This window comes from Hippopotamus amphibius, chromosome 10 (genome assembly GCF_030028045.1).
Source record: "Hippopotamus amphibius kiboko isolate mHipAmp2 chromosome 10, mHipAmp2.hap2, whole genome shotgun sequence".
Lineage (NCBI taxonomy): Eukaryota > Metazoa > Chordata > Mammalia > Artiodactyla > Hippopotamidae > Hippopotamus > Hippopotamus amphibius.
This window is the reverse complement of record NC_080195.1, coordinates 58,800,423-58,944,601: the sequence shown is the minus strand read 5'-3', so window position 1 is coordinate 58,944,601 and position 144,179 is coordinate 58,800,423. Positions and strand designations below refer to the sequence as shown.

Genomic DNA, 144,179 nt, shown 5'->3' with positions numbered 1-144,179 from the left:
AAGGATACATATATCCCAATGTTCATTGCAGCACTGTTTACAATACCCAAGACATGGAAGCAACCTAAATGTCCATCTACAGATGAATGGATAGAGAAGATATGATACATATATACAATGGAATATTACTCAGCCTTTAAGAAGAATGAAATAATGCCATTTGCAGCACGGATGGACCTAGAAATTGTTATGCTGAGAGAAGTAAGTCAGAGAAAGACAAATATCGTATGATATTGCTTACATACAGTATCTTAAAAAATGATATAAATGAACTTATTTACAAGACAGAACCAGACTCACAGACTTAGAGAACAAACTTATGTTTACTAGAAGAGATGGGTGGGGGGAGGGAGGGATAGATAGAGAGTTTGGGATTGACATATATACACTACTATATTTAAAATGGATAACCAGCAAAGATCTACTGTACAGCACAGGGAACTCTGCTCAATATTATGTAAATACCTAAATGGGAAAAGAATTTGAAAAAGAATAGATACATGTGTATGTATAACTGAATCATTTTGCTGTACACCTGAAAGTAACACAACATTGTTAATCAACTATTCTCCAATACAAAATAAAAAGTTTTTAAAAAAGTGTTGAAATTAGAAGTGGCTCCAACATACTTAGTATACCATTTCTGAAAGAGTGAAAATACCGACTGACGTAAGTAGGACAGTCATGGAAACTCAACTGAAATGAGAAGAATTTTTACTCCATTTAGTAATATTTTCCCTTGACACCTGGGGCTGGTAGTCAAGGGCATAATTGGATTAACATACTAATAATCAAACCATTTTCCACTGGAAATTTTAAATTAGAAAAACTTTTCATTCAATAACAAAGGAACATTTTGAAGAGATTTGACCACGAGTACATATAATCAGATATATATGTAAAAACAAAACAAAAATAAATCTAAAACTGCCTATATGTATCATACTTGATTTTGTTCATTTTCATTTTCTTATTTCTTTTCTTTTCTCTCATTCTAAAATTGAGGAAATTTGGCTTTTAACTTTGTAATAAACATGTGCTGACTATCTGCTCTGGACTAGTGTTTTCAGGACTAAGAGTATATTTACAGCTTCTTATAGAAAATGGCACACTTGATTTGTCACCAAAGACTTGTGCCCATCTGCTGCTTTCCACAATATGCTCTTATAACAGTTCTTGCTAAGCCTCAGCTTACTCAACTGCAAGATGGAGATCAGGATTCCTGTCTACATGGTGGTTGTAACAATCCAATGGGAACATGTACAGAAAAATACAACCACTAGACACTACAGATAATTGGTTTCCACACACTATCAGTGTGGTCCTTGTGTGGGGAAGACAAAAGATAGACACGTGGACAATAAAGAGAAAATTACTTAGATTCAACCTGTAAGTTGCCATGAGAGCATCTGTCTTGCAAATGGCCTGATAGCCCATGACAAAGAATAACTGACCCTCTGAGAATCTACTATTTTAGAAACTAGAAATACTAAGATAAAAGAGACATGGTTCCCACCCAGAAGGACCCCCAGCCACAGATCTCCTTGGAGTTGTGCTGTATTCACTTGCTTTTTAACTCCAACAAGTGAATTTGTTGAATTTGTTGAGTTGGCAGAGTCTGTGCTGAGTACTGTGACAACAACAAAGAACAAGGCTCTCTTCATGCTTGACAATCTTGTCGTGGATACCGAACCAAACCAAACCACACCAAACCAAACCAAACCAAACCACTTTTCTCAGCCTTCTCCTCTATTATGAAGAATAAATACTGATGGTCTAAACTTCACCAGACACTTGTTCTTCAGTTGCTCTCAATTGGGCTTGCAGACCAACCACTTATTTTCAAGGACTATCTATTTCTGTAACACAACATTGTAAATCAACTATACTCCAATACAAAATTTTTTAAAAGACTGCTTCTGATTCAATCAGTTTGGATAATTCAACCATCCCTGATCCAAATCGCTATGGTTATTGTTTTTATATGAATCTTCATTTAATGTTCTGATTGGCTAGGTCTGGGCCATGTGCTCTGTGCCATACAGAGGAATGGCTGGTTCCCAGAGGAAACTTTGGATACTAGAAAAAGAGTAAATGCATTCTAGCAAGGCAAAAACATTGTCTACTTTGTACTATGCTTTCATAGTTATCCTGTTGTGAACATAATCTCCACCTCACAAATGAAAACCTGAAACCCCCTGAGTCAGGTGTGGTTAGTCCTACAATTCAGGTCTCCCCGCTCTTAGCTTGGTGTCATTCCGCTGGACTAGATTGTGCTGCATACTAGGATAGATCTTCATTACTCCAAAAATGAATAAAATATCTTCCCCCCCTGGAAAAAAGTGTACTTTTTTCTTGCTAGATAAAATAAAAGATTTTGGAGGAAAATGTAAAAATTCCTCTTTCCAAATTTTTGATCAAAATGATGGGTGGAATAAGAATTAGCTCCTAAGAAAGCTGATGGCCCTAAGAAACAACAACTGCTCATCATCCACACTGAGCATGAAAAGATCCCATGATTCCAATAACAAAGTTGCTGACAGAGAGTGCTGAGGTGGGTTGCTTACCACCAAAGAAATCACCCTAGTGCCCTTCTTTCTTGTTAAGTTCCAACATACTCTAGCTGAATGATTAATTTTCCCCAGTAAAAGGAAGGCATTAAAATTTAAATACACCTTTCACTCAGTATAATGACTGGTTTGGGTTGAACCTAACTGAAGCCATAACAAATTAGAATAATATACTTGGAACAAAATTTGCTTTGTAATCAAATGGTCTGGCAAATGGATGAAATTTAAAAGTTTAGACGAGACTCATCTATATCAACATCTCCTGCTCTTTGCTTTCTCCTAAGTACAACATGGTACAATTTAAAAAGTTTTTCTTGACAAACTAGACTTTAAATTCTGTAAGGGTAAAGGCCATGCTTATTGCTCTTACCACTTGGCACATACACAGAGACTAGCACAGGACAGATGTGTGTTGAATAAATGAGTAAGCAAATGATTCATTTAACTTTCTTAGAAGAGCAAGAGTCTTCCAGCTTTGTTTTTTTTTTTTTTTAATTTTTTATTGAAGTATAGTTGATTTACAAAGTCATGTAAGTTTCAGGTGTACAGTATCATGTAAGTTTCAGACATATAGATCTATATAGATAATATATCTCTCCACGTTGCTGCAAATGGCATTATTTCATTCTTTTTATGGCTGAGTAATATTCCATATTTTATATATATATATATTTTATAAATACACAATGGAATATATACATCATGTCTTCTTTATCCATTCATCTGTCAATGGACATTTAGGTTGCTTCCGTGTCTTGGCTGTTGTAAATAATGCTATAATGAACATTACATTGCATATATCTTTTGGAATTATGGTTTTCTCTGGATATTTGCCCAGGAGTGGGATTGCTAGATCATGTGGTAGCTCTACTTGTAGTTTTTTAAGGAACATCCATACTGTTCTCCACAGTGGCTGCAAAAACTTACATTCCTACCAACAGTATAGGAGGGTTCCTTTTTCTCCACACCCCCTCCAACATTTATTATTTGTAGACTTTTTGATGATGGCCATTCTGACCGGTATGAGGTGATACCTCATTGTAGTTTTGACTTGCATTTCTCTAATAATTAGCAACGTTGAGCATCTTTTCACATGCCTTTTGGCCATCTGTAAGTCTTCTTTGGAGAAATGTCTCTTTAGGTCTTCTGCCCATTTTTGATTGGGTTTTTTTTTTTTGATATTGAGCTATATGCGCTGTTTGTGTATTTTGGAAATTAAGCCCTCGTCAGCTGCATCATTTGCAAATATTTTCTCCCATTCTGTGGGTTTTCTTTTCATTTTGTTTATGGTTACCTTTGCTGTGCAAAATCTTACAAGTTTATTTATTCGGTGCCCTCTGTTTTCTTGAAATTAAACCTGAGAAGATATGAGCCTGTAGCTATAGTCCTTAAATAGAGGCGCTTGAGAAGGAAGTCCCCTCAGAGAAAGGAGACTTGATTGCTCAAGGTCATGGTGCCCTGATGGTGTGGTTGAGTCCCTGGAACAGGCTACTTCTGAAGGAAGTGCCATTCCTGAATTTTCACTTATGTGAACTCGTAAGTCCCTGATTTGCACTAAAGCAGTTTGAATCAGATTTTATAATTAAGAAAAAAGGAGAGGAGATATTAAAAATAAGCATTAGTAAAACGTATATGAACTTGTCACTTATTAAGCCATTGAAAGGTAGCTATTAATGGCAGTGCATGCTACCAGTTTGGTAGTAAGAAAGGTAATGATAATATAAACTTTCTTATTTTACTAAGAAGAACACCACCAGATATTTTCAAACATTCAAAACCAAAGAGATAACAGAGTCATCTATTGGTATTCATGGGGGATAGGTTTCAGGACCTGCTGCAGATACCAAAATCCGCATACGCTCAAGTCCCATAGCGGGCCCTCCGTATCCACGAGTCCTGCATCCTCAAATTCAACCAACCACAGGTTGTAAATATAATCTTGCAGTTTGTTGAATCCACGGATGTGGAACTTGAGAAAAGGGAGGGGTGACAGTAATCTATGAAACTGAGAAAGATGTTATTTGAAGAAAGAAAGGGGGAAAACACCACCATCATTAAAGACCAAAAGCTTTGCCTTCATGACCTATTTTAAGTGTTTTATTTTTGTAAGCATCATCATTTTCTTTATATATTGTTAGCTTTACAATTAACTAATTTTATTTTTTTCCAGCATTTTTGAGACATAGTTCACTTACAACACTGAGTAAGTTTAAGGTATACAATGTGATGATCTGGTATAATTTTATATTGTGTGCGAAATGATTACCACAGCAAGGTTAGTTAACACCTCTGTCACATCACATAATTACAATTTCTTTTTTGTGGTGAGAACATTTAAAAACTACTCTCTTAGCAACTTTCAAGTATAAAATATAGTTTTGTTAACTACAATCCCTATGCTGCATATTATGTTGCCAGAACGTATTCATCTTATAACTGGATTTTCAGATTAGCTTCTTTCAAAAAAAAAGACTATTTAAAAATATATACATATATGTGTAAGTACCTACGTACACACATATGCATATTCTACCTTCAGACTTGTTGATCACTATTTTGTTTCTAAATGCAAAAGAAACCATCTGTTAAAAAAATTATTTCAGGACTTTGCCAAAGATTCATTCTGAGCAGCATAGCCTTCATGTGTGCTGTGGGTCCCTGCCCTTTTCATGATAAATTGTTTCTTTCTTTTCCCTTTGCCAAAGAATGTGCTACTCTTTCCACTCTCTGAATGTTTATTGTATATTAATTAATATAAGCTGCTGCTAGGGATTCTTAGAATTCTAAACTTCCACAACATGCGTTATTTCTAAGGTAACTGAAAAGAAACATGGTCTGGATTTATCAATTGTATTACACCTTTCAAACAGTGTCAGTTGATTTTAGCATTTGCAAACCTCTATCATTTAATATGGATTGAGTTTTAATAGAAACCTCTGGAATAAAAATCATAAACCCTGGAAAACTTTTTTAAAATGTTCAAAGGTATGCATATATCTAAATAAACCATATAATTTGTATAATATACACACATACACATATATGTTTTATCCTTCTGGGATGAAGTGGGGGTGGGGGGCACACATGTATGGTGGTAGTCTAAAAATGCCCCCTAAAGATATCAAGCATCAATCCATAGAAGCTGTAAATATTACTTTATTTGGAAAAAGAATCATTGCACATGTGATTAAGGATCTTGAGATGTGGCTATTATTCTGGATTATCCAGGTGGACCATAAATGCAATCCCATACAGCCTTATAAGAGGGAGGCTAAAGGAGATTTGACACCTACAGAAGAAGAGGAGGCAATGTAAACCATGGAAGCAGAGATTGAAGTGATGCAGCTAAGGATTGCTGGGACCCAACAGAATCTGGAAGAGGCAAGAACCAGGTTGCCCCCAGAGCTTGCAGAGGAAGCACAGCTTTTCTGATACCTTGATCTTGATCCACGAAAGTTGATTCCCAGACTGTGAGAGAATAAATTTCTATGTTTTAAGCCACCAAGTTTGTGCTCATTTGTTACAGCAGAATGGGAAACGCAAATACACACACACACACACACACACACGCACATACACAAACTCACATACAGTATGTGTATAAGTGTGTGAGCAAAACCATCACTGTGCTTGAAAAGAAGAAAAAGGCACCCCCTCTAAGGAATTGGGAGGAATCTCTGAAAGACAAAAATTATACAGAGTGAACACAACCCCAAACCTAGCTTAAACTATTGAAAAAATGGAATTTGGTACCAAGAAACTCCATGCCTAGAAAGTGATGGGTGTCAGAGGCAATAAATGGGGCCTAGCAGGAGCGGGTGGGCTGATCAGCCCTGCACTGCTGACTCATCACATGGTGGGAGCCGCTTACAGCGGGAAGGAGCGAGAACGGTTCAGTAGAGAGAGTGGATGATGGACAACGCGCATGGGACTGCAGCACCTGGGAGGAAGGATGGGAACCCACCCTCAGAAAGAGCAGGCCCTGAGATGCCATCCAGTCAGCACGCCGTGTTCTCACCCTTGCAGGCAGTGGCGTGCTGCACGAACGCTTACAGCTAGATAATCTAAAATAAAATTCCACTACAAGGAAGAGTAAACAATCTGGAATAATAAATTATTTGAGGAAACCAAAACGTAAGAAAGCGAGAGTAAGCTCAAAGAATGGAAGAACCTACAATGGAGAAATAGAGTGAGCAGAGCAAGCTAAGTGAGTTTTTTAAAAGCATAATTAGTATCCTTAACAAAGATGAAATAAAGGTAATGCAGTCACAAAAATAGTCAGCCTCCCTCACGGGGCCCAGACCTGCCCCACTACCAGCAGTAAAAGAGCAGACTAGAACGAGCCTATCTGCAGTCAGGCAGATCTAAAGTGAGAGCAAACCCAGAAGTTCAATTCCTTCTCACAAATTCACCAGATAGATATATCACTGCTCTCCGCAGAGGAAGGTATGAGGAAGAGGTAGAGAATTACAAGTGTTTCATATAACGCTACCTGTTGAATGAAGTAAGAATTCATTTCCATTTTCATAAGTATAAGAAGCAGAGACTGTGTTCCCATTAGATAATCAATCTGTCCAAAATGATTCCTTATAATAGTGTGCATGTGCGTGGCATTTCACAGTTTACAAAACGGATTTTTTCATAAATATCTCATTTGGCCCTTATAGGGTTCTTCTGGGAGGCTCCAAACGGGAATTCTATTAGTATCTGTGAGCCTTATAATTCTAAAATCTAAGCATAGATTCCCATGACACAACTGTTACAAGATTTGGGATTAAATAAATGTCCCAGTTGTCATAAAATTTCAGAGCCATTTCACTTTAGCCTAGAACAGTATGTTCCAGAAAGAAAAAGAGGCTTAAAAAGTAGATGAGGAACAGTAAGTAGAATTAGGTAGATACAAATAACCAAATGGATCATCTCCATCCTTGACATTCTCCTCTGGCCTGAGGATCAGTCCTCACCCTGGTCAGAACCTGGGAGTCACTTCTTCCTCATCCTAATCTCTCCCATCTAGTGTCCAAGTTCTGACAAGCATACCTCCATTTTCTCTCTCACATATCACCTCCTCCTAGGTGCCTAAACCACAGGTTTAGTTCCAGCCTTCATCGCCTCTCCTCTCTCAACAGCCTGCTAACTAATTTTTCCAGCTCCAGAGTCCTGCCCATTTTTGCCCAGATTCTAGTCTGCAATGACCTTCCAAAACTATAAGTCTCATCAGCACCCTCATCACCCCTGGTGGAAGACTCTGTTAAGGAGGTAAACTCACAGCCATTTTCCACTCCCTTTTTCCCTAACACACCCAAGTAAGGAGGCAGTTGAGTTCCCTTAACTCTCTTGCACCTGGTAGTAGCCTCAGTGCTTATTTGTGCCACCAGCTCTGAGGAATTCTGTTGAGTGGCTTCCAGAAAAGTTTTACTTTTTTAATAAAAGGAATCTATGCAGGAGTTTATCCTCCCAACACCAGCCAGTGCTAGATCTGGGAGAGACAGCTAAGGCCATTATTTTATTGCTGTGAAATGCTCTCATGGAAATAGCATGATTGCATTCTTCCCTGGTGTTTGTATCCTTTGACTTCCCTCATCCATCTCCCCACCCCTTCCCCCTTGCCCCTGGCAGCCACCAATCTGCCCTTGGTTTCTATGAGTTTGTTTTCTTAGGATCCACATAGAAGTGAGATCATATAGCATTTCTCTTTCTTTGTCTGACATTTCACTTAGCCTAATGCCCTCAAGTTTCATCCATATTATTGAAAATGGCTAGATTTCCTTATTTTATGGCTCAATAATATTCCATTGTATTAGCATATCACATTTTCTTTATCCATCCATCCATTGGTGAAAACTTAAGTCGTTTCCTTAGGTGTCTTGGCTATTGTAAATAATAGTGCAATGAACATAGGGTTGCAAATATCTCTTTGAGATACTGATTTGATTTCCTTCAGATATATACCCAGAAGTGAAATTGCTGGATCATATGGTAGTTATACATATTTTTAAATTTCTTGAGGAATCTCTATACGGTTTTCCATAGTCAATGCACCAATTTACATTTCCGCAAACAGTGCACGAGGGTCCCCTTCTCTCCACACCCACGTCAACACTTGTTACTCTTGTCTTTTTCTGACAGGTATGAGGTAATATTTGATTGTGGTTTTGATGTGCATTTCTCTGATGACGAGTGAGACTGAGCATGTTTTTGTGTACTTTTTGGCCATTTGCATGTTTTCTTTGGGGAAAAAAAGTCTATTCAGGTGCTTTGACCATTTAAAAAATCTGATTATTTGGTTGTTTTGCTGTTGAGTTGTATAAATTTCTTATCTATTAGGTATATAGGTCACTGCTCAGGCTCCCACGTTATGCAGAGCCAGTGGCTACACTTAACAGTGGGGCAGTACTGTTGGCCTGGCTCCCTGCCCAAGCATAGCTGTACAGTGGGCTCTGCAGCTGCACAGATTCTCTTAGTCAAGCTTCCTGGTCAAGTGGGACTAGAGGCTATACTCAGCAGCTTGGCAGGGCTACAAATTTCCTTCCCTGACTAGGCAGGGCCATAGCACAGGCTCCATACCCATATGGCTTGTTGGCTGGGGACCTGAATTAGGTAGAGCTTCCCACCAAGCTCCCTGGCTACATAGGATCACTGGCTCTGCTCTGCAGATGGGCAGAGCCACTGGCCAGGATCTCTGCTTGGGCACCACTGCAAGTTAGAATGTGGCCCCTAAGATCTGAACACTCGTTGCTGTAAGCCTCATCCTCCTTCTCTGTCACCACCTGATCTCCAGTGGTCAAACCCCATAGATTCCCTCAGTGATCTCTGAGATGAGACCTCAGTGGGCCTCCAGGAAATGTCCCACAGCACTGGGGGAGCTATGCAAATGCGGGCTCTCTTTTTCCCACTACAGAAACCGTAGGCTCAGAGGGGGCCCTCTCCATGTGGTTCAGTGCCAGCCCAGGGTAGGGGAGATGTACCCACTCCTCTTACACTTGTAATGTGGTCCTTCTAGGTAACTGTGATCCTGGGGGATGCTTCAGCCTCACCCTCATGTTCTGGAATTTTTTTTCTTGGTATCTTCTCTGTGGATTAGTTGCTAGTTGGTCTTCTTGTGAGAGGGACTGAAGTCAGGAAAAACCTGTGTCACCAGCTTTTTAACTTCTGTTTCCTACATCATACATTTAAAAGGTAAAGAAATATAGGACTAGTACTGCTTCTTGGAAATGGAATCATATTTACAGGTAGCCAAAAACTTGTTACATAGGCTGAAGTTATGACCTACCCAAAAGTACCTTTGGGAATACACACTGTCAAAATTAATAGCATAGATATTATGTCTTGTTCATTTACATCTTGGGCACACATGCATTTAAACCCAGGCCTGGTATCACCAGATAAACAAAATAAAAAAAAATTGTGAGATGGGAAATTTATAAAGTACTGAAATTACATTCTCCCCCACCCATCATTCCCATCACCAGATAGTAGAAATAGCTCCAGCGGAGTCCTCACTTCACTTCCCCTCATATTCAATCATTTGAATAACCCAACCCTAAACACTTTTTTTTCAACAGCTTTGAGGAACAAGGGTTTCAAATTCCATTCCAATTTTTCAATGAGACCACTGTCTAAGAGTGAAAAGGAATGTGGTATAGCCATTAAACATTATTTTTCTTTGTTCATTTCTGTATGTTGGTAGAAGAAAAACATGTACCTTAATCAGAAGAAATATATCCAACTGAGCCAAACTAATGGATAGTTTGCTCTTACAGGCTATTAATTATATTCTCCAAAGTTGCCTCTATTATAGGATATGCAAACCCATTATAGTGTAGTCTCAATCTCATTTAAAACCCACTTGTAGCTCTCCAGGACTAGCTGCAATGGTAGAATGCAATCTATATGCCGGTTGTGCACAGGTCCTTGCCCTCAAGCAATCTTACCCAAGCCATTTCAAGGAATTTCACTTTTGTAGAGAAAGGTATAGTTTCTTACCATGTTAATTGGCAACTACAAAAGGAATCTGAAAGCCTGTCAACACATGACCTGACTTCCTTTAGGCCTGTTCATTTCAAGGTAGCGTCTAGCTAGTGATATGATTAAGGCAACCACCTTAGTCTTCTAATCCCCTTGTGGGCAAGCAACTGGGATTTTCTGATGGGCAAAATGACTCACTTTAATTTTTTATCTAAATTTCTACAGGAAATTCGAAAAGTAAGTTCCTCATACAGGGATTTTCCTTATGTTCAATCACCTAGGTTCTATCTGCCTTGACCACATAGCAAGGCTACTAACTGCAGCCACAGAGTGTGTGAGGATCTGAACAACTGCCTGGGGTTGGAGCTTTACTCCACTCCTAATGTCAGGAGTGTGGAGCTCTAACGTGCTCTTAATGGTTACCAAGTCTAATCTCATTTTACTAGATAGTGACAATATGTAAGCAAATCCAAAATTTCTGTGCCAAAAATAGGAAATGCATACTGAATTGCATTTCATGAGAATGCCACTGTGTTTGGCTGGACTCAGAAATTAAGATTGAAATCATTAACAAGACCTAAAATGATATACCAATCTCCTTTAGCGTTTACATAGTCTTTATCATATCAGATATTGCTCAAGCTATCAGAAAAATAGCAGTTTTTTAATTCTCCACAGTCTTCTGTTAACCTTCAGGAACCATCTGCCTTATGCACTGGAGCTAGACAGGACTGTCAAAGGAATTGGTAGAAACTGAAACTTCCTCCTCAATTATTTTCTTTATCAGAGACATTATCTCTTGATATTTCCTGGAATTCTGTGTTGCTCAATGTTTACTAGGAAGGAGGGCTAAGATAATTCCGATGGTTCCCATGGAGCATGACCAACTAAAACTGGCCAAAGGTTGAGGGCACCACATATTATTCATGTATAGTATCATGCAGGTAAATACTCAGGTTAGGGTGATAACCACCAAATAATCACTCCAGTCACACTTTCCGCCGTGGTTCTCTCCACTGATGGTGATACCTTCATACCCTCCCAGTTTTACCTTCAGGCCTTTTTGTGCACCTTCTCCGTCTCCTGTGGTTATCAGGGGATTTGTCCTGCCTACCGTCTTCCTTCCTTTGGAGTCCATCAGTAAAAAGAGAATATGGATCACAGGCCCACTACTTACTCATTTCCCTCCTAAACTACAATCATGAGCTGCTCTCCCCCTGCTGCTCTATAAGATAAACAACACACATGGCCCTCAATTATGAGATTAACCGGGTCAGGTTAGATTTCCTACGAAAGGGGCCTAAGAAAGGGATTCTTCTACACAAGATTTATCGAGGGAGTGCTCTTCAGAATGAATCTCTAAGAGGAATGTGAAGCAGAAGAGGAAAGTGGAAGGAGGAAACAGGACCTCGGCTGGCTGGATCCCTGGGGGTGGGGGTGCGCAGGAGCACAAATTGCACCGCAGACCTGCTCCCCGTGGGGGTAAGGGGTGGTTCCAGCATACCCAGTATTGACTAGCCAGGCCGCCATTGGCTGTAGGCAGTGGTGGGGGAGATGCAGTATCCCCTACAGGTGACAGGCATCATCTGGGGCAGTTCTCCAGGAGAGTGGGCGGGGAGACAGCTGTGAGCCCTTAGCAAGACACATTTAAAAGAGCCTGGGATGAAAAGGATGTAAAATCACTGAATGATGGAATAAACTTCCCAAAGCCAGAAAAAAAAAAAAAAAAAAGATAAAGTTAATAAAATAAAATAAAATAAATAAATAAATAAAAGAGCCTGGGATGTCACATCTGGTAAAGGCAAGTTGGGAGGGACGGCAACACCATCTCTATTTTGTCTATTTCTCCAACACATAATTGGCTTGAGAACGCTGAAAATGTATTAAAGAGGAAACTGAAAATAGCTTATAAATGACATTTATGAAGCAACGGGTGTATAATATGAGGGAAGTTCATAGTGTACTTTGTAAAATGAAATAGACTACGGTCCAAGTCCTTTCAGACAAGTGAATTCACGCAGATTTTGTAAGGTAGGTATGGGCACTCACCAGTTAGAGCAGAATTTTTAAAGTTCTAGTGGCAAACAAATAAAATGTCACAAGAAACTGATATAAATTGAATTTTTCAGCAGCCATTCCTTTTGAATAATCATTACTTGTGCCTAATCAGAGATAAATCTTGGAACAAAATCTGGAGCCAGCATTTCTTTATTTCCATATAAAGATGAGAAAACTGATCTCCAGTATACACATTTGTTATATAAGTACTTCCATCACTATACCTCTAATGCTCTGTACTGATTTGTCTGCATATTTCTCCTCCTCTCTTGGACTCTAATCTTAAAGGTAGATGGTATGTCTTACACATCTTCCTCTTTATTCCCAGTTCCCAGGTGACAGTCAGTATACTTCTGTTGCATACATGAAGAGATGAATGGAGTAACGAGGAAATGTTCTAAGGATCCTCAGTTCCACTGGCAAAAGAGTCATCCTTACTACGAGGATGTGTGTAGGATCCCAGGATACTTTTAGGTTTCGCAGGAAGTGATTAGTTCTCTTTCAGTAACTACCCATCATAATCCACAGAGGCAGTTTCAGCTTTCAACTTGTTTTGGTTTATCCCATTTTCACTTCCTCACGATAATTAGGGTAAAGTTTAGTTCTAAAGATGGCTTGATTCTCAAATGCAAAGGGAAAAAAGTAAAGCCAGGAAATAGGAAGTCAATGAGATTCAGCCCAGGCAAAAATAAATAGTTTGGAAACATAAATAATATTTAATCATTCTTTGAATGAAAAAATGAGAAATGAAGGTAAGTCTATTTATATAATTATGAGAGAATAGCTTTCAGGGTTATTGACACTGCATTATAGCTGAGTACACTTAAAAAATCAAGGATTTTAATCATTCAGCAACAGAAATTAAGTAGCAATATTGTGGTTTTTTTTTTTAACAATAAACTATGTTTTCCCTTGAGTGAAGCAGAAGCTTTACTAAAATGCAAAAATAATTTACTTTTTGGAAATTTGCAAGTATCAGTCAGTGTTTGCCAGAGAAAGAGAACAATAGGAGGTACACATGTATCTATATCTATCTATATCTATATCTATCTATCTATCTATATATATATATAGAGAGAGAGAGAGAGAGAGAGAGAGAGATGGAATCGGCTCACATGATTGTGAAGGCTGACAAGTCCAAAATCTGCAGGGTGAGCTGGCAGGCTGGAGACCCAGGGAGAGGTTGACATTGCAGTTTTGCCCAAAGGCCGTCTAGTATTTGAATCCCTCTTCTTCTGAAGAAGTCAGTCTTTTTTTCATTCAACTGACTGGATGGGGCCTGCCCTCAAGTCTACTGACTTAAATACTAATCTCATCTAGAAAAGACCTTCACAGAGACTTATAAAATAATGTTTGACCAAATATCTGAGTATCATGGCCTAGACAAATTGGTACATGAAAGTAATTATCATATTGTCCTAATCCTTTACAAACCTGTTAAATATTCTGCTTCTTTTTTCTCTTAGATTTCATAGTATAATTTCTCCTACTCTGAGCCATGTGCATTTATTCATCAGATCACCATTTAATTCTTAATTACTTGAGTACATTTCACATAACAATTAAATCCTCTCCTGAATTAGTTGGGAAGTAAAATTCTCTGCCCTTTTGCGCTCTATAGTTGAAGCATAGCTTTTGGGGGAATTGTGTTTCAAGAATGCTGAGGTTAAGATCCTAGAAATAAAAATTAACAACAAATGAGCAGTCATCAACTCATCTGATATTGTAAATAAATGATTCGCAGGATAAAGCTCATATCACAGGTTACTGCACACCACTAGTCAAGAGAACTCATCCGAAAATTCTTTGGTATATAATTTCATGTTTTCCTTACCCCAAGAGTGTAATTTGAGTGGGTTGCATTGGTTTAGAGGTTTGGAGGTTTTTAAAAAGATATAATATAAAGAAAATAAATGACAGGAAAATTAATGTTTCTATTTCACCAAATAGTTCACCCAAGCCAGACAAATGATGAACTGTGAACATGCTCAAAGCTCTCTTGATTCACAGCTTTGTGTGGAAGGATGCCTATCCTACTGATTTGAGGGCCATCTTTTGAGTAGCAAGGGTGTAGCTAACACTTCACAAACACAATCATTCATTCCTGAAACACTCTACCATGTGCCAAATATTAAGCTAAGAAATCATAGAGGAATGTGGCATATTGCTCACCGATAAGAAACCTTCAGTCTAATGTGGCAGCAAACATAATATATAAGTTCTATAAAAGATAGGACCATTAGCAGAATGAGGAGACAATCCACAGACTTAGAGGAAATATTTGCAAAAGCCATAATTGATAAAGAATTGTTATCCAAACTATACAAAGGACTCTTAAAGCTCAACAATAAGAAAAAAAACCCAATTAAGAGACAGTTCAAGATGGTGGAACAGGAGGACGTGCGCTCACTCCCTCTCGCAAGAGCACCGGAGTTACAACTAACTGCTGAACAATCATCCACAGAAAGACACTGGAACTCACCGAAAATGGACCATAGACCTTAGCAGATACCTTACCTAAAAGATACAGATGGCAAATAAGCATATGCAAAGGTGATCAGCAGCACGTCATCAGGTAATTGCAAATTAAGACAAGATGCCAGTACACACCTATTAGAATGGACAAAATCCAGAACACTGAAAACAACAAATGCTGGTGAGGTTGTGGAGCAACAAGAACTCTCGCGCTGACGGGCATGCACAATGATACAGTCCCTTTGGAAGGGCAGTTTCCTACAAAACTAAACATACTGTACGATATAGCAATCACGTTCCTTGGTATTTGTTTAAATGAGTTGAAAACTGATTTCTACACAAAAACCTGCACACAGATGATTATAACAACCTTATTCATAGTTGCCAACATGAGGAACAACCAAGATGTCCTGCAGTAGGTGATTAAATAAACTCTGGTACATCCAGATAATGGAATGTTATTCAGTGCTAAAAAGAAATGCGCTATCAAGCCACAAAAAAACAAAACAAAACAAAACAAAACAAAACATAGAAGAACATTAAATGCATATTGTCCAGTAAAAGAAGCCAGTCTGAAAAAGCTACATGCTGTGTGGTTTCAACTATATGATGTTCTGGAAAAGACAAGACTATGAAAACAGTAAAAGTGTCAATGGTTGCCAGGAATTTGGGGAGAGGGAAGGACGAAGTAGTAGAGCACAAGAGATTTTTAGGGCAGTGAAACTATTCTGTACATTATTATAATAAAGGATACATGTCCCTATACATTTGTCAAAAACATAGAATTACAACACCAAGAATAAACCCTAATGTAGACTGTGGACTTTGGTTGATAATGATGTATCAGAGTAGGTTCATTGATTATAATAGATGCACTACTCTGGGGCAGGATGTGGATGATGCAGGAGGCTGTGCCCATGTGGGAGCAGGGGATATACGGGAATTTTTTGTACTCTCTGCTTAGCTTTGCTGACCCTAAAACTACTCTTTAAAAAACTATAGGGCTTCCTAGGTGGCACAGTGGTTGAGAATCCGCCTGTCAATGCAGGAGACATGGGTTCGATCCCTCCTCCAGGAAGATCCCACATGCTGCGGAGCAACTAAGCCCATCTGCTACCACTATCGAGCCTGTGCTTTAGAGCCCATGAGCCGCAACTATTGAGCCCACGTGCTGCAACTACTGAAGCCCATGCACCTAGAGCCTGTGTCGCGAAACAAGAGAAGCCACAGCAATGAGGAGCCCTGCGCACCACAACGAAGAGTAGCCCCCACTCACCACAACTAAGAAGAAAGCCTGCGCACAGCAAAAAAAGACCCAACACAGCCAATAAATAAATAAATACATACATACATAAATACATAAATAAATAAATTTATTAAAAAAAAAAAAACTACAGGGCGGTGGGATGGAGACCCTCGTGGGTTGTGAGGCCACCCCGGGCGGTGGCGGCAGCGGCAGCAGAGGCAGCAAGAAGAAGGACCCTCTGGGGACCGAGGGCTCTCCAGCACACCTCATTATCAAGGATCTTGGAGAAATTCATTCAAGGCTGTTAGATCACAGACAAGCTATCCAAGGTGAAACCCGTTAGTTTGTGAAAGAATTTGAAGAAAAACGTGGTCCTCGAGAAATTCGAGTTCTTGAAAATTTGAAGAATATGGTCCAAGGAACAAATGAGCACACTCCTCCCATGTGTAGGGAAACAATGTACGACAGCTTCAGCCGGGCTCTGCAGAGACTGCAAGCTGCTACTGACTCGGCTTGTAGACTCCAACAGAGGGAGCAGGAGCAGAAAAAATGCATAATGACCATTTAATAGCTACTGAGAAAAAGCATATAATGCAGTGGGAGGATTTCATGAAAGAACAACACGGCAAACAGGCTGACGTGGACAAAGAGCCCAGAAAAGCCGTGGAGAGGCTTAAGGCGGAGATGGAGAAGGACCTACCGAAATTTTCCACCGTTTGAGAACTTGAACCACAACAATGACAAACTAAGGAGAAAACATTGACTGCCCGCCCCCGTCCCCCAAAACTGCTCACACCAAACCATTTAGCCTCTGCTTCAAGTTTAGCAATATATTCAGTGGCACTCTTCTATCAGAAGAAAGACACTTCTACCGGAGTCCTAACTGTTCATAGAAGAGTGACACATCTTTCCAGCTTTAAGTGCCTCTATCTGATTATTTGAATGGGGAGGAGTAGGAGGACAATGGTGTAAATGTGATCTTTGTTAATGAGAATTGGTGTTAGTTTCCACTGATTATCTCAGAGAGCTGTAAGCACAGACTTCTTAGAAAAGTGATTTAACTCATTCATATGCAGGGTTCACGTTAGTTTATTACTGTGGCTTAGAAGGCAGATACGGTGGTTCCCTGGCTCTTGGAGGAATGTATGCAGTGTTATTCCACGAGGAACAGAAACAGAAACAACTGTTCTGGGAGCCAAGATCACGCTGAAGAAGGAGAAGGGCCAAAACCTCGCCTCTGCTCTGCAAAGAGGGCCACGCTGGTCTCTGAATGGCCTGCTGGGAGAAGGTGCAGGTTCTGCATGGCAGCGCAAGGCTGTGTTTCACTGGATGACAAGACATGCTTGTTAAGTCCGTGGCCTTCCAGTACTTCATATTTCCCGCTTTTAAAACATGCTCACAAGGAAAAGCTTACCAAAAATATAGTTGACTTTTAACCTTTCCAAGGACCATAATCTTGCCCATAGACTTACCTCATTTTTATGTCTGTTTTGCTGTGGGTAAACCAGAAGTATTTGCCCACACGGCAAATGATCCATGTTGAATATAAATCCTTTTTAGTGTTTAACATCTGTTCTCATCAGCAGGTGTATCATGGTGAAACATGTCCCAGTTCTGTCATCACTGCAATCTTTAAAAATCCGCATTTAACAATCTAATTGAGGAACTAAGTTGATTTTTTATTTGCCATAAACCAAGCAAAATTAAATGCAATAATTCCAAGAGATTTATGGCAAATGAATTTGTGGTATGGATAAATCTTTCAGGTGTTTTTTTAAATTGCTCTTCAGTAAAGAAAGGCACAAGAAAGCAAACACTCACCTCTCATGCTATCTCAGTGTTGTAACTGCAGAAAAGTGACAATGCTTGCTTGTGTAAATTTATGGCCTGATGTCAAAGCTTCATTCTTGGCTGCATGTTGAAAATACGATTAACGTTAATAAAGGAGATGAAAAAACAAACTATATATATATATATATATATATATACGTAAATATAATCATGCCAGAGAATCAATTCTGGGGCCTAGAAAGTCTTGACTGATGGGCAAACTGATTAAATTAACCACATGTAACAAACTAGCCTTTACACTGGGAAACCCACATCAGAATTTCCTGGGGTGTCTTTTAAAGGTGAAGTTGGTAGAACCATATCCTGGATCTCCTGAATCACAATTTCTTAGCACTGGTAGTTGGTAGCCGGCAGTTTCGAAAGTTCTTCAAGTTGTTGTATGTTCCATCAGGTTTGAGAATCACTCTTCTATTTCACGTTCACAAGCTTTTGGTACAAAAGCCAATACCAGATTGGTTTAAATAAGTTTTAATAACTTTACCATCTTATTGGGAATAATCAACAAGCTTAAAATTCATAGAAATCATTAAATTATTACATATTTTTCTTGTATTTTATTAATGAAATAAGTCATGTAGATAATACTGAAATAGATTTATTTGGGACATACATATATAACTCTGACACCTGTTTTTTAAATTTTTTTTAGCTCTTTATTGGAGTATAATTGCTTTACACTGTTGTGCCAGCACAGTGAATCAGCTGTATTTATACATATATCCCCATATCCCCTCCCTCCCGTGACTCCTTCCCACCCTCCCTGTCCCACCTCTCTAAGTCATCACCCATCATTGAGTTGATCTCCCTGTCTGACATCTTTTAGTAAGGAGGAATAAGAACATAAACGATTTGTGGTTTGCACAGCATGGTACAAATATAAGTATAAATCATTACCAGTCGAAATCATTATCAACGTTATCTTTACTGTAAGCCATGCTAAGAACACTCTCAACAATAGAAACATTTTGTTGTTTAAATTCAGGAAAATCGCAAAGGAACTGTTCAGCTTTGTGTTCATCTGACAAGGCCAGCTAAATATGTTCTCCCCCATACTTCCTGTTTCTATTTCTCAGAATAGCACAGCAGCTACTCTACTATATCTTTTGCATAGTTAGTTCCCCACAAATGTGTCTTGGCTGAAAGAGCCTACTAGAATTGTTCAAAATTCTGGGTATAATGCTATCACACTGGCTAGACGACAGTGACTCTAAAACAACTCCCAGAACCCCAATCCAATGGGGCAAAATCTGAATGCCAGTCTTACATAAGATAAACTCTGCCACCAAATCTCAGTTTTGTCTTTCTGGGACAAAAACTATTATGGGATGTCATACTCCCGTCCCCATAACTTAATACAGTATTTTCGTACATTTTCTTTAATGACCCATTTACTCTAATATTTTGAGTTTCTTTAGCAAACTGCAATGGAATGTCAGTTTTTTGTTTTCTCTTTTTACCATTTCTGTAAGTCACCTTCCCTTCCTTCCATACACTAACACACACTCTCTCTCACACAAAACACATCCCACATTCATTTGTGCAGCAGCTTACGTATCTGCTCAAATAGACCCTAAGCCTTGCTATCCACTTTTTATGAGGTCTATAGCATTATCTATAAGCATCTGAGAATCCTAACAGCCTCAAGCTATTGCATAAAGTTAGAAGCTATTTTTGAAATAATTAGACCATGTACTCTGGAAACTCAGAAACTCTGAAACCGTCTCTTCTTGCTATACTCGTTAGTGGCTGCAACCACATTATTTTAAAATAAATGACTATCAAACTGCATTACTTCACTATGTATGATTTGCCCCTAATGTTTAGTAAGAAGAACAGCAAGATATAGACGCAGTAAATGAAAGTATGTTGACCCATACTGGCCAACTAAGTATTCTGGACTTCTCTTCGTTCCATTAATTGTGTTTTTAATTTGCTATCAGGTCAACAGTGAAGCAGTTTAAGCCATTAATATGCTCTTGCTTGATGATACATATTGGCACTCATTTTTACATTTATTTGGACACTCACAAGTATATTAATTCAGCAGCATTATGTCACATTCATATATATTAGTCTATGTTACCCAAACACTGTCACCACTTTGGTTATAAATGCACCGTTCATTAATTGCTCTGTTACTGCCTCTATCTGCTTAGCAATCTAACAGGCTAGATATCAGTATTTGCTTGTCAGGCATGGGGAACATCTACACTATATCCAGTTGGTATATTCCACATCTTTATTGCATGATTTATCCTTTCCATTCTTTTCTTATATCATCAAGTCTAAAATTGTTTCTCTTTTACATTTAAGAAATTCCAATATGAGATTGACAAAGGAAGATTTGTTATTATGGAAGGTTGGAAATAAACACACAATCATTACTGTATTTATGTTTAGTTAGCCAAATTGGGACATTCTTTTTCAAGAGTGTGTAGTGAACTGATCTAGATAATGTCAACCTCTCTTTCCTACAAGTCTCTCTGATAGCCCCAAAGAAAATACTGAGTTTGTATATCAGGTAAAATGTAGCTGAGTCTAAATATTCTACTACTCTGCTATTCAAGACATCATTCAGTTTTGGAGAGAAGATTTTGTTGTCCAAGGCTATAATATAAAAAGCTCCCAAAGAAGTTTCTGGGAGAAATTTTAGCCGTTTGTCCTATGGATGCTTAAGACCCAAGCACCAATGTGAACCTCCTTAAAGTGAAACTTCTCAGGTCAAGGACTATTGTTTGACATTCTTTTGGTCTCAGATAGTGGTGTTGACTGGCAGATCAGTTGGTGGTCACTTGTGGGAGATCAAGACCAGATTTAACTCCTCACACATATGGCTGCATATTCCGTATGTGCTTCTTGCACATTTCTTGCCTGTCTTGGGTTCATTCCAATGATGGAATGGTTCAGGGATGCATAAACAATGCCCTGTTTGTTTTCTTCCAGACATGGGTTAAAATAAACCCCAGACTTTCTCTGGACCCTGAACCAGGGGTCATTATCATAAATTCCAGTTCCTGATGGCAATATTTGGGAATTTTGCCTGGTGCTGACTTCAGTATCCTCATTCCTAAAGGGTTGGGGAACATCAACCTAAAAGAGAAAAAAAGCTTTCTTTAATTACCACTTAAAGTTGTGATAGTGCACATCCATTAGCAAACTATGAGTATAGGCTAAGTGGAGTCATTATACATGGAGAGAAATAATCTACTTTTCCTCACAGATGCTGTTGACATCTACTTTGTTTTTAGAAGATTCTCGCTTATTAAAAGGCGAAAGGCTTAAAGACCACTATGCTCTTCCCAAAGAGTTATTTTGTGCTTTATTATTGGTCATTTTTGAGGTCACAGAACACTTTTCAATCTCTCTTTGAGATGAAAACCACACCCCAAATTAATGCGAAAAACATAGACTATCCCATGAGAGCATCAGGAGACTTGTAATGTAAACATTAACATAGTTTAGGGTAAAATGATTAAAAATAAAGCAGAACAGACAACCTCTTAAGGGGGCAAAAAGAATAAATACTATGAATCATCCAAGATATATTATTATGACTATGACTTGAAACCTGGGACTGGAAATTGCTGTCAGTTTGATGTGGGTGGGCAAAGCTTAGAAAAAGTTCTAAAAATATTCCAGCTGTTATTTCTACCACAAGCATATTCTTACACTTCCAAATGGAGTCAAATATCTTAAAGTTTCCGAGAAAGTGGTGAACTTATGGAAACTAAAAGTAATGAGTCCTGATGTTTTTCACTCTTTTCAGTTACTTGTTTGCTATTCCTACCTGTACAAAGGACCCAGCTTGTTAAAAAATGAAGGCACCATGTTAATGCTAAGCGTTGTTATTTTGATTTTTTAAATCCCAATTTTGCCAGACAATTTATGTTCTTGAAGTTTGACCTCATTTCTTTAAGGTATCAGGTCCACAGCCTTTGATAGTCTATATGCCTTTGATAGGCTATGTGCCTTACCTGGTCCTTCGTCATCCTCACTGTGGTATGTGCAGAGTTCTAGCAAGCAAGCCTGTCTGGCCCTATCCTGACAAGCTAAGTATTAACTGGTGACTACTCCATCTTCTTCTGATGAGGTGGCTGCCCAGGAAATAACACCTAGGCTGGAAGATTGAAAGAGCAAAGATTGCTTTAACCATCCCTGTCTCTTGGCTCGGATGGAAAGTGTCTCAGAGGAGCCCGGTTAAAGTCTCTGGAGGAGCACTGGAGAAGAAGACTGTCATGTGATCTAATAAATAGCCATAAATCTTTAATAGATCCACAAGGACCCTATTATACTTTTCAATCTATATAGTCTGTCAACTCAATTACCTACATCCCTTCCCAAAAGATGGCTGGTTTCCCTGGAAAACTTTGTTAGCGTAAATTGGGTTAACCTATCCTGTGATACCTCATCAAAGTGGGTGAGTGCCACAAGGCTGGTGTACCATGGTGTGGTGGGTAGAGATGGCAAAAATTGAAGCAGCTATCCTACTCTACATGTGTATGGAACTTTACAGTTTGTAAAGCACTTTTGAAAAAAAATATACAATTCACTGATTTTTGCATACAAGCACTTTTATACTCTCAAAGGACATTCTAGAATAGGATTAGAATTTTGGCTTGTATATGTATCTGCCATATTTTTCCCAGTTCCTTTCTCTTTTGGATTTCTATTCCACTGGTTCCCATACAAGTTCCTTCTTAATGAATCTTTTGTCTCAAAGATCTAACATGGCATCTCTTTGATTATTTTCTGAAATGTCTGGCAACTCAAATTGGACAAAACTGTGAACTCCTGTGAAAGACATGAAGACCATAAAACAAAATTTCGAACTACACACACAGAAAAACCCCTCTTAAATTCAACCTCCAATCATAAATAATTCATCCAGCCTACACAGGAAGAAATGTGACTATGTCTTAACCAACCTGGGCTTTATTTGCCCAGTAAATTAGATTTTTTTTTTTTTTGGCCACGCTATGTAGCATGTGGGATCCTAGTTCCCCAACCAGGGATGGAACCCACGCCCCCTGCAGTGGAAGCACAGAGTCTTAACTACTGGACCGCCAGGGAAGTCCCTAGATTATTATTTTAAATGCTATCATAGCTCTTAGGCCTGATTGCAACAGAATATAGTTTGTTGTTGTTGTTCACTATAGGAAGAAAGGAAATTATATTTAAGAAAATTCCCCTACTTGAGGAAGCAAAACCTTAGCACCCAAAACAATGATGCTTACTGGTGCTTACTAAAAAGTTAATATGAGTTTTTCAAGTTGAATTGATTTAGTTTTATTTAAAATCAGGCAACCTCGTGAGGAATGCTGAGTGCCATTTAACATTATATGTAGAACTACTGGCTATATCTACCTCTGGCATTTCTGGAAACTTCAAGAAGTTTACTACATCTTTATTTCTATTCTTCTTAACAGAAGCACACCCACCCACACAAGTTCTTTTTGTAGTATGTCATTTATGACTGTTTGTTTTTAATCAGAGCTTCATAAAAATTTTTTTCAGAAATATGTTTCCTCACCTTGCATCCTATTTTGAGTTCCAATATCTATAGAACATTGAACCCCAAAGAAATGCCTAAGTTTGTATTCCAAGAATTTGTGGGAAAATTTTGCCCTGCCTATAAAATGCCCTTTGCTTTGTCTGCAAGGTCTCTTCCTTGATGAGCCCACACACATTACGGGGACTTTTTGCATAGTAACTGGATCTGTGATCATGCTTCTTTGTCTCCTGGTGTGAGTTATAAAGAAATCATATCTAATTTTATGAGGTTATTTATGATTCATTCTTTTATTAACTCCCAACTTCCTTCTGGAAACACTTCAAGGCATTTTTGTGAGAATAAATGAACAACCTGAAGTCACATACCAGGCCAAGAACAGAGTTAAGCCTCTGACTTTTCTGCTTAGGTTCTACACTGCCTTCCATGCCCTTCCAAAGGACCACCTATTATGAGATTTATTAATCCTGAAGCATCTTTGTTGCAGACAAAAGTAAATGTATTAAAATAAACACAGTTTAAACGTAGGTCTATATATATATACATATAATTTACAACAGTGCCTAGCACATGGTAAGTGTTACATAGACTCATTAAATTTTTTAAAATATATAAATATTAGCGTGGTATAACATAGATTGCATTTGTTTTAACAGATACATAGAACATACCAGGTTAATTTCCCTTCCTGTTGTATCAGAAAGCTTCATTTCTTCCCCTGGAATTCAAAAAGAAAAATAAGAAACCAAAAGAGATAAAGAATAGCACAAAATAAAATTCTTCCTCAACTCCCTGTAAGTTAGGGTCATTTAAGAACAGGAGTTCTGGAATCAGATTGCCAGATTGAGATTCAGTGGGACACCTCCCCACCCATGCTCACCCACTTGCACACCATTGACAGCATTATTACTAGTTTGCACTTGTTTATTTGCTGTGTCTAGCATGGCACACACACCTCGGTGAGAATTTGTGCTGCCCATTTTGTTCATTGGTTCTTCACGTCTCACTCCAGAAAGGCTTATCCAAGAGGACGCAGCAGGACCTAGCACATCACTTAAAAAAGCCTGGGAATCCTTGTTCTGGGGACATTCTATACTTAATGTCACACACACTGCTGTCCTGTCACCTGCATAGCCAGGATCTCCTACTGCTTGGTTCACTTCAGATGTGGTAAATCAAAAGATTTATCCCTGATTTTTTTTTCCGGAAACTACAGCTGCCACAAGAAAAGTGTAGAAAACTGGAGTGGGACCATGGAAAGGGTCTTGGAGTTGCAGATGAGGACTTGGAGTTACAGAGGAGTCCCTCAGTATCCTGAGAAGGTTCTGGGGCTCTGGAAGTTCTCGCCAGAAAACACCAGAGGCACTTTTGCTCAGACAAAGCTTTCTTTTATGGCAGAAATAAGGATTGCTCTGTCCAGCTTAGTTTCTATAGCTACACTGTGGCTGCCATTGTGGGAAAAGGGATTAGACAAGATGGCAGAGGGGGAAAAAGGAAAAAGAGAGAGGACTGAGTTTGTTTTGATCCGAACAAGACCAGAATTCACCATACATCTCTCTCTTACTGTGTTTAAGTGTTCACTAGTGATGTCGAATGAATTCTTACAAAAGCAGCAAAGAACTGTTTTCAAAATATCACCCACATTTTTCAAATGCATTATTGTCGGGTAGGGATTCAGTTCAAGCGCGTATTTATGGCAGCAGTCAGCACATACATATGAATTTCCTCTGGGGACACTGGGTCTTCATTTAGACAGGGGTGTGTCACGTTGTGATATGACTCTGACGAACAGGACGAGGCTAACTCAAATCAGACATGTCGATTCGGGAGATTATTTCAGCCTCCCTATCAACACACTTAAAACCTAGAAGAGCTCCTGCTGAGATTGACTGAAAGAAGTGGAGTGAGTAAGTCGCAGCAGCACGCCTTCCCCACCACAACCCTTGACCGGAGCACTGTGCTGTGGTGAGCATGCCTCATCATGGCTAGGGGAGACCGGAATTCATCCATGTGGCTTTCTGGTGGAAAGAGGAGTTGTCCTCTGGGAAATCATTTTCCATGGTTTATAATAGAATAGTGTGGGAAAAAAACAACAGAAACTGACTAAACATCTGTCAGCCTTTGTAACTGAGCCCCACATGTGTGGCACAGAGCAGCAGAGAGACGATGGAACCCACCTCGGCGCCTTGTAAGGAAGCAGCATAGGTAGGAACAGACAATGAGTAGAGGCAAAACCACCAAAGGAAAAAAAGTATAAAGGATCCATTGTTGGTCCACAATCTCTTCCTTGGAGGGTGGTCCTGAGGCATTCCTTGTATCTGAAATATTAGTCAATACTAAAGACTGTTAGGAAATATGAGATCCATTAGGTAACACCCTCTGAATTGTCAGAACTTGAATGGAGTACCAGCTGATGCCTCTATTTCCCTTTCAAGAGGCTTCTCCCAAGAACGCCAGGACTCAGTACTCTCACCCACCTCTTAGTTTGTTGCTGAGCATATGTGAGTGACTCTAGGTTATAATTTATCCTTTGAAAATTTTTTTATTCTGCTAGGGTTAATCCCGTGTGAAACAATATCCATAACAGCTCTCAGAAAGCATTTCGCCAGCCTCTTTCATTTGCACTGTCTTATTTAATTTTCATATTCACCACTTCAAAAAAGCAAGGAATATTTCTTATCCAGTCACTTGCCTTGAGAAGAGTAATTGTCCCAAGACTTGCCCAAGTGGCAGTTGGGACTCAAGCCAACATGTTTCTGAAACTAACTTGAAGTTCATTGAACACAATGCCTTTTTGTTGTCTCATAACCGTGATACCTCCAAATACTTTTATTATCTTCAGATCCCTTTGGTATCTCCAGATATGCTTCTCTGGGCATACAGCTGGTTCCCATTACTATTATCAGTGTTAATGTGCATTAAGGCCCTGTTTGTCCATGGTAGGTTGCAACTCACTAGTGGGCCATGGAACAATTTAACAGATAACAAATGACGTCAAAAAATGAAACATAACAGAAGAGAAAATATCAGAATTCATTGCACATCTTTTGATTTTGTATTTGTGATAAATTTTTTTATGCAGGAAAGCTTTATTTCTAGATATATTAACATAGTTATATATTCCTTACCCACATACTTGGTTTTGGGGTAAGTGTGGTCAGTGACTACTGGATCTGGGCATGAAGTAGTTTGGTAATTGAGTGGTAACAAATGCTGTATTGTTCATGTGGCAGCTGCTGTTTAGGTTGGGCGAGCAGCCAAATCATTACCAAGAGTGACGAACTCAGCTGTCTCGGGGAGGGGAATGGATAGGAATAGGGACTAAGATCCCCACAACAGATAACCTAATACAAACAAATTCACTCAATTAAGAAGATGCAACTTATATTACTTTCCAACTGCCTAACAATCTAGTTTCCTTAATTTTGTTTGGCAAGTTTGATACTTACTTATAAGAGGGTGTTCTGAATTATTTTGAGTCCATTCTGAAATAGAAAAACAAGATAAAGAATAGAAATTGATGTGAAAACAATGAGGGTTAGGGAATTCCCTGGTGGTGCAGTGGTTAAGAATCTGCCTGCCAATGCAGGGGACATGAGTTCGAACCCTGGTCCAGGAAGATCCCACATGCTGCGGAGCAACTAAGCCTGTGAGCTATAACTACTGAGCCTGCACCCTAGAGCCTGTGAGCCATAACTACTGAGCCCGTGTACTTAGAGCCCGTGCTCCGCAGCAAGAGAAGCCACTGCACTGAGAAGCCCGTGCACCGCAACGAAGAGTAGCCCCCACTCAATGCAACTAAAGAAAGCCTACACAAAAATAAAATGAAAAATAAATTTAAAACAAAAAAACAAAACAAAAAAAAAAGTAATGAGGGTTATACTCAGGTGTGTCCAAAATTAGAGCTAGTCTCTGAGAGGACTCCTGCATTTACATACTAACAGAGAATCCAATAATCCAGCTCAAAGGCAGTTTGCAAAATTTGTAGATCATCACCTCAAGATCATGGACACAAAGTAAATCCCTGGGTTTCTTTTGAGAATCAAACAGAGACTGTATAAATAAAACACAACCTTCCTCTGTCTGCTTTGACTCCCTCTTTCCCACTCCTTAAGTATAAGGACACAATTCAGCCTATATGACACCCTTTGGCACTTGAAATAACAAGATACACATTCAGCAGGTGCTCCAAGTGAGTGTAGAAGGCCCTGAGGGAAGAAGACTTTTGATGACATGGTGAGAAACTAATTCTGAAATAAAGATTGTGCTTCTCACTTCCTGCCCACTGATACACCCCCACTTTCCTGCTAAGATGATCACCACCTGACTTTATTGACTAAAGACAGGTTGGAGAGGACAGAGTTGCAGGTCAGTGTAAGTTTCAGAGACTGTTCTATTGACTGTTCCCCTGGGACTTTGCTTGGCAAAGTGCTTTTCTTCCTTCTGAGAGATAATTGCTTTCTCAATAGCATCCAAACCCCAACTCTGTCACACCCTTGTTTTCACATAGACTGATTCTTAACTTGAACATAAAAAGCAAAGCAGAGTCAGATAATAAAAACAGGAAAATTCCCAATACCCCCTAAGAAAGATATTTCAAGGGGGAAGAATGAAAGGTTTTCTATCATACCTCCCAAATTTATTTCTCAAAAGCATGGTCCTGAAATATAATTTCAGAGTATATTTTTCTCCTCACCTCATACTCAGTTCATTGAGTACTCCCTGGTACAGAAAGAAGATAATTTTTCTTTGACACTCTTCCTATTTATGTTTGTTTCTATCACTTCATGGAAGGAAAATCCAATTCAAAGACAATTTTTAAATAAATCATTTGACTTTTGTGAAGGAAGCAAGGATGGTCCAAAGAATTATGATACAGTTCCTGCTTGCCAGTATATCATAACCCTTTTTGGGATAAAAGACATTTCCCCACCTTTCTATAGTACAAGGAAATCTGTGATAAATGAGAGGAAAAGATCTTAAATGGCAAAAAAATTACTAGAAAATAGAAATCACTCCCTCTAGTATAAACATAGAAGGCTTCATAAAGAATGAGGAAATGAGCTAGGCTTGACAGAAGAGGTAGAATTTTGATAGGTGGAGGCAATTGGTTTGAGCCCAATAGTGTAAGCACTGGGAATGCTCTGTGAGCGACTCAAGGAAAGAGTGGCATTATGAAATAAGTTTATTAGGCAAAGTAAGTATATTAGGAAGATTTTTTGCTGAAATGAAGCAAAAGTGGGGAAACATTTAAGAAAAGGAGTTCATACAACTAATTTGAATATATAGAGGAAAGACAGTGAAGGTCTGAGATGATCATGAAGCTCCAGGAGGGAACCAATCAGAGTGGAAAGCTGCCCACAGACAAGAGTAGAAGGTCAAAGCAAAGTCCTGGTGAATTCTTAATGGGCTCGGGTGCATTAATCATCAATGTGATAAGAAAGGGGGTGATAAGAAGGTGGGAGAGTAGGAAATTAGAAGAGTAGAAGTCTTCAGAGAGAACTTTAAAAGGCCTTTCATGTCTCCTGCACTGCTCTTAGACTTCCCCTCTCACTACTGCTTTCTTCACACTCTTTGTTCCAGTCATCCCTTCGGGGCATAGAATTTAGGAGGTAATATTGCCTCCCTTCCCTCTGAAGTTAGGTCCCCCTCCTCCCCAAGGAGACAGATTGTAGATCCCAATTTCAGCTCTGACTTAACAGCTATCCTTCTCAAACTAGTCAAAAAAAAATTGCAGAGGAAGGAAAGCTTCTGGACTCATTTTACAAGGCCAGTAATATCCTGATATTGAAACCAGACAAGAATACTACAATAAAAGAATATTTTAGGTCAATATTCCTAATGAACATAGATACAAAAAATCATGGTATATAATCTTGTTACAAAAACAGACAAAGATATCACAAAAAAAAAAAGAGAGAGAGAAAATTACAGGCCAATATCAATGACAAATATAGATGAAAAAAATCTTCACAAAAATATTAGCAAACTGAACTCAACAATACGTTAAAAGGATCTTACACCCATGATAAAGTAAGGTTTATCCCATGGATACAAGGATGGTTCAAAATCTGCAAATCAGTCAGTATGATACACCATATTAACAAATTGAGGAATAAAAACCATATGATCATCTCAACAGATGCAGAAAAGGCTTTTGACAAAACTCAATATCCATTTCTAATAGAAACTCTCCACAAAGAAGGTAGGGAGGGAACATACCTCAACATAATAAAGGCCACTTATAAGCCCACAGCTAACAATATATTCAATGGTGAAGAGCTGAAAGTATTTCCTTTAAGGTCAGGAAAAAGACAACAATGCCCACTCTCTTCACTTTTATTCAACATAGTATTGGAAGTGTGAGCCAGAGAAATTAGACAAGAAAAAGAAATAAGAGGAATCCAAATTGGAAAGGAACTGTCACTGTTTGCAGATGATATAATACTATATATAGAAAAATCCTAAAGACACCACCAAAAAAAAAAAAAAAACCACTACAGCTTACCAATGAATTTGGCAAAGTAGCAGGACACAAAATTAATATACAGAAATCTGTTGCATTTCTATCCACTAACAACAAACTACCAGAAAGAGAAATTAAGCAAAAATCCCATTTACAATCTCATCAAAAAGAGTAAAATACCTAGGAATAAACCTACCTAAAGTGGTAAAAGACCTGTGCTTAGATAATTATGATGCTGAAGAAAGAAATTGAAGATGACACAAACAGATGGAAAGATATACCATATTCTTGGATTGGAAGAATTAATATTGCTAAAATGACCACAATATCCAAGGCAATCTATAGATTCAATGCAATCCCTAACAAAATAACAATGGTATTTTTCACAGAACTAGAACAAATCATTTTAAAATTTGTATGGAAACACAAAAGACCCTGAATAGCCAAAATGATCTTGAGAAAGAAGAACAGAGCTGGAGGAATCATGCTCCCTGACTTCAGACTACACCACAAAGCTATAGTAATCAAAACAGTATGGTGGTGGCACAAAAACAGACACATAGATCAATGGAATAGAAATAAATGAATGCACTTATGGTCAATTAATCTATGACAAAGAAGGCAAAAAATTATACAGTGGGGAAAAGATAGCCTCTTCAATAAGTGATGCTGGGAAAACTGAACAGCTACATTTAAAGAACGAAATTAGAACATTCTCTAACACCACATACAAAAATAAACTCAAAATGGATCAAAGACCTAAATGTGAGACCAGAAACTATAAAACTCCTAGAAGAAAACATACGCAGAACACTCTTTGACATAAATTATAGCAATACTTTTGTTTTGGATCTGTCTCCTAAGCCAAAGGAAACAAAAGCAAAAATAAACAAACAGGAGCAATTAAACCTCAAAGCTTTTGCACAGCAAAGGAAACCACTGAGAAAACAAAAAGACAACCTACTGAATGGGAGAAAATATTTGCAAATGAAATGACAGATAACGGTAATATCCAAAATATATAAACAGCTCATGCAACTCAACATCAAAAAACAAATGACCCAATTTAAAAATGAGCAGAAGTTCTGAAAGGACATTTTTCCAAAGAAGACATAGAGATGGCCAACAGGCACATGAAAAGATGCTCAACATTACTAATCATCAGTGAAATGCAACTCAAAACCACAGTGAGTTATCACCTCACACCTATCAGAATGGCTATCATCAAAGAGACCACAAATAACAAATGTTGGTGAGGATGTGAAGAAAACAGAACCCTTGTACACTGTTGGTGGGAATGTAAATTTGTGCAGTACTGTTGGTACTGTTGAAACCAGTATGGAGGTTCCTTAAAACTCTAAAAATAGAATTACCATATGACGCAGCAATCCTAAAGAAAACAAAAACACTAATTTGAAAAGATACATGCATCCCAATGTTCATAGCAGCATTATTTACAATAGCCAAGATACGGACACAACTTAAGTGTTCATCAACAGATGAATGGATAAAGAAGATGTGGTATACATATACAATGGAACGCTAGTGAGCCATAAAAAGAATGAAATTTTGCCATTTGCAACAATATAGCTAGCATGTAGGATATTGTGCTTAGTGAAATAAGTCATACAGAGAAAGACAAATACTGCATGCTATCATTCATATGTATAATCTAAAATATAAACAAATGAATATAACAAAACAGACACACACTCATAGATAATAGAGAACAAACTGGTTGTTACCAGTGGGAAGAGTGAAGGAAGGAGGGGCAAAATAGGGTAGGGGATTAAGCAGTACAAACTACTGTGTATAAAATAAATAAGCTACAAGAATATATTGTACAGCATGGAGAATATAGCCAATATTTAAAATAATTATAAATGCTGTATAATCTGTTACAATTTTGAATCACTCTGTTGAACACTTGAGAAGAATATAAGGTTGCAAATCAACTATACCTCAATTTAAAAAGAGCAACCATCACCACTATCTAGTTTCAGAACACTTTCATCACCCCAAAAGGAAAACCCAATACCCTTTAAGCAGTCACTCCCCATTATCCCTTTCTCTCAGCCCCTGGCAATCATTAATCACTTTCTGTCTCTATGGATGTTTCTATTCTAGGTATTTTATATAAACAGAATCATATACAAGGGTGAGTCAAAAATTATCTGCACTCTGGTTATATTAAAACTTCTATAAATTCTATAGCAAGAGTGTGGATCATTTTTGACTCACCCTCATAATATGTGATCTTCTCTGTCTGGTTTCTTTTACTTAGGATATCGTTTTTGACGTTCATCTATATTGTATCCTGTACTAGTATTTTATTCCTTTCTATGGATGAATGATATTCCATTGCATGGATATACCACGTTTCCTTTATCTATTTATCAGTTAAAGGACATTTGAATTGTTCCCACTTTTAGGCTGTTGTGAATAGTGCTGCTATAAACATTTATGTACAAGTTTTTGTGTGGATATATATTTTCATTTCACTTGGGTATTTTCTTAGCAATGGAATTGCTGGGGCCTAAGGCAACTATGCTTAACCTTCTGAAGAAATGCCACATTGTTTTCCAAAGCAGCTGCATTAATTTGCATTCCCGTCAGCAATGTATAAGGATTTCAATTGTCCATATTCTTGCCAATACTTGTTATTTTCCATGAAAAAAGAAATTCTAGTTTCTCCAGTGGGTGTGAAGTGGTATTTCATTGTGGTTTTAATTCGCATCCCCATAATAACTAATTACATTGAGCATTATTTCCTATGTTTATTAATGGGCTTAGTTGCTCCATGGCATGTGGGATCTTCCTAGACCAGGGATCAAACCTGTGTCCCCTACATTGGCAGGCAGATTCCTAACCCCTGTGCCACCACAGAAGTCCCTCTTTTGCCCATTTTTTAATTGGGTTGCTTGTCTGTTTTTGAGCTACAAGAATTCTTTATATATTCTGGGTACTAGTTCCTTATCAGATATATGATTTGCAAGTATTTTTTCATATCCTGTGAGCTGTCGCCTCACTCTCTTGATAGTATCATTTGATGTACAAAGTTTTTTAACTTTTATGAAGTGCAGTTCATCTATTTATTCTTTTGTTGTTTGTTTTTGATATTGTACCAAAAAACTATTAACAAACCCAAGATCATGAAGATTTATTCCTACGTTTTTCTCTAAGGAAACATAGCATTATAGTTTTCTATAAATATAGATTTTATTGTTTTAGTTTTTATTTTCAAATATCTGATCTATTTTAACTTATTTTTTTGTATATTGTGTGAGGTAGAGTTCCAAATTCACTCTTTTGTATGTGGATATCCAATTGTCCCAGCACCATTTATTGAAGAAAGTATACTTTTCTTATTGAATGGTCTTGGCACTCTTGTTAAAAATCAACTTACCAAAGGTGTATGGATTTATTCTGGATTCTTAGCTCACTTCCACTGATGTATATATCTATTTTTACATAAGTACCACATTCTCTTAAGTACTGTAGTTTTGTAGTAAGCTTTGAAATAGAGAAACAGGAGTTCTCCAATTTTGTTCTTCTTTTTCGAGGTTTTTTTTTTTTTGGCTATTTAGGGTCTATTGTAATTCTAAATGAATTTTAGAATCAGCTTTTTCATTTATGCATATATTTTACATATATATAATATGCAGTTTTGATTTTGATGGGTATTATATTGAATCTGTAGATCATTTGGGGAGTATTACAATCTTAACATTAAATCTTATAATCCATATTCATGGAATATCTTTCCATTTATTTACATCTTCTTTAATTTCTTTTAGTCATATTTGGTTCAGAGTACAAATCTTATACCTCTTAGGTTAAATTTATTGCTAAGTATTTTATTCCTTTTAATATTATTACAAGTAAAATTGTTTTCTTAATTTCCTTTTCAGATTGTTCATGGCTAGTGTATAGAAATACCACTGATTCTTGTTTTGATCAAACAACTTTGTTGAATTCATTTACTGGATCTAGTAGTTTGTGTGGATTTTTAGGGATTTTTTATATTTAAAATCATGTCATCTGTGAACAAAGATAGTTTCACTTCTTCCTTTCCAAGCTAGATGCCTTTTATTTCTTTTTCTTGCCTAACTGCTCTAGCTAGAATCTTCAGTTCAATGCTGAATAGAAGTGGCAAAAGCAGACATCTTTGTCTTGTTCCTGTTCTTAGGGGGAAAGCTTTCGTTTTTTCACCACTGAGTATGATGTTAGCTGTGAGATTTTCATAAACCAATTATTTTTTACTCGCCTTTACTTTTCTCTATTTGTTTTCCATGTTTCATTCAGCATAGTTTTGCCCAACTTAACTGAACCTGTCTTTCCTCTGTTGTCTAAGCCTATTGAGGGCCTCTGAGGAGGAACTGGGGAGGCAACTAAAGCTATGAATATTCTCAAAACTCATCAAGCAGTCAGGTTATTTGTGTGCTGTTTGCCCTCTGTGCAAACTGTGAACTATTGACAAGAGTATAATTGTCTGAGCAACACAAACATAACTTCAAGGATTTATTATCAATAAAAGTCAAGGACTGATAAATGGAAGAAAAAAACTTTAAAGGACAAAAAATAAAAAGCTGTCTACTACTATTGGTATTCACTTTGTAATTTTTTCAATATTTCAGTGATCAAATTTTAGACTTATCAAATAAATTTTATACCCCCTAAAGACAAGAACAGTAACTTTTTATTATATTTTTCTCTACTCTTCTCTGCCTCACTCCAAAACACAAACATATGTATGTGACCATACATCACAATCTGTGAAACGTGGCAGCTTTCTGATGTCTTACATGAGTTCAATGTCTAACACAGTCACTTGAGAATTTGAGTCCTCCTTTTCCTGAAACATGATGAGAAAAACATTAGATAGTCTTGATATCTAGAACTCACCTGTCACATTAATGGTAACTGAGTGGCTTTCAATAAGTCCAGACGTAGAGTTCACAGAACAGCGGTATGACCCACTGTCACTCGCAAGCACTTGATTAAAATGCAGAATAAAAACTGGAATATTCTTCCTTTCTTCCCAAGCCATGTACCCGTGAAGTCTATCCCCAAGATGTAGACAGCTGTTTCCTTCGAGCTTGCACCAGGTCACAGTAGGTCTATTCGCACAATATTTCACAGGGCATTCCAGTTCAAATGGGTCCCCTGATGGCACAACATATATGGAATATCTCTTAATGTAAAGTTGCACATCACACAACTCGTCCCCTGGAAGATAAGAACAAAATTAAAATCAATTCTGTTCTGGAAGGACCAGATATTTGCCACTTCAACCGTTTCTGCCAAAGATTTCTCAAGCATGGTTCTATAATTTTCCCAGATAACACTTTACAGTATATTAACCCTTACTAGCAGAGTATCTACTAGTGATACATAGTAGATACATAATAAATATTTGTTGAAAAAATTAGATAAAAATTTCCTCAGTTGTTCAATAATTCCCTCAATTTCCAAAACATTACCATTTTTATTATTATAAAATTAGATTTTATTTTAATTTGTTTTATTTTATGATCATGTAGCTACTCCAATAGTAGCAAATAATAATAAATTCTTGTCACTTATTATATCCAGGGGCTATTCAAAACATATTACGTATTTTAGTCATTTAATCCTCACAACAAAAATAATACATTATTATGAACCCTGTTTAAGGGTACGGAAATTGAGGTAATAAAGAACTTGCCTAAAGTTATATGCTAATAATTAAGATAATTAAGATATAGACTCATACTAGAGTCCATTACTCTATAATTCATTATCCATTACTCTGCTGTTGTTTCTTGAGCAGTAATCACATTTTCTATTACTATCTCTGGTATATTTCAATAAATGGGAGAGAGGAATTTTTGTAGACAACTATTTCCCTATGATAGTGGGCATTAGGATTTTTTTTTCTTTACTTGTTTTTCAATGGCTTTAGTAATGCCTTGCAATTTTCCCATGACTTTTTCTATGTAGAAGACATGCAACTCAAGATAACTTTCTAAAGAGAGGGTGTTCTGAAATAACCTGAATTTTTTATGTTTTCCTAAGAGCAGTTATCCACCTCCTCTGGCCTGACATACAAGAAATATGCTTTCCTTTGTTTTGGTGGGGGGAGTGAAATTTCTTGGAAACAGATTTTTCTATTATCTTCTCTGAGCCTTCTGTTAGTAACTGTTGATTGCATATAGAATCTGAAGTGAAGAAAAAAATATTTAATTCTCTAAATTATTGAATAAGTTATGTTATCCTTAACTTATCATGAAAGTTTATACCTGATAACCTCGCATCTGAAGTATCACTGATAACCAAGATATATGAGAAAGAAGTTTCCTCCAAGCAAACAAAATAAATAGTGCAAGATCCAAAATTTATCTCATTTTTATACACAATTCTTACAATTCCATTATCATTTCCTATTTAACCCAGGGCATAATTATGTTATATAATACAAACTAATAACTCTTTCATAATGATAAGATTGAATCAACAATAAAACTTTAAATTATGTTTAATACCATCCATTTTTAGAGACACAGATGTAGAGAACAAACATATGGACACCAAGTGGGGAAAGCAGTGGGGGGCTTGGGGTGGGATGAATTGGGAGATTGGGATTGCCATATATACATTACTAATAAGGAAAAAAAATATCAAATTGTACACTTTAAATATATGCAGTATATTGTATGTCAATTGTATCTTAATAAAAGTTCTTTAAAAACAAAGAAACAAAGAAGTGTTCAATCTGTTTGACAAAGAATTTCATCAGAAATGGTTACTTCAAAAAATGTTCTGGCCTCCAAAGGGGCAAACTTCAATTATTTAGAGTGTACATTTATGTGGAAGTATTTATTCTCTGACAATTGCTGGAGAGTCTTGTGCCTTTGAGACTCATGTCTAAAAGGAGCATGAGAAATTGCATCAATGCAAGACAGCCATTTAACCTTTGTGTCAGTTACATAAAGAGTGTACATAAATCATGAAATATTCTACTATGGGCCTGACCCCCTATGGCGGTGAAACAAAATAACGAGAAGAGGCTAAGATTCCTTTTAGTTAAGCACTGTGTAGTGATTTATGTCGTTTTATTTTTTCCAGTAAAGTCTTAAAAGTGTTTCCTCTCTGAGTTCCTTTTCCTACATCCCTTATAGTTCTTCCTTGGCTCTGTCTTTCCCTGTTTTGAACACTCCCTCAGCGATAGATCCAATCTACCCTCTTCATTAATTTCCTTCAATAATTGTAAATTATTAGATTCATACTATCATAGGTTACAATAACATAAGTATAACCGAGATTATAACCAAAACTCTTTTTTTTAAAGACAAAGAGGTTTAAGGGCTAGTCAGAAGTTGAACTGGCAGATAACTTTTGATCCTGTGTTCTACGTATCGCTTTACATAGCATAATGTTTCACTTTATTCCTATACCCTGGCCAGCATACATATTCTCATTTTTAGCTATTTCTGATCACTCAATAAACCTCTCACTATAATTTATGCTCATATTTCATCAACCACTGCTCAGAATAATTGTGAATCAATTGAGTTTTCAAGAATCAGATTGAGACGAGACCTGCAGAGACCTTTTAGAAAACCCTAAATATTTAGATATTTACAACTGCTCTGAGACCGCAGTTCACGTTAATACTTCCTAACTGTTTCCAAAAGTTCAGAAAACAATTAAGCAAACTCAAAGTCAAGTTATGAGGTTATCAAAAAATTGAAGAGAAAGGGTAGGATAATTTACCAAAAGGAAGTGTGTCAAACTATAACACCAGGATGTGGCTAGAATTACAACAAAAAAAGCAAGGAGGCCAGAGGCACAAAGGTCAAGTGAAACCCTTGTTTCCAGAAGTCCATTCCCCTCCCTGAAGTTAATAAGCTACCTCAGCCTTCAAACTTCCTTTTTCATTTCCTTGGGTAAGTCAATCACAGTTTACGGAGCCTACAAATCTGTGCCAGTGTTGTGAAAAACAAGATAGTTATAGGCAAAGACCTTTTTGACCTCAAAGAGATTACCATTTAATTGGTGAGACAAGATTAACTACCAAGGCCACTTTTCTGGAATAAATTTACTATCCACCACTCTTTTTTCTTCAAGTTTGAGCAGAAAGGAAGGCTCAGAGGGACCTTGTATGCAGGTTATGAGGGGATATAGGAATAGATAAGACAAGGTACCTCCCTTGAAGGGGCTTGCCCTCTAATGGGAAATAGGCGAGACAGATGGAAGAATGAAGTAACACTATAAGAAGGTGCAGACCTTGCATGGGTGTGCAGAGGATTATCTTCAACTGGACTATGGGGGCAAGGCTGAACGGAAAGTTTCTATTTGAGCTGAACCTTAGTGAGTGAGTAGCTCTTTGCTGATCAGAGCAGTGAGTGGGATGGGGAGGTATTTTAAGTCTGGGAAAATTGAAGGTCAAAGGCAGACTGTCCAGGAATCTCATGGCAGATTCAGGGAATTTATACATGCTTGGATCGTGGTTTTCTGAAAATACTGATATGCAGACCACTAGTTGTTTCATAATAAATGGAATAAGCATCAGTGGGGAGAAGTTTAAATTTTGTTTATCCACCATGAGAAAATACAGAGCCTGATTCTTTGGGGATATTTACAAAGTTCATGTAAATAGCTAAAAATGAGAATATTCAATTGAACATGGTTTTTCAAATGCCACCAGATTGTGTGATGTTGAGATAGTCAACATCTTGTGAGGGCTTCACAAGCCCTCAACTTTTTAAAAATAAGATGAAAAGATTGGACTACAAAAACAGGAAAAGTCTTACCCACTATTTTCTCCTACACATAAGCACATATGGAACTTCACCTCCCCCAGTGTATGACTGATGCTATAAAACCACTTCTAAATCTCTCCTTCTATTACAATATTTTACCTTTCCATTTATCCACTGGACTGTCACCCAATGCTAATAACACTATTGAACATCCCAGCTGGTTTGAGCATTCCATGACTATATGTTTAAGTGCACAAAGTGGGTTAGGAGTGGAGAAGAGCTAGCTGTTAGTCCTGACCACCTCACTGACTTGCTATGGGATAATAGTAACATCACTGTGGTTCTTATAAGCAGGATGAAGATAATTGGCTGTCTCATTGACAAGCAAAGGAATTTTCCTTGAGTGGAGGAAAGAACGATGGTGGCTTGTGAACAGGCATTAAAAGTCATCAAGGGTACTCCTTCTTTGTACAAAGAAGACGTTAATACTGCCTACCTCTGTGAAGCTAAAATTGATGCTTGTAGTGCAGGAATGGGCACTGAGGTAAATGATAGAATTCTAATTTTCTATCTGACAAGAATGTTGACACTTTTTTATTGCTTGTCCTGAATTATGTATAATGTGTGTCAGAACACTCAGGATAGACAAAGCTGTCCCCAAGGGGTTCGTCTTATCAAAGAAACATCTTCTGAAAAGGAATGAAGGTCACAGTTGTTTTGGGCTGGAATTTATTGGTCAACATTAGTTATTGTTGTTCCTGCTGTTTTCTCAAACGTTTATATCTAATGGTGGGAAATTTCCAATGCTAAAAATAATTAAAATAAATGCACGCAGTGAGTGATGAAACCTCTACCATCTTCAGGCTCTCATATGATGAAGTGTCCCTTTTTAAATCACTACAGGTTTAGGTCCTTTTAAAAATTCTCATGAAAACCAATACTGCATTATTACAGAATGTATATTCCATGACTAGGTTGTACCTAGCATAATTGATGCCCAGAGTGCATGATTTTTAACAACCCTATAGAAAAATATTCGGAAATATTCATGAAATGAAACAAATAATAAAATGGTGAGAAAAGAAACACAATGAATATTTTTTTCATTAAACTTCATATATAAAATGATGCAAGTTAAAAAATATTTGAAAAATAATAATAGACTACAAAAAAAAGGAAAAATGCACAGCTATTTGTTTAATAATTTTTTATCTACCTAAACAGTGTGAACTTGGATCCTTTAGTTACAGCCTTATATTGTAGTTTACATAAGTAATTTTCCAGCAATTAATAAGCAAGTTTTATTAAAACTGAAATTCCATAAAAGATATAATTTAGACAATTACTAAATTGTACCACTAATGTAAAGTTTTATTTTCTTGATTCATTCTTTAAGTTTTAAATGTCTTTAAAGATGATAAATTATAAATATACAATTATAAAGATATGAATAAATAAAACATTTCAGATATAAACTTTTGTTCATGCACGAGAAAAACAATTGCACCCCACAGTTTGTATTCTGTTTCACTGTTTTAAATTTTAAACAAATAAACATTCAAAATGGGTGCATAGAATAAGAGAAATGAAACCGCTCACATTCTGTTTCTTTGTCTAATCACTGTGATACTATTGTTTATTTAAAATCTACTGTTTAAATGCAGAAATATGTAGTACCACAGGGGTTGGAGACACAAATGATGCCTAGGGCAAGCTCAGGTGATTCTGAAAATTATGAATTTACTCTTGAAGTGAACACATGTAGTTGAATTTGAAGTTCTCTGAGTTAACTTTCATGTAGATGAAATGTTTATCAAAGGAGAAGTACCAAAAATGTGCTAATTTGAAACTTGCATACATATTATTAAAACTTAGGAGTAACCATGGTAATTATTTGGAACTGAGACCAAAATATTTGGGGGTGGAGGGAACATTTTATCACTGATATTGTTCAGAATTGCTGGTACACGGTGGTCATTAAAAGTAGACCAACTTGGGGCTTCCTACGTGGCTCAGTTGTTAAGAATCCACCTGCCAATGTAGGGGACACAGATTTGATCCCTGCTCCAGGAAGATCCCACATGCCACAGAGCAACTAAGCCCGTGTGCCACAACTATTGAGCCTGCACTTCAGAGCCTGTGAGCCACAACTATTGAACCCATGTGCTGCAACTACTGAAGCCCACGTGCCTAGAGCCCGTGCTCTGCAACAAGAGAAGCCACGGCAATGAGGAGCCCGCGCACCACAACGAAGAGTAGCCCCCCCACTCACTGCAACCAAAGAAAGCCTGTGCACAGCAGAAAAGACCCAACACAGCCAATAAAATAAATAAATAAATAAATTTATATATATATTAAAAAAGTAGACCAACTTTTATTTGCTTTAAAACTCTGTACAGACAATGTACCCCCTTATTGCCCACACTCTGGGATGTGGTCATCCCACTGTTCATGATGATTTAGTTATGGGACAGTTTCTAGTGTAAAGGGGAATGCAGAAAGAGGCTGACTTGGCTCTTCAATTTTCCCATAAGATTTTTTTTTTTCAATCTTGAACAAGATACAATCTCTCAGTTTTCAAATCTCCAAGAGGGAGAGAGCCCTTCTGTCTGGGTAATCAGGAAATGCTTCAAGGAGGAGTTTGAATCTCCTCCTGCCCAAAACTCCACCCCAGGGCAGATCTGGTCCTCCTCCCATTACACAGTACAATACCATTATCTTCTTAAACACATGGGCCAGAACCTGGGTGCCATCCTTGTCTCTTACCCCATTCCATGCGTCACCAAGTTAAGTTCATTCAGCATCCAAAATATCTTTCAAATTTATTTCATGTTTAATTTGGGTCTCATTCTACTTCATGAGGATTATTGTCACAGCTTACTAACTAGTCTTCTACGTTCCATACTCGGCCTTGCTCCCCTCTCCCAACCCCAATTCATTTCTCCACATCACTGTCTCTGTTTCCATTCTCAAAATTAAAGTCCAATTGCAAGGGACTTCCCTGATGGCACAATAGTTAAGAATCCACCTGCCGGGACTTCCCTGGTGGCTCAGTGGTTAAGATCCATCTGCTGGGACTTCCCTAGTGGCGCAGTGGTTAAGAATCTGCCTGCCAGTGCATGGGACATGGGTTCAATCCCCAGTCCAGGAAGATCCCATATGCCATGGAGCAACTGAGACTGTGTGCCACAACTACTGAGCCTGCATGCCACAACTACTGAAGCCCATGCACCTAGAGCCCATGCTCCAAAACAAGAGAAGCCACCACAATGAGAACCCCACACACCACGATGAATAGAGTAGCCCCCACTCACCACAACTAGAAAAAGCCTTTGTGTAGCAGCAAAGACTCAAAGTAGCCAATAAATAAATAAATAATAAATTTATTTTTAAAAATCCAATTGAAAGATTTTTTTTTGCCTAAAACCATTCAGAGATTCTTCAATGCCTGCAAAAAAATGTCCAGATTTCATCAAATGGCATTTAACCCCTGCTTCTTTATGTAGACTCACTGCCTTCTCCACACATATGCACACTCCAGCAACACACATCCACTTGATGTTTCCCCACCAAATGCCCCATGCTATTTGGTGTGACATGCATCTCTCTATCGTGATTAAATATGTATTTATGCATCTGTCTTCCGCTCTGGTCTATGACCTTCTTGATGGGATGACAAAAGGAGACGGCCTTAGAAAAAGCATGAAAGAGAGAAGGCATGATGTACCCTGAGACTGAACAGAGAGAGCTTCATGAAGAGAAAAATCTCCTGTTCAAAACTTTAATGCTCCTTGTGTACTAAGGACACAGAGCCAACACAGCTGACTCCCTAGAGATGTGGAATAAAGACATTGAGGTGAAGGATGTATGCATCTCAACATGCCCTTTAGTGATATACCCTTCCGTCATAACTTAACCACTAAAGAAAAACTAAACCTTACAAGCATGCAGTGTGGAGAGGTCTAATTTATGTCCACTCAGGCGTGATATTCAAAATAGTCAAGAAGTGACACTCCATGGTCATCCAGATACTCAGATCAACCAATCAGAAAGGCATGCTGGCCACAAAAACTTCACGGTCCAGTACCTTCCAGGTGAGCAAGTATAGCTGCTGGTGTAAATACCATCAGGAGATGAAGACAGCAAATAACTTGTGAAATTTACTAACTACTAAAAAAAAAAGAAAAGAGGTTCATGGTTGTGAATCTTATGTGAAATACAATTATTTCTTATTTTTAAAGACTATATGCCCTAGAAATAGAGACACAGATGACGAGAACAAACATATGGACACCAAGTGGGGAAAACAGGGGAGGTTGGGGTGGGATGAATTGGGAGATTGGGATTGCCATATATACATTACTAATAAGAAAAAAAAATATCAAATTGTACATTTTAAGTATATGCAGTTTATTGTATGTCAATTATACCTCAATAAAAGTTCTTAAAAAATAAATAAGTAAATAAAATAATATAAAATAAAATAAAATAAAATTTGACTCCCCAAAAAATAAAAAAGGCTATATGCTTTGATTATAACTATTTCAATGAGGAAAACCCTGAGTTTATCTCTCTATTTAAAAATGCTTACATATTTATGGAAAATTCAAAACAGTTACACTCACTGAAAGAAATGAATGACTAATGAATGCAGATTGCCTTAATTTGACCTAAGACAGTGTTAGAGTTGACCATCAATATGTAAACAAACAATTTTTGAAAAACTAAAGTGATTATGACAGGTATAATATGCCAATAATTTTCTGTGACATGAACCAGGATTTTAGCTTCTATCAGAAGATACTATGATAGACAAACAACTAACAAAAACTTCAGATACGCGATGGGGAAGCCTCAGAAAGAGATTAGTCTTCAGGCTCAGGAGGAAACGGGCCTTCAGAGGAGGCTGGTGGTATGATCTGCCTTGCTTTAGAGTGCTGGAGGGGTGGAGGGGAGAGGTGATGGCCAATAAGCAAGGGAAACGGGTGCCTCTGCCCTCACAAACTGGTGTGGTTTAGGGGTCCCAGGAGGCAGTGGCTTGAGCATAGGCAAGGCCAATTCACGCACAGCAACAGCAGCCAGGTAACCACACATCAAAGATCCTGGAAGGACATCCCCCTAGACAGCCTTAGGGAATCTCACGCACAGCATCAGAAAGCCCACATGGCCTACTTTCCATCACAAGCCGGCTGACATAGACTCACAAAATCAGAAATGTGGTGACATGAGATGAGGGTGAGGGAATCCCACCGCATACAGAAGCCACTTGTTTAATGTTGTATTATGTAGTGTTGATTAAACTTATTATTTTAACTCTGTGGTAAACAAACCCACTCCATAAGTCAGATATTTCCAGAAGTGCCAGAAATATGTGGGAAAATTTGAATAAGAGTGATGCACGCATACATTGTTAAAATCAGAGCTTCTTCTCATATTTTAAAGGATGATCATTGTTAAAGGAAAATCCTGTGGCTTGATTTCAGGAATGCATTGAAAACTGACTGAGCCTCAGTCCCTGTTGTGAGATGAAATATTCACGCACCTCTACATGACAAACAAGATATAATGTAATATAGAGCACAGGCATAGAAGTAGTATGCAAAATAGTTTAAGCCTTTTTCCCTTCTCTGTGGATATTGTCTGATCCTGAGAGAGAGAGAGACTCACATAATGTAAAGTTCCTTTAACAAAAATGGAACTGGAAAGGATGAACTTCACATCAAGAATACATATGGTACGAATCCATATTTACTCCCTTTACTTAAAAAACAGACCACGAAATGAATAGAGAGAATTTTCTCATTCATCTTCTATCATTATTTTCTCTTTAAAACCTTCTTAAAATGCTATGCAAAACCTTTCTTTAAGTTTGCTTTCATATGGTATTTATAGAGCACAATGTTTTTTATAATTTTTGTTTCTGGCAGCACCGCGTGGCATGTGGGATCTTAGTTCCCCTACCAGGGATTAAACCTGTACCCCCTGCGGTGGAAGCACAAATTCTTAACCACTGGACCACCAGGGAAGTCCCTATAGAGCACATTTTGAAGCAATTTCTTCTAGGGCTAGAATTTCTCATAATGTGATATGATTATTTTGGGGAATGGTTTGGACACTATCGCTTTCATCCAGTAGTATTGAGCAATCTTAGACTTTAAGCCATCTATCTCTTGGTTTTATCTAGTTTGGGATAATTCTGAAATTTTTTTGTTTTGGTACAGTCATTCTAGTGTCTGCCATAGCTTTGTCTAACAGTTAGCAAAGCATACACAGTACCTGGGCCATTTTCTTTCCTTGAGATGTTAAGGAATAGGACAAGCAGAAAGCTTTGGCGGTCATCAGGTCAGATGGTTTCTCACATTTGGGAGACCACCTCCAGAATCACTGCTTCATATTCATTGCCACTTGCCCACAACGGCCTCATATTTCACATTATCGAATACTGTAAACCCAACCTAGGTGCTCCTGACAGGAGGAAAATAGAGATGTGACTAATATTTTTTGAGTTCTTATTATGTGCTATGCACTTCTATGCACCTTACATATAGTGTTTCCTTTGATTGTCACAGCATCAGGTAGTTACTATTACTATCTTTATCTTAAGTGGGAGAGAGCAAGTATTAGAGAAGCTAAGCCATTTACTCAAGATCACCAGCTGGCAGGGGGCAGAGACAGGACCAGAACTTGAACCCAGGCCTGGCTAAGTCCAAGCCACAAGCTCTTATCTGGTACAGTGGTTGTGAAGGTGCATGGAACACATAGTTAGAGTTGTTAGTGGTTGGTTTACAATAAGTAATGATAAATGCCAGGCATTATTATTTTTTGGATAGGATGAATTCAGGGAAGCGACACAGCAGTTGAGTAATTGTCCAGGGGCACAAGGCCTATGGGTGGCAGAGACAAGATGGAAACCCAGAAGGTCTGCTCCAAGTGCCTCTGCTGTGAACAGTTAGTTCCAACTGCTTTCAGGGATCAGCAGTGATGCGTAATGGCTGGTATATTTACCAACCAAACGAATACAATAGAGAGAGAAAAAGGATTATATCCCATAGAAAAATGTCCTTTTAGGTGAGACATGAAATTCTTCAGAATTATACTAATGAGGAAGGCCAGTCTTGGTCAAAACTAGTAAGTAAAAATCCTTCGTTTTTGAGCACTTTCTCAAGCTTTCTCTGAGTGTTTCTTCATTACATTTCCACCAAGTGACAAATGTCCCCCTGCAGTTCTACCGGTCATGCCTTTGTCTCCCCAGGCCAGAGGATTCACTCCAGCCTTTCAGAGTTCTGCCTGTCCTATGTGATAAGGATGAGATTCTGGTGGAGAGTTCGTTGGCCAATGCGTAATTATCTTTCTGGAATAGCAAAAGTTTATAGCCAGTTCAATAAGCCCTAAGAAAAATGATTCATATTGACAATTTAGAGACTAGTTCTGGGTAGGGCAGACAGACTGGCACAGACGGGCCTGTCCTTCAGAGATGCTAGGGCTTCTACCTTGCTCACAGTGACTTTAGGAAGAAAAGCAGGATGAGAAAAGCTTAGAACATACCTTGGGCTGTGGACAGGAGCATTCAAGAGAGCCTTTGGCATTTTATAAGAAACCAACATGAGTATTTCTAAATGTTGCCTTCAGTGTTTGAGTGCTTCCATGTGATGCTCAGGGTAACTGTGGGTTATGTGTTGCTGGAAGGACAAAAGGAAAGTCCATCTCTACTTCTTCTCCAGATACTTCCTCACCTTCCCAATACATTCTACTACAGGGATCACACTGAGATTCATTTGCATTTTCAAAGCCCTAGAAGATACCTAACATTATCTATGTGGGCAGAAACTGCCAATTGGCCCCCAACATTAATTCTCCTAATAACACAGAAGAAAAAGAAATGGGACCGTCACCACCCACCTAGAATCTAAATGTCCCAGCTTTTCTTATAGCCACTTCTGGACAATGGGCTGTTTGTGGTACGTGCAAACTCCAGGTTTTGCTTATAAGATAAATGTGGCTATCAGGAAGGAGAAAAGGAGGAGTTAGAGAGCTCTACCGGCTAAACCTAATGTTTCCCTATGACTGCCTAGATGGCCCCTCTATCACACTCCTGGACTGATTTCAAAGTGAACCTCTACGTGTTTAGAGTCTGAGCATAGTAACATGATCCCCTGCAGGTATACACACAGACACAGGCACACAAGTAATTTCTTCCATAGAGATAAGCATGGAAATCAGAGTCCATAACCATGAGAGGACAAAGGAAAGGTGGAAAATACTGAGCTCATTTTAGGTAAGGGAGTGAAGAAAATTAGAAAAGTGAAGCAAATTGCTTATGATACAACAAGTCGCTGACACAGTGGAACTCAAGTCTCATGACTCCCAAACTCTGTTCTCATTTCTTAGTGATGTGGATGATGGGAGATAATGATATCAAGAGTTGTTTATAGACAACTTTTGTCAACCTCAAATGAGAGATGATCTCCCAATACTACTTTAAGGGGACTATCAAGCTAATTAAGTTTTAGACTAAAAGGGAAAAAAAAACCTAAAACATTATTAGCTAAACTGACACAGCACTTACTATGTCAGTTTAGCTAATAAACTTCAATCGCTGTTCTAAGAGTTTTACAGAATTAACTCACTTAATATTCACAACTCTATAAGTTCAATACCATATTGTCCCCATTGTTTAGATGAGGAAAGAACCAGAGAGGTTATAGCCACTGAACCAGTAAATGACAGAAATGGGAGAGTAATCTAGTAATCTAGAGTCCTTGATTTTTTCTACTCCACCACTGCCTCTCCAAGGAACGAAGCAAAATGTTGATTTCATTTTTGGACCTGATAACAAATGCCTGTTTTCAGGCATTTTTCTTTCAACAATTTTCTTTCAACAATTCTGAACTCTAAGTAAAGGGGAAACTCACAAATGCTGGAAATTAAGTAGGAAATTCCCAGTGAATCAAGATAAACTGTTTGACTTCAACATTACAATAGAGGAAATTGTGATAGTGGGACAGAGGAAACAATAATTAAAGAGCTCAGTATTAGGAAAGTCTAGTCAAGGCTGTGATCAACACAGCATTTCTTGCATTCCTATACACTAACAACGAAAGAGCAGAAAGAGAAATTAAAGAAACTCTCCCATTTACCATTGCAACAAAAAGAATAAAATACCTAGGAATAAACCTGCCTAAGGAGGCAAAAGATCTGTATGCAGAAAACTTTAAGACATTGATGAAAGAAATCAAAGACGACACAAACAGATGGAGGGACAGACCATGTTCTTGGATTGGAAGAATCAAAATTGTGAAAATGACTGTACTACCCAAAGAAATTTACAGATTCAGCACAATCCCTATCAAATTACCAATGGCATTTTTCACAGAACTAGAACAAGAAATCTTACGATTTGTGTGGAAACGCAAAAGACCCCGAATAGCCAAAGCAATCTTGAGAAGGAAAAATGGAGTGGGTGGAATTAGGCTTCCTGACTTCAAACTATACTACAAAGCCATAGTGATCAAGACAGTATGGTACTGGCACAAAAATAGAAAGGAAGATCAATGGAATAGAATAGAGAACTCAGAAGTAAGCCCAAGCACATATGGGCAGCTTATCTTTGACAAAGGAGGCACGAATATACAATGGAAAAAAGACAGCCTCTTCAATAAGTGGTTCTGGGAAAATTGGACAGCAACATGTCAAAGAATGACATTAGAACAATTCCTAACACCATACACAAAAATAAACTCCAAATGGATTAAAGACCTAAATGTAAGGCCAGACACTATAAAACTCCTAGAGGAAAACATAGGCAGAACACTCTATGACATCTATCAAAGCAAGATCCTTTTTGACCCACCTCCTAGAATAAAGGAAATAAAATCAAGAATAAACAAATGGGACCTCATGAAACTTAAAAGCTCTTGCACAGTGAAAGAAACTATAAACAAGACAAGAAGGCAACTCTCAGAATGGGAAAAAATACTTGCCAACATAGCAATGGACAAAGGGTTAATCTCCAAAATATACAAGCAGCTCATGCAGCTTCATACCAAAAAAGCAAATAACCCAATCCACAAATGGGCAGAGGACGTAAATAGGCATTTCTCCAAAGAAGACATACAGATGGCCAACAAACACATGAAAAGATGTTCAACATCACTAATCATCAGAGAAATGCAAGTCAAAGCCACAATGAGGTACCACCTCACCAGGTAGAATGGCCATCATCAAGAAATCTAGCAACAACAAATGCTGGAGAGGGTGTGGAGAAAAGGGAACTCTCCTGCACTGTTGGTAGGAATGTAAGTTGGTACAGCCACTATGGAAAACAATTTGGAGGTTCCTTAACAAACTAAAAATAGAACTACCATATGATCCAGTAATCCCACTCCTGGGCATATACCCAGAGAAAACCATAATCCAAAAAGAAACATGTACCATAATGTTCATTGCAGCACTATTTACAATAGCCAGGACATGGAAGCAACCTAAATGCCCATCAATAAATGAATGGATAAAGAAGATGTGGCATATATATACAATGGAATATTACTCAGCTCTAAAAAGGAATGAGATGGAGCTATATGTAATGAGGTGGATAGACCTAGAGTCTGTCATACAGAGTGAAGTAAGCCAGAAAGAGAAAAACAAATATTGTATGCTAACTCATATATACGGAATCTAAAAAAAAAAAAAAATGGTACTGATGAACCCAGTGACAAGACAAGAATAAGGATGCAGATGCAGAGAATGGACTGGAGGACACGAGGTTGTGGGGGGAGGGCCAGGGGTGAAGGGGAAGTAGGGATGAAGTGAGAGAGTAGCATAGACATATATATACTACCAACTGTAAAATAGATAGCTAGTGGGAGTTTGCTGTATAACAAAGGGAGGTCAACTCGATGATGGATGATGCCTTAGAGGGCCAGGAGAGGGAGGGTGGGGGGGAAGTCGAGGGAGGGAGGGAATATGGGGATACGTGTATAAATATAGTTGATTGACTTTGGTGTACCTCAAAAACTGGTACAAGAATGTAAAGCAATTATATTCTAATTAAAAAACAAACAAACAAACAAAAACACAAGCATTTGTCTTTTCATACCTTAATCCAGGAAATCCTGTAGCTGCAGAATGTATTCCGAGACACCTATGTAGAAGGTAATCATATCTTATGACAGGCATTTTTGTAATAACAATACACAGGCATTGGGCAGAAGGCAGAAATCCATCTCTGGCATATAATGTGCATATTTCAACAGGAACAAATAAGTAGATCCAGAGAAATAAGCCTGATAAAGACATTGTGTTGCAAAACCAGAATATGAAGGAATGAGACACAGATTCAGAGCACCTTTTGCCCCAATATTTCTGCTCTGACCCAAGGATATGGCCTGTTCACGGAAAAGAAACAGAATCTCGGAGCAATCATACTGAACTACTACAATAAAGGAGAAAGAGAACAGAGGCAAGACCCAAATGGAGACTTGGCCCCAACCACCTTGCTTTCAAAGGAGCCAAACTATCAGCGTCCTCTGGTACTAGACCAGACTAGGATGATTTTTTATTACAATAGCAGTAATCAAAGATTTCCTCCTGCCTTTATTCAGGATCATATACAGTCCATGCAGTAGCCAGACATGAACTGCAGTGCTCCTGGCTGCTTGAAGCTGGAATCCTTGGTTGATGCTTAGCTGAACAATGGCCCAGGGCCTCCCAGCTGGAGCCGCTCATTGGAGGTGGGGTAGGTGACTGACAAGGGCCATCTCTGCCTGCAGCCTAGTTCTTGCCAGCATAATCGACCCACCTCTCTTTGTGTAGGTGCTGACACTTTCATTACTTTCATCCAGATAGAAATCATATGTCAGATCCAAAGAGGGCAGAGCTCCCCCTAATATTTTTTTGAGAAGTGCAAAAGCCAAGCAAGCATAAATTCATTATAAACAAGGACCTTAAACTGGAAGTTTGTAGAGAACATTACCTTTTTTACAACCTTATTACTGACACTGATTCATTGCTGGGAAGAGGCACACAGACCTCACATTGGTTTGAAGAGGAAGGAAAAAAATCTTTAAAAATTATTTTTAAACACTTTGAAACTGTGCCAATGTAAAGAATTTAGTAAGTAAATCACTGGAAATCCCCAAGATACAAAGGTTAAAATTAATGAGGTTTTAAGGAATAGAGTCATCAGTTCTATTAGGAGTACAAATCTTACCAACCTGTATCCCTAATTTAATTCAAGTAATGCTGCAATCCCAAAACTGCTACATAAGATACCTGGCCAGTACTTTGTCCAAGGCTTTCCATTTCATTTTTTCAAGTAATTTGTGTCACTACAATTTGGACTAAATATATTGTACAATATATTTTATTTATTCATTTTATGTTAGCTTCAAAACCTCAGCTATTTCAGATGCTGTTAAAACTTGCTTCCCACTTAATTGAATATTGTGTGGGTTGCTTGGTATAAAGAATATTAGCAAAAATACCATTAATGTTTATCAAGCTTTTATTATGTGTACATACTATGCCACGCACTTTATCTACTGTATTTGTAGGCTTCACAGTAGCCCCATAGTTTAGGTACAATTATTATTATATCTATTTTACAAAAGAGGAAACTAAGGATAAGAAACTAAACCAAGGTCACACAGTAAGTGGCAGAGCCCATCAATGAACCCAATTCTAACACCCAAGTCCATTTTTTATAAGCACATTGAGAGGAGGAACAGAGTTGTACCATACTCTCAGTGTGATACAGCAGTGCACATTCTTTTTCTTCATTTCACAGAAAATAGTTTATATATTCTTCAAACTAGCATGATTTCTCTTTAATAATATTTGACTTCAGTTGTAGCTAAAGTGAAAAATCCAGTTAGCTATCCTACACCTCATCAACATGATACCAAAACTTACAAACATAAGAAAACAAACACATGGACACCAAGTGGGGAAAGCGGGGGTGGGGGTGGGGCGGTGGGAGGGTGGAGGGGGATGAATTGGGAGATTGGGATTGCCATATATACATTACTAATGAGAAAAAAAAATACTAAACTGTATGCTTTAAATATATGCAGTTTATTGTATGTCAATTTTATCTCAATAAAAGTTCTTAAAGAAAAAAACAACACAACAAAACTTACAAACATAAAAATGCTTAAGTGAAGGGGACTTTTGGTTTGCACCTAGTTGTGTGCCATCCTGGCATCACAAAGACCAATTCCAAACCACACAGTTCCAGAACTGAAGATGCCATTTACAGGATTTCAGCGACCATATTTTCTGATTTGAAACTTTTAAGAGTATGTGTACTTGTGGGGATAATAAGGTAGGATATTTGAAACCAGGAAGGCAGAAACTTCTGCTCACTTTTTATAGCCCTTCCCCCTTTACAGTATGCGGGCATCTGTGACAATGTAAGGGAGAAAGTGAACCCATCACTTTCTTGCCTGCATGAAGTCTTTGCAAAAGTGGCCAAACATCATCTATGCAGAATCCAAGCTGTTTTCTACATCAAATGACACACAAGTGGGAACTATTCTTTTTCAACATACTAGAAGCAGAGATGGAATGCTCCAATCCCAAATTTCTCAGCATTGTCTCATTCAGTATTCTTAAGGCACAGACCCCACTGAAGCAAATAGTGAGATTTTATTTAGCCACATTATTCCAGAGTAATCATGGAGTCGGGTTTAACTCTAGTTATCCAACACCTAACCCAGCCAACTAAGTGCTTCAACACTCCTCTAGCCTCAGTTAGGAAAGAACAAGCTATTTACCATCAATAAGGCATCTAGAGCATTTTGCTAGTACTAGTGATAAATTTGTATTGAACTATTTATAGCATCTACTCAATTCTCTTTTCTCACCATCAGAACATGTTTTTAAGAAAACCAGCCAACCTATGACTTGAATATCCTTTTCTCATTTGGTTTATGTCCTATAATGTCTTCACTGAGCAAGTATAACTACTTGGTTTCATCTACCATTAGCCACTTGACATAAACACTACATCCTATTAAGATCATCAAGCGAAAACATTGCCTCTAACACCCCCTAAGAAATATGAGAAGAAGTCAGTACCTTACCGTTGATACTCCAGATGCCTGCAAATGGAATTAGGAAGAGGATCCCCAAAAATATCCCCATTCCAAGCTTGGCAGGCAATGTCTTCATTTCCTGTTTATATCAGGGATGCTCAAGTAGAAGGCTTCGCTTCCTCCCCTGAATTCTTCAGAGTTGGATCAGGTTATCTACCTCAAATACACCTAAAAATAAGTAGAGAAGAGAGAGGAGGTGGGAGAGGACAGTAAGAAGAGCCCAAATAGTTTGCGAAACAAAACGAGCAGAAAAACCAGGCGGTACTCTGTTCTGTGGTTTTTACTTCTTGTCAAATTGGCTGTTCACTTTCAAATGCTCTGGTCCGTAAATCAACTTAGTCCTTAACACAGGCCTTAACTTCTCCTTCTGTACCACTCTTTTTGCCCCACATTGAGATTTTTCTCGTTCAAAGTTCAGTGAAATGAACAATTAAACTCTAAAGAAATTTATACTGTTGAAATCTTTAGGCTGAAATTTTAACCAAATTAAGGTCAGGAAATTCATGGTAAAAAGTACTTATTGTAAGTGTACATTTCCCCCCTTTTCACAGCTCGTGATCATGAAACTTCTTTTATGTAAGAGATTTTAGATTTATCTTCCAAAAAGTCATGTCGTAGAATGTTTATTGTCATTAAATCAGTGGAGATTCATCTGAGGTTACAGAGAAAATGAGTGACAGGAAGCCCTTCCTCAACAGATGAAGGAAAGGCAACTGTCCTTAGTCTGTAGATAAATATCAATGTGATGAGATCATCATTAGGATTGGCTACATGTTCTCTCTAAATAATAAAGTTCTGAGCTGAATAATATCTTAAATATCAATTAGAGGAAACTTCCATTTCAACATTCTTCACATGGTTATTATCAGGATTAAATAGAATAGAAACAATAAAGGGAGAAATGGAAAAGTTCAAGATCAGATAGGATCAATATGGGACTGTTTTCTAATGATTAGATTAGCTTCTAATCATAGAAGCTAATTAAATTCACCCATTTGAGATTCTAAGTGAACAATCTGATTTATGACATATGTGGTCATTGACAAAAGTTGATTTTGTAAGTCTTTCTCTCAGAGGCTGGTGATTTTCTTCCAAATTTTAATGCTTTTAAGTACATAAGATTAAAAAACAGTTACATGTTTTCACTGATTCAAATAGACACTGTGTAATGGTTGGAGGCACAAAGATGAAAAGACACTCTTCCTGATTTTAAAGAGCTCAGTCGACCAGCACTGTAATTTTCTCATATCAGCTGTTAGTGTTGGGACTTAAATATTCAGGCATTTCAACCACCATACTGTAACACAGAGTGACTACATATAGCTTCTTAGTACTTCCATTACTGGAGTAAACAACCTGCAAAATATTTATGTAATATTTACACAACTTCCCTTCATGCTCTAGATGGAATGCAATGACCTGTAGCAGCTGAGTTAAGTTCATTGTCCCTTTAAAATGGTCCCAGAAGTCAAATGCCATAAGCCACAAGGCCAAGGATCTCAGAATATTATCTCAAAACAGAAAAAAGTCCTATAAATGTTGTTTATCTCAGCATAAAACCTTCATGATTCACTATACTAAAGATTTTTTTCATATAAAAATACCTATGCTAATTAGATAAAATTTGGAAAAACAACATGTAACATTTAATGTATTTTTAAAAAGATATCTATTTTGTGAGTTTTATCAGTATGACTGGCCCTTTGTCCCTATAGAGCTGGAGTCCTTAGAGCCCCACTGTAGACAGAGCCCTCAGTCAGAATCTGACTCCTATCTTCATTCTGGTAAAGAAGAATTAAAAGAAGCCTGGCTCATACGTTTGTTAGCTCAGTAACAAGTCACTTTTTAACAGCATTTCTTTCTTTCTTTCTTTCTTTTATTTATTTCTTTTATTTATTTATTGGCTGCGTTGGGTCTTTGTTGCTGCACACGGGCTTTCTCTAGTTGCTGCAAGCGGGGGCTACTCTTCACTGTAGTGTGCAGGCTCCTCATTGTAGCGGCTTCTCTTGTTGTGGAACATGGGCCCTAGGAGCATGGGATTCAATAGCTGTGGCACACAGGCTCAATAGTTGTGGCTCAAGGGCTCTAGAGCACAGGCTCAATACTTGTGGTGCACAGGCTTAGCTGCTCCAAGTCATGTGGAATCTTCCCAGAGCAGGACTCAAACCCATGTCCCCTGCATTGGCAGGCAGATTCTTAACCACTGTACCACCTAGGAAGTCCAACAAGTCACTTTTGCTTTAAATTTATACCTTATCTAGTAATTAAGCTTCTATCTTGACCCTTGTCCCATTATAATAATGTACAAATTTGAAGGATTTACTACATCTTAAAAAGCAATTGCACAGTATTTTAGAAACAATTTTAAAAACATGAACCTATCTCCTATTTTTGGTTAAAGACAAAAAGAAAAATTGAATTTGGAATCTTCAAATTCATTTTGCAAATGTTTTGAAGCTACTAACAGGGCAAATTCTTCAGTTCACTTACAGATGCAGTTGCTTTCATGAACTATGAAGAAGCCATACTTTCTCCAATATTTTTACCCAAGGGTGATCAGAGAAACAGCAATCACAAAATAAGACACAGGGTCTGGAGTCGTCTTGCCACTGACTTTAGATAACATCAACCCAGAAGGATGAATCTTGATTCTGGATTTTTTTTAACACTCCAAAACTCATTGCATAGCTTCTATCAGAAATGCAGTCCAAAAATCATTGTCAGGAGATTGGTTCAAGATGGTGAAATAGAAGGATGTGTGCTCATTCCTTCTTCCGACAGCACTGGAATCACAAGTAACTGCTGAACAATCAACGACAGGAAGACATTGGAACTCACCAAAAAAGATACCCTACCTCCAAAGACAAAGGAGAAGCCACAGTGAGACAGTAGGAGGGGTGCAATCACAATAAAATCAAGTCCCATAACTGCTGGGTGGGTGACTTGCAAACTGGAAAACAATTATACCACAGAAGTCCACCCACTGGAGTGAGGGTTCTGAGTCCCACATCAGGCTTCCCAACCTGGGGCTCCAGCAATGGGAGGAGGAATCCCCAGAGATTCAGACTTTGAAGGCCAGCAGGATTTGATTGTGGGACTTCCACAGGACTTGGGGAAACAGAGATTCAACTCTTGGAGGGCACACACAAATTAGTGTGTGCACCAGGACCCAGGGGGAAGGAGCAGTGACCCCATAGGAGACTGAACCAGACCTACCTGCTGGTGTTGGAGGGTTGCCTGCAGAGGTGGGGGGGGCAGCTGTGGCTCACCGAGGAGACAAGGACATTGGCAGCAGAAGTTCTGGGAAGTGCTCATTGGCATGAGCCCTCCTCGAGTCTGCCATTAGCCCCACCAAAGAGCCTGTAAGCTCCAGGACTGCGTCACCTCAGGCCAAACAACCAACAGGAAGGAAATTCAGCCCCACCCATTAGCAGACAATCAGATTAAAGTTTTGCTGAGCTCTGCCCACCAGAGCAACACCCAACCCTATCCACTACCAGTCCCTCTCATCAGGAAGCATACACAAGCCTCTTAGATAGCCTCATCCACCAGAGGGCAGACAGCAGTAGCAAGAAGAACTATAATCCTGCAGCCTGTGGACTGAAAACCACAGCCACAGAAAGATAGACAAAATGAAAAGGCAGAGGACTTTGTACCAGATGAAGGAACAAGATAAAACCCCAGAAAAACAACCCCAGAAATCTTCCAGAAAAATAATTCACAATAATGATAATGAAGATGATCCAGGACCTCAGAAAAAGACTGGATTCAAAGATCGAAAAGATGCAAGAAATGTTTAACAAAGACCTAGAAGAATTAAAGAACAAACAGAGATAAGCAATACAATAACTGAAATGAAAAATACACTAGAAGGAAACAATAGCAGAATAACTGAGGCAGAAGAATGGATAAGTGACCTGGGAGACAGAATGGTGGAAATCACTGCCATGGAAAAGAATGAAGAAAAACTAATGAAAAGAAATGAAGACAGCCTAAGAGACCACTGGGACAACATTAAATGCACCAACATTCACAGCATACGGGTCCCAGAAGGAGAAGAGAGAGAGAAAGGACCCAAGAAAATACTGGAAGAGGTTATAGTCAAAAACTTCCCTAACATGGGAAAGGAAATAGCCACCCAAGTCCAGGAAGCTCAGAAAGTACCAGGCAGGAGAAACCCAAGGAGAAACATGCCAAGACACATGGTAATTAAATTGACAAAGATAAAGAAAAATTATTTAAAGCAACAAGGAAAAAACAACAAATAACATAAAAGGGAACTCTCAAAAGGTTAACAGCTGATTTCTCAGTAGCAACTCTGCAATCCAGAAGGGTGTGGCACAATATATTTAAAGTGATGAAAGGCAAGAAGCTACAACCAAGAATACTCTACCCAGCAAGGATCTCATTCAGATTCAACGGAGAAATCTAAAGCTTTACAGACAAGCAAAAGCTAAAAGAATTCAGCACCACAAAACCAGCCCTACAACAAATGCTAAAGGAACTTCTCTAAGTGGGAAACACAAGAGAAGAAAAGGATCTAAAAAAATAAACCCAAAACAATTAAGAAAAGGGTAATAGGAACATACATATTGATAATTACCTTGAATGTAAATGGATTAAATGCTCCAACCAAAAGACACAGACTGCCTGAATGGATACAAAAACAAGACCCATATATATGCTGTTTACAAGAGACCCACTTCAGACCTAGGGACATACACAGAACAATACTGAGGGGATGGAAAAAGATATTCCATGGAAATGGAAATCAAAAGAAAGCTGGAGTAAAAATACTCAAAGAATGTTGCAAAAGACAAGGAAGGACACTAAATAATGATCAAAGGATCAATCCAAGAAGAATATATAACAATTATAAATATATATGCACCCAATATAGGAGCACTTCAATATATAAGGCAAATGCTAACAACTATAAGAGAGGAAATCAACAGTAACATAATAATAGTGAGGGACTTTAACATCTCACTTATACCAATGGATAGATCATCCAGACAGAAAATTAATAAGGAAACACAAGTTTTAAATGACAAAATAGACCAGATTTAATTGATATTTATAGGACAGTCCATCTGAAAATAGAAGATTACACTTTTTTCTCAAGTGCACACAGAACATTCTCCAGGACAGATCACATCTTGGGTCAAAAATCAGCCTCAGTAAATTTAAGAAAATTGAAATCATATCAAGTATCTTTCCTGACCACAACACTATGAGATTAGAACTCAATTATAGGGAAAAAAAAGTAAAAAGCACAAACACATGGAGGCTAAACAATACTCTACTAAATACCAAGAGATCACTGAAGAAATCAAAGAGGAAATCAAAAAATACCTACAGACAAATGACAACAAAACCTATGGGATGCAGCAAAAGCAGTTCTAAGAGGGAAGTTTATAGCAACACAATCCTACCTCAAGAAACAAGAAAAATCCCCAATAAACAATCTAAACTTACATCTAAAGGAATTAGAGAAAGAACAAACAAAACCCAAAGTTAGTCTAAGGAGAGAAATCATAAAGATCAGAGCAGAATAAATGAAATAGAAACACAGAAAACAATAGCAAAGATCAACAAAACTGAAAGCTGGTTCTTTGAGAAGATAAACCAAACTGATAAAGCTTTAGCCAGACTCACCAATAAAAAGAGGGAGAGGACTCAAATTGATAAAATTAGAAATGAAACAGGAAAAGTTACAATGGACACCACAGAAATACAAAGCATCATAAGAGACTACTACAAGCAACTATATGCCAATAAAATGGACAACATGGAAGAAATGGACAAATTCTTAGAAAGGTATAACCTTCCAAGACTGAATCAGGAAGAAATAGGCATTATGAACAGACAAATCACAAGTAATGAAATTAAAACTATGATTAAAAATCTTCCAACAAAAAAAAGTCCAGGACCAGATGGCTTCACAAGTGAATTCTATCAAACATTTAGAGAAGAGCTAACACCCATCCTTTTCAAACTGTTTCAAAAAATTGCAGAGCAAGGAACTCTCCCAAACTCATTCTATGAGGTCACCATCATCCCAATACCAAAATCAGACAAAGATATTTCGAGAAAAGAAAATTATAGACGAATATCACTGATGAATTTAGATGCAAAAATTCAACAAAATACTAGCAAACAGAATCCAACAACACATTAAAAGGATCACACACCATGATCAAGTGGGGTTTATCCCAGGGTTCAAGGATTCTTCAATATATGCAAATCAATCGATATGATACACCATATTAACAAATTGAAGAATAAAAACCATATGATCATCTCAATAGACGCAGAAAAAGCTTTTGACAAAATTCAACACCCAATTACTCAGCTGTAAAAAGGAATGAGATAGAGCTATATGTAATGAGGTGGATAGACCTAGAGTCTGTCATACAGAGTGAAGTAAGTCAGAAAGAGAAAGACAAATATTGTATGCTAACTCCTATATATGGAATCTAAAAATGGTACTGATGAACTCAGTGACAAGACAAGAACAAGGATGCAGATGCAGAGAATGGACTGGAGAACTCGAGGTTTGCAGGGGTGGGGGGTGAAGGAGAAGCTGAAACGAAGTGAGAGAGTAGCATAGACATATATATATACTACCAACTGTAAAATAGATAGCCAGGGGGAAGTCACTGTATAACAAAGGGAGTTCAGCTCGATGACGGATGATGTCTTAGAGGACTGGGACAGGGATGGTGGGGAGGAGTCGAGGGAGGGAGGGAATACGGGATACATATATAAATACAGATGATTGAACTTGGTGTACCTCAAAAACTGGTACAAGGGTGTAATGCAATTATATTCCAATAAAAAAAAAATTCAACACCCATTTTTATAAAATCTCTCCAGAAGGTGGGCATAGAGGGAACCTACCTCAACATAATAAAGGCCATATATGACAAATCCACAGCAAACAGCATTCTCAGTGGTGAAAAACTGAAAGCATTCCCTCTAAGATCAGGAACAAGATAAGGATGTCCACTCTCACCACTACTATTCAACATACTTTTGGAAGTCCTTGCTACAGCAATTAGAGAAGAAAAATAAATAAAAGCAATCCAAATTGGAAAAGAAGAAGTAAAACTGTCACTGTTTGCAGATGACATTATACTATACACAGAAAATTCTAAAGAATGCCACCAGAAAACTACTTGAGCTAATCAATGAATTTGGTAAATTTGCAGGATACAAAATTAACACACAGAAATCTCTTGAATTTCTATACACTAACAACGAAAGATCAGAAAGAGAAATTAAGGAAACAATCCCATTCACCATTGCAACAAAAAGAATAAAATACCTAGGAATAAACCTACCTAAGGAGGTAAAAGATCTGTATGCAGAAAACTTTAAGACACTGATGAAAGAAATCAAGGATGATACAAACAGATGGAGAGATGTATCATGTTCTTGGATTAGGAGAATCAATATTGTGAAAATGACTATACTACCCAAAGCAATCTACAGATTCAATACAATCCCTATCAAATTACAAATAGCATTTTTCACAGAACTAAACACAAAATCCTGAAATTTTCATGGTGATGCAAAAGACCCTGAATAGCCAAAGCAATCTTAAGGGAAAAAAAAAAAAAAAAAACTGAGCTGGAAGAATCAGACTTCCAGGACTCAGCTATGGTCAACTAGTCCATGACAAAGGAGGCAAGGATATACAATGGAGAAAAGAGCCTCTTCAATAAGTGGTGCTGGGAAAACTGGACAGCTACATGTGAAAGAATGAAATTAGAACACTCCTTAACACCATACACAAAAATAAACTCAAAATGGATTAAAGACCTAAATATAAGGCAAAATGCTATAAAACTTTTAAAGGAAAACATAGAAAGAACACTCTTTGACATAAATAACAGCACAATCTTTTTTGATCCACCTCCTAGAGTCATGGAAATAAAACCAAAAATAAACAAATGGGACCTAATGAAACTTAAAGGCTTTTTCACAGCAAAGGAAACTATAAACAAGATGAAAAGACAACCATCAGAATGGGAGAACATATTTGCAAATGAATTGACAGAAAAAGGATTAATCTCCAAAATATATAAACAGTTTATCCAGCTCAATATCAAAAAAACAAACAACCCAATCAAAAAATGGGCAGAAGACCTAAATAGACATTTCTCCAAAGAAGACATACAGATGGCCAAGAGGCACATGAAAGGCTGCTCAAATCACTAATTATTAGAGAAATGCAAATCAAACTACAGTAAGGTATCAGCTCACATCGATTAGAATGGACATCATCAGAAAATTTACAAACAATAAATGCTGGAGAGGGTGTGAAGAAAAGGGAACCCTCTTGCACTGTTAGTGGGAAGGTAAATTGATACAGCCACTATGGAGAACAGTATGGAGGTTACTTAAAAAACTAAAAATGGAATTACCATATGACCCAGCAATCCCACTACTGGGCACATACCCAGAGAACACCATAATTCAAAAAGACAAATGCACCCCAATGTTCATTGCAGCACTATGTACAATAGCCAGGTCACGGAAGCAATCTAAATGTCCACCAACAGACGATGGATAAAGAAGATGTGGTACATATATACAATGGACTATTACTCAGCCATAAAAAGGAACGAAATGGGGTCATTTGTAGAGACATGGATGGACCTAGAGACTATCACACAGAGTGAAATAAGTCAGAAAGAGAAAAACAAATATCGTATATTAATGCATATATGCAGAATCTAGAAAAATGGTGCAGATCAACTGGTTTGCAAGGCAGAAATAGAGACACAGATGTAGAAAACAAACATATGGACACCAACAGGGGAAAGAGAGGGGGTTGGGGGTGGGATGAATTGGGAGATTGGGATTGCTATATATACATTACTAATAAGAAAAAATTAAATTGTACACTTTAAATATATGCAGTTTATTGTATGTCAAACATATCTCAATAAAACTCTTAAAAAAGAAAGAAAGAAATGTAGTCCAGCATTTAAAACCATTTCCATTCTTCTACTTGGCATCCTCTCCTCATCAATGATAGCAATAATTTCTACATATGACTGTACTTTAGAACCAGCCTGGGCACTTTTTATAAACTGGGTGGAATTCTTGGATCCCATCCACACCTATTGAAATAGAATCTCACAGGATTGAGGCCAAATATTCATACTTAAAGAAATCCCTATTTTAAAGTTGATTCTAATACAACTAGTTTGGGTGACTACTTGGAAACCAATTATAAATTAGTAGGAAGCATGGACTTTTGAGCCACAGAAGACTTGGTGTCAAATCTTTGCTACTTACTAGCTGTAGACTCTTTCATATATTTCCTAGATTCTTAGAGTCTGGTAGACATAGATGTACCATTCATATCCCTCTTCAAGGACAGATTTGCTCTTATCTGTGGGGAATGCAGTCAGCAGACAGCATCCAGGTGTCTGCTCAGCTAAGATTCACCTTGTCCAAGGTCATGCTTTCCCATGAGAGCCTGCATCCAGTGATGCAGCAAGGAAAGTGTATAAAGGGCTGGCCATTTTGACTCCACATGGGATGCTGATGGGCAGTACTTGACCCAGAGCTCCAGTTGAGTCATCCAAAGTTATGTCAGGCTTATATCATAGTTTGACTTCTTTCTCTGCCCAATCTCCTTTCCACCCCCTTTCTTTCACAGGTGTTAATCCCTAATCTATTTCAATATCTGCTTCCAGAGAACCAAATCTAAATGTTTTCATAGTAGTTTTTGATTTATGGAAGCTGCATTTGTTAAAGGCAATCACATTTAATGATAACCATATAACAATTTCTGTTGCTTTTAAATTAGGAAAAACCCTTTCCCAGATGATTTCTAATCAAGATGCCTGGTTGAGTGGGGTCAGCCTCCCAAATGTGTCCACATCCTAAACCCTGGAACCCTGGAACCCTGGAACCCCTGCTACCTTATTGGAAAAAGCTAATGCACAGATTTGATTAAATTAAGGATCTTGTGATTAATGAGATTATCCTGGATTGTCCAGGTGGGCCTGATGTAATCACAATGATCCTTATGAGCGGGATACAGAAGGAGTCAGAGTTGGAGAAGTAAATGTGACAACAGAAATAGAGATTGAAGTGATGTGGCCACAAGCCAAGGAATGCCAGCAGCATCTAGAAGCTGGAAGAGACAAGGAACAGATTCTCCCCTCTGGAGCCACCAGAAGGAACCAGTTCTGTGGACATCTTGAATTTTTTTTTTAAATGGCATCCCATTATTCTTTTTTTTAAATAAATTTGTTTATTTATTTATTTTATTATTTATTGGCTGTGTTGGGTCTTTGTTGCTGAGCACAGGCTTTCTCTAGTTGCAGCAAGCAGGGGCTATTCTTTGTTGCGGTGCACGGGCTTCTCATTGAGGTGGCTTCTCTTGTTGTGGAGCACAGGGTTCTAGGTGCACAGCCTTCAGTAATTGCGGCACATGGGCTCAGTAGTTGTGGCTGACAGGCTTAGTTGCTCCTCGGCATGTGGAATCTTCCTGTACCAGGGCTCGAACCCTTGTCCCTGCACTGGCAGGTGAATTCTTAACCACTGCTCCACCAGGGAAGTCCTGACATCTTGATTTTAATCTTGTAAGACTCATTTGAGATATCTGATTGTCTAGAACTGTAAGAGAATAGATTTGTGTTGTTTTAAGCCACTTAGTTTGTGGTAATTTATTACAGTGGCAATACAAATGTAATGAACAATGTTATTTTGTTCTCCATCACACAAATTGCCAGTAAATGTCAAAATGTTAATGTCCAGTAAATATTCTATACTAATACAAAAGGAAACTTGCTTCACTATAAAACTTTCATGGAATTTCTTTTAGAAATAGTGTGGATGAGGCTGGACCATAAGAAGCTAGAAGTTCTCGAGCCTAATTCATCTCCTGTGAAGCTTCGTGTACCCGGTAACTATGGAAGCCACTAGGCTGCACACCCCTAACCTTCCCTAGGAAGAGTGATGACAGGTCAAAGGGCTATTTTAGGATTACATCACTTGAGTTCTATATCAATTTAAATTGAGTGCAGCTGTATATAGTGGAAAAGTCTAAAACATTAATGGCTTTAATAAAATAGAGCATTGTTTCTTTTCCATGCAAAAGGAGTATAGATGTAGACAGGAAAGGGCTGATACGATGGCTCCTCATTAATCAGCAACCCTGTATTCTGGGTTTTTTGTTTGTTTTTTGTTTTGCGTTTGTTTCATTATCTTAACTCTGACATCCATCTTCTGGCTCCAAGATTCAAGATGAATAGTCTCAGCCCCAGTCATCGTGTCTGAGTCATAGACTTGAAGAAAGAGGCAGAGGACAAAGGGAGCAGACCTTGGGGATGACTGAGATACTTTAAGGAGATTTCCTGGAAATCCAATACCAAATTTTCACTTACAACACACTGAACATGACTTAATCAGATGATCACACCTTCCGGCAAGGAAGACTTGGAAATAAAATCTTCTATCTAGGCGGGAAAAAATACACAACTAAATTTCTAGATTTCCTAACTAAGAAGGGCCAAAGTTTCCCCTACCACATCCACCACTTTAAGCACTAAACGTCCATGAAGAACACACATCCCTCTCCAAAAGGGACAATATCAACATCTCACCTTGCTAGCTTGTCAAAAGTCAAGGTATTTGGAGGACACATATTCTCCGCATCAAATTTGTATGTAGTTTCTCATGGCTCTATGACCTATGAACTAAAAGGTAAGCCATATGCTACCAACATTTCTATGATAGTGTTTAAAAAAATATCATAAGCATTTTTGATTGTTAATAAGTGTTATTTGCAATGATAAAACATAACATAAAGAGGCCCACTTTTAGAAAAACTGGTCTCCCCAAATGAAGAAGGAATATAGTATCCATAGTTTAAATTATTATATGACAATAATCTTATCGGGTAACATTTTGTCCATTTTGATAAAAATAACATAAGTTTCTGCATACCTTTTCTAGACCGTGGTGCATCAATGTTCCATATTATATAGAAGACTACTTCAAGCCAAAGGCAAAAATGTTCATAGATTTCTTTTAAGCTTTTAGGAAAAATAAACACATTTCTAGACAGAAAAGTGCATAAAGGAAATACAGGTAGTTACTGACAAAAGCAGGGATGTCCTGCTCCAACAGTGGACAAATTCCTATGTTTGTGTTTCCAGTTGCCCTAGCCTTTGCCTCTGAAGGTTCCTCCTAGTGTTTGAAGATTCAGTTCCTTGGGAAAGTCCCTGAGGCTGAGATGAGCACACAAGAAATTTATTAAAGTGCGCTCTAGGGATCATTGAATGTAAGGACAGAGGGGAGAGGAATATTAAGCAGAGGGATACACCAGGCTGTGATACAGTCTCAGCAAAATCTTCAGCCAACCATGGGGATGTGTGAAGCTAGACTGGCCCCTTAGCGTAGTTTTGAGTTTGGCTGAGAAGACTGGGACGTGCGTTGACAAGTCATTGAATGTAGGCTGTCTTCAAGAAAGGTAGCGTGTCCTTTGGTGAAGTATTTCGCTTCAGCAATTTCCCTGACAAGACTGACTGCTGAGAACACTCCCAGCAGCTTAAGAATTGTCCTTCAGTCCTAAAGGGGATCTGGATCAAGCACTATAGCCTCTACTACACCGGTCCTTTTCCCTTTTAGGACCACAGCTGAGGGGGGCATTGGAAAGGATGGCTTTAGGGAATGCACAGCTTCATCATTCTACTTCCTGTTTGTGCAAGTTGGGGTCCAAGTACAATGCTGGTGGTCATTAGTCACAGGCTATTATAAGCTAGTCTTGGGGTTCCCTCAAAAATCTAGTAGGATTTCTTTCTATTGTTTGTAAGTTTCATGCACAAATAACCACAGTTAAGGAGCTTGTATAGTTGTGAATTTTTAAGCCAGAAGACTTACTTACTAGCCACTATCCTTTGCCCATCCTCCAGCTCTCAGTTAATGAGAGCTATCCTGAGACTATCTGAAAGAGGATTAAGTGGGAAGGTAATTCTTAATCTGATCTTTATCAGTGAGCAAGTTCCCATTATCTGGCAAACAACTCTTACGGGACTTGCTTGAAAAAACTTGAGATCAGAAACTTATCTCCTTTTTCAACTCGATGATGGGTGATGCCCTAGAAAAAAAAAAATTAAAAAAAAAAAGAAACATCTCCTTTTAAGGCTAAACAGTAGCCTTTACTGTTGGAGTAAGAAAGCAGTTGATTTTTTTAAAATAGACTTTAGTTTTTAGAGCAGTTTTAGGGTTCACAGCAAAATTGAGCAGAGACTACAGAATTCCTATACACTCTCTTCCCCGACACAAGCACAGCCTCTCCCACCATCAACATCCTCCACCAGAGTAGAACGTTTGTTACAATAGATGAATAAACGTTGACAGATCATACCACACAAAGTCCATAGTTTATATTATGGTTCACTCTTGGTGTTGTACCTTCTATAGGTTTTGAAAAATGTGTAATGGCATTTATCCCCCATTATAGTATCATATAGAGTGATTTCACTGCCCTAAAAATCACTGTGCTCTGCCTATTCATCTCTCTCTGCCTCCCCTCTAACCCCTGGCAAACACTGTGGCCACAGTTTTGCTTTTTCCAGAATGTTATAAAGTTGGAATCATACAGTACAGTATGTTGCCAATTCAGATTGGCTTCTTTCACTCAGTATAACATATTTTTAAGTTTCCTCCATGTTTTTTCATGGCTTGATAGCTCATTTCTTTTTAATGCTGAATAATATTCCATTGTGTGGATGTACCCTACTTTATTTATCCATTCAACTGAAGGACATCTTGGCTGCTTCCAAGTTCTGGCAATTATGAATGAAGCTGCTATAAACATCTATGTGCAGGTTTTTGTGTGGACATGAGTTTTTAACTCATTTGGGTAAACACCAGAGTTGAATTTTTTTTTAGCTCTGCAAGATTCCAAATTACTAAAGGCTCAGTCTACTTAGATTGCAGGCAACACCGACCACGGTCTCTCTTAGCCAAGTGATATTTCCATTCACTCATTGTTTGCGGTGATCTGTATCTTGCAGGACTTCACTAAAAGCAGCAAGAGTCAGCACATACACACTAACATTTTGAGTTTTCCCTAATATATTGGTTAATGTAACACGCTTGGCCAGCATGGATTCTGCCATCTAAGGATTGTTTGACGTCATATAACTAGGTTCACAAGCTTTATACTCTTCAAAGTCTAAATTCTTAGTATCTTTCCCCCCACTTCCTTCATGAAGCCAAAGCCACAGTTTAGGATGTAAATGCTCACTGTACACAGTCCTGGTAAAAATGATTGCATTTCAGATAACTGAATCATCTATAGTTAGTTTAATCAAAAGAATTCATTTCAAATTTCTTGAAGTGCCAGGAAACCAACTTAGATGTTACATAATGAGAAGAAATACAGCAAAGAGAAATATCCAGTTACCCAGTAGGCTTGTTATAACAAAATCACACTGCTGCCACTGCACTCAATACATGTGAAGCCAGAGACTAGGCCATCACAGCTACTATTCTATAAACAAAGCAAAACAAATACCTCAATGACATTGCTTGTCAGAAAAATCACTCATCGGCTCCCTCATGATGTTCACTGCTGTGTTCCAAGTCTCACATGCAGAATCCTGAATACAAGAGAGTCTGGGGAATGTGATCTTCACTTGCTGCCTTCAGGCTACCAGAAGGCAGGATGAAAAGGAGTTGGAGTTACATGAGAAATGGTTCTCAACTGAGGGGTGATTTTGTCCATTCAGGATATTGGACAATGTTTTGAGACCCTTTGGCTGTCACAACTGAGGTGGGGGTGATGATAACATCTAGTGGGTAGAGGCTAGGATGTTGCCCAGCATCCTACGATGCATAGGGTAGACCTCGAATAAAGAATTATCCAGCCCCGAATGTCAACAGTACCAAGGCTGAGAAACCCTGGTGTAGAGTGAGCCAATCTATAGTATCTGCCTTAAAATTCCACCACAGAATCACAGTCCCTGGTGACCATGGAGGCCCTAGGTGTCACTTTTGGAGACTCACAACACAGAGTCTTACTCTAAGTACTGAAGAAGCACACAATGAACACATCCAAAGAAGCAGGGAAAAGGCAGGGACCATGTTTTGTCACCACTTGAGTCTCAGATTTCCACCAACTTCCCAAGGCCCCTCCATCCCTGCACCTTGGAAATGATAAAGATTTCTAATAAATATAGAACTCTCTTCTTCAATCCAAACTTGAAGAATTTAAACAAGTACCTACATCAGTCTCTCACCAAAACCATCTCAAGCTCTATTTTAGATTTCGTTTTCCCAAAAGCAAATCCCAATTCAAGGACTTGAGTGTAAGCAGTTTTTTTGGAGGTGTTTCCAACACAGTATGGGAGTGAAAAAGTTAGAAATGGGAAGGAAGAAAATAAGTGGTTTGTTTTCTAGAAAATTACCACTGTAGATAAGGCACTTAATCCCCACCTTCAGGAATTGTGAAAGACAACACAAAACATATGCCTCAGAGTCATCCCACTCAAGGACTGAGGAAGCTGGCACATTTAACCATTTTATTAGTAACCAATTGCCACAAACATGGTGGCTTAAAAGAACACACTTTGTTATCTTACAGTTTTGGAGGTCAAAAGCCCAAAATCAAGGTGACAGCAGGGCTGTATCTGGAAGCTCTAGGGGAAGAATTCATTTCCTTGCCTTTTCACCTCTGAGAGGCCACCTGCCCTCCTTGGCTGGTGACCCCTTCCTCCATCTTCAAAGCCAGCAGCATAGCATCTTCAAACTTCCCTGGAATTTTGACTTTCTGCTTCCATTTTTAAGGACTTATGCGATAAGACTGGGCCCAACCAAATAATCCAGAATAATCTCCCATCTCAAGATCAGTGATTTCATCTCATCTGCAGAATAAATTGTGCTCTGTAAGGTAACAAATTTGTAGATTGGGGGGATTAGGATGTGGACCTCTTTGAGCGGGTTTTTTTTTTTTTTTGTCTACTACATACATTTATTCTCATCAGTCATTACTTGAAGACTACTCTCAAGAAGGGTATTAGCACGTCTAGCCTGCTACTGGGGTGAATGAAGCAGGCTCTGGTGGCTAGGGAAAGCCCCGTAAGCAAAGAAGAGCAGGTGTCAGCAAAATGCACCAAAGTGGTGAGGGCTCGGACACCACCCGATGAGGTTCTTCCTAAATATAAGCCAATAATAGAAAACATGGTCAGTCCTTTTATTAGTTTTTGTTTTGGTTTAAGAGAGGAAGGAAGGGAGGGAGGGAGAGAAGATAAAAATCATAGGCTATGTAAAGATATTGTTTCAATGTAAGAAAATGTTCATAGAAAGATAGAGGAGGGACACAAAGTTCAAAAAGCAAGCCACCATTTTTTTAACACTCTTTTTTAAAAAAGGAAGACAACTTTGAAAAATCAAAGGGACTGCCTCCCTTTGAAAGAAATTTATTAAAAGAAACAGAATAAATTTTAGAAAGTTTTATGTTTTCAACATAATTCAAGTATTCATCGTTTCTTTTGGGAAGATGGGGGTGGTGGCAGCATGGTTTTGGAATCTTTCCAAATTTCTACATCGAAACAAACAGAGCAACTATATAGCAAAACCAAAAACACCTAACATTTACAAAAAAACCCAAAGCAACAAACCAAAAAAACCCAGGTAACAAACTGCTCCACACACCACAAATAAGGACAAACTACGCACAGGCATACATCTGCATAGCATAAGCTCTGTGCAGGAGGAAGCAGAGGGGTGCTATGGGGCATGACAGACCTGAGAACAGTAGGACCCCAAAATAGCCAAGGAACTCACTGGGGCATACGGTTGGCCGAGTGAAACTGGAAGGGTGTGCCCACTCCGTTAGCAGGTAATCACAAGAGCCTGCTGTCAGAGGGCTGGAGAAGCATAGTCTCTGTGAACTTTCAAAACTTAGCCACATGGCTCTGTCCCAGGACAGGGCCCCACACTAAGCAGTGACTACTAGGAGTGGCATCAGGGTAGGTGACAGAGGTGCTAAAGGTGAAGAGAAGAAAGGGGTCATATGAAGGTGGGGGAGGAAAACAGAGTTCAAAGAGTGAGCCACAATATTTCTGAACTCTATAAAAGGAAAGCAAAAAACAGACAACAGAGCTCTCTGCAGTTAGAAAAGCTACCCTGAATCATCAGTCCTTCTAAAAATTTGGAAAAACTAATTAAGAAACAGGAAAGTATCGAGGTCAAATCCCATAGAAAGTTATTATAAGAAGAGAGAATAAAGAACAGAATAACTTCCCTACCAACAAGGAAAGCATGCCAGAAAGATGTGTTCACAGAACAGATGTAAAAAGAACTAAAGGAAATTAAATAATACAAGACATGAAAGAACAACATAATTTCGATCAGAAAAACTCAAAATGAGACGACAATTCAGAAAAGAATTAGAAATAAAAGAAATTTATTTTAGAAACAAAGACTGAACAAGAAGGAACACAAGGGTGAATGAGCACAACAGATAATGATTTAATAAAATAGAAGGTGAAAATTATACAAGTTTTTAAATTCAAAAGAAATGAATAGGTAAAAAAGGATTTGAGAGAAAGTAACAGTATTGAAAGTAGGTCAAAAAAGATCCACTATACAGTTAATATAAATTTCTGGTGGAGAAAAATCAGAGCAAGAGAAAATCTAAAAAATATCATTTAAAAAATTTTCTGGGGACTTCCCTGGTGGCGTAGTGGATAAGACTCCTCGCTCCCAGTCCAGGGGGCCAGGGTTCAATCCCTGGTCAGGGAACTAGATCCCACATGCCTGCCGCAACTAAGAGTTTGCAGGCCACAACTAAGGAGCCAGTGAGCCACCAAAAAAAAAAAAAAAAAAAAAGTTTCTGAAATAAAAAATAGTTATTCTAAGACTATTATGTGTGTAATATGGGATAAAGTGAGCCAGTAAGTGTAGGATAATCTAATTCTTCCAATCCCTATGTCTCTGAGAATAAGAGTTTCTGTGACAAGAAGGAAATACAGGTGTAATATAGAGGTCCAAGACTCAGCAGCATTCCTAAATTTTAATTGGAAGTATAAAGTATTTTATCCTAAAATATGTATATACAAAAGCACAGAGCTAGGAGATAGATGGATAGAGAAAGAAAGAGAAAGAAAGAAAAAGAAAGAAAGGAAGGAAGGAAGGAAGGAAGGAAGGAAGGAAGGAAGGAAGGAAGAAAAGAAAGAAAGAAAGAAAGAAAGAAAGAAAGAAAGAAAGAAAGAAAGAAAGAAAGAAAGAAAGAAAGAAAGAAAGAAAGAAAGGACGAGGGAGGGAGGGAAGATGGAAGAAGGAAGAAAGAGAGAGAGGGAGGGAAGATCTTTCCAAGCTCTACCCACTGAAGAGGACTAGAAACAGTGACCAACCCAGTAGCAGTGAGCATTTCTAGCATCCTAATTATAGTCTTGACATAACATTTCCCACTTAAAAACAAACAAAACCAGCAACCAAAAACCAGGGCCTCTTGGAGAAATGGTTGATTCAGGACTTGGGGCAGGAAATGGACAAAATAAACCTGGAACATCTTGTCAAAAAAAGAGCAAGGAAGCTATGAAAGATTACTAGGGTTACACAAAAAGATTCAAAGCCAACTTGAAGAGACTCCTATCGGCCAAAGATGAGACAAATAAGCATAAAAATGGATAACGGCAATTTGTTAAAATCAATCAAATGTGAGGAACAAAGTGAGCAGGAAGAGAACAGACAGCATGCTCATTCTAGCAAGGCCAAGAGAGGAAGCTTAAAGTCAATTCAAGGGTTTTGTCTTCCACATTAGATTGGGCATAGTGATTACTGAATTATGACTCAGCTTGCAAAAATGATTCTTGGACAATCTGTTACTAAAGAAAGATCAGAACAGCCATGGGCTTGCTGGAACTTTACCCAACATAAGGGGAAGACTGCTGCTACTTAATAAAGTTTGAAGGAATGGTGAAAGATAAAAATAAAGTTATGTTTTGATTATAATCCATGTGTCATGTTAATTCAGCATACCAGTTACATGCATAAAATATATGAACGCCATCCCTATGGAGCAGATAATCTAGGAAAGATTTTACATGTATACAAATAACTACGTACCATGTTGCATAGTACATAGCTGTTGCATCATTGTACTATGATGCAAAACAGTACAAAATAAGTACCACAATGGAGGCACAATCAAAATTCTACAGTTCAGTAGAAAGAAATATCACGTCCGACAGTGCTGATAGAAAGTGAGGAGAGTAAGATCTGAGCTGGTCTTTAAAGGACGAGTGGCATTTAGTGGGCAGAGATGAGAGGGAGAACATGCTAGCCTGAGGGAATAGCTTGAACAGAAATGCAATATAGAAAATGTAAGGAGTGTCTTAAAACACAGTAGGAGATTCCACTTATCTGGAAGCAGAAGGTATGCGATGCAGGAGTGAGAGCAAGGCTGGAAAGATGGATTGGGACTAGGAAATTGGACAGGGCCTTTATCATTAAATATTTGGAATTTGGGCTTCCTAGGTGGCGCAGTGGTTAGGAATCTGCCTGTCAATGCAGAGGACACGGGTTCGATCCCTGCCCCAGGAAGATCCCACATGCCGCGGAGCAACAGGGCCAGTGCGCCACAACTATTGAGCCTGCACTTTAGAGTCCGTGAGCCACAACTATTGAGCCCATGTGCTGCAACTACTGAAGCCCCTGCACCTAGAGCCCGTGCTCTGCAACAAGAGAAGCCACAGCAATGAGGAGCCCACGCACCACAACGAAGAGTAGCCCCCGCTCTCTGCAACTAAAGAAAGCCCACGCACAGCAAAAAAGACCCAACACAGCCAATAAAATAAATTAATTAAAAAAAATTGGAATTTATCTTACAGTCAGTCATTGAAGGTTTTTAAATGGGAGAAAGTTCTACCACCTAAAACAGCTTTTTAGGATGCCTAAAGGATATGCTAAAAGAAGGGCATGTGGAAGCAGGGAGACCAGCAAGGAGGCCACGGCAGTCAAAGAACTGAACTACCATGGTGGCGGAGGAAGTGAAAAGAGAGAGAGGTGCCAGAAATATTCTGAAGGAAGAATCAAAATGGGTTTGTGATGAATGATGATGAATGATTAGATAGGGCATTGGGAAACTGGAAGGGAGTAAGGAAAACTGAAGGTCAGAGCTTGAGTGATTGGAAACAGCTGTGATTGGGTTGGGGCGGAGAGAATTTTGTGCTTTTATAAACTTGAAGCAAGTTGACTAGGAGGAACAGAACAATGGAAATGAGAGACTGGAGTCAGAGAGGGGGCTGAGGCAGGAAACAGTTTTGGGAGACAGGTCTATAAATTTGACCCTGAGAGAGTAAATGAGAACTCAAGGGAGTGCAGAGAAAGAAAAGAAGGGAATCAATGATGGGCCCTTGGGAAATACCCACGTTTGGTGTGGGCAGGAAACGCATGGAGAGCAGGATGGAGCAGGGCAGAAACCCAGCGCTGTTCTCCGGGGTATGCCAGTCTCCCAGTGCTTAGGCTGCCCCCAGACGTGGATTAAATCAACCTACCCACTCCGCCAGGTACTACCTGAGAGTAGGCATGCTTTAGAGCAGTGCTTTACAACATAACTGTGGTGAAAGACCAGTTTTCTTCCTTCCAATTTGTTGTCATCAATACTTTCGTAAAATCAATAAAAGTTAATTAATAGAAAAATGATCAAGTACTTGGATGTTATGGGAATGTCAAATTGCTGTAAAATTTTCCGTGGGCTTACTTTTGATTTCTGTACTTACATTGTGAGTACAAAATGAACACCAGCACACCTGAGTAGCACTAAGAGGAACTGAGTCACGATATTGATGCTATTTCAGGCTCTGTCATTAGGCAAGTCTTTTAATTTCACTGGGTTTACATCCCCTGGTTTGTAAAGTAAGGGAATTAAATTTGCCCTAAAGTCGAGAACGTATTGTCCTTAAATATTAGTTGACACTGAAAGCCCTGACTAAATTATCATTCTGCCCATATTCACTTCCTTGCCCAAGTGAGAAAGGTTTTCTTATCCTGGGAGCCTTCCCCACACTCTTTTCTAATATTGTGAAGTGTATGACTGTGTGTTGAGGCTGGAAGGCTAATCAGAAAAAAGCAAGCCTCTAGGAGGTTAGATGTTCTGAAAAACTATTCTGAGCTAATCTCTAATTATCTCTAATTGTAGCACATAGAAATCACAGGATATCTAAACCAAAACAGTAACCCTGAACCACAGATCCCAGCTTACACAACAGGATCCATGACCCAGTAGCTCAGGGTTCCAGGCTACCATCACCTTGCAAGATTTGAGTGTGTGCATTTCCACATCTGCCAGCTGACTTGACACAGTGCATGGCATTTATTATATCCTATTCATCTTACATGCTCCAAATGCCAAACATAATGTGAGGCATACAGTAGATGTTCAGTAACTCTTTCTCAAAGATATAAGTGAATGAGAAAGACTCATTTCCGTCAAAAGCCTTCCCTACCCCAGGCTAACACTACTAAGGTTTTCTTTATGCGGTGTCCCTGTAGCACTTTTTCTTTGAAGAAATTACCTGTTTCCTGCCATTTGCTATAGGAATTGTGATGCATATCTCTAGAAAATGCCTGTTTGGACTGAACTGTGTCCACCCTATTCCCCTGCCTTCCAAATTCATGTTAAAGCCCTAACCCCAGTGTGATTGTGTTTTGAGATAGGACCTATAATGAGGCAATAAAGATTAAGTGACGTCATAAGGAAGAGGCCTCAGTCTGATAGGGCTGGTGTCCTTATAAGAAGAGGAAGAGATTTCCTTCTCTCTCTCTCCTGCTGTCTCTGTGCACCACAGAGGAAAGGCCCTGTGTGGACACAGTGAGAAGGTGGCCCTCTGCAAGCCAAGAAGAGTCCTCACCAGAAACAGACTCTGCCAGCTTCTTGGTCATGGACAGTGAGAAACGAAATTTCTGTTGTTTAAGACACCCAGGCTGTGATATTTTGTTATGGCAGCCCAAGTACACTAATATAATGCCCTTCCTTAATTTCTCCCACGCAAACATCATAAAAAGTGACTGAGATTCCCCCACATAGAAAGCCTCTAACTCCTCTTTACCACAACCTGAGGGGATCGGGGGATTATGCTTTGGGACTTTATATTTCATACCCCAGCGTCATCACTAACACAGGCATAGCACCTCTTAGGGACAAGAGTATATTTATATACTGTGAGACAACCACCTATATTAATTAAATGGTTTTTAACCTTTTTGCAGTCACAGACTCCTTTGAAAACTGATAGGAGTTCTACAGTAGCACTGTCCACCTGAACTTTCTGAGACAGTGAAAATGTCCCATAATCTGCATTGTCCAATATGGAAGCTACTTAGTCAGAAATGAACTATTAAGCTTTTGAAATGTGGCTAGTGCAACTAAGGAACTGAATTTCTAATTTGTTTAATTCATTTAAATTTAAATAGCCATGTATGGCTAGTGGCTACCATATTGTACACCACAGCTCTTTAGTGTCTAGGCACTAAAAATGCATGTATATACTTACACTCAAAATTTTGCAAACCAGTGTTGCAGGGTCCAGTAACAGCCATTAACAGCAATACCTACTCAGGTCAGGTGACCTGTATTAAAAACAAAGACCAATACACGAATGATTTTTTTTTTTCAGTGTACAGTTGATGTGTAGTTAGTAATTAGAAGTACACAGAGCAGATAAAAAGCCCAATTTCTGTAGTGTAAAAAATATACTCAACTAGTACTTACTAGATTCTTAATATACATATCAAGCCCAACTCCTCTGGCTAATGAAAGATGTCTATGCACTCCTCCTATAACCACCCCAATTCCTGTGCCCTTGGGGAAACAGAATAAGTATTACAAAAACCATGGCTTTCAGAGTTTAATAAATCTGGGTTCAAATTCCAACCCCCTTACAAATAAAAGAAATAACAAAAAAAATTTTAAAAAGAAAAGAAATAACAAATTCCAACTCCCTTTATTTTAATCAGAATAGATTTTTTATACACTAACAAAAAACTCCCAAATCTCAGTGTTGAACAAAGTTTGCTTCCCACTTTTCAAGTATCTGCTTGGTGAAACTATAGGGCACCACTCCTCCAGTGGTAACTCAACAGTTCAGGCTTTCTCCATTCACAGTTTCATCATCAGAGTACAAGAGGAGAGGAGAGACTGAAGACTTCTGAGGGACCTTTTACTGCTACATCTCATATCTCATTGATAAGAACTATTACTCAGACACACTTAATTACAAGGGAGACAGGAAGTAAAATTTTCATGTCTAGGAAAGAAAAACATTACATTAAATTTTTTAAAGAAAGCTGGAGTAGCAATACTCATATCAGATAAAATAGACTTTAAAATAACAAGTGTTACAAGAGACAAGAAAGGACACTACATAAAGATCAAGGGATCAATCCAAGAAGAGGATATAACAATTATAAATATATATGCACCCAATATAGGAGCACCTAAATACATAAGGCAAATGCTAACAACTATGAAATAGGAAATCGACAGCAACACAATCATAGTGGGTGACTTTAACATCCCACTTATACCAATGGACAGATCATCCAGACAGAAAATTAATAAGGAAACACAAGCTTTAATAAGGAAACACAGCTAGACTTAATAGATATCTATAGGACAATACACCCAAAAACAGCAGATTACACGTTCTTCTCAAGTGCACTTGGAACATTCTCCAGGATAGACCACATTTTGGGTCACAAATCAAGCACTGGTAAATTTAAGAAAATTAAAATTGCATCAAGCATCTTTTCCGACCACAACGCTATGAGATTAGAAATCAATTATAGGAAAAAAAAACTGTAAAAAACACAAACACATGAAGGCTAAACAATACACTACTAAACAACCAAGACACCACTGAAGAAATCAAAGAGGAAATAAAAAAACACCTACAGACAAATGACAACAAAAACACAACGATCCAAAACCTAAGGGATGCAGCAAAAGCAGTTCTAAGAGGGAAGTTTATAGCAATACAATCCTACCTCAAGAAACAAGAAAAATCCCAAATAAACAATCTAACCTTACACCTAAAGGAACTAGAGAAAGAAGAACAAAAACCAAAGTTAGTAGAAGGAGAGAAATCATAAAGATCAGAGCAGAATAAATGAAATAGAAACACAGAAAACAATAGCAAAAATCAAGAAAACTAAAAGCTGGTTCTTTGAGAAGATAAATAAAATTGATAAACCTCTAGCAAGACTCATCAAGAAAAAGAGGGAGAGGACTCAAATCAATAAAATTAGAAATGAAACAGGAGAAGTTACAACAGACACCACAGAAATAAAAAGCACCATAAGAGACTACTACAGGCAACTATATGCAATAAAATGGACAACCTGGATGAAATGGACAGATTCTTAGAAAGGTATAACCTTCCAAGACTGACTTCCAAGAAACAGAAAATATGAACAGACCAATCACAAGTAATGAAATTGAAATTGTGATTAAAAATCTTTTAACAGCAAAAGTCCAGGACCAGATGGCTTCACAGGTGAATTTTAACAAACATTTAGAGAAGAGCTAATACCCATCCTTCTCAAACTCTTCCAAAAATTTTCAGAGGAAGGAACACTCCCAAACTCATTCTATGAGGTCAGCATCACCCTGATACCAAAACCAGACAAAGATACTACAAAAAAAGAAAATTAAAGACCAATATTAGTGATGAATTTAGATAAAAAAATCCTCAGCAAAATACTACCAAACAGAATCCAACAACACATTAAAAGGATCACACACCATGATCAAGTGGGGTTTATCCCAGGGATGCAAGGATTCTTCAATATACGCAAATCAATCAACGTGATACACCATATTAACAAACTGAAGAATAAAAACCATATGATCATCGCAATAAAGGCAGAAAAAGCTTTTGACAAAATTCAACACCCATTTATATAAAAACTCTCCAGAAGGTGGGCACAGAGGGAACCAACCTCAACATAATAAAGGCCATATATGACAAAGCAAACAGCATTCTCAATAGTGAAAAACTGGAAGCACTGCCTCTAAGATCAGGAACAAGACAAGGATGTCCACTCTCGCCACTACTATTCAACATACTTTTGGAAGTCCTTGCCACAGCAATTAGAGAAGAAAAATAAATAAAAGCAATCCAAATTGGAAAAGAAGTTCAACTGTCACTGTTCACAGATGACATGATACTATACATAGAAAATCCTAGAGATGCCACCAGAAAACTACTTGAGCTAATCAATGAATTTGGTAAATTTGCAGGATACAAAATTAACACACAGAAATCTCTTGCATTTCTATACACTAACAACGAAAGATCAGAAAGAGAAATTAAGGAAACAATCCCATTCACCGTTGCAACAAAAAAGAATAAAATACCTAGGAATAAACCTACCTAAGGAGGTAAAAGACCTGCACTCAGAAAACTACAAGACACTCATGAAAGAAATCAAAAACAACACAAACAGATGGAGAGATGTATCATGTTCTTGGATTGGAAGAATCAACATTGTGAAAATGACTATACTACCCAAAGCAATCTACAGATTCAATGCAATCCCTATTAAATTACCAATGGCATTTTTTCCAGAACTAGAACAAAAACTCCTAAAATTTTATGGAGACACAAAAATCCCCAAATAGCCAAAGCAATCTTGAGGGAAAAAAATGGAGCTGGAGGAATCATACTCCCTGACTTCAGACTATACTACAAAGCTACAGTAATCAAGACAATATGGTACTGGCACAAAAACAGAAGTATAGATCAATGGAAAAGGATAGAAAGCCCAGAGATAAACTATGGACAACTAATCTATGACAAAGGAGGCAAGGATATACAATGGAGAAAAGGCAGCCTCTTCAATAAGTGGTGCTGGGAAAACTGGACAGCTACATGTAAAAGAGTGAAATTAGAACACTCCCTAACACCACATACAAAAATAAACTCAAAATGGATTAAAGGCCTAAATGTAAGGCCAGACACTACAAAAATCCTAGAGGAAAACATAGAAAGAACACTCTTCGACATAAATCACAGCAAGATTTTTTTTGATCCACCTCCTTAGAGTCATGGAAATAAAAACAAAAATAAATAAGTGGGACCTATGAAACTTTAAAGCTTCTGCACAGCAAAGGAAATTATAAGCAAGACGAAAAGACAACCCTCAGAATGGGAGAAAATATTTGCAAACAAATCAACACACAAAGGATTAATCCCCAAAATATATAAACAGTTCATGCAGCTCAATATCAAAAAAACAAGCACCCCAATCAAAAAATGGGCAGAAAACCTAAATAGACATTTCTCCAAAGAAGACATACAAATGGCCAAGAGGCACATGAAAACTGCTCAACATCACTAATTATTAGATAAATGCAACTCAAAACTACAATGAGGTATCACTTCACACCGATTAGAATGGGCATCATCAGAAAATCTACAAACAGTAAATGCTGGAGAGGGTGTGGAGAAAATGGAATCTCTTGCACTGTTGGTAGGAATGTAAACTGATACAGCCACTACGTAGAACAGTATGGAGGTTCCTTGAAAAGTTAAAAATAAAGTTACCATATGACCCAGCAATCCCACTACTGGGCATATACCCAGAGAACACCATAATTCAAAAAGACACATGCACTCCAGTGTTCATTGTAGCACTATTTACAATAACCAGGACATGGAAGCAACCTAAATGTCCATCAACAGATGAATGGATAAAGAAGATGTGGTACATATATACAATGGACTATTACTTAGCCATAAAAAGGAACGAAATTGGGACATTTGTAGAGACATGGATGGACCTAGAGACTGTCATACAGAGTGAAGTGAGTCAGAAAGAGAAAAACAAATATCGTATATAAACACATATATGTGGAATATAGAAAAATGGTACAAGTCAACCAGTTTGCAAGGCAGAAATATAGACACAGATGTAGAGAACAAACATATGAACACCAAGTGGGGAAAGCGGGGGCGGTGGGAGGGATGAATTGGGAGACTGGAATTACCATATGCACATTACCAATAAGAAAAGAAATAGCAAATTGTACACTTTAAATATATGCAGTTTATTGTATGTCAATTTCAATTCTATTTCAATAAAAAGTTCTTAAAGAAAAAGAAAACATTACATTAATTTTTTTAATACATCTTTATTGGAGGATATATGCACTGAATATATGCCCAACAGTGGGATTGCTGGGTCATATGGTAGCTCTATTTTTAGTTTTTTAAAGGAATTTTCATATTGTTCTCCATAGTCCCTGTTATCAATTTGCATTCCCACCAACAGTTCATTCCCTTTTCTCCACATCCTGTAAAAGACCAAGATCTATCAATATACTCTCTACAGAGATTTGCTTTTAAAGATACAGGGACTTCCCTGGTGGTCCAGTGGTCAAGAATCCACCTTCCAATGCAGGGGACACGGGTTTGATCCATGATCCGGGAGCTAAGATTCCACATGTTGTGTGGCAACTAAGCCTGTGTGCCACAACTACAGAGCCCAAATGCTTTGGAGCCTGTGCACCACAACTACAGAACCCATGTGCTCTGGAGCCCACATGCCACAACTAGAGAGTCCGCATGCCACAACTAGAGAGAAGTGAGTATGTGGCGAAGAAGAGCCCGTGTGCTGCAATGAAAGATTCCTCGTGCTGCAACTAAGGCCCAATGGAGCCATAAATATTAAAAAGTAAATAAAAAATAATCATACATGTAGACTGAAAGTGAAGAAATGGAAAAAGATATTTCATACAAATGGTAATCAGAGGAAGCAGGGGTCACTATCAGACAGAATATACTTTAGGTCTAAATCTGTCTCTAGAGACAAAGAAGGTCATTATATAATAATAAAAGAATTAATTCAACTGGAAGATATAAAAATTATAAGTACATAATACACTCAACATCAGAGCATATAAAGCAAATACTGGGCTTCCCTGGAGGCACAGTGTTTAAGAATCTGTCTGCCAATGCAGGGGACACAGGTTCGAACCCTGGTCTGGGAAGATCCCACATGCCGGGGAGCAACTAAGCCTGTGTGCCACAACTACTGAGCCTGTGCTCTAGAGGCCGTGAGCCACAGCTATTGAGCCTGTGTGCCACAACTGCTGAAGCCCTTGCACCTACAGCCCGTGCTCTGCAAGAATAGGAGCCACCACAATGAGAAGCCCATGCACAGCGCCAAATAGTAGCCCCTGCTCTCCACAACTACAGAAAGCAACAAAGACTCAATGTGGCCAATAAATAAAAAATTAATTAATTTAAACAAATTAATTAATTTAAAAAGATTAAAAAAATAAAGCAAATACTGACAGATCTGAAGGCAGAAATTGACAGCAATATAATAACAGTAGGGGACTTCAATATCCTGCCTACAATAATGGATAGAACAGCGAACCAGAAAATCAATAAACAGCTGACTTGAACACTATAGATCAATGAGAGTTCATAAACAGGATTTTCTACACAACAACAAAAGAATACACATCCTTCTCAAGTGCATATGGAACACATTCCCCAGGAGAGATCATGTTAGGTCACAAAACAAGTCAACAAATTTAAGAAATCTGAAATCATTCCAAGTATGTTTTATAACCCTGAGAATAAAACTAGATCAATAACAGGCAAGGAAACTGGAAAATTCACAAATACATGGAAATTAAACAACACACTCTTGAACAAAGATTGGGTCAAAGATAAAATCAGAAGAAAAGTTTAAAAGTACCTCCAGACAAACAAAAATGAAAACACAGCACACCAAAAACTATGGGATGCAGAAAAAGCAATAAAAAAAAAGAAATCTTTTAGTGATAAATGGCTACATTAAGAAGAAGAGCACAAATAAACAACCTAACTTTACACCTCAAGGAACTAGAAAAAGAAGAACTAAGCCCAAATTTAACAAAAGGAAGGAAATAAAGATCAGAGCAGAAAAAAAAAAAAGAGAGAGAGACTAGAAGACACTAGCAAAGACCAAAGAAACTTTAGCTAGACTAACAAAAAAAAGAGAGAAGATATAGAATCTGAAATAAAAGAGACACTACTACTGATAACAGAAATACTAAGGATCACAGGAAACTACTATGAATGATTATATGCCAACAAATCAGATAAAATAGAAGAAATGGATGAATTACTTGAAACACACAAACTACCAACATTGAATCATGAAGAAACAAAATCTGAACAAAACAATGTGTAAGGTGATTGAAATAACCAAATCCTCCTAACAAAGAAAAATCCAGGACTGTCCAGTTTCAGTAGTGAATTCTACCAAACATTTAAAGAAGAATTAACACCAATCCTTCTCAAAGTCTTCCAAAAATTTGAAGAGGAAGGAACACTTCCAAACTTACTTTACAAGGCCAGCAATATCCTGATATCAAAACCAGACAAGAACACTACGAGAAAAGAATATTATAGGGCAATATTCCCAATAAACATAGATGCCAAAATCCTCAAAAAATATTAGCAAACCAATTTCAACAATACATTAAAGGAATCATACACCATGATCAAGTGGGATTTATTCTTGGATGTTTCAATATATGCAAATCAATAAATATGTTACACACATGTTAAATCACATTAACAAAAATGAAGGATAAAAATCACAATATACGCAGAAAAAGCATTTGATGAAATTCAACATCCTTCCATGATAAAAACTCTCAACAAATTAGGTACAGATAGAAGGTATCCAACATAATGAAAGCCATCTGTGGATAAGCCCACACCTAACATCATACTCAATGACAAAAAGATGAAAATATTTCCTCTAAGATTAGGAACAAGACAAGGATGCCCATTATCACCACTGATACAATTCAATAGCAAAAAAACAGAACAAAAACAAAAACACAACCCAGTTAAAAAATGAGCAAAGTACCTGAATGGATATTTTTCCAAAGAAGACATCCAAATTGCTAACAGGTACATGAAAAGATGCTCAACATCACTAAACATCAGGGAAATGCAAATCAAAGCCACAAAGAGGTATCATCTCACATCTGTTAGGATGGCTATTATCAAAAAGACCAGAGACAACAAATGATGGTGAAGATACAGAGAAAAGGAAACACTTGTACACTGTTGGGGAATGTAAACTGGTACAGCCACTATGGAAAACAGAATGGAGATTCCTCAATACATTAAATAAACTACCGTGTAATCCAGCAATTCCATTTCTTGGCATATATCCAAAGGAAATAAACTCATTGTCTCAAGGAGATATCTGTACTCCCATATTTGTTGCAGTATTATTCACAATAGCCAAGATTTTGAAACAACCCAAGTGCCCTTCGAAGGATGAATGGATAAAGAAAATGTGGTGTATGGGGATTGGAATTCTGGAGTCCACTGGTGTCTAACCCAGCAGAGGCCTCCTCCTTTTTGATCTCTACTTAGTGAATGAACAAATTTGGTCTCAGTAGTGATAGTTATAGCAGCAGCAGTATCAAGCGGAATAATAACAAATTTCTTTAGCATCTTCAAAATGTGCTCACTGTGGTTGTCATAGAGGCATGCCACTCAGATTTCCCTTCTGGAGAGAGCCTCCTGCAAGGAATGTAATAAGCTGATGGCTTTCAGCTGCCTCACCTTTGGGATCTGGGCACAGCAGTAGAACCAGGACATTCCTGGCAAATGGGTGCTTCTCTAATTGGCAATCTGCACTCCTGGATCCCCATTAATCTGAGACTTTCTTGGAGATGCACTGCAGGCTCTTTCTCTCCAAGTCTGCTTTCTTCTCTTTCTCCTTTCACAGGTGTCTCACCTGCATTGTGGTCTCTCCTTGACTACTGTTAATACATACACTGCAATATTACTGTCTAAAAAAAATAGGAAATCCTGTCATTTCCAACAACATGAATTAATTAGGAGATCATTTCACCAGGAATAAGAAGCCAGATAGAAGACAAATACCTCATTATCCTTTATATGTGGAATCTTAAAAAAAAAAAAAAAAAAGGCAAACTCATAGAAAGAAGAAGTAGAATGGTAGTTTCCAGGGCCCGGGAGAAAAGGGGAGAGGTTGGGGTGTATAAATTTCCAGTTATAAAACGAATAAGGTATGAGGATCTAAGTATAGCGTGGTGACGACAGTTGATGACACTGCATTGTGCAGCTTAAATTTAGGTGAGAAAATAAATCTTACGCATCTTCACCCAAAAAAAAAAAAAAAGGTAAATATGTGAGGTGATGGATGTGTTGTTTCAACTGAGAATCCTTTACAAATTATTCATATATCAAATCATCTCATATACTTTAAATACATTATAATTTTATCAATCATACATCAATAAAACAAAAAAAATTAACCCATTCCTCTCATTTTAGAAAGGTAGGTACGAAGGACAAGGGAAGATGTCAGGTGATTGAAACTGCAAATAACTGCAAGCAAACACTGGGTAAACTGGATGCCACATTGTTCTTCAATAAAGGAAGGGGTGAAGATCTCAAACATGAAGGAGGCTGACCAATATCATCCACCTCCCTCCCCCATTAAAATAAAAAAAAAGCCCAAGAGAAAATGGGAGAAGTAATTTTTGATACCTGCCATATGCAGAATGCTTAGATGTTTAGTCTTGTGCTGTTCCACTGCCCTCTGCTGGACGTGATCATTCTGGCCTCAAAACCAGACGTTCCAGAGTGGTAGCAATTGTTATCACTGCCATCACACTAGCAGCAGCATAAAGGTAAAGCACAGTGCTAAGTGCTTCAAAATGATCACCTCCTTCAACCCTCCAACAACTCTTATGGCTAGACTATGTTATCCTCTCTTTGTAGGTGAGGAATCTGGAGTTTCAGAATCAAGGTCACACAACTAAAGGGAACTGGGAGTTAAATACTGGTTCTAGAAACAGGTCTTAGTTCCTTCCTCTTCCCTAAATATAAACTTCCATGCTATCAGCTGTACTGGGAGATAAATCTGGAAAGGTATTAAATTACCTTTTGAGACCAGTTGATTCACCATTAACAATGGAATCACAAAAGTGACTTTTGTTTTAAAAACCTCCCCCAAAACATCTTCCTCTAATTTTTGCCTCTTAAGAAGCCCCAAAATTTATCAAAAAGGAAAAGTTTACTCAACTAAGAGCAAGAGTGTTTCTTAGGGTTTCTCAAAGTGTGATCCATGGGTCAGTCTCCCGCATTAACATCTTGTGAGTTGCTGATTCAACACACAGAATCCCAGGTGCCAGGATGTGCCATGGAAATAGAGGACAGGACGTGCTGCTGAGAGATGTGATGTGCATTAGCAGGCAAGGGGTGGACAGAGAGAAAGAGGATGACTCCAGGGGTTTTGGCTCAGCAACTGGGTGGGTGGTAGTGACGTCAACTGAGTGGGGAAAACTGGAAGAACTGAATGGGTTTTTATTGTTAGCAGTTGGGTTGTGGTAGTTGCTGTTTGGCAGTGAATATAAAATCACTGTTTTGGGTTAGATAAGTTCTATTTGAGATGTCAAACAGGATAACCAAATAAAAATGGAAAATAGAGGAAACTACAAAAGAAATAACTGATTTTTAAAATTTACAATGTTTAAGATCTATCCGTGTTGTTTCGTGTGTATCTATTACATATAGTTGCTGTATAGTACCTAGTATCCCTACCAATGATTAATCGTCAGATTGCTTCCAATGCCTGTCACCAAACAAAACAGCAATGAGCATCCTCCTATGTGTTCCCTGTAATATACTAATAAATATATATTTTGGTCTCTGTCCCCAGTTCCTGACACAGGGCTCCTAAAATCCTTTAAAAAAAATTTCTAAGTGATAAGAGCACTAAGAACATCTTTTGTTCTGGCAAGGTAATTCTGGGTGGGCTCTTGAATTGGGGCTCATAACCAGAAAGACCAAGCCATGATTAGAAGCTTACAATTTTCAGCCCCACCTCAGCATCCTCCAGAGAGGGAAGAAGGGCTAGAAACTGAGTTAATCATCAATCATGCCTATGTGAGGCATCCTCTATAAAAGGCTGGTGAACATCTACTGAGAGGGTGATGCACCCCAACTCCACAGCAACAGAAGCTTCTGCACCCAGGACCTTTCCAGACCTCACCCTTCATCTAGCTGTTCATCTGTACCCTTCATCATATCCTTTAATTTTTTTAACATTCATTTTTATTTATTTATTGGCTGCATTGGGTCTTCGTTGTTGTGCACGGGCTTTCTCTAGTTGTGAGCGAGGGCACCTCTTCATTGCAGCGCATGGGCATTGTGGTGGTTTCTGCATTGTGGTGGTTTCTCTTGCTGCGGAGCACAAGGCTCTAGGCACATGGGCTTCAGTAGTTGTGGCATGAGGGCTCAGTAGGTGTGGCTTGTGGGCTCTAGAGCACAGGCTCAGTAGTTGTGGTGCATGGGCTTAGTTGCTCCACATCATGTGGGATAGTCCCAGTCCAGGGATTGAACCCATGTCCCCTGCACTGGCAGGCAAATTCTTAATAACTGTGCCACCAGGGAAGTGCCCATCATATCCTTTAATAACTGATAAATGTTAAGTGTTTCCCTGTTAGCCACTTCAGCAAAATAATTGATTCTAAGGAGACATACTTAATACGACCAGGTACTACTTACTAGATTCCTCTCTAACATGGCTGTACCACAAACGAAACCATCATCAAAATGAAAAGACAACCTACCAAACAGGAGAAAATATTTGCAAATGATATGACTGATAAGGGGTTAATTTCTAATATATACAAATATCCCATACAACTCAATATCAAAAAAATAAACAACCCAGTTTAAAAAGGAGTAGAGAAACTGAATAGACATTCTTCTGAAGAGGAATGCAGATGGCCAACAGGCACATGAAAACATGTTCAATACCACTAATCATCAGGGAAATGCAAACCAAAACCACAATGAAATATCACTTCACACCTGTCAGAATGGCTATCATCAAAAAGAACACAACAAATGCTGGCAAGGCTGTGGAGAAAAGGGAACTCTCCCACACTGTTGTGGGTATATAAACTGGTGTAGCCACTGTGGGAAACAGTATGGAGGTTTCCCAAAAAACTAAAGAGGATGTGGTATATATACACAATGGAATACTACTCAGCCATAAAAAAGAATGAAATTTTGTCATTTGCAATAACACAGATGGACCTGGAGGATATTATGCTAAATGAAATAAGTCAGAGAAAGACAAATACTATGTACGACTTACATGTGGAATTTAATTTTTTTTAATTTTTAAAAAGAATGAATATAATAAAACAACAGATATGGAGAACTAGGGGTTACCAGAAGAGAGAGGGAAGGGCAGAGGGGCAAGTAAGGGGTAGAGGATTCATACAAACTCCTATGTATGAAATAAATAAGCTACAGGGATATACTGTACAGCACAGGAAATATAGCCAATCTATTATAATAACTTTAATTAGAGTATAACCTATAAAAATACTGAATCACCATGTGGTATACCTGAAACTAATATAATATTGTAAATCAACTATACTTCAATAAAAAGAGGCAAGAACAAAAATAAAATGCAAACAGCTCAAAAAAATCTGTGGTTTTGTAGTATTGTATGAATGTTAATTTCTTAGTTTTGATAGATGTATCATGGTTATGTAAGATATTAACATTAAAGGAAGCCAGGTGAAGGGTGTATAGGGCTTGCAATTCTTCTGTAAATCTAATACTATTTCAAAATAAAAAGTTAGAAAAAAAAAAAGAAAAAACTATTACCATCTGCTACTACTTATGCAAACTGGATGTTTAAAAATGCCACGAAGCGAATATAAAAAATAAACTAGATGCAGCAAGACTTGTAAGATTGTTGTGTGTAATCTGAATCCCAATTCTAAACTCATTAAAACTTCATTGTTCATCAAACCAACCCCCATTTTCTTAATGAATGCTAGAAATCTGAACTCAAAAAAACACATTTATACCATTAACACGTCCACTTTTGTTTTATATATTAGGCATCCACATAAAGATTTCTACTGGGGAAAACAAAACAAAACAACTTCTGATTTATGCCATCTAGTGGTGATTGAGATAAATAAGACTGCTGGTTTAAAAAAAAAAAAAAAGATTTGAGAATATCTATACTGTAAACAAGACTTACCTGGGAGAAAAATGTTGCCAATGTGATAATATCTATTACTACATATTATTTAGAGGGAAGGTATTCAAAACCAGAGTATTTCGTAAGACCAGTTTGGAAGATTAATTTAAATTAAGCCAGAAGAGTAGTTTGCTGCCTGCATGAGCAAGCAGGCTATCTGATGTGTGTTAGAGGACGACACCCACTTTCATATCTCCCTATTATGCCATATCAACACCACCTTAATTAACTCTATCAAGTCATTATTTTCATTATGGAGATTTCCTTAAAACACAAAAATTGGGTTACAATTGGAAAAGGGGTAAAAATAAAGGGGCACTGAAGGTAAGGAGAGTATTCTCTAATGATGAGAAATAAAACAAGAAACCAAGAAACTCAGGTTCCTTAGAGGCAGGGTTAGCCACTCCCGGTAGCTGCAGGACGAGGGCGATGTAGAGGTTCCAAGAGAATGTAAAAGGAGTCCTCAAAGGGGCTGGGTTCAACTCCTTGGCTCTCAGTAAGTGTGCCTGAGTAGAAGACACTTACCCTTTCTGAACTCCCAGACCCAGATCTATAAACTGAAGTGATACAAGAAAAGGACCCCTTTAAATTCTAATATTCTATCAGGCAATCACTACAGGAAAAATATTCCTGAATCCTTAATAAAAAAAAATAACTTTGGTGATATCAACTTCATAAAACAATCAAAGAAACAAAATAAGTAACAGCACTTAATGTATGTCCTAGCACACAGTTTACGTATTTCATCAATATTAACTATTAGCAGATAGGAGACTCAGGGAGACCATCAGAGAGGGAAAACAAAAGGAAGAAGGTGAGTCTAGCATGCAGTGTTTTCTAGCCCCAGCTCTCATATTATTATACCTTTAAATACATTCCTCATAAATGTGAACCAAAAATACTCTTATCATCATTCTGTATGAGATACTTCTACACTTACAGAATTATTATTTAAGGAAAATGCTATTATCACCTTTTGATAAGAAGCAAGAAAAATGGTCTTTACACTCATTTTTATTAAACAAATAAGGCTGGTAGTGGAACTTTTTTATTTAATGCATAAACATGTCTCTTTATTAGAGAAATTGTACATACTGGTAGATAGGGTCAACAGTCACATCTATGGGTTAATTCTTTAAAAATCAGAACCAATAATTAGGACAGTTTCTATGCTCTCTCTGTTACATTGTGAAGTGTCTTGTGTAGTCATATTCTATTGTTGGAATGACAGCTTGTACAAATTTCAAGAAAATTAGAAGATACCTAAAGGTCTTTAGCTAAGGAAAACAGATTGGTAAATAGTTCTATGATTTAAGCTAACACTGTAAATATCCATTTTATCAAGCAATAACTCCTCAGGAAAAATATGGAAGACAAAATCTTAAGTATATTAAAAAAATTCATTCATGCAAGTTGGTGTCCATTGAACATGAGGCTCTCTATAAGAACGCCTGACCCATCCCCATTTAATACTTGCATAAGACTTCTTTTTTTTCTTTTTAAATACATTTATTTATTTGTTTGTTTGTTTGTTTATGGCTGCATTGGGTCTTTCTTGCTGCGCGTGGGCTTTCTCTAGTTGGGGCAAGTAGGGGCTACTCTTCATTGTGGTGCATGGGCTCTAGGTGCCTGGGCTTCAGTAGTTGCGGCAGGCGGGCTGCAGTAGTTGTGGCTTGCAGGCTCTAGAGCACAGGCTTAGTAGTTGTGGTGCAGGGGCTTAGTTGCTCTGTGGCATGTGGGATCTTCCCAGACCAGGGACTGAACCCGTGTCCCCTGCATTGGCAGGCGGATTCTTAATCACTGCGCCACCAGGGAAGTCCCTGCATAAGACTTCTTAATGAGTACAACTTCATATCAGCCCAAATCTTTTAATGTAAAAATAAGCACAAGGTTGTACATGTTTAAATGAGTGGGGGTGGACTTTTTACTGCCTATAAGTTTGCTAGAGTATGCTAGAAAACGAGACAGTGTGAAGAATATAAAAACTGAGGCAAAAGAACAAAAAATAAGTAAAAACCCTTCCTAAGGACTGATTCTTGGTTAGTATGTGTACTTGTCATATACTATACTGGAATAGTCTTTATTCATAATAGGATTTCAAGAGTAAATCTGGTTCGGAGCAAAAGCTCTTGGTTTGTTTCAATATCAAATTAGCCCAATGTTTCTCTGAGGGACACCTTCTATTAGCAATGCTTACGTTACCTGTAGTGTCAAGACAGTGGTGACCCTTCAGTCTACATCTAACACTGAGTGGCATGAACCACCAAGTCAGATAACAATCTAGCATCAAACTAATTCAAGCTATTTCGTATTTAAATCATTGACTTTGACTGCTTTTGATGAATCCATGCTAGGGTACATGTATTTCAGGATCCAGTAGTTTACTTAATTCCTCCTGTCTCCAGAAAAATAAAGTGGTGCTCCTATCTGGTGAAAAATGAAGATACTATATTTTAAGACTACCTGAAATAGATTTCATTGCTTTAGTTTTCAATTAACCAATTTGTTTAATCTGAATTCTTTCTTTGCTTCAAAGAGACCTCAAGCTGACAATATCCAACTTTACTTTTACCTGATAGGAAAGTACATTTTTGATAACGTGTTAAATTAGAAATATACTTATGGAAAGATCTTTCCATGCGGAAAAGATACTCATGCATTATTCTCTAAATTCTCAGCTTACTCATCTTTCATCAACAGATTCAGCGCTTTCAGATTGCAGCTTCTTTTCCATCAAGAGTTACAGAATTGCGTACTCTCAGCCATTGCCTCCTCAGCCAATAAGAGCACTTGGCAAGCTGCTACCTGGAAGTATTTATTGTTCTGAAATGAACTGGTGCACACAGGGACATCTGCCAATCAACTGAACAAGGCCAGAACTATCACAGTGTAACATTTGCTAAATAAATTCAAGACTCCCACTAAGACTTCCAGATATGAGGAACTAAAATAAGTTGCACTACTGTGCTGTTAAGTTTATACTAAATTTCCCAAAAAGGGGGGGAAAAAACCCCAGAAGCAATTTGCCATAGCCACATACACAGGTAAGGATACATGTGAACACCGAGCTCTCCCCCTCCTTCCGCAACAGTCTCGATGATTTTCTTCATCACCTCAGCATGCCTAAAGCAAAAGAACAAATCGTTTAGTACAGATCAAATGGATCAAGGTAGGAAAAGCAAGTTTTTGTTTGTGAAGAAACCTACATTATTACCGTCGGTGAATTAATTTAAATATATAACAGTACTATTGTAAAATATTCTCCTCCCTACTCCCCAACAAGCCAGATGGTTGAGTCGTGCAGACAGTTTTATTGCAGCCATGGCAGTCACAAATGAACACAATGGGACTAGTTAGCTTTCCTATTACGGGGGTGCAAGGTGGGTAGGGCAGAAAAATCAGAGAAAGGGAAATCATTCCAGGGCATAAATGCAGAGTAAGGGCTTTCTGCTTTGAGACACAAAAAAGAATTCAACTAGGCAAATGCAAAAAAGCTACATGGTTACAGCTGGTCAAAAAAACCCACAGAGATATTTACAATGCTGTGATTTTGACTGTTTAAATATTTAACTGAGAACAAGCCAAAACTGAGTTAAAGAAAAGCCAACTGGTCAGAGTTAAGAAGTTTATATATATTTTTTTCAGGTTAAAATTATCTAATTCTATTTAGAAAATTGGGGGGGGGGGGGGCTTTAAATAAAGAAGGATATTTATCTGAAGTTTTCCACAAATCCTTCTGTGGCCAACTGGTGAATCTCCTATGCTATAGAAAAGGGTGATATCAAAGTAGTTGCTTGAGCATTTTAATTGAGAAAAAGGGCATCGTACAAAAGAAATGAACCTTTATACACACATATCCTGGCTGAAATAACACCACTTAATTTTTATGAGTACAATCTTCATGAAAGAGGTAGTCAACTTAGAAGGTGAGAGTAAGTGTGTTGACCCTGAGAGTATGAAGATATAACCTGAGGCAGCCAATGGCAAGGACTAAAATGCCCTTGCAGTCTCCTTTTACAGGCCCCCAGCTTTTTTTTTGCCTTATTTACATTATATTTCATAATGCAGTCATTTATTAAAATGTTTAACATTAATTACCAGTTAAATTACTCACCTCTTTTCCCCACTGAGTAAGGTTTACACTTCAGAAAGAGACCTGCCTCAGTTTGACTCTCAAACCATAAGAACCAAAAAAATAATTCTCAAAAATGAAAACCTTTTAGATTAGATAATGTAAAACTAATGATTCTTGAAATACTTTTCATAGTTAGCATTATTAACACTCGACATAAACAAGCTTGAAAAATGAACTAGACTTTTTTCTATGAGAAGAAAATATTAAAGGATTTAAAACTAGACTTGCATCTAATTAGTCAACGGAATATCAGAGTTTTCATCTGAAAAATATTATCAGAATTTCTCAGTGATTTGTAGAAGTTACCCATTAGAAATAACTAACTGAAAGAAATTAGCATGTAACTTTTTTTTAAAGGAAACTAAACAGATCATGTATATAGACTCCGTTTCACTTATTTGGCTCTGTGAAAACACACTGATACAAAGAAATCTCAAATTATAAAATGTACTCGATTTGGTACGGCTAAAAACCTCAATTGAAAAGTAAAGGAGAAGAGAAATTCTGCATACATCTCCCTTCACTGACCAATAAAAGGAGATAAACAGATCACCTAGAAAAAGCACAAAGTTAACTTCACATTCCACATTTGCAGAAAGATATATCACAAGAGAGCAAACCATGTCTAAATGATTAGCATTTTTTAATCTAAAAAGGGTCTTCAAAAGTATTCTTGGAATAACAGGAGTAAAATCACAGATTTATACTGTAACTAAACACACATAAAGAATAAAAAAATATTCTTAATGAATTTAAACTTAGAAATTGGTAAGCTTTTTTTTGGTCATATATTATTTAAGCACAAAAACATTTCTAAGGAAGACAAAAGAGAATTTTATTTATTAAGTAAATTTTTTCTGTTCGGGTACTATGTTTACACACACTCCCAAGTAGTAAATCCATGAAGAATGCAAAACATGCACACACACACACGCGCACACACATACACACACACCTGCATGGGTGAACTGAACACATAGGAGGTGGTGGAAGATGAGGGTGATTTTCAATGGTCACTGTTTTCTTCACATGATCTTGACTGATGTCTTCATACATGTGCTCAACCGTTAAAGGCTGCCGTTGCTGAAACCATAAAAAATGCCTTGAAGTTACTATTTAAAAACTTTTAGGCCTAAACTTCAGTGTTTATATTTATCCCCACCTCCCACATCACTTGCAATTTCAAATTCTATACTATACAGAATCACCAGATTATTTTGGGCAAAGTTTATACCAAGTAGGAAGGGAGGAGAGAGTCTGTCCATCAAGGCTGCGTGACATCAGCCACCATCTAATACAGAAAAGATCCCACAAAAAAGGTAGGTTCATGGCTACCAAAACATTTTATAAATTTATAACATCTTTTAGGCCTATTTTGTTTTATTTTCTTCTTTCCCATTTAAACCACTGGAAAGACAGGTTAATAAGTTAATTTTATTCCAGTTATCCTGTAATTCAATTAAGTGAAATTCTTAAGGGCAAAAAAACCACATGCAATATCATCATTCTGTAAATGCCTATATATCCAATAGATATTATCCCAAACAAAATTTAATACAGGAAATTTCTAGGTGGCACAGTGGTTAAGAATCTGCCTGCCAATGCAGGGGACATGGGTTCAAGCCCTGCCCCAGGAAGACGGTACATGCCGCCAAGCAGCTAAGCCCGTGCACCACAACTATTGAGCCTGTGCTCTAGAGCCTGCGAGCCACAACTATTGAGCCCGTGAGCCACAACTATTCAGCCCATGTGCCACAACTACTGAAGCCCACGTGCCTAGAGCCTGTGCTCTGCAACAAGAGAAGCCACCACAATGAGGAGCCCACACACTACAGTGAAGAGTAGCCCCCACTCCCTGCAGCTGGAGAAAGCCAGTGTGCAGCAACAAGGACCCAACACAGTCAATTAAAAAAATAAATCCAATAAATAAATAAATTTATTTTTAAAAAATTAAAACAGAGCAAATTCAATTTTCCTCACATTTTGAAGCAATAATCTCAAAGACCAAGAAATAAATGTAACATTATTTCTGTTTAACTCTTAGCAGTGTTGCTGTCACACTGAATAATTCAATTTCCACAAAGTAAGAATCGAACTCAACATAAATCAAAAAATCATAAAACAAATGATTTGTAAAATTTAAAAGGCAAAAATATATGTCCATGGACCTAATGACAAAAGAATTCAACCCAAAAATTTAAAATATTTACATTAAAATGTTTTTCTTTAGTTTTACCTCATCATATCCAAACAACCATAGTCGTGGTGTCTGGTAATATTTATCATAAGTGATGTAAAGGTCATAAGTTCTGGTTTGCAAAATAGCATCTTCACCTCCAGCATCAGTTTTAGCTTTACAAGCTTCTACTATTTTCCTTGTATCTAGAGTAGCCTGGTAATAGTGGAGAAAAATTTACAACCATTAAAATCACTATGAATGTGGTGTTTTAGGAAATCTATTTTTCCCATCCTATGTATTTTTTATTCAACAGCAGATATAACAAAATTCAAAGCTAAAATGTTATATGCTATAAACAATGTACACATATAAAAACTCATTTGATAGATCAAGATATTAAGAACGCTCACACTCAAGTTTACTCATTAAAAATTAACTAAAGAAAACTCGATTTACAAACCTCATCTGTTTCCAGCAATCCACTCTCTTCATATTCTGTCATAAAAAGCAACAGAAGATTAATCAAGTTCAAAATAATTTCCTAAACCAAATTACATATTACTTCACAGTATTATTCAAAACCTGGGTTTTTGCTTTTGTTCTGACTGAAGATAATGAATATGAGGGAGCTAATTCTGCACTTCTAAAGCAGCAGACACTTTACCTGACAGAGCCAGAGAAAGTAAGCATGCTTACGGCTTGGTCTGTGCTACAACCGTCTACTACTAACACCAACTGGCACAATAATACTGCAGAGCCCTTGGTGGCTCCACAGGGTGCACAAGGCTATTTACAGAATTGCATACAATGTGCTCGTTACAATCACTGACTTCCACTCTGCTGAATCCAGTGGTAAATTCGCAGTTCTCATCTTAATTGACCTCTTGGGAACATCTGGCGTGATTTATTCCCTCTTCCCTGGAACGTTTTCTTTCCTCAGCCTTTATGACACTATATTTTCCTGGCTTTCCTCCCACCTCACTAGCTTCTCCTTCGCTATCTCCATGTTGGTTCCTTTTCATCATCTACAGTAACCAAGGGCTCAGTTTTTGGACCTTGTTTCTTCTTTATCCACACTTACTCCCTTGATGATTTCATCTAAGTCCCAATGGCTTTAAATGATGATGACTCTCAAATGTATTCCCTGACGGCAAACATGGATACCTAATTATTTACTTATGACTCCAATGAATGACTAAGTGGCAGCACAAATATCACATGTCAAAAACTGAGCTCCTGACTCCCCCTCCAAAGCCATCCACTCCTACAATTTTCTCCATCTCAATAATGACATCTTCCCAGGTGCTCGGGTCAAAAAACCTTGCAGTCACACCTGAGTACTCTGTCTCCCTCATGTCACACATCCAAACAGCAACAAATCCTTTTTCAACCCTACCCTCAAAATACATCCAGAATCTACAGTTTCTCACCACTTCCAATTACCACTTGAGCCCATGCCACAGTCATTTCTTGCCTCAATTATTAGAACAGCCACCTAACTGCTGTCCCTATCCCCCTGCAGTCTATTCTCAATACTGCAGTCACAGCGATTCTGTTGAGATGTTAAATCTCATTCTCAGTTGTTTCTCTACTTAGAAAAACCCTCCAATGGCTTCTCGTCTCACTTTGAGTTCAGGCCAGGGCCCTACACAGTCTGGGCCCTGGGTTCCCTCTCTGAATCCACGCCTTATCACTCTCCTCTCACTCCTCTCTAGACATAGGGAGCCTCCTTGTAGTATTTTATACAAGCCACATATGCTCTCACTTTAGGGCCTTTGCACTCTTCCTCAGATATCCAAATAGCTTGTCTGCTCACTTCCTGCCAGCCTTTACGCCAAAGGCATATCCTCAGTGAGGTTTTTCTTGACCAACCTATTTAAAAATTACAACGTTCATGCTACTACAAGACTCCCCATCCCCTCCCACCTTTATTTTTCTCCCTAAGACTTATAATCATCTAAGACAGCCTATGTTTTTTGCTTATCTACTGTTTTTTGTCTGTTCCCTAAATCGAATATTATTTCTGTGAGATCATGTCCACTGCTTTATCTCCAGCACTAAATACAGTATTCAATACATAGATACTGTATTGCTCAACAAATATTTGTTGAGTAATAGATGAAAATTAACTGTTATATTAGATATGACACCGTTTTTAAGTACAATTCCATATAAGCAATTGTTTCTTTAATTAACTCTATCCAAGGGAAAACTAACAAACATACTAAAAGGCTATCAGATATTTTAAGCAGTCCCACAGCTTGTACTCTAAAAACAGTGCTTCATTCATGAGGTCCCCTCTCCAACCTGGACAACTGCATGCCATTCACAGACAGGTGGAATCCAGAAAGAGTATTTGCACAAGAAGGTGGCTCTGACAATTATGAGACATCCAGGTGGAAATGAAACTAAACAAGTAGATATGAAGCTCAGGAGATCTGGGCTGGGGGTTTAGACATGGACATCTTGAGCATAGACATGGTATATGAAGTTGCTGTGAGCAACTCTGATTACAAGTAACTCATTTGGATTTCTCCAAAGAATAGGAGTATACAATGGAAATAAGGACAAGACTCTCACTAGAATTCAGGAACAGATACACAGCTAGGTTTCATGGAAACTCAAAAGTAATTTAGGAAACAAAACTGTAAGGTATTTTTAAGCGAAGACTACTCTGGTTGATTAGGCTATGCTGTCACCTCCTCCTTATAGAACACCACTTAATGATGCTTCAACTCTGCTGACACTTATCTACTACTTTTGCATTCTATCTAAATTCTATGTATTGGAGGGATTTAGCCACCTTACAGCCTCCAAAATGCCTACCCTGTCTTTTTTTCACATTCTCTTCCTTTTTCCAACTGCTAACCCTCTCTCTACACATACATTCATATTTAAACTCATATAGAGAATCTAATGTAATTTATACACCATTTTTCCTGTTGTACACAATTCCATGCCAGACCACAGTACCCAATTACAGAAGTCATAAGAGTAGATAAAAATCTACCTGGAAGCATAGGGAGTGAATAGAAAAAAAACTGAAACCCCAAGAAATAGCAACATTTAACAGTGAGGCAGAAGTAAAAGAGCACAGCAAGATGACTTAGAAGAAATTGTCAAGAAAGGAGGAGGAAAATTCCATGTCATAAAAATCAAGGGAGGAAAAAAAAAGAGGGGGAAATGGTTAACAGAATCAAATAAATAATACAGAGAAGATATGTACAATAAAAGATTGAGTTTAACAGAGAGGTTGTCCTGATGACAGCAATTTCTTCATCTAATTTTAAATATCTGAGATTTCCCCTGTATTAAAAATTATCATGCTAATGAAATATGAAGCTTTGAACAGCTATATACTTTTATGTGTTCTGTTAGTGCAGTGGGTTTCAATCTCTTGTAACAATGATTCACTAATGCAGTGGAGTCTCAGCTGGCAATCCTAGGAAGGCACTTTAGATTCTCAGGGAGCAGTGGGAGGATTCCACGTAGTTCAAAAGGCCCCATTAAGAATCACTATCATAAGCTTTTAGTAGCAAGATGTTATCAAAAAAGGAAAAAGAAAATACTAAATGCCAGAACAAATTTTGTTCTGTTCTGAAAGAGTTTAAGAATTAGCTTAAGAATGCATCTTACAGCTGTACCCAGCATTAAAGATTTATGATCAATACTGATCTCAGCAGAAATAATGCTATCAAGGCTATGCTGTGGGTAAAGTAGAAGAGTCCAAGACCAAGATAAATTCTACGCTGATTAAATTTAAACTAAACAAATCCTCTCTAAGCTGTTAAATGCTAAAATTTAGAACTCAATGGAGTAGAATTCTTAATCCATATCAATTACATTTATTCTAAAAGCAATATTCTATTGTGACTAAAGCAAGTCCAGAACACAAATACCTTCCATATCTGCAGCTTCTCCTTCATCTTCCTCTTCCTCTTCCTCACATAATGCTGAGCAATCTTGGAGTTTTATACTGTCCTTTGAAATTAATTATATTTAAAGTCACTTAAATATGTTCATTAGTTCAAATACTGAGCACCCACATGCCAGCAGTGTTAACCACTGTAAAAATAAGAGTGATAAGATATTTCTTATGCTCAAGAAACTCCTACTTCAGATGACAAACCCCTAAACCAATTAAGAGTGATGTGCTAAGTGTCTGTAACTGAAAAATATAAAAAGTATCATAGAAGCACCAAGAGTCATCTAAAAATAGTTGCCAGCTGCACTTCCAACAAAACAATGTTTCTAGTTAACCAATTCATTAGTATTAGAAAATCAGTTCAAAGTTAACTTGCACACTTGAGAGAAAAAGGTATATATTAATAAATCACAATACATTTATAAGTTAAACTTATTACTATGAATCAAATACTATCATATTCTCTAATTTGTTAACATTCCTGGCTGAATTAAACCATTACAGTTATTACAACACATAAGATTTCAGTTCAATTTCTTAACTATATTTTCACTAGAATGAAATAACACTAACCAAAGACAAGCCTAATACAACTATCATTTTCACAAAATATTCTAAAAATCTGAACTCAATGTAGTAGACAAAAAAACTGGACATTTAGTTTCATCTAATTTATAATTTTACTCTGGAGAGCAAATGTTCTAAGCACTAAATTATAAAAACTCATGTAAATTCTGTATTAAATAGGAAATGACAGGGAAGATATATTCTAGTTGTATATTACTCTAAGTATTCAACCTTTAGTAGGTCATAAGAATGCTAAGTGAGGGCTTCCTAGGTGGCGCAATGGTTAAGAATCTGCCTGCCAATGCAGAGGTCACGGGTTCGATTCCAGCTCCAGGAAGATCCCACATGCCACGGAGCAACTAAGCCCGTGTGCCAAAAAAAAAAAAAAAAAAAAAAGAATGCTAAGTGAGATACCAAGTACCATACTAACCATTATTGCATTTATTAAAAATTCTTAAAAGAATTACCATAAACCTATCAAAACAATGCTATCCACACTCCTCTGCCATTTATCATTCCTAAAGTCTGAAGCATACATACTAATGGCTGGAGTAAACACGAGCTTCTGAAGCAGCAAAGCCATTTATGTAATTTCTCCTTAGGCATTCAAATTCTCCAAAAAGTAGAACTTCAAAAGGATGAATCTTCAGGCTAACCAACTGAACCTTAATCCCACGCAAGCATAAAATTGTATACTGGGGAAAAAAATGTTTTGGTTTCTAACACCTTCTGTTAAGCCCGAGTAACAAATCCCAAAAGATCCAAATAACAAAAGCACACAAAGAAGACTCTCAAACTAGGAACTGTTATAGTTCAATGTTTCACGAGGACAAAAGGAACACAATTATTCTGTCCAAATATTCTATCCACTAAGAGACTTGACTGTTAACAAAATAGTTAAGAAAGGGTGAAGGCATTTTGTATTTGTTTTAAACAAATTATTTCAAACAACTAAGTTAAAAATATGAAGACAACTATAATCATGCCTTCTTTAGAAATGACAAGCTCATGTAATACAGACAGCCTTAACTGAAAATTTCCAAGCAGAAAATTTCTACCCAATTATATATTTTTACCCTTCCTTCAGATAAACTGTACAATAAAACCCACTTAGCTTCCATTCCTTCAAAATGTCACAATTTTGGATGATATAAATTAAAGTTTCCTTTAAATTTTCAAAACAAAATAAAAATAAAACAAAAAATCAAGAATCTCTCAAATTAGCAGTGAATTAAGAAACTGCAGAAGAAATGAGTAAACTGCTTAAGACAATGTTTAAACTACAAATTTAAACACGATGTCATCAGCATCTACTAATCAGCAAGTAAATAAATCCCCTTAAAAACCTTCACTTACAGAACATTTGGTTCTTATACTTAAAAATAAAAAGCCATTTCTTTTCAACTGGCCTACAAATCTTCCCAATTAGTAAAAATTTGTAGATTTTAACCAGTTACAATCTCAAAAAATGTTTTTCTTAACCATTTGACAGAATGAAGAAAAGAGAAGAACCGGGAAACAGCAGTGTTTTGGCATGTCGATGTAGAAAAATGAGGGTATAAAATAGCTGCAATTTAAAAGAGCAATTTAAATAATCAGAGTTTGCATAAGAATGATATGAATAATCTCAAAATAAATATACATGCAAATAACTAGGTGGCTGAATTTAGAAACATAACTAGTTAACCAGTACCTTGTTTTCCAGTGTAATCTCCTTAACTGCTTCGGTTATTCCTGCAATACCTGTGTAAATTCAGCAGAATATAACTAAAATTAAGTTGTAAACATCCTCCATTTACCCAATTTGAGCAATATAAAAACACTTAATATTATCTAAATTCTCAGAGTTCTCTGAAATAAGGAGGCAATGTTAGCAGCACTTTTACAAATGAATGCTACGGGAATAAATAATCCCAAAGGCACCTTTCAAATTAAAAATAAAATAAAAAATTTTAAGTACCAATTTAATATTTTACCATAAATTATCCTACTCTATCATTCCTCTTTACTATTCTAGTCTTCATTTACTTTACTTACTTTCCTTGTGTGAGTCTATCAAAATAAATATTCATTCTCAGAAAATGAACAGATTAAGAGATTACAGGAGTCATATTGGGTTGGCCAAAAGGTTCATTCGTTTTTTTTCGTAAGATGGCTCTAGTAGCACTTAGTTATCTTTAATTTCATTTGAAACAATTTTGTTAGATAATATGTGACAGCTGTCATATCAGCATGCATTTAAAAACAGACATCAAAATTGGTAGATTTTTGTGTAGCCATTTTAATATTGAAGCTTGAAGAAAAAGCAACATTTTCAGCATATTATGCTTTATTATTTCAAGAAAGGTAAAAACGCAAATGAAACGCAAAAAAAGATTTGTGCAGTGTATGGAGAAGATGTTGTGACTGATCAAATAAGTCAAAGTGGTTTGCGAAGTTTCACGCTGGAGATTTCTTGCTGGATGATGCTCTGAGATCAGGTAGACCAGTTGAAGATGATAGTGATCAAATGGAGACATTAATTGAGAACAATCAACGTTATACCATGAGGGAGATAGCCGACATACTCAAAATATCCCAATCAAGCGCTGAAAATCATTTGCACCAGCTTGGTTACGTTAATCGCTTTGATATTTGGGTTCCACATAAGTTAACTGAAAAAACCTTCCTGACTATATTTCCATGTGATTCTCTACTGAAACATAATGAAAACGTTGAGTTTTTAAAACAAATTGTGATGGGCAATGAAAAGTGGATACTGTACAATAACGGGGAACGGAAGAGATCATGGGGCAAGCAAAATGAACCACCACCAACCCCACCAAAGGGTGGTCTTCATCCAAAGAAGGTGATGTTGTGTGTATGGTGGGATTGGAAGGGAGTCCTCTGTTATGAGCTCCTTTTGGAAAACCAAACGATTAATTCCAACAAGTACTGCTCCAAATTCGATGAAAAGTGTCCAGAATTAGTCAACAGAAAACACATAATCTTCCTTCAGGATAATGCAAGACCACTTTTCTTTGATGACCAGGCAAAAACTGTTACAGCTTTGCACCTTTGGATTTCCATTTATTTTGGTCTTTACAAAATTCTTTTAATGGAAAAAATTTCAATTCCCTGGAAGACTATAAAAGGCATCTGGAACAGTTTTTTGCTCAAAAAGATAAAAAGTTTTGGGAAGATGGAATTATGAAGTTTTCTGAAAAATGGTAGAAGGTAGTGGAACAAAAGGGTGAATATGTTGTTCAATAAAGTTCTTGGTGAAAATGAAAAATATGTCTTATTTTTACTTAAAAACTGAAGGCACTTTTTGGCCAACCAAATATTTACATTTAAACACGTACTGACATTTTCTCAACAAGATACTTGTTATATTAAATATGCTATTTGCTTCAGAAATCCAGGACATTCAGAGGTAGTAACATATCAGGTTTATAAGGGACTTTCTATTACTGTTTCTATATCTTTTTTAATACTTACAAACACTATTCTGTAAGGTAGTCATGGTAATGATTTCCCTATAGAAAAATGAAGTCTCCAGAGAAAGAAAGTAACTTGCATGAATTTCACAGACAGTTACATGAAGAAACTAGGTTTCAAATCCACACCAGCTTTTTGGTTCAATGCTGTCTACTGCACCTAATTAACTACCTTGGAACTTACTTATCTCAATGAAGGTGACATTAAGCAGATGGCAGCATCATAAGTCAGTTAAATAATATTTCTAATTCAGAATACCCATCAGTATTCTCAATTAAATCGTTCATCAACCTTAAAGGACTGGGACAGGGAGGGTGGGGGGGAGTCGAGGGAGGGAGGGAATACGGGGATATGTGTATAAATACAGATGATTGAACTTGGTGTACCTCAAAAAATAAATAAATAAATAAAATGAGGAAAAAAAATTGTTCATCAACAAGGACGAGAAATATTAAAGAAAAAATAAAAAACCCCTAAATACAAAGAAAGTATGCTTTTGCTCCTTTGTTAATCTTCTAAAGCTTTGATATATCTGTTCAATATATCCAAACCAAAGAATGACTCAATTTCACAAACAGAAAATGCTACAATCCATAGCTCTAGCATAAATCTTTTACTTCACAGCAGTTTTTCTAGAAATCATTTTATAATAGGTGTGATTATTTTATAACAGTAAAGCCCAAATATTAACGTAATGAATGGCTATTACAAAACAATTCACTGAATCTACTACATAGAAACAAAGAAAATAAGCCTCTTCAATCTGTCTAAATATAATGTAGCTGTATGCCACTAAACCAGACTCTTCTAAAAGCAGGACATAATGGCAAAGAAAAAGAAAGCTCAAATGATTCTAATGAAGGTAATACTCTATAAGGCTGTGATGGTTAATTTCATACATCAACTTCGGTAGGTTACTGTGTCCCACAGTAGTTTGATCAAATAGCAGCCTAGATGTTGCTGTGAAGGTATTTTTAGATGTGCTTAATATTTAAATCAGTATACGCAGAGTAAAGCAGACTACCCTCCATAATGTGGGTGAGCCTCATTCAATCAGTTGAAGGCCTTAAGAGAAAAAGACTGAGTGCTCTAGAAGAATTAATTCTGCCTCAAGACTGCCCTCAGACTCCAGCTGCAGCAATCAACTGGTCCCTGAGTCTTCAGGCTACTGGCCAGCCTGCTCTATACATTTCAGAATTGTTAGCTCCCACAATCATGTAAGCCAATTCCTCAAAACAAACCTCTCTATATTTATATCCATGGTTTCTCTGGAGACCCATGACTAATACAAGGGCTAACAGAAATAAAAGAAACCTGAGAGAAGAAAAGCAGGGATGAAGGAAAGGGAACTGAGGTGAATAAAGAACCAGGTACCTGGCCTTGTGAGTCAGTTAGAAGCACTCTTTAATCCAAATGAGCATATAGTTTAAATCTAAAATTCTAAGGGTATCTCTCATAAACATTACATAGAATTTATTATGTACACCAAATTAACCGAAGTATAATACTATGTTGTTTTCCATATACGAAAATGATGCTACTTGTCTTCTGTCAACAGGGCAAACATTCCTTTAGCTGCAGAATTTCTGTAATAGATTTCTGTCAATCCAATCATTCTGGCACCTGCTTATCTCTGTGATGAATGCCTTTGTAAATATGCACCTGCATTTTGGGATAGGGATTATGCAATACAACACAACTAGACAAGTGAGAAACTCACTAACTTGACATCAGAAACACGGTGCTGTAACCAATGGCTCTACTCAGTCAACTGGCAATTTCCTACAGATGTGCTACCCACATCTTCCAGTCACATGAAGACTAAAACAGAGCAGCTAAAAGATTTTGGAAAGACCCAGGGAAAAACAGGGGGGGAAAAAATCTAACAGCACTACTCAGTGGGGAAAAGAGGATGATTTTTGAAATTATTTTAAGAAGCTGTTCAACTTGCTATTTTCTCTAGGCCTTGACATAACAACATTCAACTCATTAAGGAACAAAAGAGCTTCAAATCAAGGAGCTCAAGTCCTGAATCTGTTTTCATATCATCATAAGGAAACAGATGGCAGTAAACTCAGAGTAGAGGAGAATGAGGTACTTTTTCCTGTGCAGATTATTTAGCTCTCTGACTACTGCAGTGAGTCTCAACTGAGAGCAGCAATTTTGCCCCTCATAAAATATCTGGCAATGTCTAGAGGCTTTTCTTGTTATCACAACTGAGAGACTGTGACCGGCATCTAGTGGGTAGAGCCCAGAGATAGTGTTAAACATTCTGCAATGCACAGGAAATGCTATGACAAAGAACTACACAGCCCAACATGTTAGTAGTGCTAAGACTGGGAAACCCTGCTCTACTACTACATTTGATATACCTCCTATTCTCTAGGAGTTAGAGGGAGAAAACTTGTTTTTAGTATCCTAGATTTAAACTCAGAACATATTTTCTTTATTAAAAGTAAGTCATACATGCAAGATGGCTAACAAACACATGAAAAGATGCTCAACATCACTAATCATTAGAGAAATGCAAGTCAAAGCCACAATGAGGTATCACTTCACACCAGTCAGAATGACCATCATCAAAAAATCTAGAAATAATAAATGCTGGAGAGGGTGCAGAGAAAAGGGAACCCTCCTGCACTGCTGGGAATGTAAATTGGTACAGCCACTATGGAAAACAGTATGGAGGTTCCTCAAAAAACTAAAAATGGAACTACCATATGACCCAGCAATCCCACTACTGGGCATATACCCTGAGAAAACCATAATCCAAAAAGAAACATGTACCACAATGTTCACTGTAGCACTATTTACAATAGCCAGGACATGGAAGCAACCTAAATGCCCATCAACAGATAAATGGATAAAGAAGATGTGGCACATATATACAATGGAATATTACTCGGCCATAAAAAGGAATGAAATTGAGTTATTTGTAGTGAGGTGGATGGATCTAGAGACTGTCATACAGAGCGAAGTAAGCCAGAAAGAGAAAAACAAATATTGTATGCTCATATATATGGAATCTAAAAAAATGGTGCTGATGAACCCAGTGACAGGGCAAGAATAAAGATGCAGCTGTAGAGAACGGACTTGATGACATGGGGTGGGGGGGCCGAAGGGGAAGCTAGGACGAAATGAGAGAGTAGCACTGACATACATACATTACCAAATGTAAAATAGATAGCTAGTGGGAAGCTGCTGCATAACACAGGGAGATCAACTCGATGATGGGTGATGACTTAGAGGGCTGGGATAGGGAGGGTGAGAGGGAGTTGCGGGAAGGGAGGGGATATGGGGATATATGTATAAATACAGTTGACTCACTTTGGTGTACAGCAAAAACTGGCACAATAGTGTAAAGCAATTATATTCCAATAAAGAGCTTACAAAAAAAAAAAGTAAGTCATAAATGGTAGTTAGCTATAGTAGCATGTAATAATATGCATTTACACAGTTACATAAACATAGTGGCAAAATAGATTTTAATGACTTGGAATGAAAAAAAAATCAGAGTTCCAAACAACTGACGGAAACATACTCTTATGAAAGATCTAAATTTAATCAATTCCTTTAACAAAAAATCATTGAACAACTTCTATATCAGATATGACAGATGCTGAAGATTCAACAATGAATCTCTCCTTCATTAAACCTACAATCCTTACAATCCTTTTGGTAATCATTCAACAAATAACTATTAAATATTTTAATAGGTCTCTGAGTAAAATAAATATGAACACGTCATGGTTTCTGTCCTAAAAGCTTGTCATCCAACAATGGAATGACACATAAATAAAGGATTCTAAAGCAAAGTCGTATGCATACTCAATATTTCTAATTGGCTTTTTTCTTTCTTTAGAAATAAAGAAAATAATATGGATATTTTCAAATTGCTACTAAAGTAGCGGTGCTATAGAAATCTGGTATACTCCAGGGGCATTTTTTCTAATTTGTCCTCCTGCTTCTTTTCAGGTAAAAGTCTAGTGGGACAAAACTGTACCTTAAGTAGCTTTTTTTTTTTTAAAATCAAGGCTGTTATAAAAGATTGTAAAGGAGTTTAAAACAATTTAAACTAAATACATGCCATTCTAGTCTCCTCTTACCTGTATTATGATAAGTATCTACCCAACCCCCATCACCATCATCTTCTTCGATGATAGCTTCCAATTCATCTGAATATTCCATCTGTTTGCACCGCTTGTAGCATGGTACTATTAAAAACAATGGCAAAAACAGTTACTAGGACAATCTGATTTCTATAAATCCATTAAAAAAAACCAAAAGTTTATTCCATAAAATATATTTCTACCACCAAAATATTAGATGAATATTACATTTTACTTCTATTAAGAGTACTTAAGAGTTACATTCAACCCACAGACATAATTATTTGACCACACTTATCTTTCCCTAAATAGCTTTGTGAGAAGACAAATACAAAGGTTCTACTGGGAATGCTCTAAGTATTCTCTACCCTGATGATCTGTGAAGATCAACAAAGCTGAAGTCAGAGACGACACTGTTCAACCTCAGGCTAATGAGTAATATTTTAATAGCTTTACTCTCACAACATGGAGCCACCACCTGTCATACTCGGAGGTGGTAGAGGTGACCTCTGGTTTGCAATGCTAAAGTAACTTTCAATATGTATTTCATAATTCATATTTAAGCTCCAACTATTCATAATGGATAAACCAGTGTAAAGTTCACTAACCTGCTAAACTTTACTCTCTTATACAAATTGGTGCCAAGTTTTTCATATAGCAAATGCATCGATTAACAGGTATTATAATTCATATAAGCCTAAAATTGAAAAATTATAAGGTAAAAACATTACAACGTGGGGTCAACAAAATGCTATTAATCTCCTGATTTTTTTTTTTAAAAACAAGCAAGATATAAACAACCAGTCCTATCAAAAAATATACTGTAGGAAAAAAAAACCTGATGATTTGTACATGTTTTCCCTTTGCTATAATGAACAAATTAGGACAGAAATCAATGTATTGTTATGTGATTAGATAGGGCCTATAACAAACTTTTGCTGTTGTTTTCAAACCAGCTTCATAAATAACTTCATAAATACCTGTTTCAGAAACATTTCTGTGCCTACAGGCAATCTTTCAATGACACAATGGATAACAAAACCTCTAGCTTTGAGATTTTAGATATCAAAGAGTATCAATTATACTTTTCATGAAAAATTTAACTCTAAAGAATTAGATTAAAATAGCTAAAAAAAGATTATGATTGTGAAGTTCACTTAAAAAGCCCAATGAGAAGAAAGTCCAATTTTGCTTAAAGCCCTTTTCCTTCATATATTAAAACTAGACTTTTTAGCAAAAAGAAATAACAAAAAGGAAGGAGATAAAATCAAGCATGGAAAAAAATACTCTAGCCATAGAAAATCCACAGTTTCATTAAATTTCCAAATTTCTGTCTGAGAGAAGCTATAAGTACAGCTTTAAACACAAATCAGGATCAGTAAGTGCTAAGGTTTTTTAAAAATATAACTCTTTGTGCAAAATTTACTAATGTATACAACATAATTCTTACCATTTTTGGTGACCAAAAATTGTTTGCCTGATGGCAGGTAAGCTTTCACTTTCAATTCTTCTCCTGTAGCCCTTTAAAATGAATGAAAAGCACCAAAATACAAAAAAAATTTTTAAAGGCAAAAACAGAAGATATCACAAGTTAATCTCAACACTACACGATCTACAACCCTGAGAAAACTATTTTAGGATTTGTTTGGGAAGGATGCCATAGTGACATATGCCAGGGCAATGAAGAGCACAGCAATACTGTAAGTGAAATGTACTAAGAGATGCAGACAAACCAAGAGAATCTGGATTAAATATTAGACAAAAAGGTAGAATAATACAAAACTGTATTATGCAACTATTATGTTTGCCTCTAAACAAAAATGATATTCAGATTTTTAATCTTAAAGTAGTGCTCATCTTAAGGCCAAAAGGAGGCAGAAAAATAGCTACATGACATTACATAACAAAGTAGGTGGTTGACGAGATCCACATTCCTACCACTGTATTAAAATTGGAACTAAGAGATAAAAGATGCTTTGAATCACAAGATGATAATGTTGAGAATAATAATGATTGTAACAAACAAAAAAAACTTTTATTCAGTGCTTATTAAGTATAGGACCTAGAATTCTAACATGCATTATTTTTATGTAATTCTCAGAAATCTAAAAGTAAGTAATATTAATAGCCCCATTTTATAAGTATACAATAGCTTAAAGAAGTCAGGTTGCCCACAATCACAAAACCAGAAAGTGGAAGAGCCAAGTGACTCCTGCTCTTGAATGCTGCTCCCTCTGTGGGTCAGAGCCAGCTATAACATCTTTGATTTTGGGGGGTTACTCTGGAATATCCCACTAAGAATTTGTTCAAAGATTCTTCTGTGGGTCACCTAGGGGAACTGTCAGAGCTGGAGTGGCATGTGGTATCTGTCACAAATATAAATGAGCATAAATCTGGAGTTCTGCTGCCTTCTTAAGCTTCAGTCTAAACTTCAAACCACAGATTTGAGAATAAGATAAAGCCAGGAAATGCCCTGAAACCATTCGGCAGGCTTCTAGGATTCTCTAGACCATTCCCAAGTCTCAAATTCAAAATGCCATGGTAATGCCTAAAGTTCTGAGGGAAGATGATATAATACCCTCAAGATGGCACCTGTAAATATGAACATATGGCATAGAAATGGTCTGTTTCTACCACTGATTTAAAATGAATTGTTCCTTTGGCTCCAACAGTTTGGCCGGAAGTATAGATGTTGGAGTGTGATATAACTGAGTTCTAAGTTACAATGAAATTATTTAAACCATCACAATTCATGAAGTGGAACTATAAACTACTACCTGCTAAAAGAAGATCCTGTCCATATACACTAACCCTTATAACAATACTATAAGTTTTGTAACTAAACTAATAAGACAACTAAGGGCTACAACAAAAAAATCTGAATAAAGAAAGTGTATATCAATCACACATGTATTGAAGAAAATCCTAATTTAGTTCTTTTTCCATAAAATGACTATTATTTTAAATGTTATATACCTATATGACCTAAAGTATATATACATTGTAGACCAGAACGTAGCTAAATATAGTTTTAACAATTTAGGGAGGAAAAAAGTCTAAATCAGAACTTCTATGATATGAACACAATTTAAAATATGGAACAGAAATACAAATAGGAAAGACAAGGACATAAAAATAAATAACCTGACATTTCAGCCTTTCTTGGTGCATAAAAAATGTTCTACAAGATAAAGAGCAATTGATAAAAAGCAGTAAGAACCATTTTGGGTATGTAATAAATATAAAAATTAAGGGTAATAGAATAGACCACAGATGAAAGAGTTCCAACTGTGATTTTAAATAGTTTATTTAAGCTCTTTGGATATTAAGGAAAACATAATCAATTAGAACCTTATTAATTCTAGAATCCCTGCTCCCAAATCAAAACTTTACCTTTCAACTACAATTGAAAAAGTGTCACTGAGGGAAAAACAGTATGCAACTAGTTGAACCAGTCATATCCAAACAAGATGATAATTCCAAACAATTCTAACCTAATTAAAATAGTCTGCCAGTATTGAGATCAATTTTTCAGCTACTGTCAGGTGGTTTTATCATTAAGTACTCAAAGTAACAAAACTGAATTTGTTTTAAAACATTCTATTAATTATTCAGATATTTTAAAAATACATTATGAGAACTGCTGGTTGCTTAAATTACAATTAAAAAAAAGTTAATGAGGAAAATAAAATTGGAAGTCTGTTATGAGTAGATTTTCAATTAAGACCTTACTTGGCGTTATGAATCTCTCAACTTTTGAGCTAATTCCTAAAAAGGGGAGAAACTTTTGAACCTTAAGGAAGGTCTCATGGTAAAGAACCATAAGACTCTGCAAAATTTTACATTTATTAATGTCATAAAAAATTCAATACTTTTTAATTTGAAAAATAAGCTCATCAAACTTATTAAACTTTTGAAAATTATTTTTTAAAAAGACCCACCATAAGAACAGACCTAGACACTGCAAAGAAAGGGAATACGGGCAAAGGAAATAAGGCATTTCCCTCAAAAATCTCTACATTTTGTGCTAACAGAGCAACACAAAACAGGTATAACGCTCAATTTTTCTTCATTTATTTTACTTGGAGCAACGCTGGAAAACTATTTAACAGAAAAATCTACTAGAGGAGGGTTAAACTGGTCATTCTAATTTTCATGCATGACTCTATTTTGTAAACTGCCATAATTATGAAGTAATATCTTTTATAAACTTTCTACTCCTCACTCAAGGGTACTTACCATTGCCATGTTGGACAGTGGTGGACTAAGTGATCTCCAGCTGCCACAAACTATTCAAGATTTAGAAGGAACAGGAAAAAGGGAAAAAAGAAAAATTGAACATCATTGAATGTAAGGTGGCAAAATACCAAAGGGATCACCCTGTGTAAGCTTGATTCAAAATAATCAATTAAAATGCAAACAGCACCAACTTGCTCTACCGGCCTGAAGATTTATTTTTGTTTAGTAAAACTACAAAATTTTTAACATCCATAAAAATGCAAATTAATTTTGAAAGAAAAAATATTGAGTGCTGTTAATTTCTTTATTCAATTTTAATCACTGGATTAGATAATGTCGAAAGCATACAGTACCATGAAACAAATAAAGGTAACACAACAGGATTTTAAAATGCCAAAACCACTTTATGGATGAATAAAATGTAGAGAGATTCTTGCTAACGGTGGAAAACTCAGCAAAGATCTTTGAAAAAATTACTAAATAAATACAGGTCTATGATGTAGGAATAGTTTATTACATCACAGTGCAGTTTTTCTTCCTCATTTTTTAAAAAATTTAAGTAACATCTAATTTTGAAAGCTTTTTCACAGTATGAAAGGAATCATTAATAAAAGTGAGAAATGTACTGCCAAACAATGGGGAAACAGAAGCTTGTGGATTGAATCGGAAAACACCAAAACAATTAAGAAATTGAATCCTCTAACAAACCCTGGACTTTCTGATCAGGCTGAACTTTGCACAAGTTTTTGTTTTTCTTCACAAATGAAAAACAGACTTAGGAAGAAACAGTTTAACCTTCTGAGAATTTCCATTATACATGAGCATGGACTGACCTTATTGCAAAGACAGAAATCCTGCTTACTCTTGAGAGCAAAAAATGAAAGTCTGTTAAACATAACTGCAGTGTTCCCAACTCAAGCAATATGCACACATACTTACCCCAAATACTTCTATTTCACAACAGCCCTAACTTGAAACCATGTATTGTTCATGGGTTAATTACACAGCAAAAAATTACATTATCTTTAACCTTCTAATGTCTTTCTGAGAAAAGTATGTCTATGTATGATATTCTGTTTTAATTTGAGAGAGTAAAACTCTATGAAATAAGAATTCTGGGGACTTCTTTGGTGGCGCAGTGGTTATGAATCCGCCTGTCAACACAGAGGACATGAGTTCGAGCCCTGGTCCAGGAAGATCCCATATGCCGTGGAGCAACTAAGCCCGTGTGCCATAACTACTGAGCCCGAGTGCCATAACTACTGAAGCCCACGCACCTAGAGCCCGTGCTCCACAACAAGAGAAGCCATTGCAATGAGAAGCCCGTGTACTGTAACGAAGAGTAGCCCCCACTCACCACAACTAGAGAAAGCCTGTGTACAGCAATGAAGACTCAACACAGCCATAAATAAATAAATAAATAAATAAATATTAAAAAAAAAAATTCTTAGAGTTTCTTTTAAGAAGACAGATTAACAAGATTTAGCAGCATACTCCCAACAGTAATTTTACAAAATGTTTCTGTTCTTTTATTTAAAGAATTTCTTTACTGTTTCAAGTGATTAGGTAAGGACAAACCCAAATGAAAGCAATGCTCTCTCCCCCAAGTTTTAAGCATTTTGGGTCATTGCAACCAGATGCTACATAACTCTGTGGCTATCGGGAACTAATTCATTGCCATAAAAAAAAAGTATTCATTTAACAAAATGCAAGCAAAACAGATAATTAAAAATTTGAAAATTCTTTAATGATACTGCCTTGAGGTCACAACACTCTAATATTTTACTCCCCAGCACCTCTGGTGGCATCTACTGAAAAAATAAAAACAGTAGAAGATAAGGAAAACTGTAAAAGAACATAGAATTGCAATGATATTTAGTACATGGGTATACGTACTCTCATTAGCAGTGGCCATTATTATTATTACATGCTTCCTATGTTCAAATGAAAGATTCAAGTTTCTAAATTCTCAATATTGCTTATAGCAGCTTTCTCTTAGTGATTAAATATTGGATAAGACTAAATAACTCTAAAAAGATAGAATCAATATTGACATTCTTACAAGGAACTTTATTCTTCAAACTATCCTCTACTACTAGTACTCTACTTACTCAAGTCATATACATGTTGTACATTAAAGTATTTTTAGTCAGACAGTACCATATTAGATAATTCCTGTCCCTCTTTTTAAACATAGTACTTCCACACCTCTCAATGAAAAAAACAAAAAGATAGTTAGAGGCTGACAGCCAGAAGCCCAGAAACAGTAAGAGAAAACAAACAGATCAACTCAGTATAGTATTCATCCAAAGCATTTTGTCTTCTGATTTTTTTTCCTCTAGACGCAACCTAATCTAATTAAATCCCATAATTGTACTCTATCTCAATCCAGCATTACGTGGTTGGTACCCACCTGAGCTAGTTTTTGCCTTGCACTTCTTTAAGGGGAAAATTCATAAATCACTTCATGATAATCAATTAAGTGTAACAGTTATTCATTGTAGGATTAGCAGCTGTTTTAAAACAGCTTAATTCTATCCAATGACCACAGACTTGTATCTCTAACTCAGACTATCTATTTACCAATTAGTCATTTTCACATAGAGGAGATAAAGCCAGAGTACAAGGAAAATCGCACACTTTCATCTCTGCTCTTTATTTCAGATACTGAGTTTCAAAAGTCATGTCTAAATTATACCTGGCAAGAACATTAGTGATATACTTAAGCTCAAAACTTAGTTTTATTTGCCATTCAAGATATTAAACTCATGATGCCTAAGGTAGACTGGGTCCTTTAGAGAATGTCCAGCCAAAACCCCTCATCTTAAAGATGAGGAAACATGAGGCCTTTGCCTAAATAGCTTAATTGATTTGCCCCAGTCAGAACAGGAGACATTAGAGAAATGGATCTAGAAGGCAGGTCTTCCAGGTTTTGTCCATACCACTATGTGTCTTCACTAAAAATAAAGACAACTGTAGATAAAATTTTAGATAAAATTGTCAGTTAAGCACACCATCCTTTGAACTTACAAGGATTTGAAACTGAAGAGATTCCATCACAACTGAAAACTAAAAGATCAGTTAATTCTCTGGCTTGAGGTCTTGGAATTTACAATCAGATCACACAACATGTTTCAAAATGTTTCTTTCAAAACAATGAGTAAAGTTCCATTGTCAATGACTGGTACTTTTAAAGAAAGTTAAAGGTGAAGCTTAAATAAATAATTTGCCATTCATTAAGACTAAAAAATAAGTCTGATGTAACCATAACTATTCCTAAACTGGAGTCCAAAAATATTTTTAGACCAGAATTTATTTCTCTAAAGACAACAAAAGAAACTACCTAAAGGAAAGAGAACACTTTTATTATATAACTTTGGTGAACAAGAAAAATGATTCCTCAAAACATAATTCTATGTTAAAAGTTTAATAAAACACAACTGGCCTATAAAAAAGAGCCATTAGTTTCAGCATTAAGCAGCTTCATCATTGTATGGTTAGTAGAAAAAGCAAAAGAATGGTGAAAAAAAACAATGTTAAGTATGTAGCAATAAAATATTTTAGCTGAATACTAACAGAAAACTTAATATCCAAGCAGCAAACCAAAGTTTCCAAATGGAAAGCCATGAAAACTCACGGGTAGAAAGAAGCAAGACACAACAAACACCAGAGTCCACTGCACAGCTCAATATAATACAAATATGAGTGAAGGATAAGTGACTACAGGAATCTTTTCCATTTCCTTTCCCACCCTTATTTCTAAATAAAGAGGAACTATAGAAAAATATGAGAAATGACAAACTGAGAGGGAAGTTCCATTTTCTTTTACAGGAAGCAGAAATCCCTACAAAATTGCTAATATAGTCAAAAGGATCTAATTTTATTCAAATCAAGATTAAATTTCAAGACGTTTTCTTATAAAGCAAAAAAGCCACCCAGCTTTATGTAACCGTAGAATATAATAGCTTTATACTGATAATATCTTTAACACTCACCTCTTCTGGGGTGATAACACCTGTTTCCTTAAACTTTGATTCCTAAAGAGAATAAAAAGAATAACAGTATTACACTATCTCTCACTTTCAATTGAAAGATGTTTATGGGCAACTACTTGCCTGGTACCCATCCAGGTAATGGAGCATGTGTAAAAAAATAATCTGTCTCTGGTATCTGACCCTCAAAGAATATATAAGTGTAATAGAGGAAACTGACGTGAAAATAATTACAATGTGATCAGTGCTATATTAGAGCAAAGCTCTTTCAAAAAACATTCAAAGGTTTATACAAACATTAAACCTCAAAATAATTTTGTGAAATGCCCAAATATCATTATTTTACAGCACAGTAAAACTGTCTTAAAGATGTTTAGACATATTACAATTCAGCCAATGTCTCATTTAAATTGAGTCATATTAGAAACCAAATCTAGAAGTCCTAAATTATTTAATATTTTCCCATTATTCTCATCTCCACCAAGATATTATACAATATTCTCTCCTCGAAAGCAAGGATGTTACTTTCCAATTTTTCTAAAGCTTAAGTTATATGTAAGACTTTGTGGTAGAAACCTACAAAAATGAAGATTCATTTATGAACATTATTGATTCAACAAATACCAAATAACTACTATATGCCAAGCACTATTTAAGGTAATAGGGACATAGAGTAAATAAAACAGACCAAACTCATCCTTGTCTTCATAAGAACTTTAAACTCTAGTGCAGGCAGAAAAGCCAAACGGTAATCAATATCAGAAAGAAAAATGAGGCAGAGAGGAAACTAGTCAGGGGTGGAGAGAGAGAGATGATTATTTAAAATAGGATGGTAAGAGAACAAAGACTTCACTGATGGGTGACTACAGAGTAGAGACCTTAAGGAAAGTAATCAGCCACAAGGCTATCTGGGGGAAGAAGCATTTCAGGCAAAGGGTAGAGCAAATGCAAAACCCAAGGCAAGAGAGTGCTTGATGGATAACACAGAGGTTAGACTGGCTTTTAAGCAAAAGTGAGCAAGGGCTTTTGCTTAAAAGCCAGTATTAGATGAGATAGGACATTCTACCAAACAAGTATATAGTATATAGGCTTGAAGATCATTGTATGGGCTTTGGCTTTTACTATATATATGCCTTCCAAACCATGATTTCTCTTAATTTTACTTGCTGGGAGAAATTATTATTTCTTTCCCAATGATTTAGTTTTTTCTCCTTGTCTCTCCATGTCTAGTAGGAAACTACAAGCATTTGCTCTGTAAACCAACAGCTTGCACAGGGAAGATCAAGGAGAGGGTCATTAATTCTCCTTTCCTTATTACTAAAAATACATACTAACAAGCTAACACATCCTTTCTGTTTGGTGAACAAGCAGAATGCTTTCTCAAAACATAATCCTATGTTGTAAGTTCAATAAAACACAACTGGCCAATAAAATAGCAGTTTTATATTTTATTTAGAAGGTCTTTTACTCTTGCTTCTCTCTCCCTGAAACTAAAAAGTTTTAGTAACTGTGTATTATTTAAATGCTTAGTAAGTTAGACATGTTTATGAAAAGATGACATAATATGCAAAAGAATCACTTGATTCAAATGTCAAAATTATTTTCAATTTCAAAGTTGACTGAATAATCTTAATTAAGGTGGGTTTCACAGTAAACAAATATAAGCCTAGCAAGTGTTGGCATTCTCATTTATAAACTTTTTTTTAACTTGGACCAGCAAGGTATCATTTTAAAACCATTCTTAGAAATAAGTATTTAAAAAGTACAAGACTAACATTTCCCTTTGTCATGGAAAGGGAGCAAAGTAAAATCTTCTTAGAACACAAGAGTAACTTCTTGAATACAGAGGTACAATCATTTCCAAGGATATTTCATCCTACACTAAGATTTGTAAAATTTTAATTGAAAGCTTAAAGAAAAAAACACAAGCAAGAAATCACTATTCATTTACTATCATGGCTAGCTTTTCAGAAAGGAAAAACAGATACAATAACAAAAAAAACTTACCCTAAAAGAGTTATAAAAAAAAAAAAAAACCCAAATGCACGTCTAGAAATTCATCTTTGAAAATATGAAAATTAGTCACTGCTGTAATAGTTAATGTGTCACAATTTTCACTTTGAAATGCTGTTATTGCCAATGTAAAAAAAAATATGCATCTAGAAGGGTCAAGCTGCTCCCTACTATTGCTGTTGTCCAAGATGAACTAGTTTCAGCTATTTTAAAACTTGGGAAACGGGGGTTTTGCCTGTAAACTGGGTTCAACGGTACTGAAAGAATCTTGCTAATTTCACCTTGTCCCTCTGAAATCTAATAAGCTGCGACCTCATTCACAACTTACTATTTCGAACTCCTAATGCTAAGGGACTGACTATGAAATTTGAAAGAAAACAAGTGACAGGTCATGTTAGTACCGAACACTGATTTACGTCTTGAAGATGAGCAAGCTCTTTGTTTAAAAAGTTCAAAGGACGTGCGATGTTGGGATTCAACGTTCTAACACCCACTTAACTGAGGACCACCTTCCACCCCGAGGTACCCAGACGAGCTGAGTGCTGGCGGGCGGAGTCCGCACAGAGCTCCGCTCCGAGTTCACCCCAGAGAACAGCTAGCTGGCACCGCGGGAGGCGGCTGCACCTTTTCCCGCGTCCCACCCTTCCCAGCTTCCTGCACCGCTCCCCACCGGGCGACGCGGTGGCTCCCCCGGCGCCCGGTCCCCGGTCCCTGCAGAGCCAAGCGTAAGCCTGACAGCCCCCGGCAAGCCCGGCTTACCTTGAGGACCGGGGTCAGGTACTCAGCCACTTCCAGCGCCTTTCCCTTCACCGTGTTAATCACATTCTGCATCCTGGGGCCGGAGGAGCGGCCGGCCCCGCGACGGAGTGGAAAGGGCAGTCGGGACAAGGATCGGGAGTCAGAAGACGTCCACGCCGCCGCCTCGCCTCGGCACCCGGCCGGCGGCACCCGAGGGGACGGGACGCGACGGGACGGACGGGACGAGGGGGAGGGGCGCCCGGCGCGGTGCGCGAGGGCAGGGCGCGCGCTCCTCGCGTCCCAGGCAGCGCGCGGCGGGCCGGGCCCAGCTGTCACCTGGCCGCGAGCGAGGGCGGTGGAGCCGAGCTGGGGGGAGAAGCGGGCGCACGCGCACCCCTCGCCCTCTCGGGAGCTGTCTCCTCCGCGCGGCTTCCCTCGCGCCCCTTCCGGCTTCCCCTTCTTCCTCTCACGCTCTCGCCGTAGCTGCGCCGCCACCTGGGCCTCACGTGACACAGGACTCTCCCGACACGTGACGCGAGAAAGGCCGCGCTGGGGCGGGCTCTGGGCGCTTCGCCCCTCCCTCCGGAAGCGTAACACTGAGCGCGCCTGCGCAGTGGGCGCGAGGTCCGCTCTTTGCCCGTCGGGTCGTTATTGTGCTTTTTGTTCCGGAACAGGAGGGTCGGGTCTGGAGCTTTATTCGCCTTTCTTTTCCTCCCACAGCTTCCCTGCCTATGGACCCTAAAAGCTACCGCTGCTGCTGCGGACCTAGACAGTTGATGTCTCGGCTCTAGGATGTGCGCTCTTCCCCTAGAAGCTCTTCGAAGGGACCGAGGTAACCGCGCCCACCCCCCCGCGGCAAACAAGTGCGCGTGCGTTTGAGTGGAGGGCGCCCCAGACCAGATCCCTCCTGCGCATGTGTGACAAGAAGGCGTTCCTAGATGGTGAAGGGAAGCTTGCCCTTCCCGAGTAGGGGAGGTGTCTCTTTGGCCTCGTTAGGCTTACTCCCGCCTTGGGCTGTGGGTATTGGTATTTCCAGCCCATCTCTCACCAATCCCCCAGGTCTTGTGCACTGTAGACTTTAGTGGCCTTAAGATGTCAAAAGAGGGCCTCAGAGTCTTCTGATTTCTAAGTTGTCTTCTATTTCCAACAATAGTTCATTATAAATTACCAGCAGTAGCTCAGATACTTACCTTTTGGTCATTATTGTAATGAAATCTTTCCCTTTTCCTTCCTCCTATGGAAAAGCTGCTACCGAGGAGAAAAAAAATCTGAAATTATCTTCTAGAGCAAAGTTGCTTGTAAGAATGGAAGTTAAAGAATTGCTTTTCTGCAGAATTCTGCAATACTAACGTGTCCTACCTTTGTAGCACTTCTAAGCTGGCTTTTGCCTTTTCTGTCTCTAGAGTTACCTTTCCTGTCAGATTTTGACTCTTTCATTTGCTTTCCCCATGATTTCTCTTGTACCCTCAACTTTTTTGATTTGGGTACAGGCATAACCAAGACGTCTAAAAAATTCCTTCTCTGTTCTTCACAAATCAGTGGTATTCACATTATACTTAACCTGCCATCAGGGTTGCTCACGAATTTGTTCTTCTCTTTAAGGCAGTTAAAAAATAGTGCAATGGAAAGCAAGTATTGTGGTCATCCCCTGTTAAGCTCCTGGTCAGCAATGTATACGTTCCTGCTGGGGGCTGTATTCATTACTTTAAGCTCAAGTCGCATCCTGCTGGTAAAATATTCCGCCAATGAAGGTAAGTTAAGATTTGCAATGTGTATGGAGCAGTTCCATCTAATCACACATTATCTTTCTTGTCTTTAGTTTCCTTGTGTATAAAATGGGGATAATACCCTTAAAAGTACTCTGCTTCATGTGAATGATAAAGCATGTTTAAATTTGATTCTTTAACTTTTTTTTTTTTTTTGAAAATCACATCTTTCTGTATTCAAAAAAAGGTTTACACCAAATATAATGGAGCAGTGGGGATGACAAAGGGTGTACGTTACGGACTCCCCCCTCCCTTTATTCTCCTAAAGATCCAATTTAAACACTGTTAAAAAGAAGAATTCATTGGGCACTTAGGTGAAAAGTCTAGCTTTAGGCACGACTGCATTCAGTACTCAAACATCATCATGGTCACTCTGTTCCTCTTCCACTCTTGGCTCTGCTTTCCACTGTGTTGGCGTCAGTCCGAAGCTTCACAAGGCGGCAAGATGGCAGCAGGAGGAAGGCAAGCCTCTTTCCCCTGATTCTTTAACCTTTTGTTCCTTACCAAGAAAAAATTTTGATGCTGAGTGAAATTTGGGTCAGTCATGTACAGGATCAAACCTTTGAAGAACAGCATAACATCTGACTGTTGCTTCAATCAACAGATGTTTCTAGGCTTATAGCAATATATATTACAACTTATTTTAAAATAGACAGGAGATAGATTTGGTCACCTGGCATTTGTGAGGTACTATTTTAATCACATTATCAGTGGAACAGTGCAGGTTATTAGCTTTGATGAATACATGCTCATATTATTCTTAATGTAGGAATTTGTATTTAAACCATTTCATTCCACAGAACTGTGTTGAGAACCTCTCACTAGTTATTGAGGACACATAAAATCACGACATCATGACTGTTAATGGTCTGCTTGGGGAGTCAGATGTGTATATAAGTCTTTTTCAGTTAATGCTTCTCTGCCAGGAGCTGAGAAGTATTAGTAGCAGGGTTCAAAGTGCATAAGATATAGACTTTATTCTCAAGAATTCACAGTTTATTAGGAGAGAAATACATGTAAATGCATCATGAGAACAGTATATAATTAGTGCAGTTCTATACCAAAGATGCAGAGATAGTTTAGGTTAGTGGTATGTTCTGTCTGGGAGAGCATGATGTGGACTGCGAAGAGGTCAGGGAACACCTCTCTGATAAGGTGACAGTTGATCCACAAGAAGATAAGGTGGGCAGAGGTATTCAAAGCAGAAGTAACAGCCTGTAAAAATGAACAGATGTATTAAAAAGCAGGATGGATTGTGAGAACATGCAGTTCAGAATTATAAGCAAAAAGTTTTAAGGACTTGAAAGAGGGGGGAAGAAGTGCTTGGCCAGAGAAGGAAGTAATGATCAGAGAGTTGAGGACTTCATATGCCATGCTAAGCATCTGGGACTTTATTCTCTAGGGCCTAGAGTCTGGGGGACAGGGAATACTTGGAGGAATATAAATGGCAGGGTAAAAGGAGAAAGACTGTTATGGTAGCTGGATAGAGAATGGACTGAAGGGGACAAGAAGTAGCCAGTTAGGGGGTTATTGCAAATTCAAGCCACAGATGATGAAAACTAACCAAGGCTTTTGAAGTAGGAGTAGAGAAGAGAGGATAGATTCAAGAAATATTCTAAACATAGAAAAGACAGGACTTGGAGAATGTATGGAATGCGGAGATTTAAAGGAGATGAAGTATTGTATAGCTCAGAGGTTTCTGGTTTAGATGCTGAGTAGATTAATGATGTTCTCAACTGAGATGGAGACTAAGGAGGGAAAGCAGTTTGGACAGAGCTTCGAGAGATTAACAGTTTTAGCTGTTTTACCTTTCCTGAGGCCAAGAGCTGTGTCCTTGTTCACTGCCATATCCCGCAGTGTTTAGCACTTCACACATGTCAAGGAAATGCCAGTTAAGTGAATAAATAGGAGATAGTTATTCATATGGATATGTTTAGTGAGCATTAAATGTTTAAATGTTCCAGAATACAGATTTGGAAGCATTAATATTAAATTGACATTTAAAACCCAAAAGAGCGGAGGCCTCATTTAGGGTAAGTACACAGAATGAGAAAATAAAAAAGAGCCAAGTATAGAACACTGGGAAATGCCAACATTTAACAGGCATGCTGACACTCAGAAGAACATTAAAAAGGAATTAGAGGGACTTCCTAGGTGGCACAGTGGTTAAGAGTCCGCCTGCCAATGCAGGGGACACGGGTTTGATCCCTGCTCCAGGAAGATCCCACATGCCGTGGAGCAACTAAGCCCGTGCACCACAGCTATTGAGCCTGCACTCCAGAGCTCATGAGCCGCAACTGTTGAGCCCGTGTGCCGCAACTACTGAAGCCAACGTGCCTAGAGCTCGTGCTCTGCAACAAGAGAAGCCACTGCAATGAGGACCCCATGCACCACAATGAAGAGTAGCCCCCACTCGCCGCAGCTAGAGAAAGCCCGTGTGCAGCAATGAAGACCCAGTGCAGCCAATAAATAAATAAGTTTATTTATTTTTTTAAAAAAGGAATTAGATGAGAGAACAAAATGCACATGCCTTGTAGAAGGGAGTTTGAAGACTGGGAGGGAGTTGCAACATCAGTATAAGGTGATGATTAAAGCCTGCCCTTTGGAATTAGTAATTAGAAGATATTTGGTAATCTTAGGGACTACGTAGTTGGAATGTCGTGGTGGGATCAGAAACCAGACTGCTTGGGAACAGATCTGAGTGAAAAGTGGATACAGTGGAAATAATGAATGTTGACACTGTTTTATGGAGATTGGGAGGCAGTATGGTAGCTGAAGAGGGAAATATTTTATTTTTTTTCAGTTGAGAGTTTTGAGCATATTTGTAGGAGAGGAGTGGAAGCCAGTTGATGGAAAGATAAAGGAGATATACTGAAGCCAGAGGAAATACTTCTCGGAGCAAAGCACCTGAAGAGAAGGGAAGGTTTCAATGGGGAGAATGGGTGAATAGTGGGGCCATGGCTTTTCTCTCTGGGACTGAAGAGAAACCAATAAGGATGGATGTGGTGTAGATAAGGTTTTGAGGGTGGGTGGAGGAGTGGAGAAAGGTCACACATGATGCTGTGATACAGTTTGGGAACAACCATGAGAGAAATGCAAGGAAAAAAACAAAAACGATGAAAAGAATGAGTTAAAGAGCAGTGATGAGAGTTTGAAAGATGTGATCTGAAACCGCCCCCCCATTTTTATGCGTGCATGTTCGCTTGTGTGTATTGTGCTAGAGAGTAATGCAGAGTATTGTTGGAGGATAATGGAATGTGATTTCAGTCTGGCTTTAAGCTTAGAAGAGGGAGGAAGAGATGTTTTTAACTAAGCTTTGACTGATGGAGAGTTTAACAGGCAATTAAGTTAGTGCCTACCAAGTGCAGAACACTTAACTGCCAGGTATAGGAAGATGACTAAATGGTCCCTATCTCGTAAGAAGCTTACATTTTAAGGGTAAGACATACAGCATAAAAAATAACTATAATGCAATGTTAAAAGTACTGTTATAGAGGTTTATAGATAGTATTACCCGAAAATTGGGTTCACCTTTTGGTGGGTGTGGAGCCAAAAGACAACTAAGCCAAAGATCAGGAGAAGGAAGGATTTATTATTACTTGTAGCAAGTAGGGAGAACACCATGGAGCTTTACCAACGCAGTGTCTCTCCAAACTGCAAAATTGGGGAAGTTTTAAGCTAAGGGTATGTGCATTTTTTGTAGGGGCTTGGGTGGTTGACAGAATCCAAGCTTTAGTTAATTGAAGTCACGAGGGTCAGAAAAGGTCAACATGATCATCTCTTAGGTTCCAGTTAATCTGGTGGTTGAGCACTGAAGGCTAATCTTTACCATTGAGACCAAACTGGGAGTCTTTACAACTGATATATTATCTTTGCTATTGTCACTTCTCTTGCCTGATAACAGTTTGTTCCTGCATTCTTTTGTTCCCTTAATATCCTTAATTACTGAGACCTGTTCAAGGACAAGCATTGTGGCCAAGACGTAAGTCACAAGATGGCTTAGGCCAAAAAATGGCTTCTCTCATGTCAAGAAAGCCATGCCTGGTTCTCTTTCTCTGGGGACCGCCTACCGTATCTGTTTACAGTAGTGCTACAGGATCAAAGATGAATAAAGGGTTGATTGTGCATAGGTTGAGAAGGTCAGGGAAAACCACAGAAAAGAGGAAGAGTGTTCCGAGGAGAAAGAATGTCGAGTTGGCTTTTTTCCTTTGTACTTGGCCAGTTACAGTTTTTCATATGACAACCAAGGGAAATAACCAAATATTTTTGAAAAAATGCATTCCTCAAAATAGTACCTAATAAAATTTATGTTTGTCCCTGGCAGAATTACAGAGCAAGTTGTTTGTAAGCATTTAGAAAAAAGAGAACTAACAGCTAAGTCAAGATATACTAACCAAACCTCATTTCCTGATTAGATCGACTTGTATGTTGGGGCGTAGCTTCCTGATTGGTCAGTGGGTTTGGTTGTGTCAGTGTGTTTGTCCACCCTAGAGGACAAACTGGGCCAGTTTCCTCTTGCCTCAGGCAGCTTCCTTCTGTTACCCCCAATGTACTCTTTGTCCCAGAGTGCCTAATAAATGTTGTTTTCCGTGTGTACCAGTGACACAAGAGGAATCATGAGCTGGGTTATAATTCAGCCACGTGGACTGATAGCTGTTTGATGAGTCAGACCCTGATCGTTAGTTAATGGCCAGTTTAGAAGGTGATCTCTCATGCCATGACACAAAGCTTTTTTTGCCTGTAGCCCTAGCCTCCTCGACACATTTTTCAGCAACTTGCGTGAAAGCATGAGAGGCGGATTTCTCAGTTTCAAGGATAATAAAACACTGAGTGAGGTAGGGATAGCTAACACAGGTGAATTGATTCGAAAGTCCAGAAGAGCAAAGCCAGCTGGATGAAGTTTCATATAACCAGTAGTAAAATCCAGCTGTTAAGTTTAGAAACAGCCTTAAATTATTAACTGTATATAAGCATTCTATAGAGCAAAATCTATAGTTAAAAACCACTTCTGTTACATTTCAGAAAACAAATATGATTATCTTCCAACTACTGTGAATGTGTGCTCAGAGCTGGTGAAGCTGGTCTTCTGTGTGCTTGTGTCATTCTGGGTTCTGAAGAAAGGTGAGTCTTGAAATGGTACTATATACTGGTTAAAAATCACAAAATCAAAAAATTTTAGAACTGAAAGGAACATTTTATATCAGCCTAGCCCATTAATTTTATATATGAGGATACTAAGATACAAATAGAAAGTGTTATGTGATGCTAGGTCGTGGGAGCAGAACCCGGACTCCAACCCATGCGTCCTAGCATCCCGTCCACTGTTCTGCCTCTTGACTTGTTCCTGTGGTGGGTCACACAGCAAGTTTTTATTCATATTCAGGATTATCGAAATCACTGCTATCTGACTTGATGTGTAGCATACTGTAAAACAGTCCCCATTTCCTTTAGGGGAGGCAGCATAGCACTTTGGAGTCAGAGGGACTGTATTCTAGGGCAGATTATTTTACTTTTCTGAGCTCCAGTTTCATCAGCTCTCAAATAAGGGTACTAATCCTTCCTCACATCTAAAGCATGTAGCCTTTTGTGGTTTTTAATTCTCCAATTATTGAACCTTAGCTCTCTCTGCTACTTTGATCCACCTTCCCACATGAAGGAAACATAGAATTTAGACTATTAAAGGGCTTGCCCAAGAAGATGTCTTTTCATTCTCAAAGGTTTCAATCTGTGCAAAGTTTCTAGTTAGTGGAATACATTTCTTAATCTCATGAAATTTATACAGTATTTATAGGGTTTAAACATATTGTTTTCTATCTTTTAATGTTATTTTACATTCTCTGTTATGGTACCTTCTTAAGTTTTTGGAAACCTAGAAATAGGATAATAAGTCATGCTAGGATGAGTTAAAGTTAATTTTCTCTACTCCTCTGTATATAAACTTTCATTTAGTACTTCCCTTTTCTGATCCGGCCCCATCCCACAGTCCCCAGGGGGAAAAAATCCCAGCATGAATGCATAATTTTTTTTTCCACTTATTTTAACTTGTTGATCGCTCTCAGCTTTATGCTCAGAGCAATAAGGGAAAACATAAGTGTACCCTGAGTGGCCACCTGCAGTGATACATCTACCTCAAGTTAGCAGCCGTTAAGAAAATCATTATTCCTAAGGTATTGCTGATGTCAGTGTTGGGCACAGTGGTGGGGTGAAGAAAGACAGTAATGAAATCCTGTGTTGTCCTTGATTTCTCAAGACTAATAGTCACTTTCGAAAGCAAGTTCGTTAAGCCTCTTTTAAAGAATTGTGTCAGAAATCAGATATAATTTACTTTCTTTAAAAACATGTGCATTCTCATCAAGGTCATATATTTATTGCTGTATTTTTTTTCTTTAGAAAACCATCAAAATAGAAACTTGAGATGTGGTTCCTGGAAGGAAGTCACTAATTTCATGAAGTGGTCCATTCCTGCCTTTCTTTATTTCCTGGATAACTTGATTGTCTTCTATGTCCTTTCCTATCTTCAGCCTGTAAGTAAATAATGACAAAGAAGATAGCTTTGAAAAGACAGAGAAATGAAGCCCAGAACTAACCTTTCTCTCTTTTTTTAATCACTTTCCTTGGCCCTGTTCGTTTCTCGTTGCTTCACTGGCCTTCCTGAGGTCTGACCAGAATCATCTGAGCACTGACTTACCAATCCACTTGCCAGACTCTCCCACTCTGAAAGATAACTGTATTAAACTGTGCTGACTGATCTGTGGGAGCTGCTTCTTGACCACTGAATCTAGAGCCATCTCTCCCTGCGTAACCTTAACCACCCTACCTATTTTCAGAGCCATCCTGCGGTCACCCACCTCTAATATTAATCTCAACATCCAGGACCTCCAAACAGACTCCCATGGTTAACTCAGAAAATTATACACTCAGTGTACCACTCTTTCTTACACTTGTTTGAATTTTGGTTTATATGTATTCTATTGGTATGATTTTCTTTTTTCTGTTAGTCCTGTCATTTAACCAACAAGTTCTTCAAGGGTAGAGATTATATCCTCCCAATCTAAATGCTGTCCATAACTGAATAACCGATAATACTAGGAATACTCCTCATCTCTCCTGCCATCCCCCATGCCAATTTAGAGAGCCGTTAGTAATCAGAATTAAAGTTTGGTCTTCTGCTTTTACCTATTACTCAGTTTGGATCGTGTGTATAATTTCCCCTTTGTGTTTTCATTTTATAAAATGAAGGTTTCTATTGCCACATTTACAAAATGTGTTTAATTTTCTTTAAAGAGCAAATTCAGACATTTTGATCATAAATAGAATTTCTGTTGACACTAGTCCTCTATTTGAAGCCTCTTAAGTATAGCCAAATCAGTTTGAAAGTGGGATGAAACAAAGGGATCAGGAGGGCACTGAGGTAGAAAACAGGAGTTTGATTCTTTTGCACAACTTAGGAGATTAGAACCAGGCAAAGCCAAACTGCTCTGTGAAATAAGATAATGTTACCATACTGGCCCAAAGGCAAGGCCCTGGGCCAGGGGATCATCTGAAGTTGCTTTCAGCTCTGTGATCCATTTTTATTAGTAGGTGTTCATTCCATCTAAAATGTGTCCTCTCCTAAATTCTTTCACTTTGCTTTTCATGAGAATTCCTGTACCCAACAGCATAATTACTCACATTCAATAAGTATATATTTGTTGTGTTTTATTTGTATCCAACAGACCAACTCTAAATTTACATCCTTTTGCTAAATCCCGGATACCAGAGCAAGGTTGCAACTTCCTGTTCTTACAGCTTATTGCTTTGCTCTTCTTTCCTGATTGTGTACAACCACAGATATTACAAAGTAAATCACTTGGCATACATAACTCTGTGTATTGCTGTGCCCAAGCCTAGTTGGAAAGAATTAAACAGAGATGCATGGAAGTTTGGGGGCAAAGAGCTCTGGTATTTTGTGTGTACTATACTTATTGCCTGGACAGAGTGGCAGCGGTTCCCCAGGCCAGTGGGCTGTTTGGTTAGGTCCGTTTGCACCGCCATTACAGTGATTGCTGGGAGCCACCACCACCCCACTTTTAGCAGCCACGCACGTTTCTCGTCTCCTCTTACTTGTCTCCTAACCAGGGGTTCACAGGCATTCGTCTGCAGAGAAAACCTTAAAATAATGGTTCTCATAAAAATTCAGTAGACGAAAAGTAATGCTGTATCCTTGGAATTTTTGTTTTTATGGATTTACTCATTAATTTAGCTGCACATTCGTTGTATTTGCTGTTTGTATGAGATTGTGAATATTCTTTAGGGCTTGGTCAATTTAAAGTGACAGCAAGGAGGAAGGGAGTAGGGTTTGTTTTTAAAAATTGTTAATATTTTCAGATCCAATTATGGGGACAGTGATAAATTTCATACTTTCTGGGCCAAAATTTATATATTTTCAGATTAATATTCTCATATGTGAAATTTGACTAAATTCACAAAAACCAATCTTAATAAAATCTGGCTAACACCTTTCTGTTTAGAATAATATGAATATGAATAAATCCAAAGGACTGTCAAATATAAGTTTGGTAGTGAATCACTGGTATTGAATCACTACAGTCGAACCAGGTAAATTGATTTAATTCCTAGAATAATAAAAATACTTAAAAACCTATACCTCCATCTTCTTAATGTACAACTGGGCCTAACAGTACTTGCCTTCTCTCTACCCACAGAATCAGTGTTAAAAGTCTATAAATTACTTCAAGAGCTTGAAAAAATATGCTTTATGATCATGGTAACCACTATTTCTGCACCTAAACCTTTAGAGTTTGTAAGTATTTCCAGATATGCACATAAAGATTATTACACAGGCATTTGCTGAATTTCAACACATTTTCAAAGCCTGTACAATAATTTGATCATATCTGCATAAGTTTAACAAGCAATAAAAATAGAATTTAATCCTCTAGTGAAATAGCTGCCCTAATAACCCCTCTGGGTTTTGACCAAAAAGCTTTTTTTGTCAGGTTAACTTGCACCAAGCTGGGAGATTTCTGAGGTCATTGCTTTACTTGGATTGTAACTTTATCTTCTCTTTCTTTCTAGGCCATGGCTGTTATCTTCTCAAATTTTAGCATTATAACAACAGCTCTTCTATTCAGGATAGTGCTGAAGTAAGTAACTTGTTGTGAAAGCATATATCACACTTTAAAACGGCACCGCCTTGTTTCAGATGATACACCCTCTGAATGCCAAGGCCGGGATTTTATTCCTAATTGGCTTTGTGTATTGGGCAAGTTGTTTAACCCATCTAGAAAGCAGCTGCAGTGTTAGCCTGTCTGAATCCTCTGCGACTCAGTGTTTGAAATGTTTTTTTCTTAGCATCTCAAAAAAAGAGATGATCGACTGGGTTTTAATTAAACTCCTTGAGATGAGTATGTGATTTCAGTTCTAACTGGCAGAGGATTTGCAGGAGGAATCTAGTCAAAATTACAATTATTAAGAGTGAACGTATTACACTTTTCCAGTGCTGTCACTAATCCATCTCCAGGAGAACCTTTGAATAAAATAAACATTTTCAAGTTTAAACAGGCTCTGCTGCAAAGCAAAGGCCAGCATGTCCTAAGGTGATACAGGATCTGGGTACTTAACTCCAGTTTAAGTTGTTATTTAATGATGATGGTGATGATAAGAATAAAAGAACTTTTTGTTATATTTGTTGTGATTGTTTTTATTTTAATTTTACATTCACATTCTCTTTTTAATTTGTTTCTCAATGTGCTATGTCATAGTGTTTTCATAATTGCTGTGTACAGAAGGATGAAGTGCTTGGTTCATAGGCACTTAATAATTATTCGTTGAATCTCGTGATGCACTCATTACATAAATTATATGAAATTCTTGAAAGATTTTCTTTTACCCTGAGGATACGTTCAATTTAATGGTTGACGTAAGAGAGGGGAAAAAATGAACATAGCATTTCATCCAATTTAAATGTTAGAGTCACTGAAATTTGCTTTTGCATCACTTTCTTCACTTTATTTATGAATTGTGAGAATGATTCAGTTCAACAAGCAAGTTAAAGAATGCTCATCCAGAAACATTTTAAAGTCTTTAAAATCAGCGTGGAAGTCACTTTGTAGGATGAAGGTAGGCTTCTGAGAAAACATGTAAGCAATAATATTTTTATATTGATTCCTGTGATAAAATTGGAGATGCACTTCCATAAAGGAAACTTGTTGGCTCTGACACACAATAAAATGCTCACTGCTTAATAGGCGAGCAGTAATCTCAAAAACATGTAATTTTTTGCTTTGTTTGGGTTTTTTTTTTCCAGTAAAAAATGTTTTTTTCCTGTGACATGACAATTTATGAGCACACATGGTATTATACTTAAGTTACTATATAATACATAAGTATTATGTCAAAATTACATTAATTTAAAACTGAATTTACCAAAGAGGAGGTTAAAGGTATGTATCGCCTGACTTGAAATTGGCAAGTGGCTCTAGCTGTGCCCAGAGTTGGTTGGTTGTTTTTTTAATGACTCCAGAGCATGAACGGGGCCGTGGACCTAGGTGAGGGGCACTTGGAAAAGCCCTACCCAGGGTGGCCCGACTGCCATGTGGACAGATGTTCAGGGAGGCTCTCTACCGGGCAGTGACTGGAAAACACGAAGGGCCTTTCTACCCTATTTTGACTTAACCCCACAATGACTCCATGAGATATGTGCAGTCAGGCTGAGTCTGTGCCTGGAACCCAGAGCCAGAAAGCATTTTGTAGCCTTTGGGCGGCTCCCTTTGGCTGTGGAGGAGGGAGTCTAGATGGATAGGCTAGGGGCAGAGGGGCAAACAGCGTTATGAACTACAGTTCAAACTTTTTTTTTTCCGTATATTTTACCTCTTCATATTCAAAGCAGTAACATTTATGCTTAGGCATGTGTTTGCCTTGTCGTTAATATTGCTCTGATTTGAATCCTTAGAAGTTATTTAGATTAAAGAAACAGTAAAATCACTCCATTTTTATTATTTCTACAAGCGCTTAGTTCCCAGAATGGGTCTTAGTTTGACTGATTGACAAATCAGCACTGAGGCTACCCTAAATAGTAGAGCTAAAATGTGATAGTAAATCTAATGATGTCTTTTATGGGAATGCCTTTTAAGTATTATATTTTATTACATTTTAAACTCAACTTTGTTCTAGTTATCTTTTTGTTGATGGTAGTGTATGTTGTTTGTTTTTCCCTATGTAATCTACTTTTTGTGAATCATTTGGTGGTCTTTTGCCCGTGGCTATAAAATTTTGGCTTAAGAATAGCTTGAGTTCTATCACAAGTTCTTAATTTGTTTGCCATAAATAACTCATTTAGAATATTAAAGCTCTTGTCTTATACTTGACTCTAGCAGAGCCATGAAATACCTTTCCCATACAGAGAAAGGATATAAGGCTGCACGGGTAGAAAAAAATAAGTCCAGTGACTAATGTAAAACTTACTTGTAAGAAACTGAAAGTGAGAAAAAGTGAAAAATATCACCATCCAAATGTCTTACTCTAAACCCCATGTGAATGCATAGATTTCCTCCTTGAATATGGTTACTGGTTCAAAGTGGGAATGTGGCAGGCATGCCTCAGAGCCCTGTTGATTTACTCCTAAGGCTTGGCAAGGTTGTATAATCTTGTTTGCTAGGCTTTAGGGAATGATAATGTCAACGTGAACATCAAGTTTGGGAGCAAAACCAAGATCAGCACTTATTTTTACCTAAAGAATGTATGTAAGTTTCTCTGATTTCTTCCAAGAGAAGGGAAAAAATTATTAAAAAACACATTTTGAAACATATGATAGATGTCTTGGAAGTTATGGTAAACTTTACTCTCTGAATCAGCAGAAAAAGCAAAAGTGCCACTCGGTAATACAAGGATTTCTCCAAAACCATTCATTCACATGATAAATATTGTTTATAATTTCTCATGATAAATCTGCCCCTGGTCACTCTCTGTGCTACTTAGAAAGGTATGATGTATGGTTTCTTGAAAAAAGTTATGTCTTTCCAATATTTTCTTGCTCTGCCTTGGTTTACCACCAAGTATGGTAGAAATGCTCTTATCTGACACAGTTTAGACCTAATTGTTGAGTTACTAGGGAGACTCACAGTAGGGAAGTCATTTAAAATATATATATATATATACTTTAGACAATTTAACTTAAAGTAGGTAAGTGTCCATTCATCATTCTTTTGAAGAGCCTGAGACCTTTCCTTTGCATATGTGTGGAGTTTGCTGATTGGAGTTCTTTGACTTCTTTCTTGCTTGAACCTACATTCATTACACATCATCCATGGTTTCTGGTATCAATTTCTTTAAAGTGGGGCAAGCCTTAAATATATATCTTAAAAGAGATTCTTCTGGATTTTTATTATTCATTCCTTAAAATAACTTACCTGTACCTAATTCAAAGGCAGTTTTTTTATCTTGTGATTTGCCTTTAATCTTCCCAAAGCATTCAACTTAGTTCTCAGGAAAACAGCAATCCTTTTCTTTCACTCATAATTTATGATTTCTGTAATCATTAAAATATATAATTACAATAATGAGGTCATCTGGCAAAAACATGTTTTGGAACAGAGACTCTTTGTGAGCCAGCCGTTCACTTGGGAGCAGAGGCCCTCAGGTTCAGCAGCCTCCCAGCCAGAAGCATTCAGCTCTGTGCATCAATCTGAATGTTCTACTGGGGCAGTGTTGAGTGTGCTTCTACTGTTGCGTCCCCTAAACCGTGAGGAACAAAAGTCTTCCGTGCGTACTCATTTACAAAAGCACAGATCCTCAGCTGACTTTACAGGATAATTTATTGGTTTTTCTTTCTTTGCTGAAAACCTATTTTCTGCCTAATCCTTAACAATTTTTACCTTCCCTAGAACATTATCTTGAATGAGTGATTGTTTGCAGTAGGTATCGTTTAGCTTAGTTAAGGCTTTATTTCCTTAGATTCTTTTTTCTCAGTGTCAGTGGAAAATCTATAGCTGTCAGAATTGAAAACTTCTAAAGGACCTGTAGAGTATATTATTGCCTCATTTATCTTTTTTTTTCTTAATTAGAAATAGTCCCTATAACTGTTAGATTTGAAGGATCTCTTGATAGTTTTGGTAGAAAATATTTTTTGAATGTGTAAGAATAACTTATCCATCTTGTTTCAGGAACTGTACGTCGGCATAACAACTGTAAGGGCCTCATGTATCTTGACATACAATACTTGGTTACATAATTATTTTTTATAAATTGAACACCCCGTTTTTCATCTCTGTCTCTTCGGTTTCCATTCCATTTGCTTTCTACCACTGAGTGTGTACCACCTGCACCTTCAGAAACGCGTGTAACTAGCTGACAGTTTCTGACTTCATGGAGTAGGGCTATGCTGGTCCCATCCCCGAAGTGCTGGATCTGGTTATATGAAAGTGGGTATACGAAAAGACATACAGTGAGCACAGGTGTGCTGCTGTCCAGGCTGTCTGTGCAGTTAGCAGTTTCACAGCATGAAGCTCTATGGAAGCATTGGTGAAATCAACACGCATTCCTGTAGAGGCATCCTGGGAACTCAGAATTATACTTAAGAGGTGCATTGGTCCAGAAGGAAGAGTTACAAAACCATGGCTCCGACTCCTTCCTTACTCTTTCATAAATACGTGACCTTAGGGAAGTCAGTTAACCTCTGAGAACCATTTCCTCTGCTAGAATAGAAACTTCCTGACCCATAGTAGGTCCTCAACAAAGGCTCCAGAATTCTTACAACTTCAGTTCTCACTGTTGCTTTACACGTCTGCCTTTGCTCACGTTACCTTCTGTTCTTGGTATGTCTCTTCTTCACCTGACTAATAGATCTTCAAACTTGAAGATGTTTTCCTGCCTCCCCGCCCCCCCCCCCCCCCCCCCGCCCCAACCCTCCCTGGCTGTCCTCACTTGAGTCCCATACCCTTCTTTCCTTAGTCAATGTACCTTCTTGTAGCCTTTGTATAGACTCTTGCCTCTGCCTGGATATATCACCAGCTCCCTTTTCACATAACAAACTTCAGTTTATTTTTCATCTTTCAACGTAAGTGTCATTTGCTCTTCAAAGCAATACCTGACTCTATGTACAGACTCAGGTGTGGTTCCTCACTGTACCCTGATTGTTCTGTGTATCACATATCACACATTATATTGTCATCATTTAGTGTCATGGCTCTTTCCCTATTAAAGTGTAAATTCTTTGAGGATGGAGACCAAGTCTTCTCTTCCCAGTGTGCCTGGCACTTAGTTGCTGCTTATTAAATGTCTGTTGAACTGAATGAATTCTCAAAATGGAATAATAATCATCACATCCTCTATATATCAAAATTTGTTGTTAGGTAAAATAAAGAAATAAATAAAGCATTGTTAGGACTTTGTCAACTGAAACACTAAAAATATTTTTTCCTTGCCTTATCAAACAGTTTGCTGTATAGTTTGCTGTATAATACTTTATGATCAGGCCATGGACCTGGGAACTAGCTTCCTCCTTAAATTGTTTCTGGGTCATGAATATCTTTGAACTTTTAACAAAGCTTTGAAGGGTCTTTAGGTGGGGGTGGAAAGGCCAGATTTGGCACACACTGGAAAAATTCACAGATTGTTAGAAGCTTGTCATATTCTTTCCGGTTCATAAAAGCTAGGTTGAGAATCCCTGCTATAACTTATTTTATCGTGAGATAAAAAGTGATTGTACCGAACAACTAAGATCAGCTCTCAAGGTAGAAAGGAGGCTTAGTTAAACCTATAGGTTAAAAGGAAACTTAAAATGAGGAGAAATGACTGAATAGCCTTAAGGGACAGTTACTGTAAAAGTGAATAAAAAACAAGTTCAAGAAGCAGACACATCCCAACAGATTCCCTTTGAACTTGAATTGTGGGGAATGCAGGCAAAAACAGTATGGTTCATGCAACCAAGTACGCAAATGATTAGGTTTTCAGTAAAAACAGTTGATGGGGGAGGGGAAAAAAACTAGTATTAAAATCTCTTCTTTCATCTTTGAACAGGAGGCATCTAAACTGGATACAGTGGGCTTCCCTCCTGATTCTATTTTTGTCTATTGTGGCCCTCACTTCTGGGACTGAGACCTCACAGCATAACCTGACAGGACATGGATTTCATCACGACGCCTTCTTCAGCCCATCCAATTCCTGTGTTCTTTTCAGAAGCGAGTGCCCCAGAAAAGACAATTGCACAGCAGAGGGGTGGACTTTTTCTGAAGCTCAGTGGAACACCACGGCCAGGGTTTTCAGTCATATCCGTCTTGGCTTGGGCCATGTTCTTATTATGGTACAGTGTTTTATTTCTTCAATGGCCAATATCTATAATGAAAAGATACTGAAGGAGGGGAACCAGCTCACTGAAAGCATCTTCGTACAGAACAGCAAACTCTATTTCTTCGGCATTCTTTTTAATGGGCTGACCCTGGGCCTTCAGAGCAGTAACCGTGATCAGATTAAGAACTGTGGGTTTTTTTATGGCCACAATGCATTTTCAGTAGCCCTTATTTTTGTAACTGCATTCCAGGGCCTCTCGGTGGCCTTTATTCTGAAGTTCCTGGATAACATGTTCCATGTGTTGATGGCCCAGGTCACCACTGTCATCATCACCACAGTGTCTGTCTTGGTCTTTGACTTCAGGCCCTCCCTGGAGTTTTTCTTAGAAGCCCCATCAGTTCTTCTCTCCATATTTATTTATAATGCCAGCAAGCCTCGAAGTCTGGAATATGCACCTAGACAAGAAAGGATCCGAGATTTAAGTGGCAGTCTTTGGGAGCGCTCCAGTGGGGTAAGTTTGTGAGGATGCTGCTTTTTGCCTGTTCTTCCCAAATTCAAAGTGAGGTTATACAAGGAAAGAAGTAAATCAGTGCTGGTTGATCACAGGACGTGTCAGATCTCTGTGACTTTTAAAAATCATTCAGCAAACGTTTGTTGGCCTCCGTATGCGTAAGGGCTCATGATAATGCTGCCAGGGGTTGAGAAAAAGTACAAATCACAGTTTCAAGGACCTCATGCATTAGTTGTATCATAGAATATTACAGAGCCAGAAGATGCCTCACGGGTAATCTTGTCTAGTCTCCCTAGTTTTACAAGTGGAGAAACACCGCTCAGAGAGGCTGACTGGGTTACAGATAGTAAGTGAAAGAACTGATACCAAACCCACAAGGTCTGACTCCTAATCCATTCTTGACTTTTTCCACTCCACCATAGTTGGGGAAACAAGCCTCATTCATAAGAAAAGTTGATCTTTGACATTAGTAAGTCTTATTAATTATAGGTCGCTGTATCTCAATAAAAGTTCTTAAAAAAAAATTATAGGTCAAAAGCCTGGCTCCTTCCTTTTCCCTGTAGTTATTTATAAACGCAAGTGTGCCAGGAGGGTAAGCCTTGTTTCTCTCACTGAGAAGGTGATTCCCAAAAGGATGTCTGCACATAGAAGAAAACTAGAGAAGTACTTATGCAGTTATTCTGAATGAGTATTATTCCGCCAGTAGCTTACCATTGTTTTAGGAAGGTCTGCCAGTCATACTGTTAGCAAATGAGTAGTGATCTTTTGGGGGCTCAAGTTAGGAGTTAGATATATGTTTAAATAAAACATGAAATAGAGTCCTCTATCTAGCTTTAAATTCACAGTTTTCATGAACATGCAAAATACGAGCTAGTTCACACAATGAACATTTTACTCTTTGGGAAAGTTAACTGATTGCTTATTAATAGAGATCATGGCAGAGCTTCCCTTAGTAATGCCCCTAAAGTGATGATATTTACAACAGATTTTTTTAAAATTTATTTTATTGATATATTGGCTGTGTTGGGTCTTCGTTGCTGCACACGGGCTTTCTCTAGTTGCTGCGAGTGGGGGCTGCTCTTCATTGTGGTGTGCAGGCTCCTCATTGTAGTGGCTTCTCTTGTTTTGGAGCACGGGCCCTAGGTGCGTGGGCTTCAATAGTTGCGGCACATGGGCTCAATAGTTGTGGCTCACAGGCTCTAGGACACAGGCTCAATAGTTGTGGCGCACGGGCTTAGTTGCTCCGTGGCATGTGGAATCTTCCCAGAGCAGGGCTCGAACCCGTGTCCCCTGCATTGGCAGGCTTCTTTACCACTGCACCACCTAGGAAGTCCAGATTCTTTTTTTATTTTATTTTTGTAGCAGATTCTTAAGATGAAAAAATGAGAAGCCTGCTCTGATCTCAGTCAGAATATATATTTAGAAATCCTGTATTCTTTTCCAACAGTCTGATAACACTGCTTGCCCTACTTTTTTAGGTAAAAGAAAATCAATTTAGGTAACAAGGCCTAGTTTATACCTATTTCTGTAACTTTTAGTCATTTCCCTTCAAGACCAGCAGAGGGCGGTCCTTACTTTGCTCTTGTTAACTTTGAAATTAAAATGTACTGAAGTGCATTCCAATTTTTTTATCTCATTATATGTTTAAAATTAACTTTCCAAGAACCTAAGTATTTATTTCATTTCATTTAACCAGATTAGAATTTAATTAAATAAAATCCATGATTTGTTAGTAAAGTTTCTCCTTAGTAATCATTAAAAACGGAGCATTTCTAGTTTTGTCCTAATTAATTACTGATTTCATGTTTCCTTTTAGGATGGAGAAGAACTGGAAAGACTTACCAAACCCAAGAGTGATATTGAATCAGACGAAGATACTTTCTAAACGGTGCCCAATAGTTGGCAGTTCTCACAAACCTTATTTATTTTGACATTTTCAGTATGTGTGAGATTTATCTTTTCACTTTGATAAACCAAGAACATTTCTAAAGCATAAAACTCTTTGCATATATCTAACCACTCCCTAAATAATTCCAACTAAAGCCTAGAGTACCCAAAGGCTAAAAAGTTCTAAGGAACTGATGTAAGAGTAATACTGTGGAGACTGTATTAATGGCCTGGTACTTAGTAGGTCAAGATATATTTGCAGATTATTTTCCTTCTTCCTCCATTCCAAAAAACTTGTAATAATCATGTTAGCTGTATCCTATAAATATACAAGTAGAGATCAGTTTGCCATTCATAATTGTGTAGTTTTACTTTGCATGCCATAGTGTTCCCTTTTTTATCATTATAAATAGCACCTAGATTGTCCCTTGAATTTTGAGGCCATGGAGATAGTCATTTTGTAATTAAAAAGCAGCGTGACTCTTTCTAAAACATTTGGTTGAAGGACCTTAATAACCAGCCACAACGCTGATTTGAGAATAATGTAGTCTGTGTTAAATGTTTTGCCAAAGAAGCAAATATTTCAACAAAAATCTCAGAATTTTTATTTTTAGGAATTTGTAGGAAATCTTATTTTTAGTGATTGTCTTTTGATGTTTTTCTACACAAATAAGCTTCAATTTAGGTGAAAGTTGGTTTCCAGTCCCCACAGTTATCACTTGTATTTTACATCACTTAAACCAGACATGGTGGGTTTTTTCTCCTCAGTTTGACCTCATCACTCTTGGATTATTCTATTTTGGAGAACTAATAACCATTTTATTAGTTATTAAATAGAATTTATGATTACTATATATCTTTATATCATATTCCATTCTAAAGATTGAGACACTGGCCTCGGAATCACGTCAGATTGTCAGTAAGGCTAATGCCGAAGAGTTCCTTTTAAAAGAGTCACTTTGCAAACAAATGGCTTTTACTGAAATGTGAATAGTGTTACTCTAAAAAGAGGAAGGCCAGTAATAAATAAAGCACTTTATTGTAACCATATTTCACACTTAAATTGCATGGTATTTTTTGAGGCATTTTTGCATGCATCCAGTTGAGTCTATGAGGTAGGAAAGTCAGGTGATAGATAATTCAAAAAAGAGAAAACAGAAATGACTTGCCCAAGGCCATACAGCTGGATGGTGCTAGGACAAGAGTTGTCTTCAGCTACTAGGCCTGTGTGTTTACAGAGCACTACACTGTAAATGTGAGGTTGTCATTTTCCTGCAGTATGTACATATCTTCTTTCCCCTAATTTTCATACAGATAAATATAAGATAATACTATTATATAATCCATCTGTGGTATCCAGAATAATATGTGGCAAGAGTTGGTGGAAATTTATAAATAAAATAATTATTAAACCCTTACCTTGTGTTGCCACTTTGTCGTGTGAGGTGGAATGCAGAGTATTTTTAATTTCAAAACAGGTAATTTCAAAAGAACTTCTAAAACTTTCTCCTTCAGTAGATCTTGACTTCTGAGAATAGCAAAACTCTACCTTATCATAGGCATTCTGTCAGAGTCATGTGAAACAGGAAGAATACTTTACTATGGCAATTCATTTTAAAGGTAAAGAAAATCAGCTATAGGAGAGCTCACTTTTAAGAAATATAGCATACAAAACATACTTATGAAACAGATAAAATTGCAAAATATTAATTGTGAAGGTATTATGCAGTTTCTTGTATGTGAATTATATCTCAATAAAAGTTCTTTAAAAAGAATTGTGAAGGTATTGCCTACAGAATATATTAAATAGCAGAGCCCACTGATTCATGGAGATTGACTTTCTCATTTACAGTTACTTTTTTCACCCTCCTTTCCAAGAAAGCATTTATTGCCCAAAGTAAGGTTTACGTGTGTTAATTTACAAATTAATTAGAGAAAAGGAAGGAGCTGGAACTAAAATGTGAAGTTCTGGTGTGGATGCCCTGGAGTACAGTTGACCCCCTCAACACAGGTGTGACCTGCACGGGTCCACTTTAATGCAGATTTTTTTTTTCAACAAATACAGTGCTGTATGGTTACCAGTTGGTTGAATCCTCGGATGTGTAACTGCAGATTTGGAGGGCTGGCTGTGGCACTTGAGCATCCTTGGATTTTGGTGTCTGTGGTTGGTACTGGAACAAATCCCCCGCAGACAGCAAGGGACAGCTGTACTTTGTGGGTGCTACTGTTTTAATAGGTGAGTAACTGGAAGGTGAGAGGTCTAGAAACCATATCTTACCATCTTAGGGGCTCTTGGATCAAGTGCGTAATCCAGGAAGAAGGATGATCGTCATGTGGAGAAAGTAGACTTCTTTCCTGTTCTAAAGAACAGGTTATACGGTGATGATGATTCTTTCCTTATAAGGAAGCCTCTCCTAACAAATGATACTTTCCAATAATGGAGACGGCCTCCCTGAAGAGTAGTGGAAAGTATAGTAAACTCGCAATCACTGAAGTGTTAAGGAGAAAAATAGTATCAGCAGTATGTTTTAGAAGAGATTTCGTCATTGGTGTGGAAGTTGGACTAAGTGATTTCTAAAGTCCTTCCTATTTTTAGATTCTCTTCTAAGCAGTTATGACCTACAACTAATGCGCTGAATCTGCTTCCTTCATGGTTTTTGAATAGTCTTTGGTTGGACCACAAGTATGGCCTATGGTGACCTGATTCCAGCCCTGTAACTGGTCCTAGGATCAAACTTCCATCCAGCAATGTGCCTAATCCTGAGGGGAAGCAGGATGTGGCTGTTGGTTATACAGGGAAAGATGGCTTAGACCCAGGATCCCAAACGCTTGGCCAGCTGTGTCCTGCTGCCATAGGTTTTCAAGGTCCGTATGCAGAGGATACTCTCAGGGCAGAGTTACTTTGTTTATAACTCTAAGGCTTTTTGCATCTGGAAGCCCTGGGTTAGAACTGGGTTAGACTATGTGGGGCTGCAGGGAATCCTTTTGCTCTTGTACAGGCCCAGCCTTGACCAGACATAGCCCAGGTCCTCCTTGGCAACTTCTTTTACTTAAGTCCTGATTTTTCCTGCAAACTCTTACCATTCTAGGATGGAGAAGAGGCAGAGAAAATCAAACCCAAAGGAAAGAGAGTTGTTTTACTTCTCTAAAGCCTAGAGCAGACTTTCTGAAATTGAGTAATATAGATCCCTCCTTAAAGGGGAAAAAAAAAAATCACACAGATCTCAGTGTTGACCTTTTTTCTACTTTGCTGTAATTTAATTTTTTTTTTTTTTAAGTTTTTGACTGCATTGGGTCTTCGTTGCGGTATGCTAGATCTTCGTTGCGGCATGCAGGATGTTTCACTGAGGCATGTGGACTGCTTGTTGTAGCACACGGGCTTCTCTCTTGATGTGGCATGTGGGCTTCTCTCCAGTTGTGGCATGTGGCTTTTTCTCTCTCTAGTTGTGGCGTGCAGGCTCCGGAGTGCATGGGCTCTGCAATTAAGGTGCACGGGCTCCCAAGCAGGTGGGTTCTATAGTTTGCAGCACACAGGCCCCCTAGTTGTGGTGAGAGGACTCAGTAGTTGTGGTGCGCAGGCTTAGTTGCTCCGCAGCATGTGGGATCTTAGTTCCCCCAAACAGGGATCAAAGCCATGTGCCCTGCATTGGAAGGTGAATTCTCCAACAATGGACCACCAGGAAAGTCCCTCCTTTACTGTAATTTAAATGCATACGAACATAAAGTATAAACTTCTTGCTTATAGTTTTTATGCGAAAACCAAAGCAAATTTACAATTAAAGTATAAAGCTGTAAGACGAGTAAACTTTCAATTCAAATGGGAATTTAGTGAGAAGGTGGTATTTTGCTCAGATGGAATCACAATAAACTCCCTAACAGATCTGCAGAACTTCTGTCCTCACTTGCTATTTTACTTGCTTCAAGCACCATCCTATCTCTGCCAAGATAACTGAACCCTGCTGACAATGCTGCTAATGCATTTAATCCTGCTGGGATTTATCAACCCATGTCCCTGACAATCCCATACGGATGTGGTGCGGGTCCAGCTGCCAACTCCCATTGGCCACAATGCCCTGGAAAGGTTTTAAAAAGTCAGCTTTATGTTCCCTGAAGCTTTGAAAGAACTCACCAGTAAAATCGCCTAGGCTTGGCATTTTTTTGAGAAGTATTTTTTTTTCCCACAACATTCTTTGTGTCTTCCTCATCCTCTTTGATTCACTCTTGTTAACTTAAATATATATATATATATCCACAAGTGAAAGTTGCGAGTTAAGTTTTATTTGGGACAAAATGAGGACTGCAGCCCAGGAGAGAGTGTTTCAGATAGCTCTGAGAAAAGGCTCCAGGGAGACGAGGGGAGGAACCAGGATATATAGGGAGTTTTGCAACAAAGCACAGGTAGTCAGGAACGTCAAGAGATTATTGTTAATTAAAGGAAACCAGATATCTCAAGTTAAGGAATTTAGCGCTCTTCTATGTATGGGAAGATGCAAGAGTCTAGGCTCACTGAAATAGTTCCTTTGATATGCACCTCAGTCATCTGGGCCAGTATCCTGGCAGGTCCTGAGTTTCCTCAGGGCTCACCACAGGGAGTGGCTGCAGTCTGAGGAATGCAAGATGGCAGGCATTCTTTTCAGCCCTGGGTTTCCTCCGCTCACGTTGCAGGGCTGCAATCATTGATGACTGTGACATCCTTTGTTTATTGATGTGGCAGGAAATATTCCATTTCTCACTCGATCCTTTAATATATTTTGCTAAAAAATTAGCCATCCAGATTTTCAAATTTATTTGCATAGTAATTTATGAATCATTCTCATGATTCTTTTAATTTCCTATCTTACCAAACTCCTATTTTCTTTCTCATTTTTGACTTTGTATATGAATGGTGTCTCTTGGTTTTTTAAAAAATAAGTTAATAAGCAGTTTCTAATTAACTTTTACTTAATTACAGTTTATTATGTTTTGTTTTTCTAATGTTTGTTTTGTTCTTCCATCTTATCTACTTCAAATGCATTTATTTTCTTTCTTGCTTGTTAATGAACATGTTTATAACTAGTAGAAAAATTCCTTAGAGTGCATAGACTCTAGGTCAGTCCCCAAAGACTTTAAAATATAGCATTATCGTTATTATTTTTTTCTAATTCTGTTTTGAGTCAAGACTAGTGTCATTGAGGGTTTTAGTCATATTTTTGTTAATTTCTAGTTTTTATACACTTGGTTGGAAAATGAGATCTGTACTCTTCCTGTTGTTATTTGCTTTTTTTTTTTTTTTTTTTTACTGAATTTATGATTGTAGTTTGGTTCATCCTTTGTGTAAAAACTTTTTTGAGAAAGTTGGTATTGTTTTGATATTTTGAACCAGTTTGAAAGTTTCTTGTCATATTTTAGATTTATTCAACTTGCATTTCTAGTCTGTTTCACTGCTGGTAGTTACTTTTACATTTTAAAAAGCCAACTTAGAACCTTATTTATAAATGCTTTAACCTCAAAAATTAAAATATGGCCATTGACTCCTTTCATCAGAAGATGAGGAACTTGGGTTATTATGTTTCCTCCCAACTCCCAGTTTTTCTTCATAAGCTCTGAGAATTTAATCTAGGTCTACTATACCATATTTCATCTGTTCTAGGACTCATGTTTTCACGTTTCCATCTCTGAAATTGGGGTGTGTTAAGCAACAGCATGTTAATATAGCTGCTGCCTCCTGCCTCCTAGCAGTGGTGGTAAAGTTGTCTTTGTTGGCACATGCAGACATTTGGCATGTGCATGCAACTTCTTGCTGTTTCGGTCAACAAACCACGTAAGGACCATTTGAGGAGAGGATAAAAGTCCTGGTTGTTGTCTGAAAATCTTTCATTGATACCTTCTGGTAAGATCAAGAACATGCATGCCAGCATCATATTTTACAGAATGAGTGTCAGTAGCTTGGAAGAAGACCCTAGAGGCAGCAGAGAAACTCTTAAAAGGCTTCATCATCATCACGTCTCTAAATGGTTCAGGCAACCATCTGCCTAGAAAACCTCAGACATCTGCAACTCTGCATCAAGAAGTGATTCAAGAGATTCTGGCTCAAAATGGGAAGATATTTTAGAAATAGCTTAGTTTATTTAACTTATAGTTTCCCTTTTTATGTAATCAGAAAATGCTACGTGATAAATGCAAAGTCTTTAAAAGGTCTTTGAAAAAAGATATAAAATGAAAATTCTAAATGACAAAAAAGTTATATGTTTTATTGACAGTGTGTTTCTTAACGGGACATAAAAGAGCAGTCTCTCTTAAATTTGATGTTGTCACAGATATGGTGAAAGTTGGACATTCTTTTTTAAAATGTTTTATTACCTTTTCTTTCAAGAATTAATAGGTTGCCTTTTAGTTTGTAATCCCAATTATCACAGCTAATTAAACTTTATTTATTCATGACATAACTTGCTCATTCATGACTTTTAAATACCAATTCACCTCTCAGTTGGGAGCTGTCTCAAAATAGATTTTTCTATTCTGAAATGGTTTTTGATTGATACACTTCCTGAGGTTTTATTTTTTTAGTGTCTAATAACTATTTACTAACTGCAAGTTTTTTCTAGTTTTTTTTTGCTTAAAGAGGTTTTGCATTTTTTATTACTTCCTATAGCTATTTCATATAAATAATGGTTTGTCTGAAAAATAATTTTTTTAAATAAATTTATTTACTTTTTGGCTGTGCTGGGTCTTCGTTGCTGCGTGTGGGCCTTCTCCAGTTGTGGCAAGCGGGGGCTACTCTTCATTGCGGTGTGTGGGCTTCTCATTGCAGTAGCTTCTCTTGCTGCAGAGCATGGCCTCCAGGCACATGGGCTTCAGTAGTTGCGGCACACGGGCTCAATAGCTGTAGCTCACGGGCTTCAGAGTGCAGGCTCAGCAGTTGTGGCTCAAGGGCTTAGTTGCTCCACGGCATGTGGTATCTTCCCGTAACAGGGCTCGAACCTGTGACCCCTGTATTGGCAGGCAGATTCTTAACCACTGTGCCACCAGGGAAGTCCCTGAAAGATAATTCTTGTCACCCTTTTTTTTTAGTTAGAAGTCTCCTTTTTTATCATTTAGTGTTACCAAGAGGTCGTTTCCCTGCTATGTTATACGTGTATGTATATATGTGTGTGTGTAGGTATGTCTGTATATATATATTTTTTTTCCCTTTTTTGTAGGTGAGCTGCTTTTTAAGCCTGAGTGCATGGATGCCTTTTGTATAGGTCCTTTCTTTAAGATTTCTGTATACTCATCTTTA

The 144,179-nt window shown here is 37.7% G+C and overlaps 3 protein-coding genes and 1 pseudogene across 8 annotated transcripts; 2 read left to right on the top strand and 2 right to left on the bottom strand.

Moving 5' to 3' along the window:
* Positions 1–13,342: 13,342 nt before the first annotated feature.
* On the top strand, positions 13,343–17,037 carry LOC130829832 (biogenesis of lysosome-related organelles complex 1 subunit 5-like; annotated as a pseudogene).
* A 1,903-nt stretch (positions 17,038–18,940) lies between these two features.
* Positions 18,941–55,615, bottom strand: BTLA (B and T lymphocyte associated). Of its 3 annotated transcripts, none has more exons than XM_057697930.1 (7): positions 55,471–55,615; positions 52,969–53,148; positions 35,049–35,372; positions 27,127–27,162; positions 25,855–26,013; positions 24,349–24,395; positions 18,941–21,258 (listed from the first exon to the last, which is right to left on the bottom strand). In XM_057697930.1, exons 2-7 carry the CDS (start codon positions 53,054–53,056, stop codon positions 20,983–20,985), a joined length of 930 nt encoding a protein of 309 aa, XP_057553913.1. In that variant the 5' UTR covers positions 53,057–53,148; positions 55,471–55,615; the 3' UTR covers positions 18,941–20,982. The 3 variants fall into 3 exon arrangements, with proteins under 3 accessions (XP_057553913.1, XP_057553914.1, XP_057553915.1); XM_057697931.1 differs by having other exon boundaries at positions 25,855–25,995; XM_057697932.1 differs by lacking the exon at positions 25,855–26,013.
* Positions 55,616–68,554: 12,939 nt separating this feature from the next.
* ATG3 (autophagy related 3) lies at positions 68,555–117,984 on the bottom strand. 2 transcript variants are annotated; one of them, XM_057696339.1, is made up of 12 exons: positions 117,491–117,984; positions 114,722–114,763; positions 110,727–110,776; positions 107,938–108,008; positions 106,485–106,592; positions 100,592–100,641; positions 98,306–98,387; positions 94,867–94,901; positions 94,464–94,619; positions 93,183–93,310; positions 91,147–91,215; positions 68,555–68,788 (listed from the first exon to the last, which is right to left on the bottom strand). In XM_057696339.1, the coding sequence occupies exons 1-12, from the start codon at positions 117,560–117,562 to the stop codon at positions 68,740–68,742; spliced, it is 912 nt and encodes a 303-aa protein (XP_057552322.1). In that variant the 5' UTR covers positions 117,563–117,984; the 3' UTR covers positions 68,555–68,739. The 2 variants fall into 2 exon arrangements, with proteins under 2 accessions (XP_057552322.1, XP_057552321.1); XM_057696338.1 differs by lacking the exon at positions 68,555–68,788 and adding an exon at positions 89,104–89,355 and having other exon boundaries at positions 117,491–117,983.
* Positions 117,985–118,048: 64 nt separating this feature from the next.
* SLC35A5 (solute carrier family 35 member A5) lies at positions 118,049–138,601 on the top strand. 3 transcript variants are annotated; one of them, XM_057696336.1, is made up of 7 exons: positions 118,049–118,301; positions 119,076–119,220; positions 124,258–124,356; positions 125,626–125,759; positions 128,314–128,381; positions 134,254–135,034; positions 136,851–138,601. In XM_057696336.1, exons 2-7 carry the CDS (start codon positions 119,091–119,093, stop codon positions 136,917–136,919), a joined length of 1,281 nt encoding a protein of 426 aa, XP_057552319.1. In that variant the 5' UTR covers positions 118,049–118,301; positions 119,076–119,090; the 3' UTR covers positions 136,920–138,601. The 3 variants fall into 3 exon arrangements, with proteins under 3 accessions (XP_057552319.1, XP_057552318.1, XP_057552320.1); XM_057696335.1 differs by having other exon boundaries at positions 118,054–118,301; positions 119,072–119,220; XM_057696337.1 differs by lacking the exon at positions 119,076–119,220 and having other exon boundaries at positions 118,056–118,301.
* Positions 138,602–144,179: the final 5,578 nt, after the last annotated feature.

Excerpts from the sequence above, each read along its gene's own strand:
- ATG3 (XM_057696338.1), bottom strand. The coding sequence starts at position 117,562 with ATGCAGAATGTGATTAACACGGTGAAGGGAAAGGCGCTGGAAGTGGCT. Across the intron at positions 94,620-94,866 it reads GATTGCTGGAAACAGATGAG|GCTACTCTAGATACAAGGAA; the intron begins GTTTGTAAATCG and ends CACTATTACCAG. Across the intron at positions 91,216-93,182 it reads TGTTCAGTTCACCCATGCAG|GCATGCTGAGGTGATGAAGA; the intron begins GTGTGTGTGTAT and ends CTTTTGCTTTAG.
- BTLA (XM_057697930.1), bottom strand. The coding sequence starts at position 53,056 with ATGAAGACATTGCCTGCCAAGCTTGGAATGGGGATATTTTTGGGGATC. Across the intron at positions 26,014-27,126 it reads TTCAGAACACCCTCTTATAA|TATTGACTAATATTTCAGAT; the intron begins GTAAGTATCAAA and ends AACAGTCTTTAG. Across the intron at positions 24,396-25,854 it reads CTTCCTTACAAGGCGCCGAG|GGGAAGAAATGAAGCTTTCT; the intron begins GTGGGTTCCATC and ends TTTGAATTCCAG.
- SLC35A5 (XM_057696336.1), top strand. The coding sequence starts at position 119,091 with ATGGAAAGCAAGTATTGTGGTCATCCCCTGTTAAGCTCCTGGTCAGCA. Across the intron at positions 119,221-124,257 it reads AAAATATTCCGCCAATGAAG|AAAACAAATATGATTATCTT; the intron begins GTAAGTTAAGAT and ends GTTACATTTCAG. Across the intron at positions 124,357-125,625 it reads ATTCTGGGTTCTGAAGAAAG|AAAACCATCAAAATAGAAAC; the intron begins GTGAGTCTTGAA and ends TTTTTTCTTTAG.